The 142,099-nt window shown below is 50.3% G+C and overlaps 8 protein-coding genes across 9 annotated transcripts; 7 read left to right on the top strand and 1 right to left on the bottom strand.

Annotated features, from left to right (window-relative positions):
• The first annotated feature begins 31,010 nt into the window (after window positions 1-31,010).
• Window positions 31,011-32,437, top strand: LOC100284978 (nicotianamine synthase 3). Its single transcript, NM_001157873.2, has one exon. It carries the CDS (start codon window positions 31,092-31,094, stop codon window positions 32,181-32,183), a length of 1,092 nt encoding a protein of 363 aa, NP_001151345.2. The 5' UTR covers window positions 31,011-31,091; the 3' UTR covers window positions 32,184-32,437.
• Window positions 32,438-37,011: 4,574 nt separating this feature from the next.
• On the top strand, window positions 37,012-54,568 carry LOC103634443 (SH3 domain-containing protein 3). The gene is made up of 8 exons (XM_020541768.2): window positions 37,012-37,122; window positions 37,611-37,759; window positions 38,541-38,642; window positions 38,736-38,933; window positions 53,054-53,116; window positions 53,200-53,289; window positions 53,379-53,549; window positions 54,485-54,568. The coding sequence occupies exons 3-8, from the start codon at window positions 38,562-38,564 to the stop codon at window positions 54,566-54,568; spliced, it is 687 nt and encodes a 228-aa protein (XP_020397357.2). The 5' UTR covers window positions 37,012-37,122; window positions 37,611-37,759; window positions 38,541-38,561.
• A 133-nt stretch (window positions 54,569-54,701) lies between these two features.
• Window positions 54,702-66,062, top strand: LOC103634442 (pinoresinol reductase 2-like). The gene is made up of 4 exons (XM_035961255.1): window positions 54,702-55,001; window positions 65,158-65,191; window positions 65,716-65,864; window positions 65,985-66,062. Exons 1-4 carry the CDS (start codon window positions 54,702-54,704, stop codon window positions 66,060-66,062), a joined length of 561 nt encoding a protein of 186 aa, XP_035817148.1.
• LOC103634441 (SH3 domain-containing protein 3) lies at window positions 65,136-67,580 on the top strand (the record flags this gene model as incomplete). The annotated part of the gene is made up of 7 exons (XM_008655963.3): window positions 65,136-65,227; window positions 65,716-65,864; window positions 66,646-66,747; window positions 66,841-67,038; window positions 67,134-67,196; window positions 67,279-67,368; window positions 67,458-67,580. Coding segments are annotated over exons 3-7 (555 nt in total), but the record flags the coding sequence as incomplete, so codon positions are not given.
• A 933-nt stretch (window positions 67,581-68,513) lies between these two features.
• Window positions 68,514-74,769, top strand: LOC100125658 (uncharacterized). Of its 2 annotated transcripts, XM_023300449.2 has the most exons (15): window positions 68,514-68,628; window positions 68,716-68,907; window positions 69,046-69,074; window positions 69,525-69,626; window positions 69,843-69,970; window positions 70,052-70,174; window positions 70,499-70,652; window positions 71,814-71,917; window positions 72,004-72,082; window positions 72,499-72,594; window positions 72,688-72,825; window positions 73,226-73,441; window positions 73,524-73,715; window positions 73,942-74,085; window positions 74,204-74,741. In XM_023300449.2, the coding sequence occupies exons 2-15, from the start codon at window positions 68,796-68,798 to the stop codon at window positions 74,366-74,368; spliced, it is 1,782 nt and encodes a 593-aa protein (XP_023156217.1). In that variant the 5' UTR covers window positions 68,514-68,628; window positions 68,716-68,795; the 3' UTR covers window positions 74,369-74,741. The 2 variants fall into 2 exon arrangements, with proteins under 2 accessions (XP_023156217.1, NP_001106059.2); NM_001112589.2 differs by lacking the exon at window positions 68,514-68,628 and having other exon boundaries at window positions 68,696-68,907; window positions 74,204-74,769.
• A 17,470-nt stretch (window positions 74,770-92,239) lies between these two features.
• On the top strand, window positions 92,240-94,093 carry LOC103633591 (glycine-rich cell wall structural protein). The gene has a single exon (XM_008655286.4). It carries the CDS (start codon window positions 92,383-92,385, stop codon window positions 93,769-93,771), a length of 1,389 nt encoding a protein of 462 aa, XP_008653508.1. The 5' UTR covers window positions 92,240-92,382; the 3' UTR covers window positions 93,772-94,093.
• An 11,021-nt stretch (window positions 94,094-105,114) lies between these two features.
• LOC100277082 (uncharacterized) lies at window positions 105,115-106,092 on the top strand. Its single transcript, NM_001150748.2, has one exon. It carries the CDS (start codon window positions 105,160-105,162, stop codon window positions 105,760-105,762), a length of 603 nt encoding a protein of 200 aa, NP_001144220.2. The 5' UTR covers window positions 105,115-105,159; the 3' UTR covers window positions 105,763-106,092.
• Window positions 106,093-106,529: 437 nt separating this feature from the next.
• Window positions 106,530-112,072, bottom strand: LOC103633590 (ribonucleases P/MRP protein subunit POP1). The gene is made up of 10 exons (XM_008655285.3): window positions 111,554-112,072; window positions 110,891-110,987; window positions 110,645-110,761; window positions 110,339-110,566; window positions 109,483-109,598; window positions 108,844-109,386; window positions 108,303-108,411; window positions 107,395-107,963; window positions 106,988-107,173; window positions 106,530-106,911 (listed from the first exon to the last, which is right to left on the bottom strand). The coding sequence occupies exons 1-10, from the start codon at window positions 111,955-111,957 to the stop codon at window positions 106,713-106,715; spliced, it is 2,568 nt and encodes an 855-aa protein (XP_008653507.2). The 5' UTR covers window positions 111,958-112,072; the 3' UTR covers window positions 106,530-106,712.
• Window positions 112,073-142,099: the final 30,027 nt, after the last annotated feature.

The following is a 142,099-nucleotide window of genomic DNA, read 5'->3' as shown; positions in this document are numbered from 1 at the left end:
AAGGTAAGTGTTCGAGATTCCCCTAAGTACTCTACTTCTAGTGATGAGGATTCATCCGATGATGAAGTAGATTACTCTAGTCTATTTAAAGGATTAGATAGAGCTAAAGTAGAAAAAATTAATGAATTAATTGATGCTCTAAATGAAAAGGATAGACTTTTTAGAAAAGCAAGAGGATATTTTGTATGAAGAACATGATAAATTTGTTAGTGTTCAAAAATCTCTTGCTCTAGAAATTAAGAGAAATGAAATGTTATCCTCTAAATTATCTGTTTGCCATGAATCCATCTCTAGTTTAAAGAATTTAAATGATGAATTAAATGCTAAGCTAGAGGAAGCTAATAAATCTAGTTCATGTGTAGAGCATGTTGTTATTTGCAATAGATGCAAGGACTTTGATGTTAACTCTTGTGATGAACACCTTATTTCTATTGCTAAACTAAATAATGAGGTGGCAAGTCTTAATGCTCAACTTAAGACTTGCAAAATTGATTTTGATAAGTTAAAGTTTGCTAGGGATGCCTACACCGTTGGTAGACATCCCTCAATTAAGAATGGGCTTGGTTTTCGAAAGGAAGCCAAGAACTTAACAAGCCAAAGGGCTCCCATTCCCAACAAGGAGAAAGGGAACGCCCCTATGGTTAGTAGTACTCAAAAGAATCATGCTTTCATTTATAATAGGAAAGTTGCTAGTCATTCCAATTATAATAGGAGTTATGATCATGATGCTTTTGATTCACATGCTATGTTTGCCTTTAGTTCTACTTTTGTGCATGGTAGAAGTAGGCCTAGGAGAAGTAATGTTGTACCTCATGTGCCTAGGAGAATGTGCAATGAACCTTCTACTATTTACCATGCTTGCAATACTTCATTTGCACTTTTATGTAAGAATGAAAAAGTAGTTGCTAGAAAGTTGGGATCCAAATGCAAGGGAGACAAGACTTGTATTTGGGTTCCAAAGACTATTGTGACTAACCTTGTAGGACCCAACAAGAGTTGGGTACCTAAAACCCAAGCTTAAATTCCTTGCAGGTTTATGCATCTGGGGGCTCAAGCTGGATAATCGACAGCGAATGCACAAACCACATGACGGGGGAGAAGAAGATGTTCACCTCCTACGTCAAGAACAAGGATTCCCAGGATACGATTATTTTTGGAGATGGGAACCAAGGCAAGGTCAAAGGTTTGGGAAAGATAGCCATCATAAGCGAGCACTCTATTTCAAATGTATTTTTAGTGGAGTCATTAGGGTACAACCTCCTGTCGTAAGTCAATTGTGCCACATGGGCTACAATTGTTTGTTTACAAATGTTGATGTATCTGTCTTTAGAAGGAGTGATGGTTCATTAGCGTTTAAGGGTGTATTAGACGACAAACTCTACTTAGTTGATTTTTCGAAAGAGGAGGCCGATCTAGATGCATGCTTAATAGCTAAGACTAGTATGGGCTGGCTGTGGCATCGCCGTCTAGCACATGTTGGGATGAAGAACCTTCATAAACTTCTAAAGGAAGAACATGTGTTAGGACTAACCAATGTTTGCTTCGAGAAAGATAGGCCTTGTGTAGGATGTCAGGTAGGGAAATAGGTGGGAAGCACTCATCACAACAAGAATATGATGACAACGTCAAGACCACTGGAGCTTCTTCACATGGACCTCTTCGGACCCGTTGCCTACCTTAGCATCGGGGGAAGTAAGTATGGTCTTGTAATTGTTGATGATTTTTCCCGCTTCACTTGGGTGTTCTTTTTGCAGGATAAATCAGAAACCCAAGGGACCCTAAAGCGCTTTCTAAAGAGGGCTCAAAACGAATTTGAGCTCAAGGTGAAAAAGATAAGAAGCGACAACGGGTTCAAGTTCAAGAATATGCAAGTGGAGGAGTATCTTGAGGAAGAAGGCGTCAAGCACGAGTTCTCCGCTCCCTACACACCACAGCAAAACGGTGTGGTAGAGAGGAAGAACAGGACACTTATCGACATGGCGAGAACGATGCTTGGAGAATTCAAGACGCCCGAGCGGTTTTGGTCGGAAGCTGTGAACACAGCTTGCCACGCCATAAACCGGCTCTACCTACATCGCCTTCTCAAGAAGACTTCGTATGAACTTCTTACCGGTAACAGACCCAACGTCTCTTACTTTCGTGTATTTGGGAGCAAATGTTACATTCTAGTGAAGAAAGGTAGACATTCTAAATTTGCTCCCAAAGTTGTAGAAGGGTTTTTACTAGGGTATGACTCAAATACAAAGGCGTATAGGGTCTTCAACAAATCATCGGGTTTGGTTGAAGTCTCTAGCGACGTTGTATTTGATGAGAGTAATGGCTCTCCAAGAGAGCAAGTTGATCTTGATGACATAGATGAAGATGATGTTCCAACACCCGCAATGCGCACGATGGCGATAGGAGAGGTGCGACCACAGGAACAACAGGAGCAAGATCAACCATCTTCCTCTACAATGGTGCATCCCCCAACTCAAGATGATGGACAGGTTCCTCAAGAAGAGGCGCGTGATCAAGGGGGAGCACAAGAAGAACAAGTTATGGAGGAAGAAGCACCACTGGCCCCTCCAACTCAAGTCCGAGCGACGATTCAAAGAAATCACCCCGTCAATCAGATTCTGGGTGACATAAGCAAGGGAGTAACAACTCGCTCACGTTTAGCTATTTTTTGTGAGCATTACTCGTTTGTCTCTTCTATTGAGCCTTTCAGGGTAGAAGAGACTTTGCAGGATCCGGACTGGGTGTTGGCCATGCAGGAAGAGCTCAACAACTTCAAGAAGAATGAAGTTTGGAGCCTGGTGCCACGTCCAAAGCAAAATGTTCTGGGCACCAAGTGGGTGTTTCGCAACAAGCAAGACGAGCACGGGGTGGTGACAAGAAACAAGGCTCGACTTGTGGCAAAAGGTTATGCCCAAGTCGCAGGTTTGGATTTCGAGGAGACTTTTGCTCCTGTGGCTAGGCTAGAGTCTATTCGAATATTATTAGCCTATGCCGCTCACCACTCTTTCAGGTTGTTTCAAATGGATGTGAAGAGCGCTTTCCTCAACGGGCCAATCAAGGAGGAGGTATACGTGGAACAACCCCCTGGCTTTGAGGATGACAGGTACCCCGACCATGTGTTTAAGCTCTCTAAGGCGCTCTATGGACTTAAGCAAGCCCCAAGAGCATGGTACGAATGCCTTAGAGATTTCTTAATTGCTAATGCTTTCAAAGTTGGGAAAGCCGATCCCACTCTTTTCACTAAGACTTGTGATTGTGATCTTTTTGTGTGCCAAATTTATGTCGATGACATAATATTTGGTTCTACTAATCAAAAGTCTTGTGAGGAGTTTAGCAGGGTGATGACACAAAAGTTCGAGATGTCGATGATGGGCGAGTTGACATACTTCCTTGGGTTCCAAGTGAAGCAACTCAAGGACGACACCTTCCTCTCTCAAACGAAGTACACTCAAGATCTTCTCAAGAGGTTTGGGATGAAGGACGCCAAGCCCGCGAAGACACCGATGGGAACCGATGGGCATGTCGACCTCAATAAAGGAGGTAAGTCCGTTGATCAAAAGGCATACCGGTCTATGATAGGTTCCTTGCTTTATTTATGTGCTAGTAGACCGGACATTATGCTTAGTGTATGCATGTGTGCTAGATATCAATCCGACCCCAACGAATGTCACATTGTGGCTGTTAAGCGAATTCTTAGGTATTTAGTTGCTACGCCTTGCTTCGGGATCTGGTATCCAAAGGGGTCTACCTTTGACTTAATTGGATACTCAGACTCCGATTATGCTGGATGCAAGGTTGATAGGAAGAGCATATCGAGGACGTGCCAATTTCTAGGAAGGTCCCTGGTGTCCTGGAGTTCCAAGAAACAAACATCCATTGCCTTATCCATCGCTGAGGCCGAGTATGTTGCCACAGGACAGTGTTGCGCGCAACTACTTTGGATGAGGCAAACCCTCTGGGACTTTGGCTACAATCTGAGCAAAGTCCCACTCCTATGTGACAATGAGAGTGCAATCCGCATGGCGGATAATCCTGTTGAACACAGCCGCACTAAGCACATAGACATCCGACATCACTTTCTGAGGGACCACCAGCAAAAGGGAGATATCGAAGTGTACCATGTTAGCACCGAGAACTAGCTAGCCGATATCTTCATCAAGACGTTAGATGAGAAAACCTTTTGCAGGCTGTGTAGTGAGCTAAATGTCTTAGATTCGCGTAACTTAGATTGATCTATAGCATACATGTGTTCTATGCCTTTGATCATGTTACTTCATGCATTTACTACATGTGTTATCTATTTATGGTGCTCAAGTTGTGCAAGGGATCCCCGGACCTCACAAGTCCATGTGTGAATGATGCACATATCTAGGGGGAGATGTGCTACAACTTGACCCTTTGAGACTAATCTGTTTGTTTGAGTATACTTGATGTAATCTCAAAGATGCATTGAAAGGGAAAGGTGAACTTGGACAATGAAAAGACTTCCACTGCACTCCGGTATTAGTGTACTTAATTCCAAGTTCATTCTTATGCTCTATTTGCCTTTTTGCTCTTAATTGACATTTTTGGTGAGGCAATAGGGTTAAAGGGCCAATAATGATCCCGTTTTGGTGCTTAATGCCAAAGGGGGAGAAATTAAGGCCAAAGCAAATGGATCAGCTACCACTTGTGAATTTTAAAAACAATAGAGTTAGAACTTTTGGTTTGTCCAAAATACTCTTATTGCAAAATTTGGTCTCTTGTGGGGGAGAATTTTTTATTATGGGAAAAAGGGGAGTTTTTGGCACTTGATCAATTTCACTCTTGGATTATCCCTCTTTATGCCCAAACAAGTGAGTTTGACTAAGAGATAGGAAAATGAATTTGATTTGCAAAAACAAACCAAGTGGTGGCAAAGAATGATCCAAATATGCCAAATTATAGTAAAAAACAATTTGGTCCTCATTTGCATTTATGTTGCACTTATTTTGGTTGCTTTTTGATGTGTTGGCATAAATCACCAAAAAGGGGGAGATTGAAAGGGAAATGTGCCCCTGGGCCATTTCTATAATGTTTTGGTGATTAAGTGTCCAACACATATTCTTTAAGTCCTAATGTACCAAAGATTGAAAAAGTGCAAATCAAGGAAAAAGGTATGTTTCCAGACTTGGTGAATTATTTTATGTACTAACATGGTTATCCAAGTGATAGAAACAATGACTAAAATAAGAAGAGAGGAAAAGGGAAGACTTGGCTCTATACAACCAAACTTCAGCTCGGTCTGGCACACCGGACTGTCCGGTGGTGCTCGGACAGTGTCCGGTGCGCTAGGCTGGGCTCCGATGAAAGTGCTGCTCTCGGGACTCGACGGCGGCGTACGGCTAAAATTCACCGGACCGTCCGGTGGTGCACCGGACTATCCGGTGAGTCGTCCGCGGCGAACTCGGCGCCCTCGGGAAAAGCAAAGGGGCAACGTGGCTATAATTCACCGGACTATCCGGTGGTGCACCGGACTGTCCGGTGAGCCAACGGTCGCCAGCGCCAACGGTCGGCCACACAATCTTCGCGCGACACGTGGTCGCGCCAATGGTCGGTAGGGGCACTGGACTGTCCGGTGTGCACCGGACAGTGTTCGGTGCGCCAATAGGCCCGAAGCTACAACGATCGACTGTGCCCGATTTGGAAGGGAATTGCGCACCGGACAAGCTACAGTAGCTGTTCGGTGGCGCACCGGACTGTCCGGTGCGCCACTCGACAGAAGGCAAGGATGGCCTTCTAAGTTTGTCTCCAACGGCTCCTAGCTGCCTTGGTGCTATAAAAGGGTCCCCTAGGCACATGGAGGAGAAACCCCAAGCATTCACTAAGCATCCTAAGACTCCAACTTTTCACATTCGATTCTTTGTGATAGTGATTTGAGCTCCATTTGAGTTATGAACTCCGTGCGTTGTGTTTCGAGCTCAAGTCGTGACTTGTATGCGTGGTTGTGCTGCTTATTTGAGTCTTGTGTGTGTTGCTCTTCCCAAGCTTACTCTTGTGCGTTCTTTGTGATCAATATTGTAAGGGCGAGAGGCTCCAACTTGTGGAGATTCCTCGCAAACGGGAAAAAAGACTATAAGGAAGAAAGTTGTGGTATTCAAGTTGATCATTGGATCACTTGAAAGGGGTTGAGTGCAACCCTTGTCCATTAGGACGCCACAACGTGGAAGTAGGAAAGTGTTACTTGGCCGAACCACGGGATAAAATTGCGTGTCTCTTGTGATTGCTTTCTCTGTGATTGTTTTGTGCACAAGAACTCGCTTCTCAACTACTTAGTCGCACTAACACTTCTATAACTAAATTTTGTGGCTATTTAGTGTTGAATTTTACAGGGTCACCTATTCACCCCCCCTCTAGGTGCTCTCACTCGTCCCACTCATTAGAGCACCACCTTTGCACTATCTGCTGTCAGCACTCAGGATGCGTGGTGCACCAATAAGGAATCATCTACATGAAATCAAGTACACGACATATCAGAACGACATATCAGAAGATAAAATCAAGCCTATTTAAGATCAATATTAATGCAGGTGGGCGGTCTACCGGTCTATCACTATGACACCATTCGTAAAGTTCTTGGTGTCTAGTCTGAATGCATGGACATGAGGGAGAAATTGTCGATGTTTGTCAAACGATGAATATTTGCCACCCTTCTTCAACCAAATGAACCTAAGAGCTTCCTTGCAAACTAGGCATGGGAACTTACCATGAACACATCAGGCGAAGAATAGCCCGTACACCGGTAAGTCATGCATGGAGTATTGGTACCAAACATGCATTTTGAAGTTCTTCTTTGTAGCTCGATCGTATGTCCATAGCCCTTCCTCCCAAGCACGAACCAATTCATCAATCACATGCTCCATGTACACACCATTTTATTCCCCGAGTGTTTAGGAATTATCAACGATAAAAACATGTTTTGTCGTTGAAAGCATACATCGACGAGAGATTGAGGGGGATAACGAACACAAGCCAACATGTGTATGGGGCAACCATCAGTCCATAAGAATTGAACCCATCTATGTGAAAGGGAAATGTGCCCTTGGGCCATTTCTAAGTATTTTGGTGATTGAGTGTCAACACAAGTGCTTAAATGTGAATCAATGCCCATGGACGAACAAAGTGCAAATCTAGAGCAAAGGTATGTTTCTAAGTCTTAGTACATTGGTTTTGTGTACTAATATACTTGTCTAAGTATTAGAAACAGGAAGAAGAAGAAGAGAAGAAAGTTGGTTGTGTACAGCCAACAGGCTGTTTCGGTCTGGGGCACCGGACTGTCCGGTGGTGCACCGGACAGTGTCCGGTGGTGCACCGGACAGTGTCCGGTGCGCCAGGCTGCCTCGGCCGAAGAGGCCGCTCTCGGGAATTTGCTGACGGCGTACGGCTAAAATTCACCGGACTGTCCGGTGTGCACCGGACTGTCCGGTGAGCCAACGGTCGGCCGGGCCAACGGTCGGCCGCGCGATCTGCGCGGGACACGTGGCCAAGCCAACGGTCGGAAGGGGGCACCGGACTGTCCGGTGTGCACCGGACATGTCCGGTGCACCAACGGCTCCCGCATCTGCAACGGTCGGCTTCGCCAATTAAGGAAAGGAATCGGGCACCGGACACTGTCCGGTGTGCACCGGACTGTCCGGTGCGCCCGACGACAGAAGGCAAAGATGGCCTTCCAGATTTGTTCTCAACGGCTCCTAGCTGCCTTGGGGCTATAAAAGGGACCCCTAGGCGCATGGAGGAACACACCAAGCATTCCTTGAGCACTCTTGATCACTCACACATCAATCTTGCGCACTTGTTCGACATTCTAGTGACTTGAGCTCTGTTCTAGTGTGCTAGTCTCTTGAGCTCAAGTCTGGGTCTTGTGTGTGCGTATTTGCTGTGATCTTTTGTCGTGTGTGTGTTGCTAATCCCTCCCTTGCTCCGTGATTCTCTGTGAACATCTTTTTGTAAGGGCGAGAGGCTCCAAGTTGTGGAGATTCCTCACAAACGGGATTGAGAAAAGAAAAGCAAGAACATCGTGGTATTCAAGTTGATCATTGGATCACTTGAGAGGAGTTGAGTGCAACTCTCGTCCGTTGGGACGCCACAACGTGGAGTAGGCAAGTTTTGTACTTGGCCGAACCACGGGATAACCACCGTGTCATCTCTGTGATTGATTTCTTGTGGTTATTGTGTTTTGACTCCTCTCTAGCCACTTGGCCATAATTGTGCTAACACTTAATAAGTTTTTGTGGCTTAAGTTTTGAAGTTTTACAGGATCACCTATTCACCCCCCCTCTAGGTGCTCTCAATTGGTATCAGAGCCGTTCTCTTCAAGAAAGGGACTAGCCGCCCGAAGAGATGGATCCTAAGGGGAAGGGAATCGTGATCAACGATAAGGAGAAGGAGTCCTTCGTCAATGAGCTCAAAGATGACAAGCCTACCGACTCCGGCTCGGGTCATAGACGAAAGGAAGGGAAGAAGAAGAAGACGAGGCGCATCAAGGAGATCGTCTACTACGACGACAGTGATGAGTCTACTTCTTCCCAAAAGGACGACGACCACAACGAGTACGAGCAAAGGAAACCGGTTAATTCTAACTTTTCCTTTGACTACTCTCGTATTCCGCAAAGCTCAAATTCACATTTGCTTTCCATTCCACTCGGCAAGCCCCCACACTTTGATGGGGAGGACTACGGATTTTGGAGCCACAAAATGCGTAGTCACCTATTTTATCTCCATCCTAGTATATGGGAGATTGTAGATAGTGGAATGCACTTTAATAGTTCGGATAGTCCTATATTCATTAATGAGCAAATCCATAAGAATGCACAAGCTACTACTGTTCTTCTAGCTTCATTGTGCAGGGATGAATATAACAAAGTGAGTGGCTTGGATAACGCCAAGCAAATCTGGGATACCCTCAAGATCTCTCATGAGGGAAATGACGCTACCTTGCTCACCAAAATGGAGTTGGTGGAGGGCGAGCTTGGACGGTTCGCGATGATAAGGGGCGAGGAGCCAACTCAAACATACAACCGGCTCAAGACCCTCATCAACAAAATAAGGAGCTACGGAAGCACGCGATGGACGGACCACGACGTCGTCCGACTAATGCTAAGGTCCTTTACCGTTCTTGATCCTCATTTGGTGAATAATATTCGTGAGAATCCCAGGTACACCAAAATGTCGCCCGAAGAAGTCTTAGGAAAATTCGTCAGCGGGCGAATGATGATCAAGGAGGCAAGATATGTGGACGACGCCTTGAATGGACCGATCAACGAACCACAACCTTTTGCTCTCAAAGCATCAAGAAGTAAGGAGACGCTACCTAGCAAGGTGGCACAAATTGAGGCGGTCGGACTTAATGATGAAGAGATGGCTCTCATCATCAAACGCTTCAAGACGGTGCTAAAGGGTCACAAGGGGCAGCCAAGCAAGACCAAGACGAAGGGGAAGCGCTCATGCTTCAAGTGCGGTAAGATTGGTCATTTTATCGCTAACTGCCCCGATAATGATAGTGACCAGGAAAAGGGAAACAAGAGGGAAAAGAAGAAGCATTACAAGAAGGCAAAGGGCGAGGCGCATCTAGGCAAGGAGTGGGACTCGGATTGCTCCTCTTCCGACTCCGACAATGAAGGACTCGCCGCCACCGCCTTCAACAAATCAACCCTCTTCCCAAACGAGCGTCACACATGCCTTATGGCAAGGGAGAAGAAGGTATGTACTCGCAACTCTACCTATGCTTCTTCAAGTGAGGACGAATCTAGTGATGAGGATGAAGTAGATTATTCATGTTTGTTCAAGGGCTTAGATAGATCTAAGATAGACAAAATTAATGAATTAATTGATGCCTTGAATGAAAAGAATATACTTTTAGAAAAGCAAGAGGATTTGTTGTATGAAGAACATGATAAGTTTGTAGAGGCTCAAAAATCTCTTGCATTAGAAATTAAGAGGAATGAAATGCTTGCTTGTGAAGTGTCAACATGCCATGATTCTATTTCTAACTTAAAGAGCATAAACGATGATTTAAATGCTAAACTAGTAGAAGCCAATAAATCCAACTCTTGTGTTGAATATGTTGAAATTTGCACTAGGTGTAAGGATATTGATATTAATGCTTGTAGCGAACACTTAGTTTCTATTTCAAAATTGAATAATGAATTAGCTAGTCTTAATGCTCAACTTAAGACTAGCAAGAGTAATTTTGATAAACTAAAATTTGCTAGGGATGCCTACACGGTTGGTAGACACCCCTCAATTAAGGATGGGCTTGGCTTCAAGAGGGAAGCCAAGAACTTAACAAGCCATAAGGCTCCCATTCCCACTAAGGAGAAAGGGAAGGCCCCTATGGCTACTAGTGCTAAAAAGAACCATGCCTTTTTGTATCATGATAGGAGACAAACTAGAAATGCTTATAGGAGTTATAATGAGTACGATGATTTTTCTCATGCTATGGTTGCTTCTAGTTCTTCCTATAAGCATGATAGAGATATGTGTAGGAGAAATGTTGTGCATATGCCCAGGAGAAATTTTGCTCATGTTTCTAGAAAAGTTGTGAACAAACCTTCTACCATTTATTATGCTTGCAATGCTCCCTTTGCTATTTGTAGAAAGGGTAAGAAGGTAATTGCTAGGAAGTTAGGGGCAAAATGCAAGGGAGACAAAACTTGCATTTGGGTCCCTAAGGAAATTTGCACTAACCTTGTAGGACCCAACAAGAGTTGGGTACCTAAGTCCCAAGCCTAAATTTGCCTTGCAGGTTTATGCATCCGGGGGATCAAGCTGGATTATCGACAGCGGATGCACAAACCATATGACGGGGGAGAAGAAGATGTTCACTTCCTACGTCAAGAATAAGGATTCCCAGGATTCAATTATATTCGGTGATGGGAATCAAGGCAAGGTAAAAGGGTTAGGTAAAATTGCAATTTCTAATGAGCATTCTATCTCTAATGTATTTTTAGTAGAGAGTCTTGGATATAATTTGCTATCTGTCAGTCAATTATGTCATATGGGATATAACTGTCTATTTACAAATGTAGATGTGTCTGTCTTTAGAAGAAGCGATGGTTCATTAGCTTTTAAGGGTGTATTAGACGGCAAACTTTATTTAGTTGATTTTGCAAAAGAAGAGGCCGGTCTAGATGCATGCCTAATAGCTAAGACTAGCATGGGCTGGCTGTGGCATCGCCGCTTAGCACATGTGGGGATGAAGAACCTTCACAAGCTTCTAAAGGGAGAACACGTGATAGGTTTGACTAACGTGCATTTCGAAAAAGATAGACCTTGTGCAGCTTGTCAAGCAGGTAAACAAGTGGGAGGAGCACATCACAGCAAGAATGTGATGACCACTTCAAGACCCCTGGAGCTGCTGCATATGGACCTCTTCGGACCCGTCGCCTATCTGAGCATAGGAGGGAGTAAGTATGGTTTAGTTATTGTTGATGACTTTTCCCGCTTCACTTGGGTGTTCTTTTTGCAGGATAAGTCTGAAACCCAAGGGACCCTCAAGCGTTTCCTCAGGAGAGCTCAAAATGAGTTTGAGCTCAAGGTGAAGAAGATAAGGAGCGACAATGGGTCCGAGTTCAAGAACCTTCAAGTGGAGGAGTTCCTTGAGGAGGAAGGAATCAAGCACGAGTTCTCCGCTCCCTACACACCACAGCAAAATGGTGTGGTAGAAAGGAAGAACAGGACGCTAATCGATATGGCGAGGACAATGCTTGGAGAATTCAAGACCCCCGAGTGTTTTTGGTCGGAAGCCGTGAACACGGCTTGCCACGCCATCAACAGGGTCTACCTTCATCGCCTCCTCAAGAAGACTTCGTATGAGCTACTAACCGGTAACAAACCCAATGTATCTTACTTTCGTGTATTTGCGAGCAAGTGCTACATTCTAGTCAAGAAGGGTAGAAATTCTAAGTTTGCTCCCAAAGCTGTAGAAGGGTTTTTGTTAGGTTATGACTCAAATACAAAGGCGTATAGAGTCTTCAACAAATCATCGGGTTTGGTTGAAGTCTCTAGCGACGTTGTATTTGATGAGACTAATGGCTCTCCAAGAGAGCAAGTTGTTGATTGTGATGATGTAGATGAAGAAGATGTTCCGACGGCCGCTATACGAACCATGGCGATTGGAGAAGTGCGGCCACAGGAACAAGATGTACGAGATCAACCTTCTTCCTCAACTATGGTGCATCCCCCAACCGAAGATGACGAACAGGTACCTCAAGTGGAGGCGCTTGATCAAGGGGGAGCACAAGATGATCAAGGAATGGAGGAAGAAGCGCAACCGGCACCTCCAACCCAAGTTCGAGCGATGATTCAAAGGGATCATCCCGTTGATCAAATTCTGGGTGACATTAGCAAGGGAGTAACAACTCGATCTCGATTAGCTAATTTTTGTGAGCATTACTCCTTTGTCTCTTCTATTGAGCCTTTCAGGGTAGAGGAGGCCTTGCTAGATCCGGATTGGGTATTGGCCATGCAGGAGGAGCTCAACAACTTCAAGCGCAATGAAGTTTGGACACTGGTGCCTCGTCCGAAGCAAAATGTTGTGGGAACCAAGTGGGTGTTCCGCAACAAACAGGACGAGCACGGGGTGGTGACGAGGAACAAGGCTCGACTTGTGGCAAAAGGTTATGCCCAAGTCGCAGGTTTGGACTTTGAGGATACTTTCGCTCCTGTGGCTAGGCTAGAGTCCATTCGTATCTTGCTAGCATATGCCGCTCACCATTCTTTCAGGTTGTACCAAATGGATGTGAAGAGTGCTTTCCTCAACGGGCCAATCAAGGAGGAGGTGTACGTGGAGCAACCCTCTGGCTTCGAGGATGAACGGTACCCCGACCACGTGTGTAAGCTCTCTAAGGCGCTCTATGGACTTAAGCAAGCCCCAAGAGCATGGTATGAATGCCTTAGAGACTTTTTAATTGCTAATGCTTTCAAGGTTGGGAAAGCCGATCCAACTCTTTTTACTAAGACATGTGATGGTGATTTGTTTGTGTGCCAAATTTACGTCGATGACATAATATTTGGTTCTACTAACCAACAGTCTTGTGAAGAGTTTAGCAGGGTAATGACGCAGAAATTCGAGATGTCGATGATGGGCGAGTTGAACTACTTCCTTGGGTTCCAAGTGAAGCAACTCAAGGACGGCACCTTCATCTCCCAAACGAAGTACACGCAAGATCTGCTAAAGCGGTTTGGGATGAAGGACGCCAAGCCCGCAAAGACTCCGATGGGGACCGACGGACACACCGACCTCAACAAAGGAGGTAAGTCCGTTGATCAAAAAGCATACCGGTCAATGATAGGTTCTTTGCTTTACTTATGTGCTAGTAGACCGGATATTATGCTTAGCGTATGCATGTGTGCTAGATTTCAATCCGATCCTAAGGAGTGTCACTTAGTGGCGGTGAAGCGAATTCTTAGATATTTGGTTGCTACGCCTTGCTTCGGACTCTGGTATCCAAAGGGGTCTACCTTTGACTTAGTTGGATACTCAGACTCCGACTATGCTGGATGTAAGGTCGATAGGAAGAGTACATCGGGGACGTGCCAATTCTTAGGAAGGTCTCTGGTGTCATGGAACTCTAAGAAACAAACCTCCGTTGCCCTATCCACCGCTGAGGCCGAGTACGTTGCCGCAGGTCAGTGTTGCGCGCAACTACTTTGGATGAGGCAAACCCTCCGGGACTTTGGCTACAATCTGAGCAAAGTCCCACTCCTATGTGACAATGAGAGTGCTATCCGCATGGCGGAGAATCCTGTTGAGCACAGCCGCACAAAGCACATCGACATCCGGCATCACTTTTTGAGAGACCACCAGCAAAAGGGAGATATCGAAGTGTTTCATGTAAGCACCGAGAACCAGCTAGCCGATATCTTTACCAAGCCTCTAGATGAGAAGACCTTTTGCAGGCTGCGTAGTGAGCTAAATGTCTTAGATTCGCGGAATTTGGATTGACTTACAGCATACATGTGTTTATGCCATTGATCATGTTCCTTATGCATTTTGTTGTTTATTGTGGTGCTCAAGTTGTACAAACACTCCCTGGACCTCACAAGTCCGTTGCAAAGTGATGCACATGTTTAGGGGGAGATGTGTTACAACTTGACCCTTTGAGACTAACCATATGCTTGAGTTTGATGATTTAGTCTCGAAGATGGATTGAAAGGGAAAAAGGTGGACTTGGACCATGAAAGACTTCCACTGCACTCCGATGAGAGGGTAACTTATTCCAAGTTCATCTTTAGACTCTTATTGCCTTTGTATTCTTATTGAAGATTTTGGTGAGGCAATGGGGTTAAAAGGGCCAAGATTGCTCCCGTTTTGGTGCTTGATGCCAAAGGGGGAGAAAATAAAGGCCAAAGTGATAAATGGATCAACTACCACTTGAGAGATTTTGAAAATAGTAGAATAGAGTTTTTGTTTTGTCAAAAGCTTTTATTGTCTCTTATTGTCTCTATTGTCAAAAGTTGGCTTCTTGTGGGGAGAAGTGTTGATTATGGGAAATAGGGGGAGTTTTTGAAATCTTTGATCAATCTCTTTTGGAATGACTCTCTTTATGCCTCAACATGTGTGTTTGACATAGAAATAGAGATTTGAGTTTGATTTGCAAAAACAAACCAAGTGGTGGCAAAGGATGATCCATATATGCCAAAATTGAATCAAAACCAATTTGAGTTTTTATTTTGAAGTGATTTTGCACTTGTTCTAGCTACTTTATGTTGTGTTGGCATAAATCACCAAAAAGGGGGAGATTGAAAGGGAAATGTGCCCTTGGGCCATTTCTAAGTATTTTGGTGATTGAGTGTCAACACAAGTGCTTAAATGTGAATCAATGCCCATGGACGAACAAAGTGCAAATCTAGAGCAAAGGTATGTTTCTAAGTCTTAGTACATTGGTTTTGTGTACTAATATACTTGTCTAAGTATTAGAAACAGGAAGAAGAAGAAGAGAAGAAAGTTGGTTGTGTACAGCCAACAGGCTGTTTCGGTCTGGGGCACCGGACTGTCCGGTGGTGCACCGGACAGTGTCCGGTGGTGCACCGGACAGTGTCCGGTGCGCCAGGCTGCCTCGGCCGAAGAGGCCGCTCTCGGGAATTTGCTGACGGCGTACGGCTAAAATTCACCGGACTGTCCGGTGTGCACCGGACTGTCCGGTGAGCCAACGGTCGGCCGGGCCAACGGTCGGCCGCGCGATCTGCGCGGGACACGTGGCCAAGCCAACGGTCGGAAGGGGGCACCGGACTGTCCGGTGTGCACCGGACATGTCCGGTGCACCAACGGCTCCCGCATCTACAACGGTCGGCTTCGCCAATTAAGGAAAGGAATCGGGCACCGGACACTGTCCGGTGTGCACCGGACTGTCCGGTGCGCCCGACGACAGAAGGCAAAGATGGCCTTCCAGATTTGTTCTCAACGGCTCCTAGCTGCCTTGGGGCTATAAAAGGGACCCCTAGGCGCATGGAGGAACACACCAAGCATTCCTTGAGCACTCTTGATCACTCACACATCAATCTTGCGCACTTGTTCGACATTCTAGTGACTTGAGCTCTGTTCTAGTGTGCTAGTCTCTTGAGCTCAAGTCTGGGTCTTGTGTGTGCGTATTTGCTGTGATCTTTTGTCGTGTGTGTGTTGCTAATCCCTCCCTTGCTCCGTGATTCTCTGTGAACATCTTTTTGTAAGGGCGAGAGGCTCCAAGTTGTGGAGATTCCTCGCAAACGGGATTGAGAAAAGAAAAGCAAGAACATCGTGGTATTCAAGTTGATCATTGGATCACTTGAGAGGAGTTGAGTGCAACTCTCGTCCGTTGGGACGCCACAACGTGGAGTAGGCAAGTTTTGTACTTGGCCGAACCACGGGATAACCACCGTGTCATCTCTGTGATTGATTTCTTGTGGTTATTGTGTTTTGACTCCTCTCTAGCCACTTGGCCATAATTGTGCTAACACTTAATAAGTTTTTGTGGCTTAAGTTTTGAAGTTTTACAGGATCACCTATTCACCCCCCCCCTCTAGGTGCTCTCACTATGGCTAGCGCAACACGTACATTATGAGCCTCTTCAGCTTTCACATGGTGAATGGCATCAAAGTGGGTCCATGCTTCACTATTTCACCATCGAATGTATGTACCATCTTGTCAGGATTATATCGTTTGCCATTTTTGTGCCATGTCATATGTTTCGTGAATTCCTCGGTCATGTATAGCCGCTGGATCCTCGGTTTGAATGGAAGGTGGAGATGTGGAGTATGATTGTTTTTCCTTTTGTGAGTGACTTGCAGTTCAAATTTGAATTCTGCGAAGAAAATCAATTAAATGAACTAAATGCAATAGGTATAGCAAATATTTTGATAGTTGTGCCAAAATTGAACATGTAGGTCCAGAGACTGTAGAAAACACCACAAAAAGTTGGGGAAAAAAGAGAAAAAAACAAATAAACTTTGTCGAGTGTCCAAGAAAAACACTAGGCAAAAGGATATTTTGCCGAGTGTCTGATGACATCACTCGGCAAAGACATGACTTTGCCGAGTGTTCTCCGTGGACACTCGACATAGTTAATGGTCGTCAGCTGCAGACGACTGCTAACGACGCTTTGTCGAGTGCCAATGTTTGCCGAGGGTTGGACACTCGGGAAACAAGCCTTTGTAGTGCGTCGTTGTATGCCGAGAGTTTGGCGCTCGATAAAGAAGGATGTTGTCGAGGGTTTTTCTTCGCCGAGAGTAACACTCGGCAGACCTCTGAACACTAGTCAAAGAACGTGTTTCCGGTAGTGAGTATTACACTATTATAGTAGCACCATACCCATCCATCTTATTAGTTAGCTACACCTAAAAGTGAGTTTGATTTTAAAAGGTATTCTCAAAAAACAAACAAACTTGTTTGCCTTCTTGACAAAGAAAAGAAATCCTAACTGATTGAAATATGTTGTTTTTTTATCATAAAACAAGTACACCAAGTGGTTCTTCATTAATTGCCTCGAAATATTCCAACATGGGCAACCAGCTATGTTAGGCGTGTGTGTGATTAACGAAAAGTCGCATGAGATCAGATCTTATGAAATGTTTATCTTCGAGAATGCCTATTGGTAATATATATAGTGTAAAAATGGTTAAGATACTAATGTGCTTTATATATATTCGTCACTATAGTTATTGCTTTACCCAACCGGTAATAACTAAAGGATCTTAGTTATTCGTGATTTTTATTAAGTCATTCCTAAGAGTGGCAAATAACACACACATACATATATATGCATAGCTGGTAGCGTAGAATACATATAAAAAATATTTGAAATGAAAAATAACAAGCCATCAAATAAAAGGATATCACATAAAGGGGAAAAAAGAAAAATAACTTTTAGTCTTGATTGGAGATACTAATCGAGACTAAAGTTGTTTACTCTTGATATAGTCTAAAGATCTCTTTAATCTCAGTTAGTGTTACTAACCACAACTAAAGATGTTTGTTAGAGCATCTCCAAGAGACTAGCTAAATGACTCGCCAAGCTAAATTTTGGTTATTTAACAACAAAATAACTTTCCAACAGATTAGCTATTTGACTCGCCAAGCTATCTGACTCTCTAAATTAGCTCTCTCACTAGCTAAATTTGGCTAGTCAACTAGCAAAACTAAATAGATAGTCTGTTGGAGTGAAATGCTACCTATAGAGTGTAACCATTATGAAAAATTAAATAGAGAGATAAAAATAAAGTGTCTCTTGGAGATGCTCTTAGTCATGTTTCTCGGAGCTAGAGCTAAAACCTATGGCCCCTTCTGCACCTGCACTAGTAGCTGCTGGTACGGCTAAACGCACTAGTGGCTGCTGGTACGGCTAAACGAGTCGAGCCGACCTCGGCTCGGTTAGGGCCAGAAAGAAGCTCGAGTCTCGTGGGCTGGCTCATTCGGGCTTGACTCGGCTTGGAGAGGCTCGCGAGTCTGAACGAGCTTACCTTTATGGCTTGCTCAAACAACGAGTCGAGCTGAGCCCGAGCCTGCCATATCATGTAATGGTATGTGTGACACTATTATATTATTATGTTATTGATTTATTTTCTTAATTCTTTATAGATCTAATGGTAGATATAGTTTAAAATATATTCCTTAATTTTTGGTACATATTTTTTATTTTATATATAATGAAAATATGCAATTTATGCTCTAAATTGAATTTAGTGTGCCGGCTCGCAAGCCTGAACGAGCCCGAGCCTGATCTCTGAGCTTGCTAGGTGACGAGCCGGCTCGGCTCGTTTCCAGCCCTAGGCTCAGTGATCAGCGAGCCAGGCTCAGCTCGACTCGGACTTGTTCAGGTTCACGTGCCACCACATTAAATCTTATTTAGAATTTAAATTGTACATTTTTATTATATATGAATATAAAATAAAAATTTGTACCAAAAATCTAACAACATATTTTAAACTTTATCTAGCATTGAGTCTGTAACAAAACAAGAAAATAAACCGATAATATAAGAACGTTATAGTGTAACAATATAACATCAAATCATTTGGCTGGCTCGCGAGCCGGTTCGAGCTCGTTCAGGCTCAACTCGACTTGCACGCTGTTTGAATGAGCCATAAAAGTAGAATCGGCTCGAGCTCATTTAGGATCACGAGCCGAGTCGAGAATGAGCGAGTCCGAGCCGGCTCGTGAGTCTCGACCTTTTTTTCTCCAGATTTAGGTGCTGGCGGGTTAGGGTAGCAAGCTACATATACACTGTAGAGCGCTAGCAACTATACAGGTGCGGTGTGGCGTGGATGAGCACGCACAAACCTAGCTAGCTTAGCTAGTCAGCGCTCGGAATCGTATCATAAATATATATCGAACAAACCAAAGCAAGATCGATCTCGCTGTCGTCACTAGCATAAACGATGCAGCTGCATGCGTACGTACTAAGCTACTAGCTGTTAGCATCTAGGTACCTATAGATCACATGAATGCAACAATCACAATTTGCTGGCCGGATGACACACCGACATCAAGAGATGCTAATTAACCTTCTTGTCGACAGCCGCGCCTTTGAGAGCTCCCTCGCTTCCTCAGGAATATGTCCATGGTGACTTTAACAAAGACCTCCATCACTTTACTTCCATTTATTCATAAACAAAATGGCAGAAGCTTTGTAGCAGAATAGAGAGGTTATGTACAAGGCTACAACTTAACCGCCGACCACAGAGATTCCCCTCCCCCCCCCCCCCTCAAATCCCAGAGAACACCCCTAAAAATAAAGCTCAACAGTGTATGTCTTTTTTTCATTTCGATGAGATGGCCAGTTGCAGTATGAAACAAAACCAAACAGCTAAGGCCATATGTTTTAAACCTCTAAAACTAATAGGAAGCCGTTAAAACTAATTGAAAGGTTTAGAACGGATTGATTAATGAACCAGCTAATTGGTAGCTATACCTCTCAAACAACTATTAATTGGTTAGCTGCCTCAACCTAGCTAAAACCAGTTGACAACTTATTAGCTGGCTAACAATTAGCTCTAAGGCCTTATTTGAGAGCAAAGATAATGAAGGGGATTGAGGGGGTTAGAATCCATTGTTATTCAATTTTGAATAGTAAGATAATGTAGCCACTTCAATCTGTTGTATTACTTTTGCTTTCAAACAAGGCCTTAAGGTTTGCAACATGACCTAAAGATGAGAGGGGAGGGAAAAAATAAGAAGAAGCAATATAATGAACTCCCTAATAATGGAATTAATGAACTGAATAGTAAAACAAGGAACCAAAGAAGGCATCTGGCACTCGCAATAGCTAGCGTCGAAGCAGGGAACCTTGAGAGCACCTAGAGGGGGGGGTGAATAGGTGATCCTGTAAAAACTTAACTTATAGCCACAAAAACTTGTTAAGAGTTAGCACAATAATTGCCAAGTGGCTAAGGAGGAGATCTTGCACAATATGACAATCACAGAGAAGACACAGAGATTTATCCCGTGGTTCGGCCAAGTACAAAACTTGCCTACTTCCACGTTGTGGCGTCCCAACGGACGAGAGTTGCACTCAACTCCTCTCAAGTGATCCAATGATCAACTTGAATACCACGGTGTTCTTCTTTTCTTTGCTCTTTTCCCGTTTGCGAGGAATCTCCACAACTTGGAGTCTCTCGCCCTTACAATAGAGTTTCACAAAGAAGTACGGAGTAAGGGAGGGAAGCAACACACACAAATCCACAGCGAAACGCGCACACACAAGGCCAAGATTCGAGCTCAAAGACTATCTCACAGTTTCTCACAAGAACGGAGCTCGAATCACTTAGAATCACAAACGAATGCGCAAGAACTTAGTGTGGATGATCAACAATGCTCAAGAGTTGCTTGGTGTACTCCTCCATGCGCCTAGGGGTCCCTTTTATAGCCCCAAGGCAGCTAGGAGCCATTGAAAACAAATCAGGAAGGCCATCTCTGCCTTCTGTCGTCGGGCGCACCGGACAGTCCGGTGCACACCGGACAGTGTCCGGTGCCCGATTTCTTTCCTTAACAGGCGCAGCCGACCGTTGCCGACCGTTGCAGATCTGGCGCACCGGACAGTCCGGTGCACACCGGACAGTCCGGTGCCTCCTTCCGACCGTTGGCCAGACCACGTGTCACGCGCTGATCGCGCGGCCGACCGTTGGTCCTGGCCGACCGTTGGCTCACCGGACAGTCCGGTGCACACCGGACAGTCCGGTGAATTTTAGCCGTACGCCGTCAGCCAATTCCCGAGAGCGGCCTCTTCGGCCGAGAGAGCCTGGCGCACCGGACACTGTCCGGTGCACCACCGGACAGTCCGGTGCCCCAGACCGAAACAGCCCCTTGGCTGTACACAGCCAAGTCTTCTCTTCTCTTCTTCTATCTGTTTCTAACACTTAGACAAATATATTAGTACACAAAACCAATGTACTAAGACTTAGAAACATACCTTTGTTGTAGATTTGCACTTTGTTCAACCATAGGAACTGATTCTCATATAAGCACTTGTGTTGACACTCAATCACCAAAATATTTAGAAATGGCCCAAGGGCACATTTCCCTTTCAATCTCCCCCTTTTTGGTGATTTATGCCAACACAACATAAAGCAGATAGGACAAGTGCAAAATTACTTCAAATAAAAACTCAAATTGGTTTTGATTCAATTTTGGCATATATGGATCATCCTTTGCCACCACTTGGTTTGTTTTTGCAAATCAAACTCAAATCTCTATTTCTATGTCAAACACACATGTTGAAGCATAAAGAGAGTCATTTCAAAAGAGATTGTCAAAGATTTCAAAAACTCCCCCTATTTCACACTTCTCCCCACAAGAAGCCAATTTTTGACAATAAAAGCTTTTGACAAAACAAAAACTCTATTCTACTATTTTCAAAATCTCTCAAGTGGTAGCTGATCCATTTATCACTTTGACCTTTATTTTCTCCCCCTTTGGCATCAAGCACCAAAACGGGATCAATCTTGGCCTTTTAACCCCATTGCCTCACCAAAGTCTTCAATTAAGAGCAAATGGCAATAAGATTTCATGAGATGAACTTGGAATTAGTTACCCTCTCATCGGAGTGCAGTGGAAGTCTTGCATGGTCCAAGTTCACCTTTTCCCTTTCAATCCTCCTTCGAGACTAAATCATCAAACTCAAGCACATGGTTAGTCTCAAAGGGTCAAGTTGTAACACATCTCCCCCTAAACATGTGCATCACTTTGCAACGGACTTGTGAGATCCAGGGAGTGTTTGTACAACTTGAGCACCATAATAAGCAACAAAATGCACAAAGGAACATGATCAAAAGCATAAGCACATGTATGCTATAAGTCAATCCAAGTTCCGCGAATCTAAGACATTTAGCTCACTACGCAGCCTGCAAAAGGTCTTCTCATCTAGAGGCTTGGTAAAGATATCGGCTAGCTGGTTCTCGGTGCTAACATGAAACACTTCGATATCTCCCTTTTGCTGGTGGTCTCTCAAAAAGTGATGCCGGATGTCTATGTGCTTTGTGCGGCTGTGTTCAACAGGATTCTCCGCCATGCGGATCGCACTCTCATTATCACATAGGAGTGGGACTTTGCTCAGATTGTAGCCAAAGTCCCGGAGGGTTTGCCTCATCCAAAGTAGTTGCGCGCAACACTGTCCTGCGGCAACATACTCGGCCTCAGCGGTGGATAGGGCAACGGAAGTTTGTTTCTTAGAATTCCATGACACCAGGGACCTTCCTAAGAATTGGCACGTCCCCGATGTACTCTTCCTATCGACCTTACATCCAGCATAGTCGGAATCTGAGTATCCAACCAAGTCAAAGGTAGACCCCTTTGGATACCAGAGCCCGAAGCAAGGCGTAGCAACCAAATATCTAAGAATCCGCTTCACCGCCACTAAGTGACACTCCTTAGGATCGGATTGAAATCTAGCACACATGCATACGCTAAGCATAATATCCGGTCTACTAGCACATAAGTAAAGTAATGACCCTATCATTGACCGGTATGCTTTTTGATCAACGGACTTACCTCCTTTGTTGAGGTCGGTGTGTCCGTCGGTTCCCATCGGAGTCTTTGCGGGCTTGGCATCCTTCATCCCAAACCGCTTTAGCAGATCTTGCGTGTACTTCGTTTGGGAGATGAAGGTGCCGTCTTTGAGTTGCTTCACTTGGAACCCAAGGAAGTAGTTCAACTCCCCCATCATCGACATCTCGAATTTCTGCGTCATCACCCTGCTAAACTCTTCACAAGACTTTTGGTTAGTAGAACCAAATATTATGTCATCGACATAAATTTGGCACACAAACAAATCACCATCACATGTCTTTGTAAAAAGAGTTGGATCGGCTTTCCCAACCTTGAAAGCATTAGCTATTAAAAAGTCTCTAAGGCATTCATACCATGCTCTTGGGGCTTGCTTAAGTCCATAGAGCGCCTTAGAGAGCTTACACACATGGTCGGGGTACCGTTCATCCTCGAAGCCAGGGGGTTGCTCCACGTACACCTCCTCCTTGATTGGCCCGTTGAGGAAAGCGCTCTTCACATCCATTTGGAACAACCTGAAAGAATGGTGAGCGGCATATGCTAGCAAGATACGAATTGATTCTAGCCTAGCCACAGGAGCAAAAGTCTCCTCGAAATCCAAACCTGCGACTTGGGCATAACCTTTTGCCACAAGTCGAGCCTTGTTTCTCGTTACCACCCCGTGCTCGTCCTGTTTGTTGCGGAACACCCACTTGGTTCCCACAACATTTTGCTTGGGACGAGGCACCAGTGTCCAAACTTCATTGCGCTTGAAGTTGTTGAGTTCCTCCTGCATGGCCAACACCCAGTCCGGATCTAGCAAGGCCTCCTCTACCCTGAAAGGCTCAATAGAAGAGACAAAGGAGTAATGCTCACAAAAATTAACTAATCTAGATCGAGTAGTTACTCCCTTGCTAATGTCACCCAGAATTTGGTCGACGGGATGATCCCTTTGGATCGTCGCTCGAACTTGGGTTGGAGGTGCCGGTTGCGCTTCTTCCTCTATCACGTGATCATCTTGTGCTCCCCCTTGATCACATGCCTCCTGTTGATGAACCTGTTCATCATCTTGAGTTGGGGGTAGCACCATAGTTGAGGAAGAGGGTTGATCTTGCTCATCTTGTTCCTGTGGCCGCACTTCTCCAATCGCCATGGTGCGTATGGCGGCCGTTGGAATGTCTTCTTCATCTACATCATCACAATCAACAACTTGCTCTCTTGGAGAGCCATTAGTCTCATCAAATACAACGTCGCTAGAGACTTCAACCAAACCTGATGATTTGTTGAAGACTCTATACGCCTTTGTATTTGAGTCATAACCTAACAAAAACCCTTCTACAGCTTTGGGAGCAAACTTAGAATTTCTACCTTTCTTCACTAGAATGTAGCACTTGCTCCCAAATACACGAAAGTACGATACATTGGGTTTGTTACCGGTTAGTAGCTCATAAGACGTCTTCTTGAGGAGGCGATGAAGGTAGACCCTGTTGATGGCGTGGCAAGCAGTGTTAACGGCTTCCGTCCAAAAGCACTCGGGGGTCTTGAACTCTCCTAGCATCGTCCTCGCCATATCGATGAGCGTCCTGTTCTTCCTCTCTACCACACCATTTTGCTGTGGTGTGTAGGGAGCGGAGAACTCATGCTTGATCCCTTCTTCTTCAAGGAACTCCTCCACTTGAAGGTTCTTGAACTCGGACCCGTTGTCGCTTCTTATCTTCTTCACCTTGAGCTCAAACTCATTTTGAGCTCTCCTGAGGAAGCGCTTGAGGGTCCCTTAGGTTTCAGACTTATCCTGCAAAAAGAACACCCAAGTGAAGCGGGAAAAATCATCTACAATAACTAGACCATACTTACTCCCTCCTATGCTCACATAGGCGACGGGTCCGAAGAGGTCCATATGCAGCATCTCCAAGGGTCTTGATGTCGTCATCACATTTTTGGTGTGATGAGAGCCTCCTACTTGTTTCCCTGCTTGACAAGCTGCACAAGGTCTATCTTTTTCGAATTGAACATTAGTTAGACCTATTACATGTTCTCCCTTTAGAAGCTTGTGAAGGTTCTTCATCCCCATATGTGCTAAGCGGCGATGCCACAGCCAGCCCATGCTAGTCTTAGCAATTAAGCATGCATCTAGACCGGCCTCCTCTTTTGCAAAATCAACTAAGTAAAGTTTGCCGTCTAATACACCCTTAAAAGCTAGTGAACCATCACTTCTTCTAAAGACAGACACATCTACATTTGTAAATAGACAGTTATATCCCATATTGCATAATTGACTCACAGATAGCAAATTATATCCAAGAGACTCAACTAAAAACACATTAGATATGGAGTGCTCATTAGAAATTGCAATTTTACCTAACCCTTTTACCTTGCCTTGATTCCCATCACCGAGTATAATTGAATCTTGGGAATCCTTATTCTTGACGTAGGAGGTGAACATCTTCTTCTCCCCCGTCATATGGTTTGTGCATCCGCTGTCTATAATCCAGCTTGAACCCCCGGATGCATAAACCTGCAAGGCAAATTTAGGCTTGGGTTTTAGGTACCCAACTCATGTTGGGTCCTGCAAGGTTAGCACAAATATTCTTAGGGACCCAAATGCAAGTTTTATCTCCCTTGCATCTTGCCCCTAACTTCCTAGCAATTACCTTTTTACCCTTTCTACAAATAGCAAAGGGAGCATTGCAAGCATAATAAATGGTAGAAGGTTCATTTGCTACTTTCCTAGGAGCATGAATAACATTCTTTTTAGGAACAACATTTTTCCTAGTAACATTTCTATCATACACATATGAAGAACTAGGAGCAAACATGGTATGAGAATCATAAACATATGAATCATTACAAGCATTTCTAGCATGTCTCCTATCATGGTACATAAAGGCATGGTTCCTTTTTGCACTACTAGCCATAGGGGCCTTCCCTTTCTCCTTGGCGGGAATGGGAGCCTTATGGCTTGTTAAGTTCTTGGCTTCCCTTTTGAAGCCAAGCCCATCCTTAATTGAGGGGTGTCTACCAATTGTGTAGGCATCCCTTGCAAATTTTAGCTTATCGAAATCATTCTTGCTAGTCTTAAGTTGAGCATTAAGACTAGCCAGTTCATCATTAAGCTTGGAAATTGAAACTAGGTGTTCACTACAAGCATCAATGTCAAAATCTTTACACCTAGTACAAATTTCAACATGTTCTACACAAGAATTGGATTTATTTGCTACTTCTAATTTAGCATTTAAATCATTGTTGACACCTTTCAAAGTAGAAATGGTTTTATGACAAGTAGATAGTTCAAAAGAAAGCATTTCATTTCTTTTAACTTCTAAAGCATAGGATTTTTGTGCCTCAACAAATTTATCATGCTCTTCATACAACAAATCCTCTTGCTTTTCTAAAAGTATATTCTTTTCATTCAAGGCATCAATTAATTCATTAATTTTGTCTATCTTAGATCTATCTAAGCCCTTGAACAAACATGAATAATCTACTTCATCCTCATCACTAGATTCGTCCTCACTTGAAGAAGCATAGGTAGAGTTGCGAGTACATACCTTCTTCTCCCTTGCCATAAGGCATGTGTGACGCTCGTTGGGGAAGAGGGTTGATTTGTTGAAGGCGATGGCGGCGAGTCCTTCATTATCGGAGTCGGACGAGGAGCAATCCGAGTCCCACTCCTTGCCTAGATGCGCCTCGCCCTTTGCCTTCTTGTAATGCTTCTTCTTTTCCCTCTTGTTTCCCTTTTCCTGGTCACTATCATTATCGGGACAGTTAGCAATAAAATGACCAAGCTTACCGCATTTGAAGCATGATCGCTTCCCCTTGGTCTTAGTCTTGCTTGGCTGTCCATTGCGACCCTTTAGCACCGTCTTGAATCTCTTGATAATGAGGGCCATTTCTTCTTCATTAAGACCGGCCGCCTCAATTTGCGCCACCTTGCTGGGTAGCGCCTCCTTGTTCCTTGTGGCTTTGAGAGCAAAAGGTTGCGGCTCGTTGGTCGGTCCATTCAAGGCGTCGTCCACATACCTTGCCTCCTTGATCATCATTCGCCCGCTGACGAATTTTCCTAGGACTTCTTCGGACGACATTTTGGTGTACCCGGGATTCTCACGAATATTATTCACCAAATGAGGATCAAGAACGGTAAAGGACCTGAGCATTAGTCGGACGACGTCGTGGTCCGTCCATCGCGTGCTTCCGTAGCTCCTTATTTTGTTGATAAGGGTCTTGAGCCGGTTGTATGTCTGAGTTGGCTCCTCGCCCCTTATCATCGCGAATCGTCCAAGCTCGCCTTCCACCAACTCCATTTTGGTGAGCAAGGTAACGTCATTCCCCTCATGAGAAATCTTGAGGGTGTCCCAGATCTGCTTGGCGTTATCCAAGCCGCTCACTTTGTTATATTCATCCCTGCACAATGAAGCTAGAAGAACAGTGGTAGCTTGTGCATTCTTATGGATTTGCTCATTAATGAATGAAGGGCTATCCGAGCTATCAAATTTCATTCCACTTTCCACAATCTCCCAAATGCTTGGATGGAGAGAAAATAGGTGAGTACGCATTTTGTGACTCCAAAATCCGTAGTCCTCTCCATCAAAGTGAGGAGGCTTGCCAAGTGGAATGGGGAGCAAATGAGCATTTGAGCTATATGGAATGCGAGAATAATCAAAAGAAAAGTTTGAGTTAACCGTCTTTTGTTTGTCGTGGTCGTCGTCCTTTTGGGAAGAAGAGGACTCATCGCTGTCGTAGTAGACGATCTCCTTGATGCGTCTTATCTTCTTCTTCTTCCCATCTTTTCGCTTGTGGCCCGAGCCCGAGTCATTGGACTTGTCATCCCTTGGCTCGTTGACGAAGGACTCCTTCTCCTTGTCGTTGATCACAATTCCCTTCCCTTTAGGATCCATCTCTTCGGGCGGTTAGTCCCTTTCTTGAAGAGAACGGCTCTGATACCAATTGAGAGCACCTAGAGGGGGGGGTGAATAGGTGATCCTGTAAAAACTTAACTTATAGCCACAAAAACTTGTTAAGAGTTAGCACAATAATTGCCAAGTGGCTAAGGAGGAGATCTTGCACAATATGACAATCACAGAGAAGACACAGAGATTTATCCCGTGGTTCGGCCAAGTACAAAACTTGCCTACTTCCACGTTGTGGCGTCCCAACGGACGAGAGTTGCACTCAACTCCTCTCAAGTGATCCAATGATCAACTAGAATACCACGGTGTTCTTCTTTTCTTTGCTCTTTTCCCGTTTGCGAGGAATCTCCACAACTTGGAGTCTCTCGCCCTTACAATAGAGTTTCACAAAGATGTACGGAGTAAGGGAGGGAAGCAACACACACAAATCCACAGCGAAACGCGCACACACAAGGCCAAGATTCGAGCTCAAAGACTATCTCACAGTTTCTCACAAGAACGGAGCTCGAATCACTTAGAATCACAAACGAATGCGCAAGAACTTAGTGTGGATGATCAACAATGCTCAAGAGTTGCTTGGTGTACTCCTCCATGCGCCTAGGGGTCCCTTTTATAGCCCCAAGGCAGCTAGGAGCCGTTGAAAACAAATCAGGAAGGCCATCTCTGCCTTCTGTCGTCGGGCGCACCGGACAGTCCGGTGCACACCGGACAGTGTCCGGTGCCCGATTTCTTTCCTTAACAGGCGCAGCCGACCGTTGCCGACCGTTGCAGATCTGGCGCACCGGACAGTCCGGTGCACACCGGACAGTCCGGTGCCTCCTTCCGACCGTTGGCCAGACCACGTGTCACGCGCTGATCGCGCGGCCGACCGTTGGTCCTGGCCGACCGTTGGCTCACCGGACAGTCCGGTGCACACCGGACAGTCCGGTGAATTTTAGCCGTACGCCGTCAGCCAATTCCCGAGAGCGGCCTCTTCGGCCGAGAGAGCCTGGCGCACCGGACACTGTCCGGTGCACCACCGGACAGTCCGGTGCCCCAGACCGAAACAGCCCCTTGGCTGTACACAGCCAAGTCTTCTCTTCTCTTCTTCTATCTGTTTCTAACACTTAGACAAATATATTAGTACACAAAACCAATGTACTAAGACTTAGAAACATACCTTTGTTGTAGATTTGCACTTTGTTCAACCATAGGCACTGATTCTCATATAAGCACTTGTGTTGACACTCAATCACCAAAATATTTAGAAATGGCCCAAGGGCACATTTCCCTTTCAAACCTGCAGGCCACCCCTCCATCTTGGCACCTCCTCCATGATGAGGAAGTCATCCTGCTCCAGTCGCTAGGGGCGGACCTAACTCAAAATCCGAGTGGGGTCTAAATAGAAACCTACTAACTAAATATCTTTTATAGCTACAGTAAATAAGATAGCAAGTTCACTAAAACCAGAAATTTGAGTGGGGCATGTGATCCCACTGGCCATAATGTCGGTCCGCCTCTGCCAGTCGCCGCTACAGCCCTATAGACCGGAGGGGTTTCTCACTCGAGGAGATCTAAGGGTCAGGTTTAGACCATCTCCAGCAGGCCATGTAAACAACCGTGCAAAGTACTGTCTTGTACTATAGATTGTACTTTTTACAGAGTGGGTTTAAAATAGAAAGTGAGATAGAGAGTCTGCTGAAGATAGTGTAATATCGAGCAGAGATTGGGTATGTTTTCTTTTTTTTACACCGGACAGACGCGAGGAATGCATGTTTTTCCCCTAGGCATGTTTTAACTATAGAGAATTTTATTTTGTTTCTTCATGTGCATATGTGATGATTAATTGATTATTACTGATGAATGAACATCAACATTCCTTTCAAAGAATATCATCAACTATATGCAACTTAAATTTCATATTGAGTGACGCTACAAGCAGTGGTGGAACATGATTCGTCACGCTCCGGGACGGTCTATTAGGTATAACATTCTTTCAATATATTTTGGTCTAAAAATAATAAATGTAACTAGAGATATATATAGATCATGCCTTGGACCACGATGGTAGCCTAAGGCTTGTATTTGCCCCTAGGTACAAGTAATAGTTAGCCAGAACATACATACCATTACACCAAAACAACATGCACCCAATCAATTCAGTGACAAACATTGCTTTGATTAACATGTAATCTCACTTATAATTGATTCATTTGCTTCTTTCTATTTTTATATTCCGTTAGAGCAACTAAGATTTTCTTACATATATCACTCCTATATTTGTTTTGTTGGTGATAGGTGGAGGCTCACACCTTTCACTTATTTTGCACAAAAAAATGACAATTACACTTGAGGATACACAGAAAATGCTTGGCCTTCATGTTAGTGGCCATCCAACCATTGGCCAGTGTGTCCCTAGAGGTTGGAGAGCAAGAGTGGAAGCCTTCCATGGGATAGAGTTTCCTTCATAAGTGCATGGAAGCCACACCTCTAGGATTCCACTCACTTGGCTAAGACATACTTTGCTGATTGTCTAGACGACCGACATATAGTTGTATTCTACTATAGGGCTTGGATCCTTGACTTATTGGGTTTGTACTCTTTCATGATGCCAAGGGAGACATCACGTCATGGATGTATCTCTTATGCCTTGATGACTGGGAAACAGTCAATACAACCAAGCTTCTAGAATATTGGCGTTCCTGTGATGGCAACTTTGTGAGGCTTGTCATCGGTTAGCTTCAACCTCATCCTTAGGGGGTTCTATCTATCTTTTGCAGCTATGGATGTGGTTACTTCTACTAGTTGACCACCCAACATTTCTTCCTCCTCATTCATGGTTCACAACCAATGGCATTTGACTTCTATCGTTGCCTACCTTTGGGACTAGGCCATGGCACCCTTCACAAGGATTCAACGAGCCTACATCGAGTACGTCAACTATGTAAACACACTTACACCCTCTACATGAGTTAATGACATTTCATTATTGTTGATTGTCTTACAAATTAGTGTAAGGAATACAAGGAGAGAGATGAGAAATAAATAGAGTCTGAACAAGTGAGAGATGCTAGGTGGGGAAAAGGAGAAAGCGTGTCTAGGGTGTCGAAGGGACACCAAGATATGTGGTGTTGATCTCAACGCTATGTCACTTCCATAGTGACATCGATGCGAGTACCTTGGCGCTATGACCCATGGCGTTGAAACGTATAACATGGATGTTATAGGTCATGGTGTTGATGTCTAGAATAAAAAATGTACTCTATTCTACTATAGAGAGCGTTGAAAGGACTCGAAAGAGTAATAAGAAAAAAAGAGTTCAAACAAGTGAGAGATACCAGGCGAAGAAAAAAGAAACCGCGGTCGGGATGCCAGAGCAGCGCTAAGATCCGTGACGTCGAGCGCGGGACCAAAATCTATAGTGGTCTCAATATGATTTTTTAAAAGAGACTAAAATGGGGAAAAAACTGGCTAGCACCTAGCACGTATGACATTGCTCGCTGCCACTTGGGTCCCATGCGCCATAGCTGGGTCCCCTCTCGCGGCCACTTGGGCCCATCATGCACGCTAACCCCACACGCAGAGGACGGCCCATGGCGTCTGTTGGTCTGCCCTGCCCTGCCAGCTGCCATCTCATCTATATATATGCGGCATCAGGTCGGCCACTCCAGTCTTCCAAAACGAAGCAAAAGCAACCGTCGAGCTTGCAACGCCTTACGCCTCCACACTCAACAGTCATGGTCGTCATGGGCAAGGAGCAGCAACACGAGGAGGAGGAGGTGCAAGGGAAGGTCGTCCAAGAAGAAGTGCAAGTCGTCCAAGAGACGGTGGTGCCGGTGCCGTCGGAGGAGGACAAGGAGGCCGAGGCGGCGCTGGTGCACAAGATCTCCAGCCTGGCCGCCGCCATCGCGAAGCTGCCATCCCTGAGCCCGTCGCCGGAGGTGAACGCGCTCTTCACCGAGCTCGTGACGGCGTGCATCCCGCGCAGCAGCGTGGACGTGGAGCGGCTGGGCCCGGAGCTGCAGGAGATGCGCGGCGGGCTGATCCGCCTCTGCGCCGACGCGGAGGCGCTGCTGGAGGCGCACTACTCCGACCTGCTGGCCTCCTTCGACAACCCGCTGGAGCACCTGTCGCTCTTCCCCTACATCAACAACTACATCCTGCTGAGCCAGCTGGAGCACGGGCTGCTGGCGCGGCACGTGCCGGGCCCAGCGCCGGCGCGCGTGGCCTTCGTCGGGTCCGGCCCGCTCCCGCTGAGCTCCCTGGTGCTCGCGGCGCGCCACCTTCCGGGCGCCTCCTTCGACAACTACGACATCTGCGGGGAGGCCAACGACCGGGCGCGGCGCCTGGTGCGCGGCGACGGCGCGCTCCAGGCGCGCATGGCGTTCCGCACCTCGGACGTGGCGGACGTGACCCGGGAGCTGGCGTCGTACGACGCCGTGTTCCTGGCGGCGCTGGTGGGCATGGCGGCCGAGGAGAAGGCCCGCGTGGTGGCGCACCTCGGGAGGCACATGGCCCCCGGCGCCGCGCTGGTGGTGCGGAGCGCGCACGGCGCGCGCGGGTTCCTGTACCCCGTGGTGGACCCCGAGGAGATCCGGCGCGGCGGATTCGACGTGCTCGCCGTGCACCACCCGGAGGGGGAGGTGATCAACTCCGTGATCATCGCGCGCAAGCCCGTTGCCGTCGACGCGCACGCCACCGGCGGGGTGGGGCACGCGCACGCGCACGCGCACGGCGCCGTGCTCAACCGGCCCTGCCTCTGCTGCGAGATGGAGGCCCGGGCGCACCAGAAGATGGAGGAGGTGGCCGTCGAGCAGCTGCCGTCCTAGGCAGGCGCACACCGGCGTCCTCGCTTTCTTGTCCGTCCGGCCGCCCATTTGATTTTCGGAGTTGCATCTATCTCATCTAATATGGATCCATCCATCCATCCATCTATAGCAGTATTATGTATGCATCCACATGGTAATAATCTGGCTGACCGCATCCGCATATCGTCGTCTCATCGTCCATCTATACCTTGAAAGCTACTAATTAATTACTGAGTTATTATTACTACTGTTTTTACTACTACTACGTACAACTACCTCATCTAGCTGGTGTATTAATTGATTTTGTTTGTTACTGCTGTACTACTGTTGTTGTGGAGATGAACCATGCATGGAGTGGTTAGTCACTCTTTAGTACTTTCATGACGTTGTTTTCAACGGTCATATCATCATCATTGTTGTTACTGCTGCTGCTAGCTCATCTAGCTGCTGTATTGTCTATATACTGATGCATGTGTGGAAACGAATCATGGAGCGGTTATTGTTCGATCAGTCTTTACTAACTAGAGTTTCGCGGCCATGTTTTCAAATCGTCATGTCGTATATAGATACATATATGTATAAGAAAAAACATGAAACGACATATAAAGTTAGCTGTCAGCTAATGATTATCACTGTGCTCCTGCCTTGCAATCTCAATGAACGCGGTGATAGTTAAGTCTAAGAATGGATCAGGATACATATTCGAAATGTTAAACAAATTTCGCCTTCTTTCTTGAATCGTGAATAAAGACAACGACATTGAATCCGCTATGCAAATCTGTATTTGTTTTTAGCATCGAACTTGTTAAGATTTATAAATAATCTTCAAATTTGTCATATATTTTCTCAAATGATAGATAAAAATTTCGAATACGGATTCGAAATCGGGTAATTTTTCACCTTTTTCGTTCTAGTGAGTAAACGGTACACTGAAAATTATACAAAAAATTATTCTTGTTCCTCGCGATGTGCTTAAGCTTAACTAAATTTTAGTATCAAATTACATGTATATCTATTTTTAAGTATGGAATTTATTCTACAATTCGGGTGTCTAGCTAGGATCTATCATTAGTTTAGGCCCTCTTTGGAACCTAAACGCTAATAATTAGCTGCTAAAATTAATCATAAAGATTTCAATCGTCTCCAATTAATATTCTAACTAATTGTTGGTCAATCTATAGTTAACAAGTAATTCATGAGTGGGTTCAACGGGGCTAAGGCTATCTGCACTCACGAACTGGAAGCGCGGATGCAGTCGCCGTTTGCAGTAAAATGCCCTGCAGCGAGAGACTGCATCCCTCTCCCTGCGATAGGGGAGGCTCTCTCTCACCTCAAGCATGCAGTCGCCGTTTGCCCGTTTGCAGTAAAACGTCTCTCCCTATTGCTTCTCTCTCCTCCACATGCACAACGGTCTGCGCGCCACGGAGCCACATGCATGTGGGTGGGAATAAAAAAGTGTGGAAAAAAAATGATAGAATATGTGGTAGTCGGTATAGGGTAGATATTTAGAGTTAAATATGAACGCGGAGTATTATAGGATAGAGTAGAGAATCTCGCTGACCAGAATGAAATATTCTTTTTAGAGTAGAAATTTAGTGTTCCATGAGTGCGGATAGCCTAACAATTTGTTAGCTACCTAGTAGTAGCCTAGTACTCCGCCAAGCATTTAATTCCCAAGTGATTGGTCAAATGATTGGATGAAGAATACTGGAAATGTGTGCCGGCCATTTTGTGCAGCACGGATGAGCTACTGCCATATTTGGTTCTGGAGAAGACGCACACGGGGCAATATTCTGTGAGGCATCCTACAATTAATAAATGTGGGTTATTACGTTTTCTTGAGCTCAAAACTGCTATGATCATACAATGATGGGCATGTTTGTTTGGTGAGCCTAAGACCCTGTTTGACACAGCTTATTTTTAACTTATTCACAGAATTATGTAGAAGTTGTGCTAAACTGGCACCTTCTCCAGCAGCTTATCAGTTCACATCAACAAGCAGTAGCTGTGCCAAAACAAGGCCTAAGACAGACTCTATCACATCCAGTTTCAGAAGACAAATCGAATACGAACCATGCATGTGTCATGATTAGAACTCACATACACAACGATTATATAAATAACTCATCATAGCACAATGCTTTGAATAATGATAAAGAGTAAGTAATAATATTGCAGAATAGAGTCATTAACAACATTTATATAAAGTGCACATAATAGAAACGTAGCCAAGGTAAATAAAACCCACAACAGACAGCTGACTAGGAGAGATCGTTAGCCTAATCCTTGAACTCGTCAAAACTCTAGAGCTACTTCAGATATTCTTCTTCTTATTTACCTGAGCATAGGTTGCACAAAAGACAAACTTTTGTTTTATGAAAGTAAGGGTGAGTACACGTCAACGTACTTATCAAATGTCCTGTTTGGTTGAGGTGGACTAGTTTGATGTGGAGTTAGGCTAAAAGCATGTTACTTTTTTTTTACTTTATCAAGTTTTATTCATTAATGAGACAAGTTTTATCAATAAACTCAAGTTATTATCTAAAGAGTACCTCCTCATAGAGGAAATACCAGAATCCACACTCAAAATCATCATTAATAGAATCATCACTATCATCTGTAACTATTGTATCTCAGATCATCTATAACTAACCCTACAACATATTTTAGAAGAAACTAGAAAAATTAACTTCCAACGATTCTCTATAAGTCCTCCCTATCCTTTTGCACGTGAAAAAGTTGGCTATTCCTGCGGAAATATGCGCTGGCTCATCTTCTTCCAATCCTCCTCCTTTCCACCCTTTCGTGTGGCAAAATCCATCTTTCATGCGCCAATATATCGAATTCATGTCGTCGTGTCCTTCACCTGACCTTGGCGGCAACACACAGCGTATGTGTAGCATACTGCATGCTTGCCGCTACACGAGGTGCCCGCCACTCACATGATTTTGTTAGCTGCCCCACGGCTTCAATGTCCGTGCATATACTCTGCAAATTGAGCCTGCAACAAGAATCAATATGATAATGTCATTACAACAGTAATCTAGACGCACGCCACTAATGTCGTCGCTCCAGTCGCGCAGCAGAAAAAAGAGCTACATTACCCTGGTCGGCACACAACTCTTAAAGAAAAAGTCAATCGAGCTAGATCTGTTGTATTAGGGTATTTTTAAGGAGCTATTTAAGTTGAGTTTTTTTTTATGCTTTTAGACTTTTGGAAGAAGCTCAATATAAAAGTATTGAGAATATAAATATTAGGAGCCGTTGAAGATACTCTAAAAAGACCATGTCAGGTGACACACTCCTATCGTGTGAATAAATATAAATAAATAGTATCATTTCTATTGTGCAATATTTATCGTCTTACATCGAATCCAAAAATATCCCTAGAAAAAAATATGCTTCGATTAACCTATTTGGTATAACACACGTGAATGGAAAGCTATAACTATGATGATAATATATTTTCGTGGCAATAGAAGGGGTATAATCGTGTAACTAAATAAAAAATTGTACAGACTAGTCTCTACAACTATTAAGAGCAAAGTGTAGACTGCCCCCGCCTCCCTACGCCCGCCCGCCGCGATCCCCGCCGTGATCCTCGCCCACCCTCCGCAATCCACCCGCCCGCCACGATCCCCACCATGAACGCCGTAATCCCCGCCCGCCCTCCGCAATCCGCCTCGGGCTGCCCTGATGATGCGCTCTTATTTGCTGCCGCCCCCTCAATCGTCCCAATCCATCAGTCGTCCTCTCGCGAGCCAGAGCCATGGAGAAGAGCCGGGTGCTGGTGGTGGGCGGCACTGGGTACATCGGGCGGTGGCTCGTGCGGGCGAGCCTGGCGCAAGGGCACCCGACGCTGGTCCTGCTGCGGGCGGAGATCGGCCTAGACATCGACAAGCTCCAGATGTTGCTCTCCTTCAAGGCCCAGGGCGCGCGGCTGGTGGAGGCGTCACTGGAGGACCACGCGGGCCTCCTCGCCGCCGTGGCGCATGCCAACGTGGTGGTCTCGGCCATGTCCGGGGCGCACATCCGCAGCCACAACTCACCAAAAGGCGACACGGGCAGGGTCAGAACTTTGGGTGGCGCGTGGGGTTCGACGCAATTAAGAGGGCAGCAAGGCGGATGGGGCAGATCAACGACGCCGAGGTATAGCCGTGTCCCCCCTGATCTGCCACCGATTCGATCCAAGGAAGCGATTCATTGTAGATAGCCGGTTCGATAGATCCCCGCTCGAACTTCCCGTTGGTGTTGACTTCCATTTTTCGTGTTGATTTTGCTGTTTTTTGTCATGCTCGCCTCGGCTCTGGGATTCGGATAGGTGGTCTGGTATGTTGTAAATTTATCCAGCATAACGAGCAAATGCTACCGGCGTACATGTAGTCCTGTACTCCTACTGCGTGTCCTATGATTTCTACAGTACCTCCGTTGTGTTTTGTTTGATTGGATTCTCTGGTTTATGTGATGGAAGTTAACCATGTCCAGTCCAGTTACTCAGTCAGTTCATGGGAGTATATATGATCTCTTGAGGACCCTCGCGTTCATCACCAGGAACTTGCAGATGCCCTCGCAAGGGTGGCCTTCCAGGAGCGAGTCGGTGTAAAAGGTGACGTTCGCCAGGTGGTACAGAAACCCGTCCGTGGTTATCTTCTTCTCCCAGAACTCCTGGGAATTATAGATGCCCTTTTGACCAATCTATTGATGTGAACACCTGGCCAAAAACTGATGTTGCATTTGCATTGTTCAATATACATCAAACATAGTCTTTGTATATTCAGTGCATTTCTAAGTGTTTTTTCCAAGGAAGTGAATATTTTATGATTGCGGTATACCCTTTACTGAGTTCATGATGGCAGTTGTTACATTTATGTGATGTATCCACTCTAACAGGATTTCCAGAAGGACATAGTTAGAGCAGCTGAAGGTTTGGTGTCTATTGGAAACAAACATATTGAAGTGGGTATGTGCTTATGTGGCTCTTGTCAGTTATCCTTGGTTAATTTTGTCAGGTTGAGATTTCCTCGGAGCAAAAGAAAGTTACATTGTTAGTTTTTTATGTTTGTTTTACATTTTCTCACATAGTAGAGCCATTAGTTAGGGTTAGAAATAGGATATCTACCCTCCAAAACTTAGTGTACTATGATACTTTGAGCTAGAATAGTCATTTGTGACTGCAGGGTCTGCAGCTATCTAGGATGGTAAATTCATATCATACACCCTCCATCTTGAGAAGGAACCACTACTACTTTCAATAGTTATCACCACTATATTTTGTAGAGGCTATTTTAGCTTAGTTAAAAACTCATGAATTTCAAATAGGATGTAATCAGTTTATTTGTCTTTTCTTTTTGCAGTGTGTGCTGCTACACCTGTATGCAAGTCTCCAAATTCAATATCTATGAAATAGTTTGTTAAACAACTACATCTATTTTTTTCTTTTGGCCATAGGAACAAAATTTTCTGAGGACTGCTATAGATATGGAAGCGAAAATAATGCAAGCGACGAAGCCCTTAGAAAAGCAGCATCACTATACGGAGGTGCTTTGATAAATATTGAGAAAGAGTATGAAGATTTCAACAGAATTTTATCTTCTCAGGTAAGTGCTGACTGATCTATGAGTTACTTTCCCACATAAGGCATGTTTAGTTGGAGATTACTTGTGCAATTCTTGTGTAAGGGTTTTTTGAAAGCTCTTGATTGGTTGTCTGGTTCGCAGGCAGGAAATATAGGTGTTATGGGGATTGGGGAATGCATATTTAAGGGTACAGTTACCACTCATGGAGCGAGTTGCTGATTGGGATGGATTTGAATAACTTTTTGAGGCAGATTAATATTATCTCGGGCATTTAAAGCGAATTATTTTTTTGCATAGCTTTACTACTTGAAATTTCTAGATCTGAATTTGTATTGAAAGTTCCCATTGACAACTGAGGCGTGGTGACACTCTAAAATATCCAAGGTGTTGGGAGCCTTTTTGTTTGAGTAAAATTTTCACAAGTCTGTCTTAGTCTCATGAAAACCAAAATGTTGATACTCTCTTTAGCGGTAACTTTCTGATACTAATAATCCAAGTTACCAAGCATATCATTCTGTTTCTGCTTTACCTTTTGCTTCGCGGTTCATATAATACCAGTAGCTTGTGTATGGAATATTGGAACTGATCACCATATGCATAATTTTCTGTTTGTGTGTTTAGAATAGCTTTTTTTAGAGCAAGTTTGAGTCCGGGCTTTCTGAAATAAGTGCAAGTTTAAGTCCAAGCCTTCTGAAATATATTATATATGCTGTTCTGATAGAAATAAGAACACACTTATGTGTGAGGTATTTGGATCCCATTTAGATACGTTTTGAGTTTCTTTCATTTGTTGAGATTTCAGACTATAGACCCATTGAGAGCAATGGCTATAGGTGGTCCCCTGGAAGATGCTCGTGGTCTTGCACAGCGCTATAGCAGGATGAGACATGAAGCTGAGATCCTCGTATGTACTAGCGGCTTAATCCTTTGCTGCAAGTGAGCAAATTCCAATTACTGCTACTTCCATTTGCCCTGACCCTTCTTGTTTGTTCAATAGTCTACTGAAATTGCTAGAAGAAAGGCACGGGTAAGAGAAGCTCCAATTGCTGAGCACACTACAAAGCTTCAGCAATCAGAAGCTAGAATGATAGAGCACAAAGCAAGCATGGCCGTGTTAGGAAAGGAAGCAGCAGCTGCGCTTGCAGCTGTCGAGTCTCAACAACAACGGGTGACCCTTCAGCGGCTGGTTGGCGCGGTGAGATTGCCTACTTATAATATATTGCTATTTGTCGGCGTTTCGAGACAGGGGGGTCCCTAAGCCGACGAGTGAGTGTGCTGCGTGCCCCAGCCCAGATGGGTCGAGCGCGTGGGCGAGCGCGAAGGGGGGAGAGGCGAGGTGGCCGGAGTCGAGCGTGAGAGAGGTGGAAGTCCCGCGGCCTTCGTGTTCGTCCCGCGCCCAGGTCAGGTGCGCTTGCAGTAGGGGGGTTACAAGCGTCCACGCGGGTGAGGGAAGCGAGCGGCCCCAAGAGAGCGCCTGTCTCGTCCTCGGTCCCGCGCGGCCAACCTTCTCTAAGAAGGCCCTGGTCCTCCCTTTTATAGTCGCAAGGAGAGGATCCAGGTGTATAATGGGGGGTGTAGCAGAGTGCTACGTGTCTAGCGGAGAGAGAGCTAGTGCCCTAGGTACATGCCAATGTGGCAGCCGGAGAGATCTTGGCACCTTGCTGGCGTGATGTCGTGGCTGTCGGAGGTGCGACGGAGCCTGGCGGAGGGACAGCTGTTGGAGCGGTCAAGTCCCTGCTGACGTCGTCCTGCTTTCGTAAGAGAGCTGGGGGCCGCCGTCGTCACAGAGTTGGTGGAGCGCCATCATTGCCCATCCGGCGGAGCTGGCCGGATGGGATGCCGGTCTTGTTCTCCGTGACCCGAGTCGATTCGGGGTAGGATGATGATGGCGCCCCCTGTTGACGTGGCGGATCTGTGCCCTAGGCAGGGTGACGTGGGGGCTCCTCCGAAGCCGAGGTTGAGTCTGTCTTCTGTTGCCGAGGCCGAGCCCGAGCCATGGGGTCGGGCGAGGCGGAAGTCGTTCGGCCGAGGCCAGGGCGGAGTCCGAGCCCTGGGGTCGGGCGAGGCGGAAGTCGTTCGGCCGAGGCCAGGGCGGAGTCCGAGCCCTGGGGTCGGGCGAGGCGGAGTTCGTTCGGCCGAGGCCAGGGCGGAGTGGAGTTCGCCGTCTTCCGGGTCTTAGCTCGAGTCCGAGCCCTGGGGTCGGGCGGAGCGGAGTTCGCCGTCTTCCGGGTCTTAGCCCGAGTCCGAGCCCTAGGGTCGGGCGGAGCGGAGTTCGCCGTCTTCCGGGTCTTAGCCCGAGTCCGAGCCCTGGGGTCGGGCGGAGCGGAGTTCGCCGTCTTCCGGGTCTTAGCCCGAGTCCGAGCCCTGGGGTCGGGCGGAGCGGAGTTCGCCGTCTTCCGGGTCTTAGCCCGAGTCCGAGCCCTGGGGTCGGGCGGAGCGGAGTTCGCCGTCTTCCGGGTCTTAGCCCGAGTCCGAGCCCTGGGGTCGGGTGGAGCGGAGTTCGCCGTGGCGCCTTTGGCAAGGCCTGACTGCCTGTCAGACTCACTCTGTCGAGTGGCACCGCAGTCGGAGTGGCGCAGGCGGCGCTGTCCTTCTGTCAGACTGGTCAGAGGAGCGGTGGAGTGACGGTGGTCACTTCGGCTCTGCCGGGGGGGCGCGTGTCAGGATAAAGGTGTCAGGCCACCTTTGCGTTAAATGCCCCTGCAATTTGGTCAGTCGGTGTGGCGATTTAGTCAAGGTTGCTTCTGAGCGAAGCCAAGGCCTTGGGCGAGCCGGTGATGTATCCGCCGTAAAAAGGGGGGCCTCGGGCGAGACGGAAGTCTCTCGAGGTCGGCTGCCCTCGGCCGAGGCTAGGCTCGGGTGAAGCGTGATCAAGTCACTCGTGTGGACTGATCCCTGACTTAATCGTACCCATCAGGCCTTTGCAGCTTTATGCTGATAGGGGTTACCAGCTGAGAATTAGGCGTCTTGAGGGTACCCCTAATTATGGTCCCCGACAGTAGCCCCCGAGCCTCGAAGGGAGTGTTAGCACTCGCTTGGAGGCTTCCGTCGCACTTTTTTGCAAGGGGACCAGCCTTTCTCGGTTGCATTTTGTTCCGGTGGGTGCGCGCGAGCGCACCCGCCGGGTGTAGCCCCCGAGGCCTCGGAGGAGTGGTTACACTCCTTCGAGGTCTTAATACCTTGCGTAATGCTTCGGCTGGTCTGGTCGTTCCCTCATGCGAACTGGCCGTAGCCCGGGTGCACGGTCGGGGCCCAAGCTCTCGGGCTGGTATGTTGACGCTGTCAACGGGTTGGCCGGAGCCGGTTTTTGCGAGAGCAGCCCCCGAGCCTCTGCACAGGACGAGAGGACGATCAGGGACAGACTCGACTTTTTACATACGCCCCTACGTCGCCTTTCCGCAAGGAGGAGGGGGGAGTGCGCCATGTTACCCTCGATGGCCACCGAACATGGTGTCTCCGGTGAGCTGCAAGCGGGTAGTCTCCGGTGAGCTGCAAGCGGGTAATCCGAGTGGACGTCCGTGCCCCGTTCGTTGGGGGTCGGCTAGGGGCCCAGAGGCACGCCCAAAAGTACCTGCGGGTGATTTGCCGGACCCGGTCCCCTGGCGACGGGGTCCGAGGGCTCGATGCCTCCCTCCGATGGGATTCCGTTACAAGATCGTTCCCGCTGGTCTCGGAAATGTCCTAGGGTACCTCGGGAGCGCAGCCCGAGCCTCGGTTATGTATCGAACGTACCCCTGGTCATCCCTCGCTCGGTGTCTGAGGCGACTGTGAACCCTTCGGGGGCCAGCCTTCGAACCCCTGATCAGTAATGGGCGCGGAGCCCGAGTAGCCTGAGGCGGCCATGGAACCCTTCGGGGGGCTGGCCTTCGAACCCCTGACCAGTAGTGGGTGTCGGGCCCACGCGATCTGAGGCGACTGTTGAACCCTTCGGAGGGCCAGCCTTCGAACCCCTGATCAGTAGGGGGGCTCGGAGCCCGGTTCCTTCGCGGAGAAGGATCCTTTTCGGGGTATCCCCCTTTCCCGGTCCCTGTTGCAAGAGATAGAGAAAGAGGAAAAAGGAAAAGGATACGAAATCGAACGACGTGGCGTACCTTTTCTGACGCGGTTATTACGGCGAAGGCGAAGCGTCGCGCGCTCCTCCCGTCAGAGGCGCCGCCTGTCCCGCCGCGGAGTTAATGCGATGGGGCGAGTGGTTGGTGGGGCGGCCGTTGCGCGTGCGCGATCCGTTCGAGGAACGGGTCACGGGTGCACCGTCTTCACGCCGTGAGAGGAGGCTCTCTTGCTGTCCCAGGATGGGACGTGAGCCTGACCGACGACGTGACTGCTGCGCCCGCCCGCCTGCCACCGCCATTACTGCCGGCCCACTTTCGGTCGCTTTGACCGACGCGCCAGGCTGGCGCTGTTGGGTCGTGCGCTGGGTCGTCTCAAGTCGCGGCATAGGCTCCACAACCGAAGAGGCGCGACGGTGGCACAAGTGGCGGTGCGGTTGCTTGCATGCAGCAACTGGCGCGCCGGTTGCTTGACGCGTGGGCCTGGGCTTCCAAGCTGGCGTGTCAGAAGTCGGAGAAGCGCGTCCACCTAGCGTGGTTGCATGCCGCCTGCATGGCTGCCTGCCCCTTCCGCCCGTTGGTCTGGGCAAAAGTGGGGGGTCGCTTGTAACCGCTGGACGGTCGTGCGCACCACGCGCGGCGGTTTGGCTTCTTCTGCCCTGAGCCGGTTTGCATGACATGCGGGACCCAGCCCCCGAGTCGTAGGGGAGGGCCTTGGAGCGTGTTGGAGAAGACTCAGCCCGCGGCGTCTAGGGGGCGCACGTAGGGAGAGTTGCCTTTAAAAGGAGGGAGACTCCTTTCGGAAGGCAACCATGCCTTCTTCCTCCCTTATGTGTCGTGTCTTTCCATCTTCCAAGCCCCCGGATGGGGGGTATCCGCCGCCTTTCCACCTCCTCGTTGGAGGGTCGCAACTCCATGGGAGTTGGCACCTCTCAGCCATCGTTCGGCTTCAAGGATTTTCATCATGCAGCCCGGCTGCTCCCCTCCACCGGCGGTCACCTGAGATGGCGACCTCCGGCTTGATGGTGGGGGAAAGCGAGCTGGGCTGCGGCCTCTGCCCCTCCCTCAGCCTCAAGGATTTTCATCACCAGGGCTGGGGAGGGGAGTGCGCCGAGTTGAGGTCGGCCCCCGCGTGGGCGGCGGCCCGCTCCTTCACTCAGTGATCGGAGGGAAAGGCGGCTGTCGTCCGTGGCGTTGGCAGCTGCAGCGTGCCTGGCTTTCAGGCGCGAGTGGCTTCGGAGCCGCTCGCGGTGCCGGCATCCGCCACGGCAGCTTGAAGAGGTTCTGCTGCCGGCGAGATAGCCGGGGCCGGCCACGGACTGACCTCCAACTCTACGGCCTTCTGCCCGTCCTTGCCTTACGAGTTTTGGCATGGGCGGGGGCCTCCTGGCAGCGGCATCTAGCCTGAGGTCAGCGTTGCCGCTGCTTGGCCCCTCGGAGCAGAAGTCGTCGTCGTCGCCGCTGCTGGAGCAGGTGACGGCGCACCATTCGTCGGCCTCCCGTTGCTCCGCAGGCCTTCCCCCTCGGAGGGAGGTTGTTCGTACCTGCGGAGGTGGAACCGGAGTTCCGTTTGTAACGACACTTCGAATGCCAGTGTTTTTTTGTTCATTGCAGCTGTCGGGGCCTGAACATGTACGTAATTTTGGCACGGAGCCGTTTTTTCCTCATTTTCGAGCACTAAGTCTCGCCTGTTGATTATCTGAACCGCTTTACCAAGCATGAGTCGCCCCGTGTCAAGGTGACGAGTGAGGTATCCGTATCCCGGAGGCGTAGGAATCCCTCAGCCCGATCGGCCTTGTTGTCTGGGGCTCCTCTAGCTTAGTTAAGGAGACCCCTCGGCCGCCCTTCGATGGGTCGAGGCCAGGGGTAGCGATATCAGTATGAACAGAGGCGGAGTCGGCTCGAGAATGGGAACCTGGTTGGCCGGAGCCCAGTCGTGTTGTCCGTCGTGGAGCCGACGCCAAGGTCGATCAGCCGAGGCCTCGGGTCGGGCCGGCGCCCTTGGAAGCCGGTTGGCCGAGGCCCCAGGGGTAACCGGCCGAGCCGCCTGCTCGGGCCGGATTCCCGGAGGAGTCCTTGGACCGCGTCGCCGTCCGAGGCTGGGTCGGACTTTGCTGAAGACGTCGTCGATGCCGAGGGTGCTATGGCTCCCTTCGGCGTGAAGACCCGAGCCTGCAGGATCAGATCGTCTTGTAGCGTGTGCCTTCTGCGGCCGCCGAGGCCGGAAAAAACACACCCTCGCCGCGCTTGCGAAGCTGCGCCTTTTTTCCTCTTGTTTCGAGCATCTGGACTCTGTCGGTAACAGGGATGTTTGTGTGAGCGAGAGTTGCTTCTCGCGGAAGGGACGAGTGAGGTATCCGTATCCCAGAGGCGTGGGAATCCCTCGGCTCGGTCGGCCTTGCCGTTTACGCGTACTTTCACCCGTTCATGAGGCCCTGTTCCCGACTTAGTCGAGAAAGCTTGAAGGACTGCTTCGGCAGGAGAGCTTCCGAACGTGAAGACTTATTCAGTCCATGGAGTCGCTTTATCCGAGCGCGAGTTACTTATCGCAGAAGGTGATGAGTGAGGTATCCGTATCCCGGAGGCGTAGGAGTCCCTCGGCTCGGTCAGCCTTGGCTGCTTACGTGTACTCCGTCGTTTCCAGGATCCGCTTTCCGAAGTAGTCAAGAAGCACGAAAGAAATCCTGCTAAAAAGAGATCCTTGTTCGAGGAAAAAATTCGACGCAGAGGGGGTCTCCCCCCTTTTAGCCCCCGAGGGAGGGTCGGGCTTTGCCGAGGCTAGGCCGACCCTTCCTTGACGACTAAACTTGCGTAAGTGCGAGGTATACGAACAACTTGAAAACATCTTAAGGGTAGAAGCGACGTAGCTGTTTGATGTTCCAAGCGTTGCCGTAGATCTCGCCTTGATTGTTGGCCAGCTTGTATGTTCCGGGCTTCAGAACTTTGGCGATGACGAATGGCCCTTCCCAGGGGGGCGTGAGCTTGTGCCTCCCTCGGGCGTCTTGCCGCAGTCGAAGCACCAGATCGCCCACCTGGAGGTCTCGGGACCGGACCCCTCGGGCGTGGTAGCGTCGCAGGGACTGCTGGTACCGCGTCGAGTGCAGTAAGGCCCTGTCCCGAGCCTCCTCCAGCTGGTCCAGCGATTCCTCTCGGCTAGCTTGGTTGCTTTGATCGGTGTAGGCTCTCGTCCTCGGGGAGCCATATTCCAGGTCAGTGGGCAAGATGGCTTCAGCCCCGTAGACCAGGAAAAACGGCGTGAAACCTGTGGCGCGACTCGGCGTCGTCCTTAGGCTCCAGACCACCGAGGGGAGTTCCTTCATCCATCGCTTGCCGAACTTGTTGAGGTCGTTGTAGATCCGAGGCTTGAGCCCTTGTAGAATCATGCCGTTGGCACGCTCTACTTGCCCATTCGACATGGGATGAGCCACGGCGGCCCAGTCCACCCGGATATGGTGATCCTCGCAAAAATCCAAGAATTTTTTGCCGGTGAACTGGGTGCCGTTGTCGGTGATGATGGAGTTCGGGACCCCGAAGCGATGGATGATGTTGGTGAAGAACGCCACCGCCTGCTCGGACCTGATGCTGTTCAGAGGTCGGACCTCGATCCACTTGGAGAATTTGTCGATGGCGACCAGCAGGTGCGTGTAGCCCCCGGGCGCCTTCTGCAAGGGACCGACGAGGTCCAGACCCCATACAGCGAAGGGCCAGGTGATGGGTATCGTCTGCAGAGCCTGAGCGGGCAGGTGGGTTCGCTTCGCATAGAATTGGCACCCTTCGCAGGTGCGGACAATTCTAGTGGCGTCAGCCACCGCCGTTGGCCAGTAGAAGCCTTGTCGGAAAGCATTCCCGACAAGGGCTCGGGGCGCTGCGTGGTGGCCGCAAGCCCCCGAGTGTATTTCTTGCAGCAATTCCCGACCTTCGGCGATGGAGATGCATCGCTGAAGGATGCCCGAGGGGCTGCGATGGTAGAGCTCCTCTTCATCGCCCAGCAAGACGAATGACTTGGCGTGTCGCGCTACCCGCCGAGCCTCGACTTGGCCGAGGGGTAGCTCTCCTCGACGGAGATATTACAGGTACGGGGCCTGCCAATCCCGATCTGGCGTGGCCCCGCTCCGCTCTTCCTCAACGTCAAGTGTCTCGCCCTCGGGGGCCGAGGGTACCTCGGGCTGTGCCGAGGGTGCCTCGGGCAGAGCCGAGGGTGCCTCGGGCTGAGCCGAGGGTACCTCGGGCTCGGGCGCGTCGTCGATCTTGACGGAGGGTTGATGCAGATCCCGGGAGAAGACGTCCGGGGGGACCGTAGTTCGCCCCGAGGCTATTTTAGCCAGCTCGTCTGCAGTTTCGTTGTAGCGCCGAGCGATGTGGTTGAGCTCGAGCCCGAAGAACTTGTCTTCCAGGCGCCGAACCTCGTCGCAGTAGGCCTCCATCTTCGGGTCGCGGCAGTGGGAGTTCTTCATGACTTGGTCGATGACGAGCTGCAAATCACCGCGGGCGTCGAGGCGTCTGACCCCTAGCTCGATGGCGATCCGCAACCCGTTGACCAGAGCTTCGTACTCGGCCACATTGTTGGACGCCGGGAAATGGAGGCGCAGCACGTAGCGCAAGTGCCTTCCGAGGGGCGAGATGAAGAGCAGGCCCGCGCCGGCTCCTGTCTTCATCAGTGACCCGTCGAAAAACATGGTCCAGAGCTCCGGTTGGATCGGAGCCGTCGGCAACTGGGTGTCGACCCATTCGGCCACGAAGTCCGCCAACACCTGGGACTTGATGGCCTTCCGAGGGGCGAACGAGATCGTTTCGCCCATGATTTCCACCGCCCACTTTGCGATCCTTCCCGAGGCCTCTCGGCACTGGATGATCTCCCCCAGGGGGAAGGAGGACACCACAGTTACCGGATGAGACTCGAAGTAGTGTCGCAGCTTCCGCCTTGTCAGGATCACAGCATACAGCAGCTTTTGAACTTGTGGGTAGCGGATCTTGGTCTCGGTCAGCACTTCGCTGACGAAGTAGACCGGCCTCTGAACGGGCAATGCATGCCCTTCCTCTTGCCTCTCGACTACAATCGCGGCGCTAACCACCTGAGCGGTCGCGGCGACGTAGACCAAGAGGGCTTCTCCATCCGCCGGGGGCACCAAGACAGGCGCCTTTGTAAGGAGCGCCTTCAGGTTGCCGAGGGCTTCCTCGGCCTCAGGGGTCCAAGCGAAACACTCGGCCTTCCTTAAGAGGCGGTACAGGGGCAGACCTCTTTCGCCGAGGCGTGAGATGAAGCGGCTTAGGGCCGCGAGGCATCCCATGACCCTCTGTACACCTTTTAAGTCCTTGATGGGTCCCATGCTGGTGATGGCCGCGATCTTCTCCGGGTTGGCTTCAATGCCTCGCTCGGAGACGATGAACCCTAGGAGCATGCCTCGGGGCACCCCGAAGACACACTTCTCAGGATTGAGCTTGACTCCTTTCGCCTTGAGACATCGGAATGTCACTTCAAGGTCGGAGAGGAGGTCGGAAGCCTTCCTTGTCTTGACTACGATGTCATCGACGTAGGCCTCGACTGTGCGACCGATGTGTTCGCCGAACACATGGTTCATGCACCGCTGGTACGTCGCGCCCGCATTCCTCAAACCGAACGGCATGGTGACATAGCAGTACATGTCGAACGGCGTGATGAAAGAAGTCGCGAGCTGGTCGGACTCTTTCATCCGGATCTGGTGATACCCTGAGTAGGCATCGAGGAAGGACAGGGTTTCGCACCCAGCGGTGGAATCCACGATTTGGTCGATGCGAGGCAGAGGGTAGGGAACCTTCGGACATGCTTCGTTGAGACCAGTGTAGTCTACACACATCCGCCATTTCCCCCCTTTCTTCCTCACAAGCACAGGGTTGGCAAGCCATTCGGGATGGAATACCTCTTTGATGAACCCTGCTGCCATTAGCTTGTGGATCTCTTCGCCAATCACTCTGCGCTTTTCCTCGTTGAATCGGCGCAGAGGCTGCCTGACGGGTCGGGCTCCGGCCCGAATATCCAGCGAGTGCTCGGCGACATCCCTCGGTATGCCGGGCATGTCCGAGGGACTCCACGCAAAGACGTCGGCGTTTGCGCGGAGAAAGTCGACGAGCACTGCTTCCTATTTGGGGTCGAGCCCGGAACCGATCCGGACCTGCTTGGAGGTGTCGCCGCTGGGGTCGAGAGGGACGGCCTTAACCGTCTCCGCTGGCTCGAAGTTCCCGGCATGGCGCTTCACGTCTGGCACCTCCTTGGAGAGGTTCTCCAAGTCGGCGATGAGGGCCTCGGACTCGGCGAGGGCCTCGGCGTACTCCACGCACTCCACGTCGCATTCGAACGCGTGTTTGTACGTGGGGCCGACGGTGATGACCCCGTTGGGGCCCGGCATCTTGAGCTTCAGGTAGGTGTAGTTGGGGACGACCATGAACTTTGCGTAGCATGGCCTCCCTAGTACGGCGTGGTAGGTTCCTCGGAACCCGACCACCTCGAACGTCAGGGTCTCCCTTCGGAAGTTGGAGGGCGTCCCGAAGCAGACGGGGAGGTCGAGTCGCCCGAGGGGCTGGACGCGCTTCCCAGGGATGATCCCGTGGAAGGGCGCAGCGCCTGCTCGGACGGAGGACAGATCGACGCGCAGGAGCTTGAGGGTCTCGGCGTAGATGATGTTGAGGCAGCTGCCCCCATCCATCAGGACCTTGGTGAGCCTGACATTGCCGACAACGGGGTCGACGACGAGCGGGTATTTCCCCGGGCTCGGCACATGGTCGGGGTGGTCGGCCTGGTCGAAGGTGATGGGCTTGTCGGACCAGTCTAGATAGACTGGCGCCGCCACCTTCACCGAGCAGACCTCCCGGCGCTCTTGCTTGCGGTGCCGAGCCGAGGCATTCGCCGCATGCCCTCCATAGATCATTAAGCAGTCACGGACCTCGGGGAACTCTCCTGCTGGGTGATCTTCGTTCTTGTCGTCGTCGCGGGCCCTGCCACCCTCGGCGGGTGGCCCGGCCCTGTGGAAGTGACGCCGAAGCATAACGCACTCCTCGAGGGTGTGCTTGACGGGCCCCTGATGGTAGGGGCACGGCTCCTTGAGCATCTTGTCGAAGAGGTTCGCACCTCCGGGGGGCTTCCGAGGGTTCTTGTACTCGACGGCGGCGACAAGGTCCGCGTCAGCGGCGTCGCGTTTCGATTGCGACTTCTTCTTGCCTTTCTTCTTGGCGCCGCGCGGAGCAGACGCCTCGGGAGCCTCTTCCGATGGGCGGCCCTAGGGCTGCTTGTCCTTTCGGAAGATAGCCTCAACCGCCTCCTGGCCAGAGGCGAACTTGGTGGCGATGTCCATCAGCTCGCTCGCCCTGGTGGGGGTCTTGCGACCCAGCTTGCTCACCAGGTCGCGGCATGTGGTGCCGGCGAGGAACGCGCCGATGACATCCGAGTCGGTGATGTTGGGCAGCTCGGTGCGCTGCTTCGAGAATCGCCGGATGTAGTCCCGGAGCGACTCCCCCGGCAGTTGCCGGCAGCTTCGAAGGTCCCAGGAATTCCCGGGGCGCACGTATGTGCCCTGGAAATTGCCAGCGAAGGCTTGGACCAAGTCGTCCCAGTTGGAGATCTGCCCCGGAGGCAGGTGCTCCAACCAGGCGCGAGCAGTGTCGGAGAGGAACAGGGGGAGGTTACGGATGATGAGGTTGTCGTCGTCCGTGCCACCCAGTTGGCAGGCAAGGCGGTAGTCCGTGAGCCACAGTTCCGGTCTCGTTTCCCCCGAGTACTTTGTGATAGTAGTCGGGGGTCGGAACCGGGTCGGGAATGGCGCCCGTCGGATGGCCCGACTGAAGGCCTGCGGACCGGGTGGTTCGGGCGAGGGACTCCGATCCTCCCCGCTGTCGTAGCGCCCCCCATGCCTGGGGTGGTAGCCTCGGCGCACCCTTTCGTCGAGGTGGGCCCGACGGTCGCGCCGATGGTGCTCGTTGCCGAGGTGGCCCGGGGCCGCAGGCGCGGTGTTGCGCGTGCGCCCGGTGTAGACCGAGGCTTCCCGCATGAATCGGGAAGTCGCGGCATGAGGTTCTGAGGGATATCCTTGCCTTCGGGAGGCAGTGCTCTCGGCCCGTCGGGCCGCAGCGCCTTCCAGGAGATTCTTGAGCTCTCCCTGGATTCGCCGACCCTCGGTGGTTGATGGCTCCGGCATCGCGCGGAGGAGCATCGCTGCGGCTGCCAGGTTCTGACCAACCCCGCTGGATGCGGGCGGCGGCCTGACCCTGGCATCGTTGGCGACGCGGTGCTGGAGACCTTGGGGCAGGTGACGTATTTCTCCGGCCAGGGGTTGGCCCGCCCATACCTGCCCGACGTCCCGACGGACCGGCTCAAGCGCTCCTGTTCCCTCGTTGAGCCTGGCCTGCGCCTCGCGGACTTGCTCGAGTTGTGGGTCGTAACCCCCCGCCGGAGCGGGGACCACAGCTAGCTCCCGTGGGATGTCGGCGCGAGGCACCGGCCTAGGAAGATCACCGTCCTCCGGCATGCCGAGATGGTTGCCTTCGGAGGGATCCCCTAGCTCGATGTGGAAACATTCGCGGCTTGGGCCGCAGCTCCCGTTGCCAAGGCTGCGGCTTCCGTCGGAACAGTCGGATAGGCAGTAGTCACATGCGGTCATGAAGTCCCGCATGGCACTGGGGTTGCCAAGTCCGGAGAAATCCCAACAGATGCTGGGATCGTCATCTTCCTCGGACCCAGAGGGCCCGTAGGTTGAGACGTCCGTCAGCCGGTCCCAAGGCGACCGCATACGAAACCCCAGTGGGGTTGCACTCGCCTCAATGAGAGCGCCCGCCAAAACGAGATCGTTTGGCGGGTTGAGGCCGAGTCGAAATGACGCAAGATGGGAGTTAGTCGGTACCTTTTGGTCGACGAGGAGCGACGTAGTCACATCGGGGACTGGTTGCACCGTCGTCTCAGGTACAAGGGCGACGTCCTGCAGGCTTTCCGCGAGCGCGCCGGCGTCGTCTTCTTGTTCGGGGTCAGCGTGTCGCGGGGGGACGACGCTTGCCTCCGTCTTGAACGCGAGGTCGACGTCCGGCGTGCCTTCCGTCGGGGCGTCGGGGGCGTCGATTCGCTCGACGGCCAACGAAGCGCGGCCTCCCGCCTGGCCTTGATGGCCCCGCCTCCTCCTCCGTTGGCGGGGGAGAGGACGGTGCGAGCCCGAATGTTGCTCTTCCACCACGCGGGGAAGATGTCGTCGATTCCGCCGCCGGCGGGCGGGTTGTCGGCCGCCATTGTCGTCGTCGCGCGGCGGTGGAAGAAGTATCATGTCGTAGCTGCCGTCGAAGGACACGAACTCAAGAGTCCCGAAACGAAGCACCGTCCCGGGCCGGAGATGTTGCTGGAGACTGCCCATCTGGAGCTTGACGGGGAGCTGTTCGTCAGCACGCAGCAGGCCCCTACCTGGCGCGCCAACTGTCGGCGTTTCGAGACAGGGGGGTCCCTAAGCCGACGAGTGAGTGTGCTGCGTGCCCCAGCCCAGATGGGTCGAGCGCGTGGGCGAGCGCGAAGGGGGGAGAGGCGAGGTGGCCGGAGTCGAGCATGAGAGAGGTGGAAGTCCCGCGGCCTTCGTGTTCGTCCCGCGCCCAGGTCAGGTGCGCTTGCAGTAGGGGGGTTACAAGCGTCCACGCGGGTGAGGGAAGCGAGCGGCCCCAAGAGAGCGCCTGTCTCGTCCTCGGTCCCGCGCGGCCAACCTTCTCTAAGAAGGCCCTGGTCCTCCCTTTTATAGTCGTAAGGAGAGGATCCAGGTGTACAATGGGGGGTGTAGCAGAGTGCTACGTGTCTAGCGGAGAGAGAGCTAGTGCCCTAGGTACATGCCAATGTGGCAGCCGGAGAGATCTTGGCACCTTGCTGGCGTGATGTCGTGGCTGTCGGAGGTGCGACGGAGCCTGGCGGAGGGACAGCTGTTGGAGCGATCAAGTCCCTGCTGACGTCGTCCTGCTTCCGTAAGAGAGCTGGGGGCCGCCGTCGTCACAGAGTTGGTGGAGCGCCATCATTGCCCATCCGGCGGAGCTGGCCGGATGGGATGCCGGTCTTGTTCTCCGTGACCCGAGTTGATTCGGGGTAGGATGATGATGGCACCCCCTGTTGACGTGGCGGATCTGTGCCCTAGGCAGGGTGACGTGGGGGCTCCTCCGAAGCCGAGGTTGAGTCTGTCTTCTGTTGCCGAGGCCGAGACCGAGCCATGGGGTCGGGCGAGGCGGAAGTCGTTCGGCTGAGGCCAGGGCGGAGTCCGAGCCCTGGGGTCGGGCGAGGCGGAAGTCGTTCGGCCGAGGCCAGGGCGGAGTCCGAGCCCTGGGGGGTCGGGCGAGGCGGAGTTCGTTCGGCCGAGGCCAGGGCGGAGTGGAGTTCGCCGTCTTCCGGGTCTTAGCCCGAGTCCGAGCCCTGGGGTCGGGCGGAGCGGAGTTCGCCGTCTTCCGGGTCTTAGCCCGAGTCCGAGCCCTGGGGTCGGGCGGAGCGGAGTTCGCCGTCTTCCGGGTCTTAGCCCGAGTCCGAGCCCTGGGGTCGGGCGGAGCGGAGTTCGCCGTCTTCCGGGTCTTAGCCCGAGTCCGAGCCCTGGGGTCGGGCGGAGCGGAGTTCGCCGTCTTCCGGGTCTTAGCCCGAGTCCGAGCCCTGGGGTCGGGCGGAGCGGAGTTCGCCGTCTTCCGGGTCTTAGCCCGAGTCCGAGCCCTGGGGTCGGGTGGAGCGGAGTTCGCCGTGGCGCCTTTGGCAAGGCCTGACTGCCTGTCAGACTCACTCTGTCGAGTGGCACCGCAGTCGGAGTGGCGCAGGCGGCGCTGTCCTTCTGTCAGACTGGTCAGAGGAGCGGTGGAGTGACGGTGGTCACTTCGGCTCTGCCGGGGGGGCGCGTGTCAGGATAAAGGTGTCAGGCCACCTTTGCGTTAAATGCCCCTGCAATTTGGTCAGTCGGTGTGGCGATTTAGTCAAGGTTGCTTCTGAGCGAAGCCAAGGCCTTGGGCGAGCCGGTGATGTATCCGCCGTAAAAAGGGGGGCCTCGGGCGAGACGGAAGTCTCTCGAGGTCGACTGCCCTCGGCCGAGGCTAGGCTCGGGTGAAGCGTGATCAAGTCACTCATGTGGACTGATCCCTGACTTAATCGTACCCATCAGGCCTTTGCAGCTTTATGCTGATGGGGGTTACCAGCTGAGAATTAGGCGTCTTGAGGGTACCCCTAATTATGGTCCCCGACACTATTCTTTTTGCATCGTTTGTTACGTTCGTTTATTTCTTATCCTTGGCAATTTTCATCTCGTTGAAGGCGGAAGCAGAAAAGTTATTCCATCTGAGATTAGCTGCTATACTTGATGACGTTGAGGCAGAGGTAGAGCTTTCACTTTTCACTTTGTTATGATAACTCGTGAAAATTCTTTTGCGTTCATTTTTTTTACGATTTCTTCTCTGTAGATGTCCTCTGAAAAGCAAAGGAGAGAATCTGCACCACCTATCATATCTTCACATAAGCGTGCTGAGAAAGCCCAGTACTTCCTTGCTGAGGTGAAGCTGAGTAACTGGCAGTAAAACGAAACAAGTATATGGCATGTTTCTATTTATATGTACAGTACTAATGTTTTTTTGTGCTGCAGGTAATGCATAATTTCAATGGAACCACGGAGAAGGAACTGAGCTTAATTGTTGGCGATTATGTTGTTGTTCGTCAGGTCAGTGTGCTCTTAACACTATCAGCTGTGGAAGTAATGCAGCCAAGTGCACGGGGCTCCCCGGGTGCCGGAGCTCCTGATAACACAACACCAATGGTGAGCTGTTTTACGAGCGGTTAACAGGAAACAGGACAGAATGGAAGGCATCAGCTGTATAGGAAGACCCACAATGATTCTGAGATCCTTGAGGTTGGGAGAGCTGTTCAGCAAGCATGAGACTAGAGTAGCAAGAACTGCATGGTTGTGGTCCAGAGTAAGGCTGAGTGATTTCAAGCCATGCAGGTACTTTGCGTTGAGCTGCATGCTATGTTGATCCGTAGCAGAGTAGCGGAACCGGGAAATTGCTCTCAGATCACTCGGTGAAGATCTGGAGATGACTTCAAGCAGTGAAATCACGTTGTTTCTGTTGATAATTCAGACGAAATGTGGCTCAAACATCTAATTAACCATTTTCCTCAATGAAACTGCCCCTAATCCTCCTACCCAAATAGGAGTATGGTTTCAGACGATTCATGTAATGGGTTTATATACGTGATATGTTTGTTGGCCATAAAAAATGAAACGTGCATATATATAAAAGTATTGGGAATATAAATACCCTGGTCGGCACACAACTCTTAAAGGAAAAGTCAATCGAGCTAGATCTGTTGTATTGGGGTATTTTTAAGGAGCTATTTAAGTTGAGTTTTTTTTATGCTTTTAGACTGACTTTTGGAAGAAGCTCAATATAAAAGTATTGAGAATATAAATATTAGGAGCCGTTGAAGATACTCTAAAAAGACCATGTCAGGTGACACAGTCCTATGGTGTGAATAAATATAAATAGTATCGTTTCTATTGTGCAATATTTATCGTCTTTCATCGAATCCAAAAATATGCTTCGATTAACCTATTTTGGTATAACACACATGAATGGAAAGCTATAACTATGATGATAATATATTTTCGTGGCAATAGAAGGGTATATAATCGTTTAACTAAATAAAAAATTGTACAGACTAGTCTCTACAACTATTAAGAGCAAAGTGTAGACTGCCCCCGCCTCCCTACGCCCGCCCGCCGCGATCCCCGCCGTGATCCTCGCCCACCCTCCGCAATCCGCCCGCCCGCCATGATCCCCACCATGAACGCCGTAATCCCCGCCCGCCCTCCGCAATCCGCCTCGGGCTGCCCTGATGATGCGCTCTTATTTGCTGCCGCCCCCTCAATCGTCCCAATCCATCAGTCGTCCTCTCGCGAGCCAGAGCCATGGAGAAGAGCCGGGTGCTGGTGGTGGGCGGCACTGGGTACATCGGGCGGCGGCTCGTGCGGGCGAGCCTGGCGCAAGGGCACCCGACGCTGGTCCTGCTGCGGGCGGAGATCGGCCTAGACATCGACAAGCTCCAGATGTTGCTCTCCTTCAAGGCCCAGGGCGCGCGGCTGGTGGAGGCGTCACTGGAGGACCACGCGGGCCTCCTCGCCGCCGTGGCGCATGCCAACGTGGTGGTCTCGGCCATGTCCGGGGCGCACATCCGCAACCACAACTCACCAAAAGGCGACACGGGCAGGGTCAGAACTTTGGGTGGCGCGTGGGGTTCGACGCAATTAAGAGGGCAGCAAGGCGGATGGGGCAGATCAACGACGCCGAGGTATAGCCGTGTCCCCCCTGATCTGCCACCGATTCGATCCGAGGAAGCGATTCATTGTAGATAGCCGGTTCGATAGATCCCCGCTCGAACTTCCCGTTGGTGTTGACTTCCATTTTTCGTGTTGATTTTGCTGTTTTTTGTCATGCTCGCCTCGGCTCTGGGATTCGGATAGGTGGTCTGGTATGTTGTAAATTTATCCAGCATAACGAGCAAATGCTACCGGCGTACATGTAGTCCTGTACTCCTACTGCGTGTCCTATGATTTCTACAGTACCTCCGTTGTGTTTTGTTTGATTGGATTCTCTGGTTTATGTGATGGAAGTTAACCATGTCCAGTCCAGTTACTCAGTCAGTTCATGGGAGTATATATGATCTCTTGAGGACCCTCGCGTTCATCACCAGGAACTTGCAGATGCCCTCGCAAGGGTGGCCTTCCAGGAGCGAGTCGGTGTAAAAGGTGACGTTCGCCAGGTGGTACAGAAACCCGTCCGTGGTTATCTTCTTCTCCCAGAACTCCTGGGAATTATAGATGCCCTTTTGACCAATCTATTGATGTGAACACCTGGCCAAAAACTGATGTTGCATTTGCATTGTGTTGAACGCCGTATTGAGCGGCCGGACGGTCCGGCCCTGAGGCCGGACGGTCCGCGGTCCGGACAGTCCGCGCCTGTGGGCCGGACGGTCCGCGCATGCGCAGAGCAGTTTAGGGTTCCGAGTTTTGTGCTATGTTTGTTGGCTAGATTTGCGGAATTAACACGGAATCCAGTCGTGTAAAGGGTCCAGCCCCCCTCCTCTATATAAAGAGAGGTCTACGGCCGATTTGTAATCATCAACAATCGAATCAATACAACTTTTATTCGCATTTTATCCTAGGAGTAGTTCTAGTCTAGTTTAGGTTTAGCTTCCCAATCCCCAAATTCTTCGTCTCTTTTCGGCTCTACGTCGATTAGAGGAGTCTAGGTCGGCCGGCCCGAGCCTAGACACCACCTAGGATCTCTCCTCCCCGACGGGGTCCCTCCCGGGAGCGAGATCCAGGCGCTGTCGGCGACTTCCGCCGCCTCTGCGTACGCGCGGACCGTCCGGCCCCAGGGTGCGGACCGTCCGGCCGTCAGGCAGAGAAGCCTCAGCTGCGCACCAGGCCGCGGACCATCCGGCCCCTGGCCGCGGACAGTCTGCCCCTGCGCAGAGAATACTACTGCGCCTCGCACCAGGCCGCGGACCGTCCGGCCCCTGCGCGCGGACCGTTCGTCCCTGTGCAGAGGGCACCGCCACGGTTCTTGTTGAGTGTTTGGCGCTCCAAAAAGCGTCAACATACTTTTGGCGACTCCGCTGGGGACGACATATCTAAGCTTATCAAATCGGCCCTCAATGGCCGGTTCAAGGGATAGCTCTGATATTTCTCCAAGCAACATCATAGAGCCGACTTGGGAAACCTTGCCGGCTGACGAGCAGCTCCAGTTTGAGGAGCACAAGGAGCGGATGATCCAGGAGGCGAAAGCAAAGTTCTTGGCCAACTTCAAAGTGGACAGGAACAATAAGGTCATCCGACATCGGGCGACGGATCCGGCTTCGCTCCAACCCACGCCAGATATCCCCGATGTAAGTAATACCAACGATCTGCAGTCTCTTAGAAATTATGTAGAAGATCAGCGTGAACAAATGCAGAACATCATAGGGGGTATGCAAAGCGATCTTAAGAGACTAGTACGTGCATTTGATAAATCTAGTACCGCAAATTTTCCTTCGCACGAGGTTGAGTTAGGAGATAACGCGTGTAACACATCGGCTACAGGTTGTCACGACCAGTCACAACCCCTTTATGGGATGCCGATGGACACATACCCTAAGCAACCGCAAATCGGCAGCAAACTAGCCGATCTGCACATGCCCGGACCGTCCGCACGTGATCGCGGACCGTCCGGGCCAACAACAGTCGGGCCTATTTTCAATGAGTTACCTAGATATGCGCCCGGGCCACCACACACGGCACAGAACCCAAACTACCCAGTCGGACGGTCCGCATACAACGACGGACGGTCCGCATATAACCACGGACGGTCCGGGTACGTATCCGGACAGTCCGCGCATGAGTCTTTTGAGGAGGATTATTACATGAATCCTCGCCCGTCCCAGCAACACTTCCCATCACACTATGCGATGCACCAGCCCATTAATTCAGGATCCAAAGCCCAGGAAAGCTTTCCGGCCCCACCTAGAAGGCCGGAAAGAAACGATCAAACCTATGACCCATATAGGGCAAATGAAAATGCACCACGTAACTCAAACCAATGGGGGGAAAGACAACACGCTAATGACCAGCCAACCCCACCTATGTTTGACCAGAGAGCCGGTGGTCTCGCACCGGCTGCCATTGATATAGTAAGGGAAGAAATAGCCGGGGCGTTCCGAGATAAGCTCGGAGTAAGCATGGTCCCTGGGGGGCAATCATATCGGAAACCTTATGACAGCCGATTTGATCACCACCCATACCCACAGGGAACCAGGATACCCGAATTCGCAAAATTTTCGGGTGATCAAGGGAAAAACACACGTGAACATATAGGCCAGTTCTTAGCACAATTGGGAGAATTGGCCGACACAGAGGCATTTCGCGTACGTTTATTTTCATTATCGCTAACAGGAACCGCGTTTGCATGGTATGCCACTTTACCTCCTAATTCCATTTCATCATGGGGGGATCTAGAACAAAAATTTCATGATCATTTTTTCTCCGGTGATTATGAATTGGATTTGGTAGATTTAGTGTCATCGCGACAGACAAAAGACGAATCGGTTAATGATTACATCCGGAGGTTCCGCGATACAAGAAACCGATGCTTTCAAATTCATTTAGCAGAAAAACAGCTAGTAGGATTAGCCTTTAATGGTCTACGATATTATTTGAAAGAGAGATTAGAAGGCATCCAATTTTTTACACTAGCACAGTTACACCAAAGGGCTTTGGCTTGCGAAAGCCGGAGCAAAGAAACTGCTAAAACAATTCGTCACAACGTACATGTAGTAGAATGCGATCAAAGTAGCTCAGAAGACGAATCAGCAGAGGTGTATGCTGCTGAAATGGTTTGGCCAAAGCAGGCCAAATCTTCGGCTTGTGCCTCCTTACAGCCGGTTCAAAAGAAACGGCAAGAGGAGGTTAAGTTTACATTTAATGTTGGTAAGTGTGATAGAATATTTGATGAATTACTTAAAAATGGCAACATTAAAATAAATCATACTGTTTCATCCGCCGACGAGCTAAAACGTCGTGCATATTGCAAGTGGCATAACTCATTTTCTCATGCCACTAATGATTGTAATGTATTCCGTCGACAGATTCAATCGGCCATTAACGAAGGACGATTGAAATTTCAGGAAATGCAGGTGGATACAGAGCCCTTTCCGATGAACATGATTGACTTCGAGGGCAAGAAAGTCCTAGTTCGGCCAAACACAGCCGATAAAGGCAAAGAGACAATCATCGGCAATGCTAAAGAGGCCGATGAGGATCGTAAAGTTTCTTGCAGGAAAGTGGTGGCTGAGAAGACTCTCGATGGAGGGGAGACCCTAAAGGTGACCATCACAGCCTCCAGTACCGGGGGGCAAGCGCAGACAGGGAGACAGATGCAGGAGCCCGTGCTGCGTATCCCGGACGGTCCGGCACGTAGGCGCAGACGGTCCGGGACCCCACCGGACGGTCCGGAGAGCTCTGGCGGACGGTCCGGCCGTACTCAGGACTCACAACGTCCACGTACTTTCAAACCACGACGACCAGAGATAGGTACGTGGAAAACAAATACATTTAAAGCAGCTGGTCGGTTGGTTAAAGCCGGCCCAACTTTTGATCAATTATTGTCTAAATACGTAAAAAAGAAGGCCGGCCCCAGTGACCGGCCAACAAAGCGACCCCGCTCGCCCATTCATGAGCAGCGCCAGGTTAGGCCGATTGGACCACCCCACCAATCGGAAGAAATGAAAGGTCATACTATACAAGTGAGACCTAACATACCTGCATGGACACCTCCACCTCCATATCCACCTATGCCATATCCGTACACATATTTACCTCCGCCATATGTCCCAAATCAAATGTGGGGCATGCCACCATATCCATTTGGGATGCCACAGTATCCCGCCTGGGGGGCACCCCAGACATCTGTTTTCAACAGGTTGACGCCACCAGCACAAGACCGATTGAGCACTGCTCAATCCGGTCACCAGGCACAAACCCAACAGGATTGCCGGACTACTCGGCCTTCAAGGCCGACCAATCCGGCAGGGGGGCATATGCCTGCAGCAACTCAAAAAACAACAAAAGGGGACATCATCAAAATAGGCACCGCAGATGTTGTCATACAGGGAGACAATAAAGGGCCGATGATTTTCGGCGAATCGGCCAACGCAACCGAAAAGGATACGGCTACCATCAAAACAGCCGATCCAAAATACTCCATGCCGCGATGGTGCCCAGCGGGATTGACACGATCCCAAAAGAGAAAATTGCAGCGCCTAAGAGCAAAGGAGAGCCAGGAGAAAGAGGCGGAAAAGACATTTAATGACACACATCCATTATACCCGCCACCGCAAAAGAAATGGAGACCGAAGGCTGTTGAGAAAAAATAAACGACCACAGAAATAGAAAGTCAATCTGCACCAAGCGCAGACCGTCCGGCCCCTACGCGCGGACCGTCCGCCGTTCACCAGGAAGTCTCTGGACAACCTGCACCAGGCGCGGACCGTCCGGCCACCCCACGCGGACCGTCCGCCGTTCACCAGGAAGCCTCCAACGACACGACAACATCAATGGAGGAGAACGACCTGCTGGGAGAAGACCTGGTCGACTACGAGGCTTCTCCAGAACGCCCAGGTATGGATGTAAATATTATTACATTTTCTGCCGATTGTACTATTATCGGCGACGATGAACCTGTTGTTGCCCAGTTTGATTTTGGTCCTAAAGAGGCTGCCTTTACTAAACCAAAAGAATCGGTAAACCATTTAAAGCCGCTCTTCGTGCGCGGCCACATTGATGGGATACCGATTGCTAGGATGTTGGTAGATGGAGGGGCGGCTGTAAATCTAATGCCTTATTCATTGTACAGAAAGTTAGGTAAACAAGATGACGAACTTGTCAAGACCAACATGACCCTTAGCGGTGTTGGAACTGATAGTTCGATCAAAGCCAGGGGAGTCACGTCCGTTGAATTGACCATCGGAACTAAGACCCTTGCTGCTGCATTCTTCGTCGCTGATGTAGAAGGAAATTACAGTTTAATCCTAGGCAGAGATTGGATTCACGCCAATCAATGTATACCTTCTACATTACATCAAATGCTGATACAATGGGTAGGCGATGACATAGAACAAGTACGTGCTGATGTATCGGCCTGCATCGCTGTGGCCGATGCCCCTGTACTCTGGACTTATGAGACTGCTACATGTCTCACAGGAGTAGACTTTTCTGATTATCAGTTCATAAGTATAGATAAGAAAGGTTTCATTCCTGTAATGCTAGAGCCGATGGAGAATCGGCTAAATCCTAAATAAAGTTAAATGATGAATACACACAAAGTTCATGAGTCTTTGGTCACGGACAGTTCGGCCGCTAAGGCCGGATGGTCTGGTCTTTCACAAAAGAGTTCGGACCTTAAGACCGAACATCTACCACAGCGGAAAGACAATATTACGGATGATCCGGTCCCTGAGACCGGAAAGTCCGCCATCGCACAAAGATCATCTGATTCCTCTGTGGGGGACATGATAGAGGAATTCAGAGATCTTGATAAACTAGGATAGGGGTTTACATCGGCCGATCCTTTGGAGGAGATTGACATAGGAGATGGTAAAACTCCAAGGCCGACTTTTGTAAACAAGACCCTGGAGACCGATTCTAGAAATGAGATAATCGGTCTATTGAAGGAATATTCAGATTGCTTTGCTTGGAATTATACTGAGATGCCTGGATTAAGCCGAGAGATCGTAGAGCATCGGCTGCCTATTAAATCTGGTTTCAGACCTTTCAAGCAAAGAGCCAGAACATTTCGTCCGGATCTTCTCCCACGCATCAAGGACGAAATCCACCGGCTGCTAGAAGCTGATTTTATCAGACCTTGCAGATACGCAGAGTGGGTCTCCAATATTGTGCCGGTGGAGAAGAAGGAGACAGGTAAACTTAGAGTATGCATTGATTTTCGCAATTTAAATAGAGCAACTCCTAAAGACGAATATCCCATGCCCATAGCCGACACATTAATCAATAATGCATCAGGAAATAGAATTATTAGCTTCCTTGATGGTAATGCCGAATATAATCAGATTTTCATGGCCGAAGAAGATGCGTCTAAAACGGCCTTTATATGTCCAGGCTTCATTGGTTTATTTGAGTGGGTTGTCATGACATTTGGTCTTAAAAATGCTGGTGCTACTTATCAGAGAGCTATGAATTTGATCTTCCATGAATTGTTAGGAAACACTGTGGAAGTTTACATTGATGATATTGTAGTCAAATCGGCTGAGTTTAGTTCTCATATAGCTGGTTTGCGCAAAGCCTTTGATAAAATGCGTCAGTATGGTTTGAAAATGAACCCACGTAAATGTGCTTTTGGAGTGTCGGCTGGTAAGTTTTTAGGATTTGTCATACATGAACATGGTATAGAGATAGACCCTGACCGAATCAAGTCTATTCGGAATGTAGGACCTCCGACCTGTAAGGTCGAGGTACAGAGGTTTCTCGGCAAGGTGAATTATTTGCGAAGGTTTATTTCTAACCTAGCCGGGAAGATTGACGCGTTCACCCCTATTCTTCGGCTTAAGAATGATGCCGAATTCGCTTGGGGGGCAGAGCAGCAGGAAGCATTTGATCTCATCAAAAAATACTTATCTTCGGCTCCCGTATTAAAAGCACCACAAGCAGGAGTACCATTCCGATTATACATTGCAGCTGAGGATAAGGTCATTGGGGCTGTTCTGACACAAGAAACTAAGGGAAAGGAGCATGTGGTGACATATCTAAGCCGAAGGTTGATGGATGCTGAAACAAGGTACACTTTTATTGAAAAGTTATGCTTATGCTTGTTTTTTGCATGCACCAAATGTAGATGTTATTTACTGTCTAGTCATTGTACTGTTTCCGGTCAAGCCGATGTGATCAAATACATGTTGCATAACCCAATTATGAGTGGTAGAATTGGTAAATGGGCTTATGCACTCGTAGAATATGACTTGGCCTATGAACCATTGAAATCTATGAAAGGCCAAGTCATAGCGGATTTCATTGTAGAACATCGGGTTAATGATATTCATGAACTAGACATGTCATACCTCACTATTACTCCTTGGACTTTATATTTTGATGGATCGGTTTGCAATGAAGGGCAAGGAATTGGCATTGTGCTTGTTTCACCAAGTAATGTCTCCTTTGACTTCTCTAGCCGATTGAAAACTTATTGCACTAATAATCAAGCTGAATATGAGGCCCTCCTATTCGGCTTAGAACTTTTAAATGGTATGGGAGTAAAACATGTGAAGGTATTTGGTGATTCTCAGCTGATTGTCCAACAAGTGTTAGAAGAATATCAATGTTTTGATGGTACTCTAAATAGTTACCTTGAGAAATGTTGGAGCATAATTCATTCTTTTGACGAATTCAGTATTCGGCATATCTCTAGAGTTGAGAATCATAGAGCTAACGATTTGGCACAAGATGCGTCAGGTTATCGGATAAAGAGAGGAAAGTTTCACAAAACTGAAAATCTGATAACCGGTGCAAAGCCAAATTCCCAGGTCGCGGACCGTCCGCGTGATGACGCCAGACCGTCCGGGGTTACCAGAAATGTTCTTTTGATCAATTCGGCCGACAATGAGGCCGATGCAAGTGATTGGAGGACACCTATAATTAATTATCTACGAAATCCCAATATAAGGACAGATAAGAACATTCGGCGAACAGCTTTCAAGTATGTTTTGATGAGTGATGAACTTTACCGCCGAACAGTCAATGATATCCTGCTTAAGTGCTTGGGCCCAGATGATGCTATATTAGCCATGGCCGAAGTACATGAAGGAATTTGTGGTACTCATCAATCAGCTCCAAAGATGAAGTGGTTGTTGCGAAGGTCTGGTTTTTATTGGCCTAGTATGATAGCTGATTGTTTCAAGTACTACAAGGGTTGCCAAGTGTGTCAAAAATTCGGCGACCTACAATTAGTCCCTGCAGCCGAATTACATCCTATCATCAAACCTTGGCCGTTCAGAGTATGGGGATTAGACTTTATTGGAGAAATTCATCCTTCATCATCAAAGGGGCATCGGTTTGTGTTAGTTGCCACTGACTACTTCACCAAATGGACTGAAGCCGTTGCTCTAAAGAACATGACACACAAGGAGGTAATTGAGTTTATAACTGAGCATATTATTCATAGATTCGGCATTCCCCAAACCTTAACTACAGATCAAGGTACTTCTTTTATGTCAAAGGAGGTACGTGAATTTGCTGAATTATACAGAATTAAGCTGCTTAATTCATCTCCATATTATGCTCAGGCCAATGGACAGGCCGAGTCTAGTAATAGGACATTGATTAATTTGATAAAAAAGAAGATATCTGATAATCCTAAACATTGACATAAGATTTTATCTGAAGCTTTATGGGCTCATAGGATATCTAAACATAGGGCTACTCAAGTGTCTCCTTTTGAGCTTGTCTATGGGCAGGAAGCAATGTTACCTGTGGAGATAAGTTTGAATGCTGTCAGGTTCGCCAGACAAAATGATTTAAATGCTACTGATTATTATAATTCAATGATGGATAATATTGATGAGGTGACCGACAAGAGGATGATAGCTTTGGGAGCAATAGAGAAAGACAAGATCATGGTAGCCAGGGCCTACAACAAGAAGGTCAAAGCAAAATCATTTCAAGTAGGGGACCTGGTGTGGAAGACCATTCTGCCTCTAAGGAGTAAAGACAGGAAGTTCGGGAAATGGTCACCAAGCTGGGAAGGCCCTTATAAAGTAAAACAGGTGATGTCTGGCAACGCCTATTTGCTGCAAACATTACAAGGCAAGGACTTGCCTAAGGCTTTGAATGGGCGTTTCCTCAAACAGTATCATCCTAGTATGTGGCAGGATGCCTAAGAAAACCGATGTAATCACATCGAGTTAGTTGCTTTTGGTTTGCTTAGCTCCACCAAAAGGCAGGGGGGCATATGTTGAACGCCGTATTGAGCGGCCGGACGGTCCGGCCCTGAGGCCGGTTGGTCCGCGGTCCGGACAGTCCGCGCCTGTGGGCCGGACGGTCCGCGCATGCGCAGAGCAGTTTAGGGTTCCGAGTTTTGTGCTATGTTTGTTGGCTAGATTTGCGGAATTAACACGGAATCCAGTCGTGTAAAGGGTCCAGCCCCCCTCCTCTATATGAAGAGAGGTCTACGGCCGATTTGTAATCATCAACAATCGAATCAATACAACTTTTATTCGCATTTTATCCTAGGAGTAGTTCTAGTCTAGTTTAGGTTTAGCTTCCCAATCCCCAAATTCTTCGTCTCTTTTCGGCTCTACGTCGATTAGAGGAGTCTAGGTCGGCCGGCCCGAGCCTAGACACCACCTAGGATCTCTCCTCCCCGACGGGGTCCCTCCCGGGAGCGAGATCCAGGCGCTGTCGGCGACTTCCGCCGCCTCTGCGTACGCGCGGACCGTCCGGCCCCAGGGTGCGGACCGTCCGGCCGTCAGGCAGAGAAGCCTCAGCTGCGCACCAGGCCGCGGACCGTCCGGCCCCTGGCCGCGGACAGTCCGCCCCTGCGCAGAGAATACTACCGCGCCTCGCACCAGGCCGCGGACCGTCCGGCCCCTGCGCGCGGACCGTCCGCCCCTGTGCAGAGGGCACCGCCACGGTTCTTGTTGAGTGTTTGGCGCTCCAAAAAGCGTCAACACATTGTTCAATATACATCAAACATAGTCTTTGTATATTAAGTGCATTTCTAAGTGTTTTTTCCAAGGAAGTGAATATTTTATGATTGCGGTATACCCTTTACTGAGTTCATGATGGCAGTTGTTACATTTATGTGATGTATCCACTCTAACAGGATTTCCAGAAGGACATAGTTAGAGCAGCTGAAGGTTTGGTGTCTATTGGAAACAAACATATTGAAGTGGGTATATGCTTATGTGGCTCTTGTCAGTTATCCTTGGTTAATTTTGTCAGGTTGAGATTTCCTCAGAGCAAAAGAAAGTTACATTGTTAGTTTTTTATGTTTTTTTTACATTTTCTCACATAGTAGAGCCATTAGTTAGGGTTAGAAATAGGATATCTACCCTCCAAAACTTAGTGTACTATGATACTTTGAGCTAGAATAGTCATTTGTGACTGCAGGGTCTGCAGCTATCTAGGATGGTAAATTCATATCATACACCCTCCATCTTGAGAAGGAACCACTACTACTTTCAATAGTTATCACCACTATATTTTGTAGAGGCTATTTTAGCTTAGTTAAAAACTCATGAATTTCAAATAGGATGTAATCATTTTATTTGTCTTTTCTTTTTGCAGTGTGTGCTGCTACACCTGTATGCAAGTCTCCAAATTTAATATCTATGAAATAGTTTGTTAAACAACTGCATCTATTTTTTTCTTTTGGCCATAGGAACAAAATTTTCTGAGGACTGCTATAGATATGGAAGCGAAAATAATGCAAGCGACGAAGCCCTTAGAAAAGCAGCATCACTATACGGAGGTGCTTTGATAAATATTGAGAAAGAGTATGAAGATTTCAACAGAATTTTATCTTCTCAGGTAAGTGCTGACTGATCTATGAGTTACTTTCCCACATAAGGCATGTTTAGTTGGAGATTACTTGTGCAATTCTTGTGTAAGGGTTTTTTGAAAGCTCTTGATTGGTTGTCTGGTTCGCAGGCAGGAAATATAGGTGTTATGGGGATTGGGGAATGCATATTTAAGGGTACAGTTACCACTCATGGAGCGAGTTGCTGATTGGGATGGATTTGAATAACTTTTTGAGGCAGATTAATATTATCTCGGGCATTTAAAGCGAATTATTTTTTTGCATAGCTTTACTACTTGAAATTTCTAGATCTGAATTTGTATTGAAAGTTCCCATTGACAACTGAGGCGTGGTGACACTCTAAAATATCCAAGGTGTTGGGAGCCTTTTTGTTTGAGTAAAATTTTCACAAGTCTGTCTTAGTCTCATGAAAACCAAAATGTTGATACTCTCTTTAGCGGTAACTTTCTGATACTAATAATCCAAGTTACCAAGCATATCATTCTGTTTCTGCTTTACCTTTTGCTTCGCGGTTCATATAATACCAGTAGCTTGTGTATGGAATATTGGAACTGATCACCATATGCATAATTTTCTGTTTGTGTGTTTAGAATAGCTTTTTTTAGAGCAAGTTTGAGTCCGGGCTTTCTGAAATAAGTGCAAGTTTAAGTCCAAGCCTTCTGAAATATATTATATATGCTGTTCTGATAGAAATAAGAACACACTTATGTGTGAGGTATTTGGATCCCATTTAGATACGTTTTGAGTTTCTTTCATTTGTTGAGATTTCAGACTATAGACCCATTGAGAGCAATGGCTATAGGTGGTCCCCTGGAAGATGCTCGTGGTCTTGCACAACGCTATAGCAGGATGAGACATGAAGCTGAGATCCTCGTATGTACTAGCGGCTTAATCCTTTGCTGCAAGTGAGCAAATTCCAATTACTGCTACTTCCATTTGCCCTGACCCTTCTTGTTTGTTCAATAGTCTACTGAAATTGCTAGAAGAAAGGCACGGGTAAGAGAAGCTCCAATTGCTGAGCACACTACAAAGCTTCAGCAATCAGAAGCTAGAATGATAGAGCACAAAGCAAGCATGGCCGTGTTAGGAAAGGAAGCAGCAGCTGCGCTTGCAGCTGTCGAGTCTCAACAACAACGGGTGACCCTTCAGCGGCTGGTTGGCGCGGTGAGATTGCCTACTTATAATATATTGCTATTCTTTTTGCATCGTTTGTTACGTTCGTTTATTTCTTATCCTTGGCAATTTTCATCTCGTTGAAGGCGGAAGCAGAAAAGTTATTCCATCTGAGATTAGCTGCTATACTTGATGACGTTGAGGCAGAGGTAGAGCTTTCACTTTTCACTTTGTTATGATAACTCGTGAAAATTCTTTTGCGTTCATTTTTTTACGATTTCTTCTCTGTAGATGTCCTCTGAAAAGCAAAGGAGAGAATCTGCACCACCTATCATATCTTCACATAAGCGTGCTGAGAAAGCCCAGTACTTCCTTGCTGAGGTGAAGCTGAGTAACTGGCAGTAAAACGAAACAAGTATATGGCATGTTTCTATTTATATGTACAGTACTAATGTTTTTTTGTGCTGCAGGTAATGCATAATTTCAATGGAACCACGGAGAAGGAACTGAGCTTAATTGTTGGCGATTATGTTGTTGTTCGTCAGGTCAGTGTGCTCTTAACACTATCAGCTGTGGAAGTAATGCAGCCAAGTGCACGGGGCTCCCTGGGTGCCGGAGCTCCTAATAACACAACACCAATGGTGAGCTGTTTTACGAGCGGTTAACAGGAAACAGGACAGAATGGAAGGCATCAGCTGTATAGGAAGACCCACAATGATTCTGAGATCCTTGAGGTTGGGAGAGCTGTTCAGCAAGCATGAGACTAGAGTAGCAAGAACTGCATGGTTGTGGTCCAGAGTAAGGCTGAGTGATTTCAAGCCATGCAGGTACTTTGCGTTGAGCTGCATGCTATGTTGATCCGTAGCAGAGTAGCGGAACCGAGAAATTGCTCTCAGATCACTCGGTGAAGATCTGGAGATGACTTCAAGCAGTGAAATCACGTTGTTTCTGTTGATAATTCAGACGAAATGTGGCTCAAACATCTAATTAACCATTTTCCTCAATGAAACTGCCCCCTAATCCTCCTACCCAAATAGGAGTATGGTTTCAGACGATTCATGTAATGGGTTTATATACGTGATATGTTTGTTGGCCATAAAAAATGAAACGTGCATATATATAAAAGTATTGGGAATATAAATACCCTGGTCGGCACACAACTCTTAAAGGAAAAGTCAATCGAGCTAGATCTGTTGTATTGGGGTATTTTTAAGGAGCTATTTAAGTTGAGTTTTTTTTTATGCTTTTAGACTGACTTTTGGAAGAAGCTCAATATAAAAGTATTGAGAATATAAATATTAGGAGCTGTTGAAGATACTCTAAAAAGACCATGTCAGGTGACACAGTCCTATGGTGTGAATAAATATAAATAGTATCGTTTCTATTGTGCAATATTTATCGTCTTTCATCGAATCCAAAAATATGCTTCGATTAACCTATTTTGGTATAACACACATGAATGGAAAGCTATAACTATGATGATAATATATTTTCGTGGCAATAGAAGGGTATATAATCGTTTAACTAAATAAAAAACAGTAAAGACTAGTTTTTAATTATGACTCGTCGCTCCTCCCCGCCCCGCTCCACACTCCCGGCCGGAATCTGAACCGAATGAAGTCTAGTGCAGTGGTGGTGGTGGTAGTGTAGAGAGCCCTGCCCTTCCGATCCGGTCCGGTCCGGCTGGATTCCTCACTTTAGTTTTTTTTTCGCTTCTTCTCTGATCAGATGCAATCTCGCCGTTGCCGTCCGTAGCAACCGCACGCTTCCTCGCTCGCCGCGAACCCTAGAGAGCAGGTGTCGGTGTCATGGCCTTCTGGTGGCCGCTGCTGGTGCTCGCCGCCGCATACGCGCTCTGTCGCCTGCTCCTCTTCCTCATCCCGCCCACCGTCCCATCCATCGACGTCGACGCCTCCGACGGTACTGCCCCCCTTTCCCGTTTCCGTCTCATTACTACTGCTGCTGCTGCTGTTGTTATTCTTTCGGATTCTATAAGGTTGGCCAGGGGCCAGGGCTTTGTGAGGGTTTATTGATTCAGTGTGTTCCGATTTGGCGCAGTGTTGGCCAAGGAGGACAGCTTCATCTACGTAAGTCCCCTCCCCCCTCCCCTCTCTGCGCCTGCCCACTTGTTGCGCAAAGCAATGTTCCTTTCCATTGTGATTCTGTTTGTGCTAGTACCGCTGCATCCGGTTACTCTGCTTCGAACAAAAAGTAACCCATATACATTGGTGTAGTTTAATAAACTTCCATGATGATATAATGCCGTTTAGACTCTAGCCTCAAAAGTGGTTCAGCAATCAGCACTATGAGAGGATGGTACCCGCCCGCGGTAACTGTTAAGTCTTATCTGCGCTCATATCTCATATAGGTTTCAGAAAGGGCTAGGCATGGCTTTCTCTGCAAGTGTAGCGGTGATTTGCTTCCAGCTGATGCCGAATCACTGACATTTGCTCGAAATGTCCTTTTCTGTCCATGTTTGTAGCTGCCCTCGGAACTGCAATTTGTTTTCAGCTCATTGCGCTTCTCAATTGCTGCAGATACCGAGAAGGGGTAAATCAACTCAGACTGACAAGGTCCAATGCTATGAACCAGCGACCATGAAATACTTGGGGTACTTCCCAGTGGTGACTCCTGATGAGGTATGCTGCTGCCTTGTTTTTTTTTCTTTTAATTTAAGGTCTCTCTCGTCATGCATCGTCATTTCTGCCATTATCTAGAGGTTTAGTGCACCCCTTGTTGATTTAACCAGTGAATAGTTGAGGAACCGATGTAGTGTTCTCGCAACATGTTGAACTTCATTAATGTGTTCTTCATGTGGGTTTCATCATGGTCAATTCAATTCTCTGGGTAATCAGGTCAAGGAACATGTTGCACAATCCAGGAAAGCTCAAAGGATATGGGCAAAAAGCAGCTTCAAGCAAAGGCGCCAGTTTCTTCGAATCCTTCTCAAGTATATACTTGAACATCAGGATCTCATATGCGAGTAAGGTCCCAACTTTTATAAAACTTCTTCACACGTCCTGACATCTGGAAGGGTGAGCTCAATTCTGTTTATGCTGTGCAGGGTATCATCTCGGGACACTGGAAAGACTATGGTTGATGCTTCATTAGGAGAGATAATGACCACCTGTGAGAAGATTACCTGGCTTTTGGATGAGGGCGAGAAGTGGCTGAAACCTGAATACAGGTTAGAATCCTAAAAGTTATCCCTATATGATGGAAAAGTAACTTAGGACGTTGTATCCTTGCTGGTAGAGGTGCTGTTATGGGTTTCACCAGAAGTTAAACACCTTAAGGCAAAATGAAGTCTGGTACTTAATGTAATGGCCTACATAATAAAATTTTAGAATAGTTAGTACTCTGCAACTTCTGCTCACTCTTGCTTGGGATAATCTCTGCGTTTATTTCTTGATGATGCCTGCAGTATTGTTGTCACAGGATGTTTTTACTAAAGTTAACTAGTGGTTCCTTTTCTTATTATGACGCTTGATTTCTTTTTTGTGTTGCTCAGATCTACTGGGAGATCAATGCTGCATAAGAGAGCAAAAGTTGAGTTTTACCCTCTTGGAGTGATTGGTGCGATTGTATCTTGGAATTATCCCTTCCATAATGTTTTTAATCCAGTGCTAGCAGCAGTATTCTCCGGTAATGCAGCAGTTATAAAGGTAACATAACATCATTATCTAGCACCAAAACGAGCCTTTTTATTCTTTTGCACATTGTTTATTTGCTAATAAATCTATTACCTTGCCTTGTTGACTGGTGGTTGGCCCTAGCTCTGGAGCATATTGCCCTTTTGTGAAAGGGCCCTAGCAGCCTAGCTGAGGTAGTTAGGTGGTCTGAATAGTTAGTAGCACTTGTTAGGTCCTGCGTTCGACTTCTCGTGGGAGTGAATTTCAGGTTGGGGTTAAAAAAACTCTCACAACAAAGTACAACAGTAATTAGGTGCTCGGATCGATGGGCTCGAGGAACGGGAACGAGGAACGGGAACGTAATACGTGGTATGACTTAAAAACGATTTTAACAGTACGATACGAGATGGTTCCCGCGTTCCCGAAACGGAACGAACGTTCTCGGAACGAGGAATGTAGGTAAGTTCCACGTTCCTGGTTTCTAAGAGCATAGGCCTAAGGCCCAGTCCCGGTCGTTCTCACATGGGCTACATGCTGTTGTATATGGATGGGCCAGGGGTTTGAGGATTTTCTCGACCTACGTGCGAATGTCTTCTTAATGTAATGTCCCAGGGCTGTCTTGCTCCTGCAGGTCATTTTTTTTTAAATTTGTTCTTTAACCAACCATTTTCATGTACATATCGTGGAGACGTGGACCCATAGATCAATTTTTTTGTTATTCAGCAATCTTTATATCTCATGTATTATGTGCCACCATTGAAGCTGAGAGCTATAATTTATGTTCTGTATCCTATCTTCAATTATACTTTTGTTGGGTTAACCTAGTATGATCTTCAAGAGACTAGTAAATTTCATATTGAGCATATGTTGGCTCATAGAAAACACCCTTGTCAAATAAATGCAGAACAATTTTCTACTGAGATTTTATTGGATTGATTTTTTATTTATACCGAATGCTAGTAGAATTCTCTCCCTTCCTCCTGCATTGTCCGAGAAAGAATGTAGCATGGCAATACTGCATACAATTGTGTCATTAACTTATTTTCTTGTTTTTCTAAGTTAAATGTATTTATATGTTATATATGCCTTTGTGCTGCTCATAGACATTTTTGTGGCCTCTAAAATATCTAATTTTTCTGATGTGCATTATACATCATTCATGATTATTCTGAATGGTAAAATTACCTTTTATAGGTCTCAGAACATGCGACTTGGTCGGGCTGCTTTTATTTTCGTATTATACAAGCAGCTCTTTCAGCTGTTGGTGCACCTGAGAATCTGGTGCACATAATAACTGGGTATGAGTGCAGCTTTCTAAATTCTTATTAGTTTACAGGCTAGCTGCACATTTCTTACCCGGACTCTGTTTTTTGTTGGTTTTTAGTTTTGCGGAAACAGGCCAAGCTCTTGTATCATCAGTAGACAAAATAATATTTGTGGGATCACCAGGTGTTGGAAAAATGGTATACTTCTCATCTGAAGTAGTGTTTTCTTAAGCTCATGCAATTAATATTCTTCACTTTTTAGTATATGCTTTGGTGGATTCTCTCTAACCTGTGAACATGTTTTTTTTTTGACTGTTCATAGTTATTCTCCTTGATTCAGTACTTCAATGCCCAGATAGACCATGACCAATTGCCAGAAAGTGGCAGGCCTAAGGACTAAACATGTATATATGTATTAGATAATATATCTGCAGCACAACATGCATCTATTTTCTAAAGGAATTATGTTGCCCGAACCTGTCTTCTAGCATATACTTGTCTGCCATTATAGGTACAAGTATTAAAATGGAACCAGATATGTCTGTTAACTTCTTACTGTCCTCTATGGCTCATTTCCTCTGTTCTAAACTCTTCAGTTTTATATGTTATTACAGATCATGAAAAGGGCGTCGGAGACTCTAATACCTGTAACTCTGGAGCTTGGTGGCAAAGATTCATTTATTGTGTGTGAAGATGTAGATTTACCCAGTGTAAGGGAGTCTATGTTGCCTATGCATGAACATTATATTTTCTTAATCCTAACAGTGTACTGAACCTAATTTGTCGTCTTTTCCTGTTTGAAGGTTGTTCAAGTTGCTACTAGAGCTGCTCTGCAATCTAGTGGGCAGAATTGCGCTGGTGCTGAAAGATTTTATGTTCACGATGACATCTATTCTGCCTTTGTTTCACAGATAGTGAAGACAGTCAAATCTATAAGTGTTGTAAGTACACAGCCATATTTTGCAGCCAACTACCTTGCCCCAATTTATCACCTTACTACTGGTTTACAGGACCACAACCTTGTGTTGTCATTTCTGTATTATTATCTGTTATTGCTATGTCTTATAAACAAGTGTAAATCTGTGAATTAACTAATGAGACTGGGTGCATTTTCACATTTCTAACCTCTTTATTATTTCATATTGTGTTGTTTTTCAAGTTTTACATGAAATTTGTTAGTTAATGTTTATCTAAATTTAATAAGCGGCCCTAAACAGTTTCAGTAGATAACCCATGTGTGTATCAGCAACATCTTTAGATGATGATGAAATTATTTTTTAATTGTTTTGTTAACGATTGTACTTTTGCACTAGTATTGATGGTTTGCCTGGTTATTTTTAGGGCCCCCCATTATCAGGCAGATATGACATGGGTGCAATCTGTATGATTGAGCACTCTGAGAAACTTCAGAATCTTGTTAATGATGCTCTAGACAAAGGTGCCGAAATTGCCGTCAGGGGGAGTTTTGGCAATCTTGGTGAAGATGCAGTTGATCAATTTTTCCCACCAACTGTCCTGGTGAATGTTGATCACACAATGAAAATTATGCAAGAAGAGGTAAGCTGGAGCCAATCTTTGATTCCCTTTAGTGCAAGTGATACTAGTGTTAATCTTAGCATTATCGGTTGCTGATCAACAGACATTTGGACCTATTATACCAATCATGAAATTCAGTTCTGATGAAGAGGCTATCAAACTTGCAAACGACTCAAAATATGGTCTTGGCTGTGCTGTTTTTTCTGGCAACCAGAAGCGTGCCATCAGAATAGCGTCCCAGTTACACTGTGGGGTAGCAGCAATCAATGATTTTGCTTCAAGTTACATGTGCCAGGTAAGTTTGTAATTCATGCTCTGCCTGCCCTATGTAACAGTGAAACACAGGATCGAAGCATGGCGATGATGATAGCAGCTATAATCTTTTTGCAATTTTCCTCCAGTAGGCCCACTTATCCTGTAGCGTCTAGTGTTCTGTGTTACAACATCACATCATGCTTAAATTTTATTTTTACATGTTGTGGCAATGCAAGTATGCTTACTTGTGCTTTTTCTGGCTGAAGTCTTTGCCATTCGGTGGTGTTAAAGACAGCGGATTCGGGAGATTTGCTGGCGTAGAAGGCTTGCGAGCTTGCTGCCTTGTGAAGTCTGTTGTAGAAGATAGATTGTGGCCATATATTAGAACAGTGATCCCGAAGCCTATCCAGGTCTACTTCTTCCCCAGCCCCCATGATACAAGTACTCTTGATTTGCATGGTTTACTTGGTTCTTGTGGCTCTGCTATGGTATTCGACTGCTTATCAAATTTTCCTATTGTTTTTGCAGTATCCCGTCTCAGAGCATGGATTTGAGTTCCAGCAGTTGCTTGTGGAGACTCTGTATGGCTATAGCGTGTGGGACAGGTTGCGGTCCCTTGTGAATCTTATAAAGATGGTTACCGAGCAGAATTTTGCCCCGACTTCAAATGCGACCACGAAGAAAAGGCGATGAGACGAATGCCCGGGGGGTTCATTGAATCTGTTTATGGTAAGTCTGATCTCTGGACGCTGTAAACCTCCCCAAGCTGCTGTGATCGGCCTTGTTTGCTCTCTGAAACAATCTCGAGCCTGGGAGCTTGTGTATTCAAGCGCTTTAGCTTTCATTTCAGAACCTTCTTTTCTCTCTCTCTCCCTTGCTTATTAACACCCAAATGCGTGGGCAATGGAAATGAAATTCCACTGTGGATGTGCTAGGAACTGTCAATGTGCTGCCGCTGCTGTGATTTGTGAACATCATCGGTATTGAGGGTGAAGGTGTGGTGTACCATGCATGTGCTGGGATTAAATGCCCTCGCGCATGTAGCAAACAGTACGCTTTCGCGCAATTAATTGGCCTGCAGCCTCCTCTTTCGCGCATCCCTTGCTTGAGACAAGACCGCCAGTTTCTTTCGTTGTCCCACTGGTAGTAGTCTAGTCTCCTTCCGTTGGATCTGAAAGGATAGCTAGCTGTATCCATCTCCTGGTTGGAACTTGCAAGTGATGCATGATCGTTTGTTTGTTCCATAGTAACCCGGGACAGTCGGTACGCGTAGAAAAGTTGGATCTGCCTGCTGCCTTCCCAACAAAAAGATGTGTGCTTGTGCACACATCTCACTTCGGCGCTACGTTACTGAAAGCAACGGCGTAGAATTCGTCTCGGGGCCAGGCTGCCACTATAAAAAAAAACCTGGTACGCTGCCTGATTCATTGCCCAAGCAGGCTACTCCAATAAATGCGACCGAGTACTGTTTCATGTTCCACCGTGCACCTCCATACCTGCACACGTACAGTGTGACGGTGCCGATCGACCATGTTTACACCCTCCCCACCGACGCACCCACCGGAAAATATCCTATGCAATCACTTATCCTGGTGCAAGCATGCAATCAAGCGATCTGGTGCATCCGATCTAAATATAATGGTAACTGTTATTTTACATTTAACCCCTTCCACCTGAAACCTAGTGTCTATTTTATATTTAACCACTTCCATATGAAACCGTTGGATCTAGACTGGATGCTCTGGATAGTTTGATTGCACGCTTGCACCAAAATAAGTGATTGCACAGGATATGTCCTCCGCACCCACCCAGGTAAATCAACCGCGTGAGTCAAACTATAGATAAATCAACCAATTTCTAGTAACCGCGCAATAAGTCAAACTATGTTAAAATTTATATAACCCGTGTAAATCAAACTATAGATAAACCAATCAATTTCCAGAACCTGAGTAAGTCAAATTTGACTAACTTTATAGTAAAAGATAACATCTGTCGGTGTCGGTACCTCAAGATTGTGGTACTCACTACTACTGGGTCAAGGCGGACCCCCCGGTACTACCCTTAGCCACCATGCTAATGGTGGTCTGTCCTAGCCCAGTGGTTGGGTCTGTATAGTAAGTCCACTAGGCTCGGGAGAAGGCCAACACCTGTAAACAACGCTCTAGAACCCTAGCTGAGGGGGTCCGGGTTCGCCACCTGCCTTGAAGATGAGGGTTCTCGGAACCTGCGCTCAGGGGCCGGACCCCCGGGAATGGCCCCGACCCTCATGGTGGGCCACCCGGACCTCCGGCCTAAGGGGGTCCGGTGCTGCCACGTGCTGACCAACTCCGAAGGAGACGTGACCTCCCCCGAGCACCATCCGGACCCCCAACCAAGGGCGGTCCGGATCTGTCGCGAGGAAGGGCGATCCCAGTCACTACTTCCCTCACAAGGCAAGGCCCGATGCTGCCACGTGTTCTACAACGCGTGACATAAGCCATTGGGGAAAGCCCGACGCCAGCCTCTGAGTATAACATGCCTCTGCATTAAATGCGGACAAGACGCTGCCCTAGTGCCAGGCGGTGCGTCCACAGTTGTAGGATCTAGGACACCGGCTAGAGGGGGGGTGAATAGACGGTTTTGACTAAAAACAACAATACTAAGTAAATTTAATCAATATAACAAGGGGAATAAATTTACTAGTGTCAATAAGTAAACAATGTATGAAAGACAACTACGGAGATTGAATACTTGAAGAACTATAAGCAAAACACTAATCAATTGCAAGGCAATAAGTAATGCTAGAAGAAATGGACACCGAAATTTATCCCGTGGTATCGGTGATTTGCCGATCACCCCTAATCCACGTTGAGGTGGACTTCAAGCTCTCACTTGCTCCTCTATCAAGACACGACTTGATCTTTGAGCCAAGTGGACAAGAAATCACTCAATACCTCGATTCCACTAATGTCACCTTTGCCGCTCCGGCGAGGTAGGCGCGAACCCCTCACAATCAACACCGCGGCTTCTCCACAATCTTCTTGGAGAGCTCGACGGAGACAATCACCCGAGCCGTCTAGGAGGCGGCAACCTCCAAGAGTAACAAGCCAACGACGCTTGCTCGGTGTACCACCTAGTGCCTCAAGAATCACCAAATGATGCAAATGCACTAGGAACCCTCAATCTCTCACTAGAATGCAACCTCAAGCAAAGAGTGTGAGAGAGTGAGTTGGAGGATCACAAATGAGCTCAATGTGTGCAAGGAATGGCCAAGAGAAGACTCACACACGAGCTACCCTTCTATTTATAGGCCCCCATCTAAAACCAACCGTTATGCACAAAAGAGGGCAGTTCTGCGCACGCGCGGACCGTCCGCGCCCTAGGGCCGGACGGTCCGCCGTACACCATAACGGCTATAATGACCGTTGGAACATGTCAGAGACGACTCAAAAGGTGGGTCCGGACAGTCCGCCCTTCAAGGTCGGACCGTCCGCGACCAGGCAATTTCAAACACCTGAGCCTCGGATCAAACGGAGTTAACACACGCGGACCGTCCGGCTATAAATCCCGGACCGTCCGCGACCTGAGACAGTACTGTCCGGACTGGTCTCCCGGACCGTCCGTAGTACAACTCAATAAAAACACACAGTCCCTGTCCAAAAACGAGATAGACACATGCGGACCGTCCGCCCCTCACAGGCGGACCGTCCGCCTATAATTCAGGGACTGACCCGAAGCCACCTTCCTCTGGTCAGGACTGCGGACGGTCCGGCCCTAAGGCCCGGACGGTCCGCAGTGCAATAGAACACAGTGCCAACACAAATGGTCAGACTTCGGACCCTCTGGAGGATCGCGGACGGTCCGCCCCCAAGGGTCGGACAGTCCGCGCGACCAAGACTTCTCAAATTTCAAACATGCTTTTGAATGAACTTTTAACTCACGAAATGAGAAGCGCTGTTAGTCCTCATGCAAATGCAACTACTTGATGCTCTATGAGGCACTAAGTTTTACACAGATCTAAGTCATTGACCCCTCTTAATAGTACGGCTATCTAGCCTACTAATCCGGTCAGGTATCTTCTCTAAACTCCTCAAGACCGGCAAAAGTAAAACCTATATTATACCTTTGCCTTCATCTGATCCACAACCAATGCGTATGACTTTTCAACATTTCCTGTTCTATGTGGTCCAACCCTGCATTCTTATTTCTCCAAGAATCGTTAGTCCACAAGTAGTTGTCATTAATTACCAAAACATTACTAAAGGGGCCTAGATGATTCACAATCTCCCCCTTTTTGGTAATTGATGACAACACCACATAGTATATTAAAGAGAAGTTTAGTTTCTCCAAATCTCTCTCATACCTAAGGTATAAAATAGATTTTGGAGATGAGTTTCATAGGACTTATCTTGAATTGAAGTTCTGTCCAAAAGATAGATAAATCCCAATAGAAACTCAGTATGCAAGAAAGGCTCCCCCTAAGTGTGTGCAGGATTATTTGAAGTTGAAGATATAACACACATAATATATTGGAGCTTGATGGAGACTTTCCTACAAACATGGTTATCGAGACATACAAGCGATGATTCGTAGAGTGAGCGCAGCAATTATAATCACATCTCGATTAACCACACACAGAGTAATTTGAACTAAAACATAGTTCATCCCACAGAATATTACAGATAATAATCCACAGACATACGACATAGAGTTAATAGATCGAACCAAGTTCCAAATGCATAAGACATAAACTAAAACGGCACAAAAAAGATAAAATGCATATGCATGGTCTTAGTGTCCACATAGAACCACCAACTCCCCCTGAAGGAGACGCCTGACAACTTCTCATCACTTCTCTCCCCCTTTGGCATCAATTGCCACAAAGGAGAGGCCTTACTGATCACTCGGCGGAGGATGCATGTTGTAATAATGAGTGCTGAAGGTGTCAAACAGGGAGGAGAACTGGTCAAAGTCCTGCTGGAGCTGCTGCTGCCTCTGACTGATATCATGCATGTTGTCAGTTGTAGAAAGATTATCAAACTGACTGGAGAGAGCACCCATGTTATCTTGAAAGCTTTGTTGCATATTATTCAGCCTTGACATGATGGGATCAGTGACATTAGTGTGAATGTGATCACGAAGGTCAGAAAATTCAGAGTTGAGCGCATCCCAGTTGCTGTCAAAGCGAGACTGCATGTCATCGAGGCGGTGATCCACATGTGACATCAACCCCTCAAACCGAGTATCAATATGAGCCTCCAGCCCTTGCTGCATGTTGTGAAAATAAGGATCAAAATATCCTGGAGCAGGCTCCCAATAGTGCTGAGGCTGAGGAGGAGGTGGAGGAGGAGGCATCTGCTGTTCCTCAACATTAGGCGCTGCTCCACCCTCATAGCCAGGGTCTTCCTCATCATCTGGGAATGGAGTGAGTGGCCTGGTGAGAAACCCTATCTCATTCTTAAAAGGCCTGAATGGAGTGTGGACAATCTCACATGGGCCCTCAAATCTTGTCTTGGATTTGATAAGAGCCATAATGTATGGAGCATATGCCAAGTTTTGATTCTTGTCCATCTTTAAATCATTAAGCTGCCTCATCATGAAAAGAACAATGTTCATGACTTCTCCATTCATAATGTGATGAATTATGTTCCAGAACTTATCTCGAATTTTACTCTTATCACCACTCTTGGGAAGAATGGTGACTCTGGCAATCTTGTTGATGACAGCAGGATGATGTCTGAGTCCTGCTGTTTCTCCAAATCTCCTGGGTATACCGAGCCTGGCTGGCTCATAAAACTGCACAAAATCCTCAAAGTTATCTTCAGTATATAGATCCACCCCAGCAGAAATAGTGCCATAGTTCAGACTGTTGGCAGCGGCAAAGTCAGCAAAAGAAGCAGAATACCGCTTGAAGCCAGTCATCCAGGTGATAGATTCTTCTGCAATATCAATCTCTGAGGTAGCCAAGAATTGCTTAACTGCCATTTCATTGAAATCGGTGCGCTGCCCCATAAACTGGTATAACCCACATGTTTCAAATTTGGGGATAAGACCCTCCATGACTGATTGACTGAGCAAGAAGGACCAATCAATCACCTGATGCTTATGAAAGTTGGTATCCACCAGGGTGCCCCAAAAGACGTCAAACTGCAGCTGAGTGTGGAAAAACTGAATATTTGTATCTGATGGCAGAGCATATTGGTTCATAGTCCGTCTAGAGCAGTACTCAGCCATAGAAAATCGCCGCTTGGGATAAGTCCATCCTTGGATATCAATGGGATAATCTGGATGAACATTAAGAAAATCTTCAGCATCCATGGATTCAGTGCCCCCAGCTGAGGATTGGGCCTCTGAATCAGTGGTCGGTGTATAATCATCATCATTGCCACGAGGGCGCTTTGATTTAAAGCGACCTGCAAGTTTCTTGCGGAGACCACCAAAACCACTGCAACAAGGTGACAGACAGCTAGAGATAAATAATCGATACCAATCGCCACTTATAAGAAGGAATGGAATGGTAACACTCTGCCAGGGTCCGGACGGTCCGCGCTAGGGGGCCGGACGGTCCGCGCCAGAGGCCCGGACGGTCCGCGGCCACCAGGCGGACGGTCCGCGACCGACCAGGGGCGACTCCAAGAACCCTAGCCGCCACAAGTGTTCAATTTGATGGTTTTGCAGATAATACCCAGCCAAATAAGTTGAAAATTTTGCGTAGCATTGATATTGAGAAGAACTAACAATCCCACCAATCAGATTTTGAAACCCACTGCTCAATTTCAGATCAGAGAAGAAACCCAAATAATCTCAAAGTTGATGAAATTTGACTAAATCCACAAGATTCGAAGATACCGTGATGAAGACATGTTGAGGGAATGGTGCAGCAAGCTGTCGGACTGTCCGCACGCAACTTCACTTCACGGTCCGCGCACACTCGACACAAGAGAGTATATGCGAGAGGAGAGCAAAAGAGAACAACCGAATGGGCACAACTGGCAAGACTGCGGGCTCTGTCCCTTTTTCTGCCCTGTCGCGGACGGTCCGCGCGGGGACGGCGGACGGTCCGCGCCCTGATGATCTCAGACGTTCTGCGAGGCTGCTCGGACTGTCCATTTCCTGATGCTGCGGACGGTCCGCAGTCCATGGGCGGACGGTCCGCGGCCTGATACTCTTTTTTCCAATTTCTGTCCACTTTCTGATTTTGAATTCCGAATCCGAATTGGTGCTCATATATGGACATTTTGACCAATCCAAAAGTTGGTATGCATGCATATACTTATGATGTATTTGAGAAATGCAAGATTTTTGAATTAAACTATCTAGAGCAATTAGAAATGAAAAATGCACAAATAATACCAAATAAATAGCACAAAAAACATACTTAGACCCAAGATGCAAGGCGACACATGTGTGATCAACTTCAAGTCACATTAGAGATATCGATCACATTCATTTCACTTCTTAGAGAACAAAATCTTGTTTCATCCAAAGGTTTTGTAAAAATGTCTGCTAATTGATCATCGGTGCCAATGGAATAAATAGAGATATCTCCCTTGCCAACATGATCTCTTAAGAAGTGATGCCGTATATCAATATGCTTGGTTCTTGAGTGTTGGACCGGATTGGTAGCCAATTTCACCGCACTCTCATTATCACACATGAGGGGCACATTCTTGAAAATAATTCCATAGTCCAATAAGGTTTGTTTCATCCATAATAGTTGAGCACAACAATTTCCGGCCGATATATATTCCGCCTCGGCGGTAGATAGAGCAACCGAATTTTGTTTCTTAGAAGACCATGAAACAAGAGATCTACCAAGAAATTGACAACAACCGGAGGTGCTTTTTCTATCAACTTTGCACCCCGCATAGTCCGAATCCGAATATCCAATTAATTCAAATTGAGCACCTTTGGGATACCATAGACCAATATTGGGAGTATACTTCAAATATCTTAGAATTCTTTTAGCGGCCTTCAAGTGAATCTCTCTAGGAGAAGCTTGAAATCGAGCACACATGCATACACTAAACATAACATCGGGCCTAGATGCGGTAATATAAAGCAAACTACCAATTATTGAACGATAAAGTTTTTGATCAACTATTGTACCTCCTTCATCTAAGTCTAGATGACCATTTGTTGCCATTGGAGTCTTGATAGGCTTAGCATTTTCTAAACCAAACTTCTTGAGCATGTCCCTCAAATATTTTGATTGACTTATAAAAATTCCATCTTTCAATTGTTTGATTTGAAGGCCAAGAAAGAAGCTCAATTCTCCTATCATAGACATTTCAAATTCCTTTGACATCATTTTTCCGAACTCCTCACAAAATAATTCATTAGTAGATCCAAAAATAATATCATCAACGTAGATTTGACAAACAAATAAATCTTTACCAATTCTTTTAGTGAATAGAGTAGTGTCAACCTTCCCAATTTTGAAGTCTTTGGAAAGCAAGAAATCCCTAAGCCTTTCATACCAAGCGCGTGGAGCTTGCTTAAGCCCATAGAGAGCTTTAGAAAGCTTGAACACATGGTTAGGTCTTTTGGGGTCCTCAAAACCGGGAGGTTGTTCAACATACACTAGTTCACTAATCTTACCATTTAGAAAGGCACTCTTTACATCCATTTGGTAGAGCTTGATATTGTGTGCACAAGCATAAGCAAGTAGAATCCGGATTGCTTCTAATCTTGCTACGGGAGCAAATGTCTCCCCAAAATCCAATCCTTCAATTTGAGTATATCCTTGTGCAACTAATCTTGCCTTGTTTCTTACTACCACACCATCTTCATTGTGCTTGTTGCGAAACACCCATTTTGTACCAATAACATTGTGGTTCTTTGGTCTCTCAACAAGCTCCCAAACTTCATTTCGAGCGAAGTTATTTAATTCTTCATGCATTGCATTCACCCAATCAACATCAAGTAGAGCTTCATCTACACGGTTAGGTTCCATACAAGATACAAAAGAGAAATGTTCACAAAATGAAGCTATGCGAGAGCGAGTTTGAACACCCTTACTAATATCACCCACAATTTGATCAACCGGGTGATCCTTCACAATGGAATGATGAATTCTTGATACGGTTTGATAGTTGCTTGTTGAAGCATTGGGAGGAACCGTAGGTCTTGAAGTACCTTGATCATGAGTATCCAAGGTTTCATCGAGTTGTTGGCTTTGGTGATCTTCCTCATTTATAGTTGAGGATGAAGGAATAACAACTACACTATCTTCATCATCATCTTCCTTAGGTTTTATTTCACCAATGGCCATTGTTTTCATTGCATTTATCAATTGAGTTCCCCCAACATCATCGAGATTATCACTCTCATCTTGAGACCCATTTGTTTCATCAAATTCAACATCATATGCTTCCTCAATAATACCATGAGATTTGTTGAAGACTCTATAAGCCTTACTATTTGATGAATATCCAAGAAGAAAACCCTCATCACATTTCTTCTCAAATTTAGAAAGCCGGCTTCCCTTTCTCAAAATATAACATTTGCAACCAAATACCCTAAAATATGAGATATTTGGCTTTCTACCAATGAGCAATTCATATGGAGTTTTCTTCAAGAGTTTGTGACAATATAGTCTATTTGATGAATGACAAGCGGTATTTATTGCCTCGGCCCAATAAGAATCCGATATATTATATTCCGCTAACATAGACCTTGCCATATCAATAAGAGTTCTATTCTTTCTTTCAACAATACCGTTTTGTTCTGGGGTATATTTAGAAGAGAATTCATGTTTGATACCCTTGTCATCACAATATTGATCAATCCTTGCATTTTTGAATTCCGACCCATTATCACTTCTAACCTTTTTGATGTCGAAATCAAATTGATTTTGAGCCAATATAGCAAATGACTTGAATGTTTCAAACACATTGGATTTGTCTCGTAGAAAATAAACCCAAGTAAATCTTGAATAGTCATCCACAATCACAAGACAATAAGAATTACCACCAATACTTACAAAAGATGTGGGCCCAAATAAATCCATGTGAAGTAATTCCAAAGGTCGATGAGTGGACATTTGACTTTTATTTGGATGAGTATTTGCCACTTGCTTACCGGCTTGACAAGAGCTACACAATTTGTTCTTTTCAAACTTCACATCTTTCAAGCCTCGAACTAAGTCATGCTTGGTTAACCGATTGAGTTGCTTCATCCCAACATGACCAAGTCTTCTATGCCATAACCAACCTAGTGAAGCTTTTGAAAATAAGCAAGTTGTGAGCTTTGCCTCATTAGATGAGAAATCAACAAGATAAAGATTTTCATGTCTAAAACCTTTAAATTTAAGATTGCTACCGTCAACACTAGAGATAATAACATCTTCAACTGTGAAATTGCAACAAAATCCTAAATCACATAATTGAGCTACGGAAAGTAAATTAAAATTCAAAGACTCAACCAATAGCACATTTGATATAGAATGATCATTTGAAATAGCAATTTTACCCAAACCTTTAACCTTTCCTTTACGATTATCTCCAAATGTGATACTATCATAATTTGAGCAATCTTCCTCACTCATTTGGGTAAACATCTTCATATCCCCGGTCATGTGTTGAGTACATCCACTATCCAACACCCAATGATTCCCTCCCGCCTTGTAGTTTACCTACAAAAGGAAATCAATCTCTTTTAGGTACCCAAACTTGCTTGGGTCCTTGGATGTTAGTGACCAAGGTCTTTGGCACCCAAATAGCTTTCTTTTTGTTTCCAACAATTGAAGTACCAAAAAATTTAGCATGAACACCTTTTGCATTATGAGAAAGAACATAACAATGCTCAAAACAAGTGGAGGATACATGTTTGAACTTGGGACAATTTTTCTTAACATGTCCCTTTTTGTGACACTTGTGACACACTTTGTCACATTCTTTCACAAACAATGTCTTTTGCTTTACAAAAGCATTCTTTCCTTTCTTGGGAACATATCCAAGACCTTCACGGTTAAGAGAACATCGTTGACTTCCCAATATGAAATCCAACTTCTTCTTACCACCATATGCCTTTTCTAGGTCATGAGTTAGAGTATTTATTCTATCCACTAACACTTCATTCTCAACAATAATTTTTGATTCATCAAGAGCAATATTATCATTGAGAGAAATTTTGCATTTATCACAAATAGAGTTAGTGGGTAGTGGTTCACTTGTAAGACTATCAAGTAAGTCACAAGTGACTCCAACATCCTTAGTGACCACCTCAACTTCATGCACAATAGAGGATTTTTGAGCATCCGCAAGCTTCTCACAATTTTCTTTGAGATCATTGTGAGAGATCTTGAGCTCCTCAAAAGACACTTGGAGGTTTTTATACAATTCCCTCAAGGCCTTAAATTTTTCTTTTTCTTTGTGCATGTAGTCATCGGCCTCACCTAACATTCTAACAAGATCATCATATGAATAGCCATCATCATCAACATCATCGATATCATCATCATCATTTATATCATTTAAATCGGTGATGATTTTTACCTTAGCATCTCCCTTTGCCATGAGGCAATGGGGGGATGAGAAGAGTGAGGGAGCTTCCTTGATGGCAATTCCGGCATTAAGCTTGGATGAGGTGTCATCATCATCGTCATCCGAGCTATCATCCGAGTCCCATTCAACTAAGTAGGCTTTGCCATCTTTCTTCTTGTTATAGTATTTCTTTTTCTTCTTGTCACTTTCATCTTTGCCCTTCTTCTTCTTGCTTGGACAATTCATGGCAATGTGACCGGGTTCCCCACACTCAAAACATTTTCTATCATTGAAAGCATTTCTTCTAGATGTTTGACCTCTTCTAGGTTGACCTCTTTTCATCTTCATGAATTTATTGAATTTCCTTACAAATAAAGCCATGTCACCATCACTCTCACTTTCATTTTCTTCATCATTGCTATCTTCCTTTTCAATTGCCTTTGAGGCCTTGGCTTTGAGAGCAATAGATTCATTTTTCACCTTCTTTGCCAAACTTAAAGCATCGGCTTGTGACTTCTTAAATATATCTTGAGTGAGAATTTCTCCCAATACTTCGGTTGGAGAGGTTGTAGATAGATCACTCCTTACTAGCATTGTCACAATAGTCTCATATTTCTCCGGAAGTGATCTAAGGAACTTGTGTGTGAAATCCACATCCGGAACATTAAAACCAAGTCCTTTGAGTTCATTTACAATCTCATTCAATCGATTGAACATATCGGATACACTCTCATCTTCTTTCATAATAAATTGCTCAAACTTCCCTTTGCACACATATAGTTTGGCACTCTTCACAATTGTAGTTCCTTCATGAATTTCCATTAGTTTTACCCAAATCTCATGAGCGGTTGTGAGATTCTTGATACGATTGAACTCATTTATATCAAGAGCATCATAAAAGACATTCATGGCTTGATCATTTGTGAGGATATTCTCATTATCACTAACGGATGGTTCATCTTCCTTCAATACAACAAATCCATCTCTGACAATTGGCCAAATTTTTCCACCCATTGCTCTAAGATGCATTGACATTCTTATTTTCCAATAATCATAATTGTTTCCATCAAAGTGCGGTGGCTTCCCTATGTGCACATTGTTGTTACTAGCCATTTTGTCCCACTCCGGGATGATTAGATCCACAAACAATGGAGTCCTCGGCTTTGATACCACTTGTAGGATCTAGGACACCGGCTAGAGGGGGGGTGAATAGACGGTTTTGACTAAAAACAACAATACTAAGTAAATTTAATCAATATAACAAGGGGAATAAATTTACTAGTGTCAATAAGTAAACAATGTATGAAAGACAACTACGGAGATTGAATACTTGAAGAACTATAAGCAAAACACTAATCAATTGCAAGGCAATAAGTAATGCTAGAAGAAATGGACACCGAAATTTATCCCGTGGTATCGGTGATTTGCCGATCACCCCTAATCCACGTTGAGGTGGACTTCAAGCTCTCACTTGCTCCTCTATCAAGACACGACTTGATCTTTGAGCCAAGTGGACAAGAAATCACTCAATACCTCGATTCCACTAATGTCACCTTTGCCGCTCCGGCGAGGTAGGCGCGAACCCCTCACAATCAACACCGCGGCTTCTCCACAATCTTCTTGGAGAGCTCGACGGAGACAATCACCCGAGCCGTCTAGGAGGCGGCAACCTCCAAGAGTAACAAGCCAACGACGCTTGCTCGGTGTACCACCTAGTGCCTCAAGAATCACCAAATGATGCAAATGCACTAGGAACCCTCAATCTCTCACTAGAATGCAACCTCAAGCAAAGAGTGTGAGAGAGTGAGTTGGAGGATCACAAATGAGCTCAATGTGTGCAAGGAATGGCCAAGAGAAGACTCACACACGAGCTACCCTTCTATTTATAGGCCCCCATCTAAAACCAACCGTTATGCACAAAAGAGGGCAGTTCTGCGCACGCGCGGACCGTCCGCGCCCTAGGGCCGGACGGTCCGCCGTACACCATAACGGCTATAATGACCGTTGGAACATGTCAGAGACGACTCAAAAGGTGGGTCCGGACAGTCCGCCCTTCAAGGTCGGACCGTCCGCGACCAGGCAATTTCAAACACCTGAGCCTCGGATCAAACGGAGTTAACACACGCGGACCGTCCGGCTATAAATCCCGGACCGTCCGCGACCTGAGACAGTACTGTCCGGACTGGTCTCCCGGACCGTCCGTAGTACAACTCAATAAAAACACACAGTCCCTGTCCAAAAACGAGATAGACACATGCGGACCGTCCGCCCCTCACAGGCGGACCGTCCGCCTATAATTCAGGGACTGACCCGAAGCCACCTTCCTCTGGTCAGGACTGCGGACGGTCCGGCCCTAAGGCCCGGACGGTCCGCAGTGCAATAGAACACAGTGCCAACACAAATGGTCAGACTTCGGACCCTCTGGAGGATCGCGGACGGTCCGCCCCCAAGGGCCGGACAGTCCGCGCGACCAAGACTTCTCAAATTTCAAACATGCTTTTGAATGAACTTTTAACTCACGAAATGAGAAGCGATGTTAGTCCTCATGCAAATGCAACTACTTGATGCTCTATGAGGCACTAAGTTTTACACAGATCTAAGTCATTGACCCCTCTTAATAGTACGGCTATCTAGCCTACTAATCCGGTCAGGTATCTTCTCTAAACTCCTCAAGACCGGCAAAAGTAAAACCTATATTATACCTTTGCCTTCATCTGATCCACAACCAATGCGTATGACTTTTCAACATTTCCTGTTCTATGTGGTCCAACCCTGCATTCTTATTTCTCCAAGAATCGTTAGTCCACAAGTAGTTGTCATTAATTACCAAAACATTACTAAAGGGGCCTAGATGATTCACAACAGTACGCGGGACATACAATAACTCATGCATTATCGAGGCAAGACCATTGACTCTCTACGCCGTGTGGGCTGCTATCATCATGACTCCCAAGCCCGCGTGACACCTAAGCAAAGGGTGATAGGCGGAGAAGACAGGACGCTGCCGTCTGAGCACCCCTACACGCATAGCGTATCAGCCTACGCCGCAGCCTATTCCTGCGCTCTGCTCCTACTAGATGAGGCAAGGGCATGGCAAGCTAGGAGGTCTACACAACGACCAAGTGAAGATATTCATTATCCACGGACCGACGCTTCACTTACTCCATGTCTAGCGTTAGATTTATCGGGCCCACTTGTCGGGGCTTGTCCACCATGTACGTGCTTCCCTTGGGGTATAAAAGGGAAGGCACACACACGGTAGCGAACAACCTGACCAGGTCTCAGCGAGTCTGGAATGGGACAACACACAGAGACTCCTAAGCAATACAACTCACAATGGATGTAGGGTATTACGCTCCGGTGACCCGAACCACTCTAAACCTTGTGTTCTTGTGTTCTTCCAGCTAATCAGGCAATCCCTAGGTCCCCTGACCATCTTAGGATCAGGGTCGGTGCACTACACCACCCGATCGGAGGATTTTCCCTCCGACAACATCTATCATCAACGTTTGAGTAAGATTATACCTCCGACTCTTGTCAAGATGCACTCAAAGGTCATGGTGCAGGAGGCTACTGCGGGGCCCACCATGATAGGACCATCATCTTGGAGCATATGTCTTGGGGATCTCCTTTGGCCCTGGCTCAAGGAGGGGATCGATATAGGGTACCTTAACATTAAGGCACTCTGAAGGGATTGCTATATCAATAAGTCTTGTAAAAGAACCACTATTAGACTCGGGGGGCCATCGGAGCCCAAGACGCTCTAAAGACCGATGCCCTTATAGCCATGGGATATCATAGGAGGGAATAATCTAAGTCTCTGAGGTCCCTTCTGCCCTCAGAGCTTTGATGAGCAATCAAAGCTCCTAGGACCCCTTGTGCCTTCATCCACTCAAAAGTCTAAGTCCATGTGGCCCCTTGGGCCTCGAGGCACTACAAAGAGCACATGTGCTCGATGCAGTTTGCTCCCATGGAGCACTCAATAACATATAGAAGCTAGGCCCCTTCTAACCTTGAGGTCCTTAAGGTCCCGAGCCTCACATCACAAGTACCATCGGGCTTCAAACCCTTTGGGGGCCTGAAGCCTCTGTGGGAAAAAGATACTTAAGAAGCGCGATTAAGTATAATCCTATCTCAAGACAGAGGGATGAACTTGAGCCCACTTAGGATGGTGTAGGACCTAGGTATCCCCCATATTAAAGTCCTAATGATGAATCCATAACACTAGCTTATCAATTAAGTCTTAAACACGACATATTAAATGTGTGATATGAGATATTACATGTATGACAGGCATACTGTTGCCACGCCGTAGGCTGCAAGGTACTCGAGATAACAAGAAGATAAGTGCATCAATCCTATAGCCACAAGTGGGACATTAAGTTTGCCATGTAGTATTATTAAGTACAAAATGCTATATTGACCAAACAACACAAGTCCTGACGCTCGTGGACGTGATATATCATATATGCCTCTGTGGTAGGTATGGCAAACGCCTAGGAAAGGACATCTCTAACATTATGTCATGACTAGGGGCAAGGGCCTTGGTATGGCCCTAAGAACAAGATAAGAACATGATAGTTGGTCTTAGCCAATGAAATCTAAGTTTGATGTGACCTCTCTCTCCTCCTTGCATTATAAAAGAGAGGCATTGAGTAACATTTTAGAGGGACCACACATAACTAAGAACTTCATACTTTATTCTTAGGACTCTAGACTCAGCTTCGGGGGTTGATCCCAAGCTAGGCTCACCCAAGATAACCACAACATACTCTTACATAAGAGTTCTATTGGTAGGTAGCTATTGTAGCAAAAAGACACTAGGGTACCGAGAATAACAAAGAAATAACAGATAGAGGAGCAATGATCGACTGATCACTAAGTGGGTAATACCATATGCCCTCTTGTTGGTCATGGATTATGGTATGCAATAGATATATAAGGTTACAAATTCATCACTATCAACTCCTAATCCTTCTATAGGACACGAGTGTGGTGGAGAGCTAGCCTCACTAACTCTAGCTATCATGATGGGATTGAATTGGACTCTCTTATCTTGAGTTTGGTGGAGCTTGGTATGGTTCCATGTTATGAGTAAACATGAATTGAATATTGCTCTACCAAACTTTTTATAGTCTAAAGGAGTGGCAATCTTACATGTATATGCTTCCTGTAGGTCCTACTTGTCATGGGGCCAACTGTCTCCAACCCATCTTAGCCTCATAGTCATGAAGCATGTGCCAGTGTAATCATAACCCTTGAGATGACCAACCGAGGGCTAACCCAGAGTGTGGAAATGTATTGATGGCGCTCAATACAGTTTCTCATGCCCTTTATTACAAGACAATACACCCATAATGTGTAGTCATGGCTATATGGGGTTTTCAACCCCTAAAGAAGGCAAGATCATCTGACTACATACGGTCATAAATGTATGGGTATGCTTTCACAGATATGTTAGTTACTCCTACTCCATGAGCATGTTGTTAGGGCGGAGACATGCCCTTAATGTCATGTATCACATTTAATGTGATACAACACTTATCCCTTCCTAAGATGACTACCAATGCTGATAGAAGTGATTACTCATGCCTATAGACATAAGGGCCTGAGCAAGTTGGCTTACGGTGATTGGCAGCCAATATAGCCCCTTGTAATTTATTACATTTCATGATATACCATGCATGCACACACGTGACTACATGACTGATACTCGCACTGCGTTGTGGTCTGTCTATGGTGGTCTGTCTATGGTGAGCCCTGAAGCTAGACCCTTGAGTCGATATATCCTCTTTAACCATCCACATGTTAGTTCTCACTTGTGTTTAGGTTTAGCACGACCATCGATCGACGTCACACTCTCTCTTAACTCTCTCTTTTTGTACAGTATAATATTAAATATGTATATTATAAAAAATATATTCTATAACATATCCACTGATACTTATTTGATACCATAAAAATTGATGATTTTTTTTCAAAAAAAATTGATCAGAGTCTAAAAAAGTAACTTAGAAATTTTTTAGAAGTATATTTATTTATGGACAGAGTGAGGATGGTGCACGGAGGGCAATACATGAATAATGCATATACGTACGTGCCAAGCTGCCAATTGAAACTTTTGCTTGAGCATCTCTGAGACATAACAAGTGAAAAACGATTGGAGGGCCAAAAAACAGGACTCAGCGCAGCCTTTCCAATATACTCCGTATATAATTTTTCGTCAATCGAGATATCACTCTAGCTTGAACCCCCTTGCAATTAAAAACTAGAAAGAAAAAGTAATACTCCCTCTGTTTCTTTTTAGTTGTCGCTGGATAGTTCAATTTTGCATTATCCAGCAACAAATAAAACGAAACGGAGGGAGTATTTTTTCTTCTCTCACCGACATCTCAGGCCCCACATCACATGTTGGCTCCTCTCTTTGCCGAAGATGTTGCTGAAGGTAAATTTGGTGTGGTAAATTTGGTGTGCTACGATCCATAGTCACAAGAAACGGGTAGTGACTCTTGATCCGGAAACGTCATCCCTGACTCTGACTCAGATACACGAGCTTATTTTCGTTATCACCATATAAAAACTCCAACATGTAAAAAAACTCTAACGGATAGCGTACCATGTTTCTCGATCCGGTTCCTCAACCCTCTATCGATTAACTTTACGACAATGCTACGGTCGAGGGCAAAGACGATCGACTAGTACGTAGTTCACTACTGTACTACACCCAATACAGGCAGATCGATCAAGTAGCTAGGCACCTGACCTACGTACCGCGGCGGGAGGCGGTTGAGCAAGCTTGAGCAGACGAGCAGCGAGAGCGCGTGCTCATAAATGCCATGCTTACTGGTGGCCGCCATCGTCGACCAGCGAGCACCGTCGTCGTCCAAGGTGATCCCAATGGCCCATGTGCGGCTGCTTCTCCCCTCCACTAGCTCCGATCACCTAGCTAGCCTCTCGCTGTACTACAGATCGGACAGGGGCCGCGCAGGCACAGGCGCAGCGTCCCAACCAATCGTATTTACTCCGATCCGCCCCGCCACTGCACAGCCGCCTTCTGCCCTCCTTCCATCGCGCTCGCTCGCTCGCTCTCCTATATAAACGCCCTGCAGTCCTGCAGCACCTACCAGTCCAGTCTCGCAGAGCAGATAGCATCAGTGCCTACTGCGGTACTGCATAGCTAGCTTAGCTTGGTCTTCGATCTCGACCAGAGCCAGAGAGTGTGGTGTGACCGTGTGAGCGACGATGGGGAAGCACGTCTGGGCGGCAGCGCTCATGGCGCTGGCCGTGATTGTCGGGCTCGGTGTGCCCCCCGGCCGCATCGCCGAGGCGCGCACCTTAGAGAAGGACGACCTGCTGGGCGGCGGCGGTGACTTTGGTGCTGGAGAGGGAGGAGGCTTCGGTGCGGGTCTTGGCCATGGCGGTGGCCTCGGGGCTGGATTCGGGGGAGGTAAAGGCGGCGGCCTTGGAGGAGGAGGCGGTTTTGGTGGAGGTGGTGGTGCTGGTGGAGGTCTTGGAGGTGGGTTTGGTGGAGGAGGAGGCCTTGGGGGAGGCGGCGGTGCTGGTGGTGGTTTTGGTGGCGGGGCTGGTCATGGTGGTGGCCTTGGAGGTGGCTTCGGAGGTGGAAAAGGTGGTGGTGCAGGTGGAGGTGGTGGTCTTGGAGGGGGTGTAGGCGGGGGCGGCGGCCTTGGTACAGGTGGAGGAGGTGGCTTTGGAGGTGGGAAAGGTGGTGGACTTGGCGGAGGTGGTGGCCTTGGCAGTGGAGGTGGTGCAGGCGTAGGCGGTGGTCTTGGAGGGGGTGCCGGTGGAGGCGGCGACCTTGGAGGTGGGAAAGGTGGTGGCCTTGGTGGAGGGGGTGGCCTCGGCGGTGGAGGTGGACTTGGCGGTGGTGCAGGTGGGGGCGGCGGCCTTGGTGCCGGTGGAGGAGGTGGCTTTGGAGGTGGGAAAGGTGGTGGTCTTGGTGGAGGTGGTGGCCTCGGTGGTGGAGGTGGTGCAGGCGAAGGCGGTGGTCTTGGAGTAGGTGCCGGTGGAGGAGGTGGACTAGGCGGTGGTGCCGGTGGCGGGTTTGGTGGTGGCGCAGGAGGAGGTGTTGGTGGAGGTGGTGGCCTTGGTGACGGTGCTGGCGGTGGTGCTGGAGCTGGCAGTGGTCTTGGAGGAGGTGCTGGTGGAGGAGGTGGACTAGGCGGTGGTGCCGGTGGCGGGTTTGGTGGTGGCGCAGGAGGAGGTGTTGGTGGAGGTGCGGGAGGCGGTGCTGGCGGTGGTGCTGGAGCTGGCGGTGGTCTCGGTGGTGGTGCAGGCAGTGGTGTCGGTGGTGGGTTTGGAGGAGGCAAAGGCGGAGGCTTTGGTGGTGGGATTGGCGGGGGCGGGGGCGCAGGTGGTGGTGCCGGTGGTGGGTTCGGAGGAGGCAAAGGTGGCGGTTTTGGTGGTGGCAAGGGAGGTGGTTTTGGCGGAGGCGCCGGTGGTGGGTTCGGAGGAGGCAAAGGTGGTGGTTTTGGCGGTGGCAAGGGAGGTGGTTTCGGCGGAGGTGCGGGTGGTGGCTTTGGAGGAGGCAAGGGTGGTGGTTTTGGCGGAGGTGCAGGTGGTGGCTTCGGAGGTGGCGGAGGTTCGGGTGGTGGCATCGGTGGTGGACTCTAGAGGTGGCGGGAGCTCGGCGCGCGCACGTTGAGTGCGTGCATGCCATGAAATTAAAAAGCGATACATGGAGTGTGTGGTACGGTATGGACATTGCTAGAGTTACATTACATCATCACTAGTATATATAAGGTTGACTCTTATTTGTAAGCCTAATGAAAGTGAATAATTGGATGCGTTATGTAAGCCTACTCTACTATATATATGTTTGTTTTGGAAAATCGAGGGAGTGTGTTACTTGACTATCCCCAATCACACTCATAAAAACTTGACTTGTGTGTTGTTTGTACTCGACCAATTATATACTACAATACATATTTGGTCATGCCTGTGTGATCGCTGTGCTTTGTGCTTTTAGGAAGGAATGCACGTGCGCGCAATGGGTGTTAATGAGAAAATAGAACACAAGAGAGAGTGCAGCTTCAAAATTGATAAGTTATCCTGATATCGTCTTGGTATTGTATTGAATGGTACACATTAGCAGAGAGTGAAATATGTGATAATTCACAAAACTGGCGTACTTGTTAGTTCCACGAGTCTTGTTTTTTTTTTTGAAAGGGTAAATGATTTAGTTAAAACACCTCTATTTTTTTTTAAAAAAAAAAGATCAATTAAAGCACAACATTTTGTGTCATTAAAAAAATGATTATCCATTTAAGCTGGGCCGTTGTCGGGTTGGAAATGGGCCGATTCAGTCTCTATTGTAGGCTGTGGCAATCCATTTAAGCTGGGCCTGTTCGCGAGGCAGACTTTCTTGTTGGGCTTGCGTCGTTACGTGAATAATGCAGGCCTAATATCGTAGGGAGGCCCAGATTTTATAGGTATGCGGCGTAAACATAAAGCTTGATCATTTGTTAACTGTCGGCAGGAAATGACGGATGGTGGGGTCCCACGAGATCTCAGCGAGAAAATTCCATGCACGCACACGGACGCACGCATATATACGTCCTCTTCTTCTTCTTTTCTTTTTTTTTTAAATTCAAAGTGATGATGAGCTTTCGTTCTCAGGTGAAACTTCAGCTTCATACATGACTGCAGGTGGCTGTCGGCGTTCTTTCCTATGCACCTCAGCACAGCACCTGGATTTTGACATGCATGGCTTGGCTATGTCTCCTCACTCTCTCTCTCTCTCTCTCTCTTGTATTTGTTCTCGACGTGTTTGTCTCTGCGTCTTAGAGCTTGTTCGGCTGCGATGAATGGAGCACTGTTGCAGCTGCAAAATACTGTTGCAGCTGCAATCCCTAGAGATAAAATACTGTAGAAGCCGCAGCCGCAGTCGGATTAAAGCCGCAGCGAACATAGGAAAGAACGGAGCTGGGCGGCAGCAGCTGGGGCACGGGATGGATGATGGGCCATGGATGGATCTGATTTCGGATCTCACATCTCATCTCATCTCAGTCGCATCCAAACTGTAATTAACCAGCTGACTGAGAAACTACGCATGCATCGTGCTCTAGTCTTCAGTTGTTTTTATTTTACAGCAGGAGCCACTACTACAGGTATTCTCTATACAGGCGGTCCGGTTAGCCTCTACACAGGCGGTTCCAGGAACCGCTTGTGGTGCACCGCCTGTGATGTAAAACAACATCACAGGCGGTCAATCAAAAACCGCCTGTGATAGTCACACATCACAGGCGGTCCGGTTTAAAAGAACCGCCTGTGATAGTCACACATCACAGGCGGTCCGGTTTAAAAGAACCGCCTGTGATAGACACACATCACAGGCGGTTTTAATTATAAGCCGCCTGTATTTCCCAGATTCATATAGAAGCAGATTCATATATATTTTCCAGATTCATATACAGAAACAGAATTAATAACAGCCTGTGATTCAAACACAGATTCAAACACAGATTCAGCAGGTTCCATAAACAGATTCATCATACAAAAATTCAAACATCCCCATATACATACACAGATTCATCCACATATATATCAAGTTCCATCATACACAGATTTATACACATCAAGTTGCATAACAACTCAACATCTCAAAGTTCCATAGACAACTAAACATCTAAAGTTCCTAACTAAAGACCTAAACACTGTGTGATATTGTGTACAAACTTAGTTCTGGGAATTTTTGCAAATTTCCATTTACATTGTAGAATAGCCCTTGTTGATGAAGAACTTCACGGCGCATAAAGTAAAGCAAGTCTCTTACAACCTTAGCCACGCCGGTGGAAACCATATCTCTTTCAGATGTTGCCATGGCTATGTACTTCCATGATGTATGCCATAAACACTAAAAATAGACTTGTTTCCCCAATCACTATGGAGATTTTCTACCAAGAAGGGGTCCTAGTAGTTGCATCAACTATCCATGACAAAATTCTTCATAAGCATAATTACCAACATTTAATCACAAGGGATACAAGCTACTAAAGCAAAAATGGTGACCTTAACAAAATATGTAAGTGAAAACACCAACAATATAAGCATAATGACCAACATTAACAATATAAGATTAACAATAATTAAGGCAGGGGTCCTAGTAGTTGCATCAACTATCCATGACAAAATTCTTCATAAGCATAATTACCAACATTTAATCACAAGGGATACAAGCTACTAAAGCAAAAATGATGACCTTAACAAAATATGTAAGTGAAAACACCAACAATATAATTATAATGACCAACATTAACAATATAAGATTAACAATAATTAAGGCAGGACTAGCAAAAACAAGTAATGAAGGCATGAATTTTTAACAAGTAATTAAGGCATGATCAAGGAGTGCACCGAGGGCTCGGAGATGGGCACGGCGGCGCACTCGGCGCTCGGGCTCGGCGGCGCTCGGGCTCGAGGATGGGGACGGCGGCGCTTGGCCTCGGAGACGGTGGCGCTTGGGCTCGGGGACGGGGAAGGGGACGGTGGCGCACTCGGAGATGGGCACGGTGGCGCGCTCGGGCTCGGGTACGGGGAAGGGGACGGTGGCGCACTCGGAGATGGGCTCGGCGGCGCTCGGGCTCGGGGACGGGGAAGGGGACGGTGGCGCACTCGGAGATGGGCTCGGCGGCGCTCGGGCTCGGGGACGGGGTGGAGGGCGCCTCGGATGACGGTGGCGCTCGGGGACGGGGACGGGCGCCCAGCTCGGAGACGGTAGTGGTTGGGCTCGGGCTCGGCGACGGCGTGGAGGGCGCTCACGGCTCGGAGACGGGGACGGGAACGGCGACGCAGCAGCCTGGCGGCGAAGTATCAGCTCCTGGCGAAAACACTAAACCCTAAGCCACCGTACCGACGCTTTTATATAGTAAACACATCACATGCGGATTTTAAGAAAAACCGCTTGTGATGTATAACATCACAAGCGGTTTTTCTTAAAATCCGCCTGTGATGTGTATGTAGTATAAAAGGCTCGGTTCCAGCGCAGGAACCCTAACTTCCGGAGCCCGACGCCGCTAGGCTGCACAGTACTGTAGCGGCGGCGGATTTTTTTGATCTACGGGGAAAAGGTTTTGTTTTTGATTTTCGGGCTTGATTTCAAGAGTTTATGCATATATATGATCTCCGTTTGTTTTATTTCTCATTTTGATACGATTTTTTGCCTCAATTTTGTAATATAGACCGGAATTGAAGAAAAACTCAGGAATTCCAAGATTTAGACTTGTAGTTGATCTGATTTAAAGATTTTTTTTGAAGAGTTGTCTCACCTCAAGGTACCTATATTGCTGCAATCTTGTTTCATTTTCATGCACATTAATTCGTTCATGATTTAGGGATTAAATTCAATTAATTAGGGATATTTTAAAAAATTTTGTCTCATATACTAGGTACATCTCGATATGATCTTGTTTCACTTTCATGAACATTTATTTTTTCATGTTACATCTCGATATTGACGTTAATCAATATAGGGATAGGTAATGGCGGACCGAGGTTGGATGTACAATGTGCCAAGACCACATCCGTCGTACATTCGAAATTTGAGAAGCTTTATTGAAGCGGCCAACAAGCACGCGAATTTGCGAAAGAGCAAGGAGATATTATGTTCGTGCATCGATTGTGATAATAAGATAGCTTGGAGAGATATAGGAGTAATCCAATCACATCTGCTAAAAAGAGGGTTTAAAAACAATTACACGATATGGTCAGAACATGGTGAGTTGGATCCGTGTGAAGTGCCTGGTAATGACGAGAGAGTTGTCGGAATTTTAGATCTTAAAGTTGATGGTGAAGTGGATAATGTGGATGCTAATCAAGAATTTGAAGAATTTGATTGTGAAGAGATGTTGCGCCATATGGAACCAGAAATGTTAAGTTCTGTGGGATCGCAGAAAGGGCTATCTAAAATGGAGGGACTGGAAAGTGCCTAAAAAGAACCTTTATATGATGAATCAAAGGGTTGTGACAAAGAGTTTACTACACTGCGTACAGTTCTAGAACTTCTGAAGTTGAAGGCTAGCGCCGGATGGTCTGATACTAGCTTCACAGATCTTTTGAATTTTCTGTCTCAATTACTACCAAAACCCAACAAACTACCAACAAGCACTTATAAAGCGAAGAAGCTTATATCTCCCATAGCTCTGGGTGTGCAAAAAATTCATGCATGTCCGAACCATTGTATTCTGTATCGTGGCGATTTTGAGAACGCATCAAGATGCCCAGTTTGCAATGTCAGTCGATACAAGAAGAGCTACAATCAAGACTGTGTAAAAAAAATCCCGAAGAAAAATAAAAACAAGAAATCCACTATTGGACCTGAAAGTGACGATGACACTTTTGATGACATGGATGGGAAAAAGAAGTCAAAGAACCCAGCTTTGGTGATGTGGTATCTTCCAGTAATTGATCGCTTAAAACGTTTGTTCTCAAACCCTAGGGAGGCTGAGCTTATGCGTTGGCATGCTGAAAATCGCAAGCAGAATAACAAACAGATTCGACACCCTGCTGATGCATCACAATGGAAAAATTTCGATCTTATGTATCCTGAGTTTGCCAAAGAAACCAGAAATGTAAGATTTGCTTTGGGTACAGACGGAATGAATCCATTTGGTGAAAAAAGAAGTGTACATAGCACCTGGCCCGTGACTTTAACGATGTACAACCTTCCATCATGGCTGTGTCACAAAAGAAAGTATATTATGTTGACTATTCTTATTCAAGGTCCGAAATCAGCTGGTGTTGATATTGATGTGTTCCTAGAACCTCTTATGGAAGATATGACAAAGCTCTGGAATGAAGGAGTTAGAATATGGGATGAGTATTGCCGTGAGTATTTCAACTTAAGAGCAATTATATTTGTTACCATCCATGATTCTCCCGGTGGCGCCACACTATCAGGGCAAAAGACTAAAGGAAAGAATGGTTGTGTAGTGTGCGTCGATGGAACTGCTTCCATGTACCTTAAATCATCCAAGAAGTTGGTGTTCATGGGACACAGACGGTTCTTGATGAAGCAGCATAAGTACCGAAAGATGAAAGAGGAATTTAACAATCAACTGGAAAGTGAAGGTGCACCAAAGCCTTATAGTGGGAAACTTGTTTTTGAAATTGTAAAGAACATTCATGTTGTATTCGGAAAGGGAAAAAACAAAGGAGAAAAGAGAAAGAGAACTGACCCTTCAACTTACACAACTTTCAAGAAGCAATCAATATTTTTCAAGTACCTCCCATACTGGAAGGATATGGAAATTTGCCACAGCATTGATTTGATGCATGTAACAAAAAATGTTTTTGACAGCATCATTGGAACCTTGTTGGGCATGCCGAGTAAGACAAAAGACGGACTTAAATCACGCAATGATCTAGTAGATCTTCAAATCAGACCGGAACTTCATCCAGTGGATAGTGGCAAAGGGAAGCCTTACCTCCCCCCAGCTAGCTACAACTTGTCAGTTGAGGAGAGAACAAAGATTTGCAAATGTTTGCGTGGGGTCAAAGTGCCCACAGGTTTCTCATCCAATATCAGCAGACTAGTCAGGATGAAGGACTTGTCTCTATTTGGCTACAACTCTCATGACTGTCATGTGATGATGACGGTGTTCCTCCCAATTGCGGTAAGAGCCCTCAAAACAGAGCATGTCAAAGTTGTCATCACATGCTTGTGTTACTTTTTCAATGCGGTTTCACAAAAAGTAATAGCTTTAGAAGACTTGGACTATCTAAAGGCATACATCATCGAGACTATGTGCAAGCTTGAAATGTGTTTTCCTCCATCATTTTTTGATATGCAAGTACACCTAATCATACATCTCGTGGATCAGATAAAAATATTAGGGCCACTATATTTACATCATATGTTTCAGTTGGAGCGATACCTGGGAGTATTAAAAGGTTATGTGCGAAATCGCGCTCACCCAGAGGGTTCAATCATGGAGGGATACACTACAGAAGAAGTGATTGAGAGCTGTATAGATTACATCAGTGACAGAACAATGATAGGTGTGCCTGTACCTAAACATGAGGGTAAACTATGTGGGAGAGGGAGAATGGGCAAGAAAACTTTTCGCGTTGAGGATTACAAGCTAGTACATTGTGCTCATGGTAGTGTACTACAACATCTCACGATAGCCGAGCCTTACATAGAGGAACACCTGAATGAGCTTCGTAAAGAAAATCAGAACCGCACAGAGGACTGGATCATGAGGTAGCACAAACATCGTTTCAGCGAATGGTTAATGGACAAAAACATCCCATTCGGAGACTCTTCGGATGAGAAAACAATGAAGAATTTGGCTTCTGGGCCATCGTGTTTTGTGACATCATGGCAAGCATATGACATCAATGGGTACACATTCTACACTAAATCAAAAGACATGAAAAGTGTTGCACAAAATAGCGGTGTTCGTATCGATGCTTTTGACCTACATGGACAGAAGACCACATATTTTGGATTCATAGAGGAAATATGGGAACTTGATTATGGCCCAAGCATGAAAATACCCTTGTTTAAGTGCCAATGGGTACAACATCCCGTGGGGGTGATAGTGGATAACTACGGACTCACACTGGTAGACTTAAAGAAAGTAGGATATAAAGATGACCCGTGGGTTCTCGCCGAATGTGTTGCACAAGTGTTCTATGTACTCGATCCAGCAGATGAGAAGATGCATGTAGTTATTTCTGGAAAGCAAAAAATTGTTGGAGTTGAGAATGTGGGAGACCAAGATGAGGAATACAATAAGTATGAAGAGATGTTCGTCTTTAACGGTCCAGAGAGAATCAAGCGTGTGGAAAAGAAAATTGATAAGAACTTAAAGCCATACATGCGGAAAAATGGTAGTTCATGAAAAATTGTATGAATCAAATTGTATTTGTTATCATGTATGATCGACTATGAATTGTGGTTGCCAATTAATTTAAAATCTCTCTAGTTATCTATGTGTGCTATTATAATTCATTTAAATTGTATTTGCATATTATTGTTAAAAATTAAATATTAATTCATTTAAATTGTATTTGCATATTTCTGTTAAAAATTAAAATTATTTTCATATTTAAATTGTATTTTCATAATTTTACAATAACAGGCGGTTTTGTCTTAGGGTCCGCTTGTGAAAATGATAGAGCATCACAGGCGGTCCTAAACAAAAACCGCTTGTGATACTATTACATCACAGGCGTACTAAACCGCCTGAGACATCACATGCGGTTTTCTAACCGAACCGCCTGTGATGTAAAAATCATACCGCTTGTATAGAGCCAAATTGTACTAGTGAGCAGGAGCAGGAGCAGGTGCTGGTGCAGTTTATAGCTAGCATGCATGTGACAACGTGGCCACAATAAATTCTTGGGAGGCCGGGTGCAGTGTGTGGCATGGCATCGGCATGCATGGCAAATGGCAGGAGGCAGGTTAGATTCTCTCCGATTAATAAGCAGCTAGCAGATGCTGAAACCTGAACACTGAGTCGTCTGTTAATGGCTGCACAGGGTTCACCTGGCGTGGCACCGCTGGCATCCACCATGGGCCGGGTCGTCACAGCTCAACGGCTGCCGTACGTACGTGGCCTGCTACTGCCTGCTGGCGCAACTGAACGACGAAGACGACGACGACGACGACCTGAAGCTGCAGCTGCACAGTTCACAGTGCACACCACACACCAGGGACAGCAGGGAGCAGGGGGTGGAGCCAGCTAGCTAGCTGCCATCGTCAGCATCTGCATGGAATGGGTTCGTGCTGCCTGCAAACAAACATCGCCAGCCACCATTGTTTGCCTCCTCTCCTCCTGTGGAGGCTCAGGCTCTGTAGCTTTCTTGCTTGTACTAGCTACGTACCACACAGGCACTACTGCTGCTTCTCTCGTCCTATACATCCTATCCTATATTATTATTGTATTAATTGTGGTTCTATATGCATGGATATATTTGGTGGCGTGCTCCAACTCCAAGCACAAGCATCCAGCATCTATGCTTAAAATACCATATTTGCTCCGGCTGCGACTTCTATAGTAGTTTGTCTTTATGGATTGCAGCTGTAGCTACATAACAGCCGAAACATGCTACTAATTAAGTTATTTCCGTTAGCAGTTCAAACTTCAAAAATAGACAGGTATCATAACAATGCATCAGCATGCATGGTCATGGATGGACCGGCAAGCCACATTGTCGTCATGTCACACACTCACACTGTACTCTTCCTGTTCATCCAACAGCTTCCCTTCTCATCAGTCAAAGGAGGCGACAGCATGATATATATGAGCAAGCTAGCATGGCGTGCTGCCATCGCGCTCACTTGGATCTCCATTCCATCGATCCTAATAGCACCTGAATGTTGCGTCGGCGCTGCCTATCTCTTTATCCAGTCTGCTACATATGCTTCCCTGGTCCGAGCAAATCTATTTTGGTGTATGCTGGTAGTGTAGTGCTCGCAGTCGTAGTAGTATGCATGGATGAGCAAGCAGCGAGTAGGCTGCTTTCAGTTTCAGATACATTGACATACATATGTTTGGATGGAGCGGCGAATCTAGTCAAAAATATTATTGAGGTCATTAAGGTCAACTTCGTTACATGATATAATTCTTTCTAAACTTTAATAGTGTTTTGCTAAAGGACCTACATCCGCCCATGTTTGGATGATGATGATGAGCTAGAACTAGAGATGATAATGGATCACAATCCAAATGTTTCTTCCCAATAAATTAAGACATTTAATTAATTTTAGTACAAAAATTAATATAAAAAAGTCTGACCCTAATTCGATTCGATCCTTAAATAATTTTATAGTGTGAAATCTAGAGCACAGTTACTACTGCTTTGCTCACTAGCGCCTGGTTGGATCCGGCTGGCCCTACCTCTCCCCTCTGCCCTCGATCTAACTGCATGTTACTGAAAGTCGCCTAGAGGAGGGTGAATAGGGCGAAACTGAAATTTACAAAGTTAATCACAACTACAAGTCGGGTTAGCGTTAGAAATATAATGCGAGTCCGAGAGAGGGCGTAAAAACAAATCGCAAGCGAATAAAGAAGTGAGACACAAGGATTTGTTTTACCGAGGTTCGGTTCTCTCAAACCTACTCCCCGTTGAGGTGGTCACAATGACCGGATCTTTTTCAACCCTTTCCCTCTCTCAAACGGTCCCTCGGACCGAGTGAGCTTCTCTTCTCAAATAAATAGGAACCAAACTTCCCCCCAAGGACCACCACACAATTGGTGTCTCTTGCCTTGATTACAATTGAGATGATCAAAAGAAAGAATGAGAAAAAGAAGCAATCCAAGCGCAAGAGCTCAAATGAACACAACCATCACTCTCTCTAATCACTAAAGCCTTGAGTGGAATTTGGAGAGGATTTTGATCTCTTGGTGTGTCTAGAATTGAATGCTAGAGCTCTTGTAAGTAGTTGGAAGGTGGAAAACTTGGATGACTTGAATGTGGGGTGGTTGGGGTATTTATAACCCCAACCACCAAACTAGCTGTTTGGTGAAGGCTGCAGTCGACGGGCGCACCGGACAGTCCGGTGCGCCACCGAACACTGTCCGGTGCGCCAGCCACGTCACCCGGCCGTTGGGTTCCGACCGTTGGAGTTCTGACTTGTGGGCCCGCCTGGCTGTTCGGTGGTGCACCGGACAAGTCCTGTAGACTGTCCGGTGTGCCACCCGCGCGTGCTCTGCTCCTCTGCGCGCGCAGGCGCGCATTTAATGCGTTGCAGTCGACTGTTGCGCGCGAAGTAGCCGTTGCTCCGCCGTCACACCGGACAGTCCGGTGAATTTTAGCGGAGCGGATTCCCGAAGCTGGCGAGTTCAGAGTCGCTCTTCCTTGGAGCACCGGACAGTCCGGTGAATTATAGCGAAGCGCCTCTGAGAATTCCCGAAGGTGTTGAGTTCAGCTTGAAGTCCCCTGGTGCATCGGACAGTCCGGTGCGCCAGACCAGGGCACACTTCGGTTATCCCTTGCTCTTTTTGTTGAACCCTTTTCTTGGTCTTTTTATTGGTTTTTTGTGAACCTTTGGCACCTGTATAACTTATAGACTAGAGCAACCTAGTTAGTCCAATTATTTGTGTTGGGCAATTCAACCACCAAAATTAATTAGGAAATAGGTGTAAGCCTAATTCCCTTTCAGTTACACGCATCACTATCAGAAACGGCTGCTTTGACGAGTGTGACACCCGGTTAAGAAAGCTCGACGAACTGTACATCGGCAACGACTTCTTTGTTGAGTACCTTTTATGATCACTCAGTAAAAAAGTCGTCGTCACGGGCCCAATTAATGGCGACGGAGCCTTTGCCGAGTGTATATTGTACTGACACTTGGCAAAGAGTATCCCTTTTGCCGAGCGTATTAGGGGGCACTCGGCAAAGAGATCGCCAGCGGGCCCCTTTGTCAGTTCCTTTGCCGAGTGTTGTGGTCTTGGCACTCGACAAAGAGGCTTTACCGGTGCACAGGTGTGCCTTCTTTGCCGAGTGCTATGACCTAGACATTCGGTAAAGAAACTCTTTGTCGAGCGACCAGTATGACCTAGATACTTAGCGAAGAAGTTTTTGCCGAGTGCCCGAAATAAAGCATTCGACAAAGCATCGAGCACTCGGTAAAGAGCCGGATTCCGGTAGTGTATCATCCAGAGGCCATGCCATGCATAGCAGTAGTCAACAGCTCTTCTAGGTTATAACAACTTCAACCTGCTTGCACGAGTTATCAAGGTATTTGGATCTAGGTAACTAAAAATTTTATTCCTAGTATATCAGATGTTTGTACGGGGTTTAGGGTAGTTAAAAGTATTAAATATAATCTAATTACTATAAAATTATTTCCCCGTATAAGGACTAAATAGCAAGACGAATATATTAAATCTGATTAGCTCATGGTTCGTTCTTATGATTTTTAATGCAAGCATATAAGTACTGTTATTATGAGGTCTTGAGTCCGTCTCCTTTATAAATTTGTCTCCGCGGCGTGGCTTTTCTTCCACGTCCAAAAACCAACCAAAGCACACACACACTCTGCCGGCCACCATGCCCTCCTCTGCCTCCGCTGACGCCGAGGGCGCCCGCAGCAAACGCAAAAGAGGCTCGTCGGCCGCATGCGCATCCGACGGCAGCGACCAGCAGGGCCCGTCGTCCCACTGGCTGACGCCGCGCGCGCAGCAGGCATACTCCTCCAAGCTCCTCCAGGCGCTGCGCCTCGTGCGCGGCGGCACTGGCACACCCACCTGCTCCGCCTCCGCCCCGGCGGTGCGCGACGCGGCCTACCGCGCGCTGGCCGTGGCGGCGCGGGGTCGGTCGCGCTGGAGCCGCGCCATCCTGGCACGCAGCCGCCGGCGCCGGGCGCTCCTCCGCGCGCGCCGACCGCCGCCCCCGACGCCAAGGCACCGTCAGCGGCGGCATCAGCAGCAGCAGGACGAGCGGCCGGCGGGAGGGCTGGCTGGCAGGGCCAAGGTGCTGGCGCGGTTGGTGCCAGGGTGCCGGAGCCTGTCGCTGCCCGCGCTCCTGGCCGAGGTGTCCGACTACGTCGCCGCACTGGAGATGCAGGTGCGCGCCATGGGCCAGCTCACGCACGACCTCGCGTCCTCGTCTTCCGCGCCGACGACGGCGTCAACGATGATTGCTCCGCCCTAGCTCGGCTCAGGCGCTCAGCTCCTTCTCTTGGAATGGATTTGGGTGGCAATGGAAATGGGAGATGCCTGTACATTTCAACTAGCTGTTAGAGTTGATCGATCGATTTTGCTTGGCTTTTTTTGGATTGGTTTTGGACAATATTTGATTTGATCTGTCTCTTGCTTTGCTTAAACTGTAAGGTCTCCTTTGGTCTTGTTATCATTTGCTAAGACTGGCGCTAAAGAAGTCGTGTAAGCTGAATGTGAAGTCGTGTAAGCTGAATGTGAAATGATGCTTCACAAGTGTAAACGTGTGCGATGTTTGAATGCAAAAGCAAGCAAGTAACCAAAATGGCTGCATTAAGATATACTCTATCCCGTTTTAAAATAGTATCCGTTTTAAAAAGCATGCAAAACGGAATCTTTCTTTTCTTTCGTCCCTGTTTGCGACCAGCAACAAAGACCAAACAAAATATATATAACTTTTTTTTGAAAAACAAAACGAAAAGCAAGGGAAGAAAGGCACCATGTGCGGAGGATCGGATAGCACGTGTCCTATCTGATGGCCGCGTAAGAGTGAGTAGTGACCAGACCTGACCTGGCACGTGGGGGGTGGGGCCCGCCAACAGCCTCACGCTCCCCACACTGACCTCGCCGGTCGGTGGTCAGCCAGGTGCCCATTGTCATTGTGTGTCAGCAGTAACAGTCAGGCGGGCCTTCAAACAACAGCTACTCATTCATTTTTCCGGACGAGCTGCTTTATTATTATTCATACTATGTAACAGTAAATCATTGAAATCCGTCAAATGAGATAGATGCATTTACTTCTTCTGTTTAATGATTTTGCATCGCACAAATAAACTGTAATCACCAGTAAATTACTTAGGTTCATCAACGGATGAGTGGAGGATGGATGGAACTCCAAAAGGGAGAGAGAGAGAAAAAATCAACGTCAACAGGTTCCCGACTAGACTACAGAAACGCTAGGTCTGATTCCTGATGCTCCAGGACGGTGGTGGCCAGCGCTCGTCGGTAGGCAGCCGATCTCGCGTTCCTGACAAGGACGCACACCTCCCGGCTCTGCAAGTTTCCATGCGTCCATTGCTGTCGCCTCAACGCTGCCAGAAGCTTTGCCTCGCAGAATGCGACCGCCACTGCGTCTTGCCCGTTACTGGAACAAATCCAAAGTTACTACCAGACGAGACGATAGTTTGGATGGGAAGGGGGGACGAGAGATGGAATAGTACCTTCCATGGATGAAACCACTGGTGACAAAGCCTATCGGCCACCTGAACGCCTCCCGTGCGACGCCATCCGTAGGCAACTGGAGGCTGCTCGTGCTGGGATCAAACCACGAGAAATAGGAACTAACATGGGACTGAGGAAGCTGGAGCTCCCATTTTTCTACGCATTCTTCCTCTTCTTCCTTTGATCTGTTCCATGCATCAAATGAGCCCATTAGTATCTTTAAACACATGTATGTATTTTGTTTCCTGCTACCACCATGGAAAGGATACTACAGGAAACAGATTACATGACGAGATGTTTAACAAATGCTCAAAGCAAGATTACATTCAATTCAAGAACAAGGACTTGTATTGTATGCTCTTTTGACATCAACCAATAAAAGAAAACGGACGCACAGGATATTGACCTGATTTTCCAAGCTGAAAGTTCTGCAGGTAATGGGGCACAAACAACTGCACCCTCTTCAAAAGAACCTTCCTTGAAAGCTCGGATCAGAACCCTTGTAAGGCATAATTCACTCGCGAACCGTGTCATGCCGACAGTGTTATCAGAAGCTAGGTTGGGTTCATCAGAATCCACTTTCATGTCAGATGATGAGCTCAGATACTTCCTATCAAATTCTTCCACATACTGTCTCAACATTTGGGTGGTTCTTGGCACATGAAGTTGCAAGGATGCAACATTTGCTTGCGATGGTTCTGCGTCTCCAGATTCGCAATGTGCAGAAGAGTTTTTAGGTAATACCATGTTAGCCCGCACCAAGTCGTCTACTTCAAGAACACCCAATATGCCATCATAATCTTTACGAAAACAAGTCATGATACAGTGCCATAAAGGAGGCACAGGAACTCTTGGTGGTCTCTTGGCAACAGGGCGGCGCTCAACTACTTTATCAAAACCAGCAGCTTCTTTGGACATGTATGATGCATACGCTTTGCTATCTGGATAATCATAAGGAAAGCATGGCATTCTCAACTGCATAATAGATATATCAGTGCATCAGCAGTGTTGAAGATAAAATAAAAACGGTGCTACTAATTTACTAAACCTACTGTGCAGTGTTCATTCCTTGATGGGCAAACTTGACATTTACTACCTCTGTCAACAAAAGGTACCGAGATTTCACCACTAGTTCATTCTCATTGTATTTCACATATCATGGATAGCTTTGTCGCTAAGTTAAACAATTGCAATAACAGTTTGATAAAGTTAAGCCTTCATCAATAATTGTCCATTCAAGAAAAAAAACAGTGATAATTGCAAGGAAGCTAGTGTCTGATAACTAGATTCTCGTAGTACTACACATGCAAATACCTTTGCTGCAATCCACCGTCTCTCTCTTAAGCCAATTGCATGGGCACCATGAGATACTAGAAAGAGCCAGAAAGGTTTCACCCAACTCAAAGGTAGAATGATGGACCACCTGTAAATTCATTCAATGTGGACAATAAGCCAGTCTCATTAGCAGGATTACGTGATGTGGCAATATATAGTATATAAATCACAACCTCATGCACCAACTTACTAGACAAACCATAATAGCATATTATATAGGACTCCAAAACATAAAATAGAGTTCAAAAATCAAAACTCCTGATAACTGATCTAAATTATATTTCTTCTAAGAAGCAAAAAAAAAACATAAATCTGAAACGAACGTGAGATACATAGACTGTGTCATGATAGGAGGGACAAGCTCATAATTAGGAAGCAACATGGGACAACCATGTAAATGCCCCTTTCTTTATCTAACTGGGGAAATATAAACCTAGCATAGAAGTAAACAATTTCTTTGTATGCTCTTGCAAGCAGTAGTAGTAATGTGACATTTTCATGGACAAAAGATAGGCCTTACCCTAGAGAAGGTATTCCTTCTCTGGCATGTTTCAAAAGAATAACCGGGCAGGATCGAATGAAGTTGTCCTTCTCTTGTGTTGTTTGCTCTTGATCATTTCCTGAATCCAAGCAGAAAAACTTTATACGTTCAGAGTGCTTCTCCTTACAGAGAACCTCATCTGACACAGGAGGATTTATGGTTTGCCTGGAGTCCCACAGTTCCCTACAGTCAGAAAGGAGTATATCATGTTTCCCAGGGTGCATCCACATCAATGGCAATATATTTGCAACTTCTGATGACGCCTCATTAGCATTTGGGGCTACATCTTCCTCCAAAACTTCGCTCTGTTTGTCATGGGAGACTATTTTAGAAGAATCTATTCCCTTGACTGAAACTTCCCTGGGGTCATGAACTACCATGGATAGTATAGCACCAGGTTGAAGAATCTCAGCATTACTAATGACAGAAGCTTTCAAAAGATGAGGGGCAATACAGGAATCCAGGAGAGTATCAGTTGATGCGGAGATATCACTTGTTGATATCGTGTTGATCTTACTTGAACTGCATTGTTAATTAAAAAACATAAATTAGCATGACATGGAACCTTTGTTTTCTCACTGGTAACATTAACTTAGTTCCCAAAAAGAAGAGCCTTACCTGGTTGGATGCAAAATCTTCTTAAGAGATTGCATAGCCTTGCATCCATTGACTTCCAATCTTCCAATTTTTCCCTCTAATGAACAACATTTGACCACACCACCAGAATCTTGAATCTGTAGTGAAGGGCAGGACTTTATAGGGTGAGATGAAAGCAGGAATAGTATTACAAGGAAACTTACTACTTGTAACTGTTACGCAGCAGTAAGGATTACATTGCACAAGATAAATTATACTCACCAAATAGCATCTTAATTCCTACATTCAGATCATGAAAACAGCAATTTCTAAAGTGCTTAGGTACTGAACAGGTGGATGTTTCTCATTAGGATATAAAAACTGGTAAATGATACCTTCAACCATGAAAAGAACAAAATGACTAGTATTTTTCTGGTCAACAGTTCAAAACATAGTACTTGAACTCATCTGTTTGTTTACAGAAGCTACCGACAAAAAAGGGGGCACGAGGTTTCCTTTCTTGTCGTTCTCTTCCTCCTATAAAACCCAGATCATGGTGCATCCTGTATTTTTTGTGAGCAGTTTGCATTTTAATCTGAATAGGAAATGCAAATAAAGTTTTACATGGAGTCATATATTTGTGGTGGTCAAAAATTAAAAAAAAAAGAGAGAGTGACAAAAGAAAGTATTCTACATAACTTACATCTCCCTTGAATATCCGCACACTCAAACTAGAAGTATAAGTTCTCTATAAATTAGTGAAACTACAAATTCAAGGAGCCAACTACTTAAAAACTACTTTTCAAATTTTAGCGTGCTGAAATAAGTTCCTCCTTTACCCTCCAAACAAACCTGAAAACAGCAAGTTAAAGCCTTACATAAGAAATTGAGGAAGCACCTGTCTCTCACATGCAAATTGTATTGCACTAATTCCATCATCAAGTGCAGCAGGATGAATCCATATCCACAACTGGCGTCGTGAGGAATTGCCGCTTTCATCGTGAATGCAGTGAGAAGTACACTGATCTCCTTCAATCCCAGATTTGTCATCTGCTCTTGAGAATGGACGCCACATATATGTTACTGGTCCAACAATTTGAGAATGCATACTCCTAACATCCCAAAGCTGGAAAGAACAATTAAGTCACAGTTGTCACTTCAAACATTTGTACCCCATACTGTCTTGTGGTGAACATGTAAATACCATAGCATTCTCATAGCAAACACCTCGCATAACTTGATCCTGTAGATGCTTCAAATCGGGTGTTTTTTCTGCAGGCGATGGGCGCAGAACCATTCTGAGAACGGATAACAGGGCGTCCTGGAGCGAGTGGCGCACTCAGTAAGATTGCTAAACCATCAGAAGATGAAAAGCCACTCATAACAGCTAGCAGAGAATGGGAAAAAATACAAGCAAAGCAAGCAAGGGAAAGAGAACAGGAGTGTGTACCTCTGGACCATCCAGCTCTATTGGAATGAAGTAGCCAGCATCATGGATAGTTGTCCCATTTTTCAGACGCTTGAGAACACTCCTTGAGCCCTTACCCCTGGAACGTAAAACCATGTTAGGGCGACAAAGTTTCAATTACATCACGATCATCTACATACCACAGTATACAAATAAAGGAAAATGGAGTTGATTACAAAGAATTTCCTCCTCTCCTATTAATAGATGCAGAAGACAGGAAAAGGTACCAGATTGGCCACCTCACAACAACTTGTGTTTCAGATTGGTCAAGCTTCCTCTACCAAGGACTGCCCATTCGTATACCAACAAAAGGTTGAAGCTAACATTACTACTCTGTTAAACAACGAAATGGACACAGCTTTGACAGGACTTTTCACAATTAGGCAACATAGTTTCAGAAAGGATTACCCTTTTGTGGTGCAGGACTCTTCACGATTAGACAAAACTATTTCAGAAAGGATTACTCTTCCGTGGTGCGGGAGGATAGCAAAAACATGTATACATGTTTTTTCCCCTGCACGGGCGGCACTACTGCCAATTTACTGAGGAGCAAACAACTTAAAAATACTGCTTTCTTTTACGATTGTAGTCTTGTAGGCTGTAGCCAACTGAAGCAGAAAAGACACACAGAGCGTCGTTGCTCACCTCCCCTGGGCGCCGACGGGCAAGATGAATGTCCACCGCCTCTCCATGGAGAACCTTTTCGCATACCACAGGTGCGTGCGCAGCCGCCGCGCACCGTCGCCGGCGACCGAGAACCCCTCCGCGGGGTTGGCAGCGAGCTCCCGCCGCCGCCTCACCCTCCTGGACTGTTTCCGCGCCGGGAGGCCATCGTCATCCCCGGGGCCCACCTCTCCGGCTCCCCGGCGGCGGCGCTTGCTGGGTAGGTGCCCTGTGGTGCGGCGGCGCGCCGAACGGGGCTGATGCCGGCCGCCGGCGTCGTCGAGTCGGGACGATACGGCTGCGTAGAGGGAGCGGAGTTCGCTGGCGCGGGCGGCCGCGAAGCGCCGCACATCGAGCTGCCGCGGCGGCGGTGGCACACCGGCCATCGAGGGGAGGGTTTTGCGAGGGCTGCTTCTCCGACTTGTTTGGTTGACGGCGGCAACTCGAGTTTTCTTCCTTTTATTTTCTTTTTCTTCTTTTTTGAACAGAGAAACTGATACTTCCCTTTTTTGTGTGTGTATTTGGAGCACAGACAAGCGCGCTTAGAGATGAGACGTTGTGATGGAGGCCCGGCCCAATGCATTCGGCTTCCTGCAATCCAGTGGGCTGCTGCTCTCCTCCGGCCCAGACCACTGCACTGGCACACCTGATGGCTGGGCTGATGCTGTCGCTCACAGTACTCGGTACAGGGAGTATGAATTAAGCCAGAGGTGACGCTACATAAAATAAAACAGTGTCTAGCATGTTTTGTGAGAACTCTAATAAAATCCACCATTTATCTATACTCTATACTATACTTAAAACACCAGTTTCAACGGTCGTCATGCGTCATTTTTTTACAAATAACCCCTCGCAGCTATTTTAAATTAATCCGCTACACGTCTATAGATGTCAAACGACGTCCGACACGGGCTAGATGCACGCGGGCCACAACTATGGCACAGGCACGTCATGCCGGCCTACTAACTGTGTCGGGCCAGCCCGTTAGCCTGTCGATCAATTTAATTAAATCAGCGTAACGACGCCCGACACGGGCTAGATGCACGCGGGCCACAACTATGGCGCATGCACGTCATGTCAGCCTGCTAACTGTGTCGGGCCAGCCCGTTAGCCCGTCGATCTATTTAATTAAATCAGCGTAAAATGTTAAAAAACGGTGCAGGAGGTGAGGTTCAAACTCATGCCCTGATGGAAGAAGGGCGGGAGACACTGGGTGTCGGCGTTTCGGACCCGGGGGGTCCGTAAGCCAACCAGTAAAATTGTCGCTGCGTGCCCCTGCCCAGATGGGTTGGCGCGAGATGGAACACAAGGGGAAACGCGGCTCGTATTATCTCGCACCAGAGGGATGTGCTCGTAGTAGGGGTTACAAGTGTTCGCGAGAGAGAGTGAGCTTGTTCGTTTGCTCGTCCCTCCGCGCGACCCCCTTGCAGGAAGGCCCTGGACCTCCCTTTTATAGATGCAAGGAGAGGGTCCAGGTGTACAATGGGGGTGTAGCTTATGCGCTAACGTGTCTGGCAGAGAGGTGCCTGAGCCCTGTGTACATGCCAACGTGGCTGTCGGATAGGTGCTGGAGCCCTGTGTACGCGATAACGTGGCCGTCGGAGAAGTGTCTGAGCCCTGTAGAAGCACAGCTGGCGTTGCTACTGGGATCTTGCTGACGTCTCCTTGCTTCCGTAGGGGGCTGAGAACCACCGTCGTCATGGACGCACGCGGGGAGCCATCATTACCTGTTACCGGGACGAGCCAGATGGGACGTCGGTCTTGTTCCCTCGTAGCCTGGGCTAGCTAGGGATAGGGTAATGGTGTATCCCCTGTGGCGCGTTCGGTCCGAGTCCAAGGTCGGGCGAGGCAGAGACTTCTCCTGAGGCCGAGGCCGGGGTCGGGCGAGGACGCGATTCCTCCCGAGGCCGAGGTTGAGACCTCCTCCCGAGGCCGAGGCCTAAGGTCGGGCGAGGCGGAGCTTCCGGTTGCGCCCGAGGCTGAACTTGCCGTCGTCGGCTTTGCCCGGGTGGCTGGCACAGCAGTCGGAGCGGGGGTGAGCGGCGTTGTTTTCCTGTCAGATCGGTCAATGAAAGGATGAAGTGACTGCGGTCACTTCGACCTTGCCGACTGAGGCACGCGTGTCGAGATAAGGTGTCAGGCGATCCTCGCATTGAATGCGTCTGCGATACGGTCGGTTGGTGAGGCGATTTGGCCAAGGTTGCTTTTCGACGAAGGCTGCCCGAGCTGGGTCTCGGGCGAGCCGAGGGTGCGCCCACCGGATGAGGAGGCCCTCAGGCGAGGCGTGAATTCGTCCGGGACTACTGTTCCCGCCTGAGGCCGGGGGCGGGCGAGGCGAGATCGCATCCCTTGGTAGACGAGGTCTTGACCTGAACCGTGCCCATCAGTCTCTGCAGTTTGTGCTGATAGTGCTTAACAGCCGTGTTTAGGAGTGTTGGGGGTACCCCTAATTACGGTACCCGACACTGGGTGAAACTGTCTAACCAGTAGAACATCATGCTAAGATGTTTTTAATATTGAATATAAATTCTATATAGGTATATACGTTTTTTGTAAAATAAAAAAATAATCATGTCGGGCCGGGACAGTACTACGGGCCGAGGCTACAGCTCAAGCACGGCACGACGTTCTTGGCTCTTGCAAGCATTAGGTCGTTTCTCAGACCACATTGGCGCAATGGACTATATGGTGTTTGAGGTTGCTGAATTGGATGGAACAACAATGATTTGTCACACTAACAGCAAAATGAAAGGTTATTTGTTGGTTTTAAACGTTAGTAATTGCTACGAAGTAACATAATTTATATGGAGCGCATGCAATTTTTATTGATGTCTGACTTTAGCAATCACTCCATATTTTAATATATCTTTTTTATAAGTTTGACATCATGGGACTTATTTTAGAAACTTGATCTCACAAACTCTCTTATTTGGTCTCTGTATGATGGAATTATGTCATTTTATAATCTCTGTTCATTCAGTCAATCATTGTGAACTCTCTTCTAATCGCTTACTTCATTGGTCGTGTTGTACCAAGACATATTTGCATGGAGTAAACAATAACATCAGTTAGCCAAATAAAAAAATATATTATACAGAGAGCGGAGACAATCAATAAAAAACCTTGAAATTTTTTTATGGATAATTTACGTGTGTATTGTTGTAAGCCGTCGCAACGCACGGGCAACCGACTAGTGTATATGTATATTGCACAAGTCTACACTCACAAGTCACATGGCATATGAAGTGCCTAGAATGTTTTGAGAGAACTCTAATTAGCAGCGTTAAGAATCTAACACACTATGTTACTTCAGTTACCAATTACCCCATATATATTTTCTGTCCATTCCTACTTTTCTATCTCCTTTGTATTGCACGCATGTGTGTTTGACAAATATTAATGCATTGCACTAGGTAAACATTGAGATTATATGTTGTTTTATTACAAAATATAAGCTGGAGCGGATAGTAAATAATTAAAAATGGTGTTGTTGAGTAACAGATTTGGCACCTGAACGTCCGGACGGTCCGCAAGACGGTCCACGATTAGATTTGTCGGGGACCATAATTAGGGGTACCCACAAGACGCCTAATTCTCAGCTGGTAACCCCCATCAGCATAAAGCTGCAAAGGCCTGATGGGTACGATTAAGTCAGGGATCAGTCCACACGAGTGACTCGATCACGCTTCACCCGAGCCTAGCCTCGGCCAAAGGCAGCCGACCTCGAGAGACTTCCGTCTCGCCCGAGGCCCCCCTTTTTACGGCGGACACATCACCGGCTCGCCCGAGGCCTAGGCTTCGCTCAGAAGCAACCCTGACTAAATCGCCACACCGACTGACCGAGTTGCAGGAGCATTTAACGCAAAGAGTGAGTCAGACAGACAGTCAGGCCTTGCCAAAGGCGCCACGGCGAACTCCGCTCCGCCCGACCCCAGGGCTCGGACTCGGGCTAAGACCCGGAAGACGGCGAACTCCGCTCCGCCCGACCCCAGGGCTCGGACTCGGGCTAAGACCCGGAAGACGGCGAACTCCGCTCCGCCCGACCCCAGGGCTCGGACTCGGGCTAAGACCCGGAAGACGGCGAACTCCGCTCCGCCCGACCCCAGGGCTCGGACTCGGGCTAAGACCCGGAAGACGGCGAACTCCGCTCCGCCCGACCCCAGGGCTCGGACTCGGGCTAAGACCCGGAAGACGGCGAACTCCGCTCCGCCCGACCCCAGGGCTCGGACTCGGGCTAAGACCCGGAAGACGACGAAACTCCGCCTCGCCCGACCCCAGGGCTCGGACTCCGCCCTGGCCTCGGCCAAACGACCTCCGCCTCGGCCAAACGACCTCCGCCTCGCCCGACCCCAGGGCTCGGACTCGGCCTCGGCAACAGAAGACAGACTCAACCCCGGCTTCGGAGGAGCCCCCACGTCACCCCGCCTAGGGCACAGACCGGTCACGTCAACAGGAAGCGTCATCGTCGTCCTACCCCGAATCGACTCGGGTCACTGAGAACAAGACCGGCGTCCCATCCGGCCAGCTCCGCAGGATGGGCAATGATGGCGCTCCACAAGCTCTGTGACGACGGCGGCCCCCAGCTCTCTTACGGAAGCAGGGCGACGTCAGCAAGGACTCGACCGCTCCAACAGCTGTCCCTCCGCCAGGCTCCGTCGCACCTCCGACAGCCACGACATCACGCCAGCAAGGTGCCAAGACCTCTCCGGCTGCCACATTGGCATGTACCTAGGGCGCTAGCTCTCTCTCCGCTAGACACGTAGCACTCTGCTACACCCCCCATTGTACACCTGGATCCTCTCCTTACGACTATAAAAGGGAGGACCAGGGCCTTCTTAGAGAAGGTTGGCCGCGCGGGACCGAGGACGGGACAGGCGCTCTCTTGGGGCCGCTCGCTTCCCTCACCCGCGTGGACGCTTGTAACCCCCCTACTGCAAGCGCACCCGACCTGGGCGCGGGACGAACACGAAGGCCGCGGGACTTCCACCTCTCTCACGCTCGACTCCGGCCACCTCGCCTCTCCCCCCTTCGCGCTCGCCCACGCGCTCGACCCATCTGGGCTGGGGCACGCAGCACACTCACTCGTCGGCTTTGGGACCCCCCTGTCTCGAAACGCCGACAGTTGGCGCGCCAGGTAGGGGCCTGCTGCGTGCTGACGAACAGCTCCCCGTCAAGCTCCAGATGGGCAATCTCCAGCAACCTCTCCGGCCCGAGGCGGTGCTTCGTTTCGGGACTCTTGAGTTCATGTCCTTCGACGGCAGCTACGACATGATACTTCTTCCACCGCCGCGCGACAACGACGATGGCGGCCGACAACCCGCTCGCCGGCGGCGGAATCGACGACACCTTCCCCGCGTGGTGGAAGAACAACATTCGAGCTCGCTCCGTTCTCTCCCCCGCCAGCGGAGGAGGAGGCGGGGCCATCAAAGCCAAGCGGGAGGCCGCGCTTCGTTGGCCGTCGAGCGAATCGACGCCCCCGACGCCCCGACGGAAGGCACGCCGGACGTCGACCTCGCGTTCAAGACGAAGGCAAGCGCCGTCCCCCCCGCGACACGCTGACCCCGAGCAAGAAGACGACGCCGGCGCGCTCGCGGAAAGCCTGCAGGACGTCGCCCTCGTACCTGAGATGACGGTGCAACCAGTCCCCGATGCGACTACGTCGCTCCTCGTCGACCAAAAGGTACCGACTAACTCCCATCTTACGTCATTTCGACTCGGCCTCGACCCGCCAAACGACCTCGCTTTGGCGGGCGCTCTCATTGAGGCGAGTGCAACCCCACTGGGGTTTCGTGTACGGTCACCTTGGGACCGGCTGACGGACGTCTCGACCTACGGGCCCTCTGGGTCCGAGGAAGATGACGACCCCAGCGTTTGTTGGGATTTCTCCGGACTTGGCAACCCCAGTGCCATGCGGGACTTCATGACCGCATGTGACTACTGCCTATCCGACGGTTCCGACGGAAGCCGCAGCCTTGGCGACGAGAGCTGCGGCCCAAGCCGCGAATGTTTCCACATCGAGCTAGGGGATCCCCTCGAAGGCAACCGTCTCGGCATGCCGGAGGACGGTGATCTTCCTAGGCCGGTGCCTCGCGCCGACATCCCACGGGAGCTAGCTGTGGTCCCCGCTCCGGCGGGGGGTTACGACCCACAACTCGAGCAAGTCCGCGAGTGTCGGGGACCATAATTAGGGGTACCCTCAAGACACCTAATTCTCAGCTGGTAACCCCCATCAGCATAAAGCTGCAAAGGCCTGATGGGTACGATTAAGTCAGGGATCAGTCCACACGAGTGACTTGATCACGCTTCACCCGAGCCTAGCCTCGGCCGAGGGCAGCCGACCTCGAGAGACTTCCGTCTCGCCCGAGGCCCCCCTTTTTACGGCGGACACGTCACCGGCTCGCCCGAGGCCTTGGCTTCGCTCAGAAGCAACCTTGACTAAATCGCCACACCGACTGACCAAATTGCAGGGGCATTTAACGCAAAGGTGGCCTGACACCTTTATCCTGACACGCGCCCCCCCCGGCAGAGCCGAAGTGACCGCCGTCACTCCACCGCTCCTCTGACCAGTCTGACAGAAGGACAGCGCCGCCTGCGCCACTCCGACTGCGGTGCCGCTCGACAGAGTGAGTCTGACAGGCAGTCAGGCCTTGCCAAAGGCGCCACGACGAACTCCGCTCCGCCCGATCCCAGGGCTCGGACTCGGGCTAAGACCCGGAAGACGGCGAACTCCACTCCGCCCGACCCCAGGGCTCGGACTCGGGCTAAGACCCGGAAGACGGCGAACTCCGCTCCGCCCGACCCCAGGGCTCGGACTCGGGCTGAGACCCGGAAGACGGCGAACTCTGCTCCGCCCGACCCCAGGGCTCGGACTCGGGCTAAGACCCGGAAGACGGCGAACTCCGCTCCGCCCGACCCCAGGGCTCGGACTCGGGCTAAGACCCGGAAGACGGCGAACTCCGCTCCGCCCGACTCCAGGGCTCGGACTCTGGCTAAGACCCGGAAGACGACGAAACTCCGCCTCGCCCGACCCCAGGGCTCGGACTCCGCCCTGGCCTCGGCCGAACGACTTCCGCCTCGCCCGACCCCATGGCTCGGGCTCGGCCTCGGCAACAGAAGACAGACTCAACCTCGGCTTCGGAGGAGCCCCCACGTCACCCTGCCTAGGGCACAGACCCGCCACGTCAACAGGGGGCGCCATCATCATCCTACCCCGAATCGACTCAGGTCACGGAGAACAAGACCGGCATCCCATCCGGCCAGCTCCGCCGGATGGGCAATGATGGCGCTCCACCAGCTCTGTGACGACGGCGGCCCCCAGCTTTCTTACGGAAGCAGGACGACGTCAGCAGGGACTTGACCGCTCCAACAGCTGTCCCTCCGCCAGGCTCCGTCGCACCTCCGACAGCCACGACATCACGCCAGCAAGGTGCCAAGATCTCTCCGGCTGCCACATTGGCATGTACCTAGGGCACTAGCTCTCTCTCCGCTAGACACGTAGCACTCTGCTACACCCCCCATTGTACACCTGGATCCTCTCCTTACGACTATAAAAGGGAGGACCAGGGCCTTCTTAGGAAAGGTTGGCCGCGCGGGACCGAGGACGGGACAGGCGCTCTCTTGGGGCCGCTCGCTTCCCTCACCCGCGTGGACGCTTGTAACCCCCCTACTGCAAGCGCACCTGACCTGGGCGCGGGACGAACACGAAGGTCGCGGGACTTCCACCTCTCTCACGCTCGACTCCGGCCACCTCGCCTCTCCCCCCTTCGCGCTCGCCCACGCGCTCGACCCATCTGGGCTGGGGCACGCAGCACACTCACTCGTCGGCTTAGGGACCCCCCTGTCTCGAAACGCCGACAGTTGGCGCGCCAGGTAGGGGCACGCTGCGTGCTGACGAACAGCTCCCCGTCAAGCTCCAGATGGGCAGTCTCCAGCAACATCTCCGGCCCGGAACGGTGCTTCGTTTCGGGACTCTTGAGTTCATGTCCTTCGACGGCAGCTACGACATGATACTTCTTCCACCGCCGCGCGACGACGACAATGGCGGCCGACAACCCGCCCGCCGTCGGCGGAATCGACGACATCTTCCCCGCGTGGTGGAAGAGCAACATTCGGGCTCGCACCGTCCTCTCCCCGCCAACGGAGGAGGAGGCGGGGCCATCAAGGCCAGGCGGGAGGCCGCACTTCGTTGGCCGTCGAGCGAATCGACGCCCCCGACGCCCCGACGGAAGGCACGCCGGACGTCGACCTCGCATTCAAGACGGAGGCAAGCGCCGTCCCCCCGCGACACGCTGACCCCGAACAAGAAGACGACGCCGGCGCGCTCGCGGAAAGCCTGCAGGACGTCGCCCTTGTACCTGAGACGATGGTGCAACCAGTCCCCGATGTGACTACGTCGCTCCTCGTCGACCAAAAGGTACCGACTAACTCCCATCTTGCGTCATTTCGACTCGGCCTCAACCCGCCAAACGACCTCGTTTTGGCGGGCGCTCTCATTGAGGCGAGTGCAACCCCACTGGGGTTTCGTATGCGGTCACCTTGGGACCGGCTGACGGACGTCTCGACTTACGGGCCCTCTGGGTCCGAGGAAGATGACGATCCCAGCATCTGTTGGGATTTCTCCGGACTTGGCAACCCCAGTGCCATGCGGGACTTCATGACCGCATGTGACTACTGCCTATCCGACTGTTCCGACGGAAGCCGCAGCCTTGGCAACGAGAGCTGCGGCCCAAGCCGCGAATGTTTCCACATCGAGCTAGGGGATCCCTCCGAAGGCAACCATCTCGGCATGCCGGAGGACGGTGATCTTCCTAGGCCGGTGCCTCGCGCCGACATCCCACAGGAGCTAGCTGTGGTCCCCGCTCCAGCGGGGGGTTACGACTCACAACTCGAGCAAGTCCGCGAGGCGCAGGCCAGGCTCAACGAGGGAACAGGAGCGCTTGAGCCGGTCCGTCGGGACGTCGTGCAGGTATGGGCGGGCCAACCCCTGGCCGGAGAAATACGTCACCTGCCCCAAGGTCTCCAGCACCGCGTCGCCAACGATGCCAGGGTCAGGCCGCCGCCCGCATCCAGTGGGGTTGGTCAGAACCTGGCAGCCGCAGCGATGCTCCTCCGCGCGATGCCGGAGCCATCAACCACCGAGGGCGGCGAATCCAGGGAGAGCTCAAGAATCTCCTGGAAGGCGCTGCGGCCCGACGAGCCGAGAGCACTGCCTCCCGAAGGCAAGGATATCCCTCGGAACCTCATGCCGCGACTTCCCGATTCATGCGGGAAGCCTCGGTCTACACTGGGCGCACGCGCAACACCGCGCCTGCGGCCCCGGGCCACCTCGGCAACGAGCACCATCGGCGCGGCCCCGGGCCCACCTCGACGAAAGGGTGCGCCGAGGCTACCACCCTAGGCGTGGGGGGCGCTACGACAGTGGGGAGGATCGGAGTCCCTCGCCCGAACCACCCGGTCCGCAGGCCTTCAGTCGGGCCATCCGACGGGCGCCATTCCCGACCCGGTTCCGACCCCCGACTACTATCACGAAGTACTCGGGGGAAACGAGACCGGAACTGTGGCTCGCGGACTACCGCCTTGCCTGCCAACTGGGTGGCACGGACGACGACAACCTCATCATCCGTAACCTCCCCCTGTTCCTCTCCGACACTGCTCGCGCCTGGTTGGAGCACCTGCCTCCGGGGCAGATCTCCAACTGGGACGACTTGGTCCAAGCCTTCGCTGGCAATTTCCAGGGCACATACGTGCGCCCCGGGAATTCCTGGGACCTTCGAAGCTGCCGGCAACTGCTGGGGGAGTCGCTCCGGGACTACATCCGGCGATTCTCGAAGCAGCGCACCGAGCTGCCCAACATCACCGACTCGGATGTCATCGGCGCGTTCCTCGCCGGCACCACATGCCGCGACCTGGTGAGCAAGCTGGGTCGCAAGACCCCCACCAGGGCGAGCGAGCTGATGGACATCGCCACCAAGTTCGCCTCTGGCCAGGAGGCAGTTGAGGCTATCTTCCGAAAGGACAAACAGCCCCAGGGCCGCCCATCGGAAGAGGCTCCCGAGGCGTCTGCTCCGCGCGGCACCAAGAAGAAAGGCAAGAAGAAGTCGCAATCGAAACGCGACGCCGCTGACGCGGACCTTGTCGCCGCCGCCGAGTACAAGAACCCTCGGAAGCCCCCCGGAGGTGCGAACCTCTTCGACAAGATGCTCAAGGAGCCGTGCCCCTACCGTCAGGGGCCCATCAAGCACACCCTCGAGGAGTGCGTTATGCTTCGGCGTCACTTCCACAGGGCCGGGCCACCCGCTGAGGGTGGCAGGGCCCGCGACGACGACAAGAATGAAGATCACCCAGCAGGAGAGTTCCCCGAGGTCCGCGACTGCTTCATGATCTATGGAGGGCATGCGGCGAATGCCTCGGCTCGGCACCGCAAGCAAGAGCACCGGGAGGTCTGCTCGGTGAAGGTGGCGGCGCCAGTCTATCTAGACTGGTCCGACAAGCCCATCACCTTCGACCAGGCCGACCACCCCGACCATGTGCCGAGCCCGGGGAAATACCCGCTCGTCGTCGACCCCGTTGTCGGCAATGTCAGGCTCACCAAGGTCCTGATGGATGGGGGCAGCTGCCTCAACATCATCTACGCCGAGACCCTTAAGCTCCTGCGCGTCGATCTATCCTCCGTCCGAGCAGGCGCTGCGCCCTTCCACGGGATCATCCCTGGGAAGCGCGTCCAGCCCCTCGGGCGACTCGACCTCCCCGTCTGCTTCGGGACGCCCTCCAACTTCCGAAGGAAGACCCTGACGTTCGAGGTGGTCGGGTTCCGAGGGACCTACCACGCCGTCCTAGGGAGGCCATGCTACGCGAAGTTCATGGTCGTCCCCAACTACACCTACCTGAAGCTCAAAATGTCGGGCCCCAACGGGGTCATCACCGTCGGCCCCACGTACAAACACGCGTTCGAATGCGACGTGGAGTGCGTGGAGTACGCCGAGGCCCTCGCCGAGTCCGAGGCCCTCATCGCCGACTTGGAGAACCTCTCCAAGGAGGTGCCAGACGTGAAGCGCCATGCCGGCAACTTCGAGCCAGCGGAGACGGTTAAGGCCGTCCCTCTCGACCCCAGCGGCGACACCTCCAAGCAGGTCCGGATCGGTTCCGGGCTCGACCCCAAATAGGAAGCAGTGCTCGTCGACTTTCTCCGCGCAAACACCGACGTCTTTGCGTGGAGTCCCTCGGACATGCCCGGCATACCGAGGGATGTCGCCGAGCACTCGCTGGATATTCGGACCGGAGCCCGACCCGTCAGGCAGCCTCTGCGCCGATTCGACGAGGAAAAGCGCAGAGTGATTGGCGAAGAGGTCCACAAGCTAATGGCAGCAGGGTTCATCAAAGAGGTATTCCATCCCGAATGGCTTGCCAACCCTGTGCTTGTGAGGAAGAAAGGGGGGAAATGGCGGATGTGTGTAGACTACACTGGTCTCAACAAAGCATGTCCGAAGGTTCCCTACCCTCTGCCTCGCATCGACCAAATCGTGGATTCCACCGCTGGGTGCGAAACCCTGTCCTTCCTCGATGCCTACTCAGGGTATCACCAGATCCGGATGAAAGAGTCCGACCAGCTCGCGACTTCTTTCATCACGCCGTTCGGCATGTACTGCTATGTCACCATGCCGTTCGGTTTGAGGAATGCGGGCGCGACGTACCAGCGGTGCATGAACCATGTGTTCGGCGAACACATCGGTCGCACAGTCGAGGCCTACGTCGATGACATCGTAGTCAAGACAAGGAAGGCTTCCGACCTCCTCTCCGACCTTGAAGTGACATTCCGATGTCTCAAGGCGAAAGGAGTCAAGCTCAATCCTGAGAAGTGTGTCTTCGGGGTGCCCCGAGGCATGCTCCTAGGGTTCATCGTCTCCGAGCGAGGCATTGAAGCCAACCCGGAGAAGATCGCGGCCATCACCGGCATGGGGCCCATCAAGGACTTAAAAGGTGTACAGAGGGTCATGGGATGCCTCGCGGCCCTGAGCCGCTTCATCTCACGCCTCGGCGAAAGAGGTCTGCCTCTGTACCGCCTCTTAAGGAAGGCCGAGTGTTTCGCTTGGACCCCTGAGGCCGAGGAAGCCCTCGGCAACCTGAAGGCGCTCCTTACAAAGGCGCCTGTCTTGGTGCCCCGGCGGATGGAGAAGCCCTCTTGGTCTACGTCGCCGCGACCACTCAGGTGGTTAGCGCCGTGATTGTAGTCGAGAGGCAAGAGGAAGGGCATGCATTGCCCGTTCAGAGGCCGGTCTACTTTGTCAGCGAAGTGCTGTCCGAGACCAAGATCCGCTACCCACAAGTTCAAAAGCTGCTGTATGCTGTGATCCTGACAAGGCGGAAGCTACGACACTACTTCGAGTCTCATCCGGTAACTGTGGTGTCATCCTTCCCCCTGGGGGAGATCATCCAGTGCCGAGAGGCCTCGGGCAGGATCGCAAAGTGGGCGGTGGAAATCATGGGCGAAACAATCTCGTTCGCCCCTCGGAAGGCCATCAAGTCCCAGGTGTTGGCGGACTTCGTGGCCGAATGGGTCGACACCCAGTTGCCGACGGCTCCGATCCAACCGGAGCTCTGGACCATGTTTTTCGACGGGTCACTGATGAAGACAGGAGCCGGCGCGGGCCTGCTCTTCATCTCGCCCCTCGGAAAGCACTTGCGCTACGTGCTGCGCCTCCATTTCCCGGCGTCCAACAATGTGGCCGAGTACGAAGCTCTGGTCAACGGGTTGCGGATCGCCATCGAGCTAGGCGTCAGACGCCTCGACGCCCGTGGTGATTCGCAGCTCGTCATCGACCAAGCCATGAAGAACTCCCACTGCCGCGACCCGAAGATGGAGGCCTACTGCGACGAGGTTCGGCGCCTGGAAGACAAGTTCTTCGGGCTCGAGCTCAACCAAATCGCTCGGCGCTACAACGAAACTGCAGACGAGCTGGCTAAAATAGCCTCGGGGCGAACTACGGTCCCCCCGGACGTCTTCTCCCGGGATCTGCATCAACCCTCCGTCAAGATCGACGACGCGCCCGAGCCCGAGGCACCCTCGGCACAGCCCGAGGTACCCTCGGCCCCCGAGGGCGAGGCACTGGACGTCGAGGAAGAGCAGAGCGGGGCCACGCCAGATCGGGATTGGCAGGCCCCGTACCTGCAATATCTCCGTCGAGGAGAGCTACCCCTCGGCCAAGTCGAGGCTCGGCGGGTAGCGCGACGCGCCAAGTCATTCGTCTTGCTGGGCGATGAAGAGGAGCTCTACCATCGCAGCCCCTCGGGCATCCTCCAGCGATGCATCTCCATCACCGAAGGTCGGGAATTGCTGCAAGAAATACACTCGGGGGCTTGCGGCCACCACGCAGCGCCCCGAGCCCTTGTCGGGAATGCTTTCCGACAAGGCTTCTACTGGCCAATGGCGGTGGCTGACGCCACTAGAATTGTCCGCACCTGCGAAGGGTGCCAATTCTATGCGAAGCGGACCCACCTGCCCGCTCAGGCTCTGCAGACAATACCCATCACCTGGCCCTTCGCTGTATGGGGTCTGGACCTCGTCGGTCCCTTGCAGAAGGCGCCCGGGGGCTACACGCACCTGCTGGTCGCCATCGACAAATTCTCCAAGTGGATCGAGGTCCGACCTCTGAATAGCATCAGGTCCGAGCAGGCGGTGGCGTTCTTCACCAACATCATCCATCGCTTCGGGGTCCCGAACTCCATCATCACCGACAACGGCACCCAGTTCACCGGCAAAAAATTCTTGGATTTTTGCGAGGATCACCATATACGGGTGGACTGGGCCGCCGTGGCTCATCCCATGTCGAATGGGCAAGTAGAGCGTGCCAACGGCATGATTCTACAAGGGCTCAAGCCTCGGATCTACAACGACCTCAACAAGTTCGGCAAGCGATGGATGAAGGAACTCCCCTCGGTGGTCTGGAGCCTAAGGACGACGCCGAGTCGCGCCACAGGCTTCACGCCGTTTTTCCTGGTCTACGGGGCTGAAGCCATCTTGCCCACTGACCTGGAATACGGCTCCCCGAGGACGAGGGCCTACACCGATCAAAGCAACCAAGCTAGCCGAGAGGAATCGCTGGACCAGCTGGAGGAGGCTCGGGACAGGGCCTTACTGCACTCGGCGCGGTACCAGCAGTCCCTGCGACGCTACCACGCCCGAGGGGTCCGGTCCCGAGACCTCCAGGTGGGCGATCTGGTGCTTTGGCTGCGGCAAGACGCCCGAGGGAGGCACAAGCTCACGCCCCCCTGGGAAGGGCCATTCGTCATCGCCAAAGTTCTCAAGCCCGGAACATACAAGCTGGCCAACAATCAAGGCGAGATCTACGGCAACGCTTGGAACATCAAACAGCTACGTCGCTTCTACCCTTAAGATGTTTTCAAGTTGTTCATATACCTCGCACCTACGCAAGTTTAGTCGTCAAGGAAGGGTCGGCCTAGCCTCGGCAAAGCCCGACCCTCCCTCGGGGGCTAAAAGGGGGGAGACCCCCTCTGCGTCGAATTTTTTCCTCGAAAAAGGATCTCTTTTTAGCAGGATTTCTTTCGTGCTTCTTGACTACTTCGGAAAGCGGATCCTGGAAACGACGGAGTACACGTAAGCAGCCAAGGCTGACCGAGCAGAGGGACTCCTACGCCTCTGGGATACGGATACCTCACTCATCACCTCCTGCGATAAGTAACTCGCGCTCGGATAAAGCGACTCTGTGGACTGAACAAGTCTTCACGTTCGGAAGCTCTCCTGTCGAAGCAGTCTTTCAAGCTTTCTCGACTAAGTCGGGAACAGGGCCTCATGAACGGGTGAAAGTACGCGTAAACGGCAAGGCCGACCGAGCCGAGGGATTCCCACGCCTCTGGTATACGGATACCTCACTCGTCCCTTCCGCGAGAAGCAACTCTCGCTCACACAAACATCCCTGTTACCAACAGAGTCCAGATGCTCGAAACAAGAGGAAAAAAGACGCAGCTTCGCAAGCGCGGCGAGGGTGTGTTTTTTTCCGGCCTCGGCGGCCGCAGAAGGCACACGCTACAAGACGATCTGATCCTGCAGGCTCGGGTCTTCGCGCCGAAGGGAGCCATAGCACCCTCGGCATCGACGACGTCTTCAGCAAAGTCCGACCCAGCCTCGGACGGCGACACGTTCCAAGGACTCCTCCGGGAATCCGGCCCGAGCAGGCGGCTCGGCCGGTTACCCCTGGGGCCTCGGCCAACCGGCTTCCAAGGGCGCCGGCCCGACCCGAGGCCTCGGCTGATCGACTTTGGCGTCGGCTCCACCGGCGGACAACACGACTGGGCTCCGGCCAACCAGGTTCCCATTCTCGAGCCGACTCCGCCTCTGTTCATACTGATATCGCTACCCCTGGCCTCGGCCCATCGAAGGGCGGCCGAGGGGTCTCTTTAACTAAGCTAGAGGAGCCCCAGACAACAAGGCCGATCGGGCCGAGGGATTCCTACGCCTCCGGGATACGGATACCTCACTCGTCACCTTGACACGGGGCGACTCATGCTTGGTAAAGCGGTTCAGATAATCAACAGGCGAGACTTAGTGCTCGAAAATGAGGAAAAAACATGGCTCCGTGCCGAAATTACGTACATGTTCAGGCCCCGACAGCCACAATGAACAAAAAACACTGGCATTCGAAGTGCCATTACAAACGGAACTCTGGTTCCCCCTCCGCAGGTACGAACAACCCCCCTCCGAGGGGGAAGGCCTGCGGAGCAACAGAAGACCGACGGGTGGCCCGCCGCCGCCCATCCTGACTACGGCGACAGTGGGCCGGCGCTGCTGCGATCTTGCCCTCACCCTCGCCGACGCTCGAGGGGCGAGGACAAGCACGCCGGCACGGTGGCCCGGGGCGCGGGTGGTGGCAGTGATCCCGTCGGCGACGGGGACTTCTCGAGCCGCTTCCGCCTCGGCGCCGATGGCAGGGGACACCAGCCCCCCGGCAGATCCCCACTCAAATCCTCCCAGACGAGTGGGGCGCCGGCCTCTGCGCGAGGGCGCCGTCCCAGTGCAAAAGCAGGACCACCCCAGAACACGAACGCCGCCCTAACAGCGCGCGGCATCGTGGGCGGTCCTCCCGTGCACACGGCGCGGCGGTCGCCCTCCGGCAGGAGGGGCCGCCGGAAGCCCGGCCGACGACTCCGACACGCCGGAGGTGACGACGCCCGCCGTCGATCAGCCCCACGCTGTCTAAGTCCGCGCCGTCCGCAGGGCCAGCGAGCGCCTCCACCCCCAAACGCCACGGAAAAGGGTGACCCGCGGACCCGCGCGGAAGGAAGAGCGCCGGCTCAGCGTGGCCCCCACCCCAGCGAGGATGATGAACATCCTTGAAGCTGAGGGTGGGACCAAGATCGCAGCCCGGCTTGCTCTTCCCCACCCAGAAACTGGTGGTCACCATCCTGGGTGATCGCCGGCGGAGGGGAGCAGCCGGGCTGCATGATGAAAATCCTTGAAGCCGAACAATGGCTGAGAGGTGCCAACTCCCATGGAGTTGCGTCCCTCCAACGAGGAGGCGGAAAGGCGGCGGATACCCCCCATCCGGGGGCTTGGAAGATGGAAAGACACGACGCATAAGGGAGGAAGAAGGCATGGTTGCCTTCCGAAAGGAGTCTCCCTCCTTTTAAAGGCAACTCTCCCTACGTGCGCCCCCAGACGCCGCGGGCTGAGTCTTCTCCAACACGCTCCAAGGCCCTCCCCTGCGACTCGGGGGCTGGGTCCCGCATGTCATGCAAACCGGCTCAGGGCAGAAGAAGTCAAACCGCCGCGCGTGGTGCGCACGACCGTCCGGCGGTTACAAGCGACCCCCCACTTTTGCCCAGACCAACGGGCGGAAGGGGCAGGCAGCCATGCAGGCGGCATGCAACCACGCCAGGTGGACGCGCTTCTCCGACTTCTAACACGCCAGCTTGGAAGCCTAGGCCCACGCGTCAAGCAACCGGCGTGCCAGTTGCTGCATGCAAGCAACCGCACCGCCACTTGTACCACCGTCGCACCTCTTCGGTTGTGGAGCCTATGCCGCGACTTGAGACGACCCAGCGCACGACCCAACAGCGCCAGCCTGGCGCGTCGGTCAAAGCGACCGAAAGTGGGCCGGCAGTAATGGCGGTGGCAGGCGGGCGGGCGCAGCAGTCACGTCGTCGGCCAGGCTCACGTCCCATCCTGGGACAGCAAGAGAGCCTCCTCTCACGACGTGAAGACGGTGCACCCGTGACCCGTTCCTCGAACGGATCGCGCACGCGCAACGGCCGCGCCGCCAACCACTCGCCCCATCGCATTAACTCCGCGGCGGGACAGGCGGCGCCTCTGACGGGAGGAGCGCGCGACGCTTCACCTTCGCCGTAATAACCGCGTCAGAAAAGGTACGCCACGTCGTTCGATTTCGTATCCTTTTCCTTTTTCCTCTTTCTCTATCTCTTGCAACAGGGACCGGGAAAGGGGGATACCCCGAAAAGGATCCTTCTCCGCGAAGGAACAGGGCTCCGAGCCCCCCTACTGATCAGGGGTTCGAAGGCTGGCCCTCCGAAGGGTTCAACAGTCGCCTCAGATCGCGTGGGCCCGACACCCACTACTGGTCAGGGGTTCGAAGGCCAGCCCCCCAAAGGGTTCCATGGCCGCCTCAGGCTACTCGGGCTCCGCGCCCATTACTGATCAGGGGTTCGAAGGCTGGCCCCCGAAGGGTTCACAGTCGCCTCAGACACCGAGCGAGGGATGACCAGGGGTACGTTCGATACATAACCGAGGCTCGGGCTGCGCTCCCGAGGTACCCTAGGACATTTCCGAGACCAGCGGGAACGATCTTGTAACGGAATCCCATCGGAGGGAGGCATCGAGCCCTCGGACCCCGTCGCCAGGGGACCGGGTCTGGCAAATCACCCGCAGGTACTTTTGGGCGTGCCTCTGGGCCCCTAGCCGACCCCCAACGAACGGGGCATGGACGTCCACTCGGATTACCCGCTTGCAACTCACCGGAGACACCATGTTCGGTGCCCATCGAGGGTAACATGGCGCACTCCCCCCCTCCTCCTTGCGGAAAGGCGACGTAGGGGCGTATGTAAAAAGTCGAGTCTGTCCCTGATCGTCCTCTCGCCCTGCGCAGAGGCTCGGGGGCTGCTCTCGCAAAAACCGGCTCCGGCCAACCCGTTGACAGCGTCAACATACCAGTCCGAGAGCTTGGGCCCCGACCGTGCACCCGGGCTACGACCAGTTCGCATGAGGGAACGACCAGACCAGCCGAAGCATTACGCAAGGTATTAAGACCTCGAAGGAGTGTAACCACTCCTCCGAGGCCTCGGGGGCTACACCCGGAGGGTGCGCTCGCGTGCACCCACCGGAACAAAATGCAACCGAGAAAGGCTGGTCCCCTTGCAAAAAAATGCGACGAAAGCCTCCAAGCGAGTGCTAACACTCCCTTCGAGGCTCGGGGGCTACTGTCGGGGACCATAATTAGGGGTACCCTCAAGACACCTAATTCTCAGCTGGTAACCCCCATCAGCATAAAGCTGCAAAGGCCTGATGGGTACGATTAAGTCAGGGATCAGTCCACACGAGTGACTTGATCACGCTTCACCCGAGCCTAGCCTCGGCCGAGGGCAGCCGACCTCGAGAGACTTCCGTCTCGCCCGAGGCCCCCCTTTTTACGGCGGACACGTCACCGGCTCGCCCGAGGCCTTGGCTTCGCTCAGAAGCAACCTTGACTAAATCGCCACACCGACTGACCAAATTGCAGGGGCATTTAACGCAAAGGTGGCCTGACACCTTTATCCTGACACGCGCCCCCCCGGCAGAGCCGAAGTGACCGCCGTCACTCCACCGCTCCTCTGACCAGTCTGACAGAAGGACAGCGCCGCCTGCGCCACTCCGACTGCGGTGCCGCTCGACAGAGTGAGTCTGACAGGCAGTCAGGCCTTGCCAAAGGCGCCACGGCGAACTCCGCTCCGCCCGACCCCAGGGCTCGGACTCGGGCTAAGACCCGGAAGACGGCGAACTCCGCTCCGCCCGACCCCAGGGCTCGGACTCGGGCTAAGACCCGGAAGACGGCGAACTCCGCTCCGCCCGACCCCAGGGCTCGGACTCGGGCTAAGACCCGGAAGACGGCGAACTCCGCTCCGCCCGACCCCAGGGCTCGGACTCGGGCTGAGACCCGGAAGACGGCGAACTCCGCTCCGCCCGACCCCAGGGCTCGGACTCGGGCTAAGACCCGGAAGACGGCGAACTCCACTCCGCCCGACCCCAGGGCTCGGACTCTGGCTAAGACCCGGAAGACGACGAAACTCCGCCTCGCCCGACCCCAGGGCTCGGACTCCGCCCTGGCCTCGGCCGAACGACTTCCGCCTCGCCCGACCCCATGGCTCGGGCTCGGCCTCGGCAACAGAAGACAGACTCAACCTCGGCTTCGGAGGAGCCCCCACGTCACCCTGCCTAGGGCACAGACCCGCCACGTCAACAGGGGGCGCCATCATCATCCTACCCCGAATCGACTCAGGTCACGGAGAACAAGACCGGCATCCCATCCGGCCAGCTCCGCCGGATGGGCAATGATGGCGCTCCACCAGCTCTGTGACGACGGCGGCCCCCAGCTCTCTTACGGAAGCAGGACGACGTCAGCAGGGACTTGACCGCTCCAACAGCTGTCCCTCCGCCAAGCTCCGTCGCACCTCCGACAGCCACGACATCACGCCAGCAAGGTGCCAAGATCTCTCCGGCTGCACATTGGCATGTACCTAGGGCACTAGCTCTCTCTCCGCTAGACACGTAGCACTCTGCTACACCCCCCATTGTACACCTGGATCCTCTCCTTACGACTATAAAAGGGAGGACCAAGGCCTTCTTAGGAAAGGTTGGCCGCGCGGGACCGAGGACGGGACAAGCGCTCTCTTGGGGCCGCTCGCTTCCCTCACCCGCGTGGACGCTTGTAACCCCCCTACTGCAAGCGCACCTGACCTGGGCGCGGGACGAACACGAAGGCCGCGGGACTTCCACCTCTCTCACGCTCGACTCCGGCCACCTCGCCTCTCCCCCCTTCGCGCTCGCCCACGCGCTCGACCCATCTGGGCTGGGGCACGCAGCACACTCACTCGTCGGCTTAGGGACCCCCCTGTCTCGAAACGCCGACAGCGAGGCGCAGGCCAGGCTCAACGAGGGAACAGGAGCGCTTGAGCCGATCCGTCGGGACGTCGGGCAGGTATGGGCGGACCAACCCCTGGCCGGAGAAATACGTCACCTGCCCCAAGGTCTCCAGCACCGCGTCGCCAACGATGTCAGGGTCAGGCCGCCGCCCGCATCCAGCGGGGTTGGTCAGAACCTGGCAGCCGCAGCGACGCTCCTCCGCGCGATGCCGGAGCCATCAACCACCGAGGGTCGGCGAATCCAGGGAGAGCTCAAGAATCTCCTGGAAGGCGCTGCGGCCCGACGGGCCGAGAGCACTGCCTCCCGAAGGCAAGGATATCCCTCGGAACCTCATGCCGTGACTTCCCGATTCATGCGGGAAGCCTCGGTCTACACCGGGCGCACGCGCAACACCGCGCCTGCGGCCCCGGGCCACCTCGGCAATGAGCACCATCGACGCGACCGTCGGGCCCACCTCGACGAAAGGATGCGCCGAGGCTACCACCCCAGGCGTGGGGGGCGCTACGACAGCGGGGAGGATCGGAGTCCCTCGCCCGAACCACCCGGTCCGCAGGCCTTCAGTCGGGCCATCCGACGGGCGCCATTCCCGACCCGGTTCCGACCCCCGACTACTATCACGAAGTACTCGGGGGAAACGAGACCGGAACTGTGGCTCGCGGACTACCGCCTTGCCTGCCAACTGGGTGGGACGGACGACGACAACCTCATCATCCGTAACCTCCCCCTGTTCCTCTCCGACACTGCTCGCGCCTGGTTGGAGCACCTGCCTCCGGGGCAGATCTCCAACTGGGACGACTTGATCCAAGCCTTCGCTAGGAATTTCTAGGGCACATACGTGCGCCCCGGGAATTCCTGGGACCTTCGAAGCTGCCGGCAACAGCCGGGGGAGTCGCTCTGGGACTACATCCGGCGATTCTCGAAGCAGCGCACCGAGCTGCCCAACATCACCGACTCGGATGTCATCGGCGCGTTCCTCGCCGGCACCACTTGCCGCGACCTGGTGAGCAAGCTGGGTCGCAAGACCCCCACCAGGGCGAGCGAGCTGATGGACATCGCCACCAAGTTCGCCTCTGGCCAGGAGGCGGTCGAGGCTATCTTCCGAAAGGACAAGCAGCCCTAGGGCCGCCCATCGGGAGAGGCTCCCGAGGCGTCTACTCCGCGCGGCGCCAAGAAGAAAGGCAAGAAGAAGTCGCAATCGAAACGCGACGCCGCTGACGCGGACCTTGTCGCCGCCGCCGAGTACAAGAACCCTCGGAAGCCCCCTGGAGGTGCGAGCCTCTTCGACAAGATGCTCAAGGAGCCGTGCCCCTACCATCAGGGGCCCGTCAAGCACACCCTCGAGGAGTGCATTATGCTTCGGCGTCACTTCCACAGGGCCGGGCCACCCGCCGAGGGCGGCAGGGCCCGCGACGACGACAAGAACGAAGATCACCAAGCAGGAGAGTTCCTCGAGGTCCGCGACTGCTTCATGATCTATGGAGGGCATGCGGCGAATGCCTTGGCTCGGCATCGCAAGCAAGAGCACCGGGAGGTCTGCTCGGTGAAGGTGGCGGCGCCAGTCTACCTAGACTGGTCCGACAAGCCCATCACCTTCGACCAGGCCGACCACCCCGACCATGTGCCGAGCCCGGGGAAATACCCGCTCGTCGTCGACCCCGTTGTCGGCAATGTCAGGCTCACCAAGGTCCTGATGGATGGGGGCAGCTGCCTCAACATCATCTACGCCGAGACCCTCAAGCTCCTGTGCATCGATCTGTCCTCCGTCCGAGCAGGCGCTGCGCCCTTCCACGGGATCATCCCTGGGAAGCGCGTCCAGCCCCTCGGGCGACTCGACCTCCCCGTCTGTTTCGGGACGCCCTCCAACTTCCGAAGGGAGGCCCTGACGTTCGAGGTGGTCGGGTTCCGAGGAACCTACCACGCCGTACTAGGGAGGCCATGTTACGCGAAGTTCATGGCCGTCCCCAACTACACCTACCTAAAGCTCAAGATGCCGGGCCCCAACGGGGTCATCACCGTCGGCCCCACGTACAAACACGCGTTCGAATGCGACGTGGAGTGCGTGGAGTACGCTGAGGCCCTCGCCGAGTCCGAGGCCCTCATCGCCGACCTGGAGAACCTCTCCAAGGAGGTGCCAGACGTGAAGCGCCATGCCGGCAACTTCGAGCCAGCAGAGACGGTTAAAGCTGTCCCTCTTGACCCTAGTGGCGACACCACCAAGCAGGTCCGGATCGGTTCCGGGCTCGACCCCAAATAGGAAGCAGTGCTCGTCGACTTTCTCCGCGCAAACGCCGACGTCTTTGCGTGGAGTCCCTCGGACATGCCTGGCATACCGAGGGATGTCGCCGAGCACTCGCTGGATATTCGAGCCGGAGCCCGACCCGTCAGGCAGTCTCTGCGCCGATTCGACGAGGAGAAGCGCAGAGTGATTGGCGAAGAGATCCACAAGCTAATGGCAGCAGGGTTCATCAAAGAGGTATTCCATCCCGAATGGCTCGCCAACCCTGTGCTTGTGAGGAAGAAAGGGGGGAAATGGCGGATGTGTGTAGACTACACTGGTCTCAACAAAGCATGTCCGAAGGTTCCCTACCCTCTGCCCCGCATCGATCAAATCGTGGATTCCACCGCTGGGTGCGAAACCCTGTCCTTCCTCGATGCCTACTCAGGGTATCACCAGATCCGGATGAAAGAGTCCGACCAGCTCGCGACTTCTTTCATCACGTCGTTCGTCATGTACTGCTATGTCACCATGCCGTTCGGTTTGAGGAATGCGGGCGCGACGTACCAGCGGTGCATGAACCATGTGTTCGGCGAACACATCGGTCGCACAGTCGAGGCCTACGTCGATGACATCGTAGTCAAGACAAGGAAGGCTTCCGACCTCCTCTCCGACCTTGAAGTGACATTCCGATGTCTCAAGGCGAAAGGAGTCAAGCTCAATCCTGAGAAGTGTGTCTTCGGGGTGCCCCGAGGCATGCTCCTAGGGTTCATCGTCTCCGAGCGAGGCATTGAAGCCAACCCGGAGAAGATCGCGGCCATCACCGGCATGGGGCCCATCAAGGACTTAAAAGGTGTACAGAGGGTCATGGGATGCCTCGCGGCCCTGAGCCGCTTCATCTCACGCCTCGGCGAAAGAGGTCTGCCTCTGTACCGCCTCTTAAGGAAGGCCGAGTGTTTCGCTTGGACCCCTGAGGCTGAGGAAGCCCTCGGCAACCTGAAGGCGCTCCTTACGAAGGCGCCTGTCTTGGTGCCCCCGGCGGATGGAGAAGCCCTCTTGGTCTACGTCGCCGCGACCACACAGGTGGTTAGCGCCGCGATTGTGATCGAGAGGCAAGAGGAAGGGCATGCATTGCCCGTTCAGAGGCCGGTCTACTTCGTCAGCGAAGTGCTGTCCGAGACCAAGATCCGCTACCCACAAGTTCAAAAGCTGCTATATGTTGTGATCCTGACAAGGCGGAAGCTGCGACACTACTTCGAGTCTCATCCGGTAACTGTGGTGTCATCCTTCCCCCTGGGGGAGATCATCCAGTGCCGAGAGGCCTCGGGCAGGATCGCAAAGTGGGTGGTGGAAATCATGGGCGAAACGATCTCGTTCGCCCCTCGGAAGGCCATCAAGTCCTAGGTGTTGGCGGACTTCGTGGCCGAATGGATTGACACCCAGTTGCCGACGGCTCCGATCCAACCGGAGCTCTGGACCATGTTTTTCGACGGATCGCTGATGAAGACAGGAGCCGGCGCGGGCTTGCTCTTCATCTTGCCCCTTGGAAAGCACCTGCGCTACGTGCTGCGCCTCCATTTCCCGGCGTCCAACAATGTGGCCGAGTACGAAGCTCTGGTCAACGGGTTGCGGATCGCCATCGAGCTAGGGGTCAGACGCCTCGACGCCCGTGGTGATTCGCAGCTCGTCATTGACCAAGTCATGAAGAACTCCCACTGCCGCGACCCGAAGATGGAGGCCTACTGCGACGAGGTTCGGCGCCTGGAAGACAAGTTCTTCGGGCTCGAGCTCAACCACATCGCTCGGCGCTACAACAAAACCGCAGACGAGCTGGCTAAAATAGCCTCGGGGCGAACGACGGTCCCCCCGGACGTCTTCTCCCGAGATCTGCATCGACCCTCTGTCAAGATCGACGACGTGCCCGAGCCCGAGGCACCCTCGGCTCAAGCCGAGGCGCCCTCAGCTCGGCCCGAGGCACCCTCGGCTCAGCCCGAGGTACCCTTGGCCCTCGAGGGCGAGGCACTGGACGTCGAGGAAGAGCAGAGCGGGGCCACGCCTGATCGAGATTGGCAGGCCCCGTACCTGCAATATCTCTGTCGAGGAGAGCTACCCCCCGACCAAGTCGAGGCTCGGCGGGTAGCGCGACGCGCCAAGTCGTTCGTCTTGCTGGGCGATGAAGAGGAGCTCTACCATCGCAGCCCCTCGGGCATCCTCCAGCGATGCATCTCCATCGCCGAAGGTCGGGAACTGCTGCAAGAAATACACTCGGGGGCTTGCGGCCACCACGCGGCGCCCCGAGTCCTTGTCGGGAATGCTTTCCGGCAAGGCTTCTACTGGCCAACGGCGGTAGCTGACGCCACTAGAATTGTCCGCACCTGCGAAGGGTGCCAATTCTATGCGAAGCAGACCCACCTGCCCGCTCAGGCTCTGCAGACGATACCCATCACCTGGCCCTTCGCCGTATGGGGTCTGGACCTCGTCGGTCCCTTGCAGAAGGCGCCCGGGGGCTACACGCACCTGCTGGTCGCCATCGACAAATTCTCCAAGTGGATCGAGGTCCGACCTCTGAACAGCATCATGTCCGAGCAGGCGGTGGCGTTCTTCACCAACATCATCCATCGCTTCGGGGTCCCGAACTCCATCATCACCGACAACGGCACCCAGTTCACCGGCAAAAAATTCTTGGATTTTTGCGAGGATCACCATATCCGGGTGGACTGGGCCGCCGTGGCTCATCCCATGTCGAATGGGCAAGTAGAGTGTGCCAACGGCATGATTCTACAAGGGCTCAAGCCTCGAATCTACAACGACCTCAACAAGTTCGGCAAGCGGTGGATGAAGGAACTCCCCTCGGTGGTCTGGAGCCTAAGGACGACGCCGAGTCGCGCCACGGGTTTCACGCCGTTTTTCCTGGTCTACGGGGCTGAAGCTATCTTGCCCACTGACCTGGAATACGGCTCCCCGAGGACGAGGGCCTACACCGATCAAAGCAACCAAACTAGCCGAGAAGAATCGCTGGACCAGCTGGAGGAGGCTCGGGACAGGGCCTTACTACACTCGGCGCGGTACCAGCAGTCCCTGCGACGCTACCACGCCCGAGGGGTCCGGTCCCGAGACCTCCAGGTGGGCGATCTAGTGCTTCGGCTGCGGCAAGACGCCCGAGGGAGGCACAAGCTCACGCCCCCCTGGGAAGGGCCATTCGTCATCGCCAAAGTTCTCAAGCCCGGAACATACAAGCTGGCCAACAATCAAGGCGAGATCTACGGCAACGCCTGGAACATCAAACAGCTACGTCGCTTCTACCCTTAAGATGTTTCCAAGTTGTTCATATACCTCGCACCTACGCAAAGTTTAGTCGTCAAGGAAGGGTCGGCCTAGCCCCGGCAAAGCCCGACCCTCCCTCGGGGGCTAAAAGGGGAGAGACCCCCTCTGCGTCGAATTTTTCCTCGAAAAAGGATCTCTTTCTAGCAGGATTACTTTCGTGCTTCTTGACTACTTCGGAAAGCGGATCCTAGAAACGACGGGGTACACGTAAGCAGCCAAGGCTGACCGAGCCGAGGAACTCCTACGCCTCCGGGATACGGATACCTCACTCATCACCTTCTGCGATAAGTAACCCGCGCTCGGATAAAGCGACTTCGTGGACCGAACAAGTCTTCACGTTCGAAAGCTCTCTTGCCGAAGCAGTCCTTCAAGCTTTCTCGACTAAGTCGGGGACAGGGCCTCATGAACGGGTGAAAGTACGCGTAAGCGGCAAGGCCGACCGAGCCGAGGGATTCCCACGCCTCTGGGATACGGATACCTCACTCGTCCCTTCCGCGAGAAGCAACTCTCGCTCACACAAACATCCCTGTTACCGACAGAGTCCAGATGCTCGAAACAAGAGGAAAAAAGACGCAGCTTCGCAAGCACGGCGAGGGTGTGTTTTCTGGCCTCGGCGGCCGCAGAAGGCACACGCTACAAGACGATCTGATCCTGCAGGCTCGGGTCTTCACGCTGAAGGGAGGCGACGGCACCCTCGGCATCGACGACGTCTTCAGCCACGTCCGACCCAGCCTCGGACGGCAAACGGTCCAGGGACCCCTCCGGGAATCCAGCCCGAGCAGGCGGCTCGGCCGGTTACCCCTGGGGACTCGGCCAACCGGCTTCCAAGGGCGCCAGCCCGACCCGAGGCCTCGGCGGATCGACTTTGGCGTCGGCTCCGCTGACGGACAACACGACTAGGCTTCGGCCAACCAGGTTCCCATTCTCGAGCCAACTCCGCCTCTGTTCATACTGATATCGCTACCCCTGGCCTCGGCTCATCGAAGGGCAGCCGAGGGGTCTCTTTGACTAAGCTAGAGGAGCCCCAGACAACAAGGCCGAACGGGCCGAGGGATTCCTACGCCTCCGGGATACGGATACCTCACTCGTCACCTTGACACGGGGCGACTCATGCTTGGTAAAGCGGTTCAGATAACCAACAGGCGAGACTTAGTGCTCGAGAATAAGGAAAAAACACGGCTCCGTGCCGAAATTACATATATGTTCAGGCCTCGACAGCCACAATGAACAAACACACTGGCATTCGAAGTGCCATTACGAACGGAACTCCGGTTCCCCCTCCGCAGGTACGAACGACCCCACTCCATGGGGAAGGCCTGCGGAGCAACAGAATACTGACGAGCGGCTCGCCGCCGCTCGTTCTAACCACGACGACAACCACCCCCGCCCTGGACAGCGAAGCGGCTTAGGCAGCAGCTTTGGGGCAGGTGTCACGACAGGAGGGCTCTCCCCCGCTGAGGACGAGAACCAGCCATTCAGGCAGGGAGACGGAGACCCAGGACCACTGGCGCCCTACCTATCCCGGCATGGCTGGAGGAAGTCCCCATGGGACTCGAGGACGCCATTCCCCCCAGGCGCGGGGGGAAGAAAAAGGCAACCGACCCACGCAGGGGCGGCCCCTCGATTCGCCTCATCTTCCATCTTGGCCTGGATGACGAAAATCCTTGAGGCCGAGGGAGGAGTAGAGGCCGCGGCCTGGCCCGCTTTCCCCACCGTCGAACTGGAGGTCACCATTTTGGGTGACCGCCGGTGGAGGGGAGCAGCCGGGCTGCATGATGAAAGTCCTTGAAGCCGAACGATGGCTGAGAGGTACCAACTCCCATGGGGTTGCGCTCCTCCAACGAGGAGGTGGAAAGGCGGCGGATATCCCCCATCCGGGGGCTTGGAAGATGGAAAGACACGACGCATAAGGGAGGAAGAAGACATGGTTGCCTTCCGAAAGGAGTCTCCCTCCTTTTAAAGGCAACTCTCCCTACGTGCGCCCCCAGACGCCGCGGGCTGAGTCTTCTCCAACACGCTCCAAGGCCCTCCCCTGCGACTCGGGGGCTGGGTCCCGCATGTCATGCAAACCAGCTTAGGGCAGAAGAAGCCAAACCGCCGCGCGTGGTGCGCACGACTGTCCAGCGGTTACAAGCGACCCCCCACTTTTGCCCAGACCAACGGGCGGAAGGGGCGGGCAGCCATGCAGACGGCATGCAACCGCGCCAGGTGGACGCGCTTCTCCGACTTCTGACACGCCAGCTTGGAAGCCCCGGCCCACGCGTCAAGCAACCGGCGCGCCAGTTGCTGCATGCAAGCAACCGCACCGCCACTTGTGCCACCGTCGCGCCTCTTCGGTTGCGGAGCCTATGCCGCGACTCGAGGCGACCCAGCAGCGCTAGCCTGGCGCGTTGGTCAAAGCGACCGAAAGTGGGCCAGCAGTGATGGCGGTGGCAGGCGGGCGGGCGCAGCAGTCACGTCGTCAGCCAGGCTCACGTCTCATCCTGGGGCAGCAAGAGAGCCTCCTCCCACGGCGTGAAGACGGTGCGCCCGTGACCCGTTCCTCGAACGAATCGCGCACGCGCAACGACCGCCTCGCCAACCACTCGCCCCGCCGCATTAACTCCGCGGCGGGACACGCGGCGCCTCTGGCGGGAGAAGCGCGCGACGCTTCACCTTCGCCGTAATAACCGCGTCAAAAAGAGGTACGCCACGTCGTTCGATTTCTTTTCCTTTTCCTTTTTCCTCTTTCTCTATCTCTTGCAACAGGGACCGGGAAAGGGGGATACCCCGAAAAGGATCCTTTTCCGCGAAGGAACCGGGCTCCGAGCCCCCTACTGATCAGGGGTTCGAAGACTGGCCCTCCGAAGGGTTCAACAGTCGCCTCAGATCGCGTGGGCCCGACACCCACTACTGGTCAGGGGTTCGAAGGCCAGCCCCCCGAAGGGCTCCATGGCCGCCTCAGGCTACTCGGGCTCCGCGCCCATTACTGATCAGGGGTTCGAAGGCTGGCCCCCGAAGGGTTCACAGTCGCCTCAGACACCGAGCGAGGGATGACCAGGGGTACGTTCGATACATAACCGAGGCTCGGGCTGCGCTCCCGAGGTACCCTAGGACATTTCCGAGACCAGCGGGAACGATCTTGTAACGGAATCCCATCGGAGGGAGGCATCGAGCCCTCGGACCCCGTCGCCAGGGGACCGGGTCCGGCAAATCACCCGCAGGTACTTTTGGGCGTGCCTCTGGGCCCCTAGCCGACCCCCAACGAACGGGGCACGGACGCCCACTCGGATTACCCGCTTCCAGCTCACCGGAGACACCATGTTCGGTACCCATCGAGGGTAACATGGCGCACTCCCCCCTCCTCCTTGCGGAAAGGCGACGTAGGGGCGTATGTAAAAAGTCGAGTCTGTCCCTGATCGTCCTCTCGCCCTGTGCAGAGGCTCGGGGGCTGCTCTCGCAAAAACCGGCTCCGGCCAAACCGTTGACAGCGTCAACATACCAGCCCGAGAGCTTGGGCCCCGACCGTGCACCCGGGCTACGGCCAGTTCGCATGAGGGAACGACCAGACCAGCCGAAGCATTACGCAAGGTATTAAGACCTCGAAGGAGTGTAACCACTCCTCCGAGGCCTCGGGGGCTACACCCGGCGGGTGCGCTCGCGCGCACCCACCGGAACGAAATGCAACCGAGAAAGGCTGGTCCCCTTGCAAAAAAGTGCGACGAAAGCCTCCAAGCGAGTGCTAACACTCCCTTCGAGGCTCGGGGGCTACTGTCGGGGACCATAATTAGGGGTACCCACAAGACGCCTAATTCTCAGCTGGTAACCCCCATCAGCATAAAGCTGCAAAGGCCTGATGGGTACGATTAAGTCAGGGATCAGTCCACACGAGTGACTCGATCACGCTTCACCCGAGCCTAGCCTCGGCCAAAGGCAGCCGACCTCGAGAGACTTCCGTCTCGCCCGAGGCCCCCCTTTTTACGGCGGACACATCACCGGCTCGCCCGAGGCCTAGGCTTCGCTCAGAAGCAACCCTGACTAAATCGCCACACCGACTGACCGAGTTGCAGGAGCATTTAACGCAAAGAGTGAGTCAGACAGACAGTTAGGCCTTGCCAAAGGCGCCACGGCGAACTCCGCTCCGCCCGACCCCAGGGCTCGGACTCGGGCTAAGACCCGGAAGACGGCGAACTCCGCTCCGCCCGACCCCAGGGCTCGGACTTGGGCTAAGACCCGGAAGACGGCGAACTCCGCTCCGCCCGACCCCAGGGCTCGGACTCGAGCTAAGACCCGGAAGACGGCGAACTCCGCTCCGCCCGACCCCAGGGCTCGGACTCGGGCTAAGACCCGGAAGACGGCGAACTCCGCTCCGCCCGACCCCAGGGCTCGGACTCGGGCTAAGACCCGGAAGACGGCGAACTCCGCTCCGCCCGACCCCAGGGCTCGGACTCGGGCTAAGACCCGAAAGACGGCGAACTCCGCTCCGCCCGACCCCAGGGCTCGGACTCGGGCTAAGACCCGGAAGACGACGAAACTCCGCCTCGCCCGACCCCAGGGCTCGGACTCCGCCCTGGCCTCGGCCAAACGACCTCCGCCTCGCCCAACCCCAGGGCTCGGACTCAGCCTCGGCAACAGAAGACAGACTCAACCCCGGCTTCGGAGGAGCCCCCACGTCACCCCGCCTAGGGCACAGACCGGTCACGTCAACAGGAAGCGTCATCGTCGTCCTACCCCGAATCGACTCGGGTCACGGAGAACAAGACCGGCGTCCCATCCGGCCAGCTCCGCCGGATGGGCAATGATGGCGCTCCACAAGCTCTGTGACGACGGCGGCCCCCAGCTCTCTTACGGAAGCAGGGCGACGTCA

Source organism: Zea mays, chromosome 7, assembly GCF_902167145.1.
Source record: "Zea mays cultivar B73 chromosome 7, Zm-B73-REFERENCE-NAM-5.0, whole genome shotgun sequence".
NCBI lineage: Eukaryota > Viridiplantae > Streptophyta > Magnoliopsida > Poales > Poaceae > Zea > Zea mays.
Note: the sequence above shows the minus strand (reverse complement) of the source record. Positions and strands in the feature narration are given on the sequence as shown.

Coding starts and splice junctions, on each gene's coding strand:
- LOC100284978 (NM_001157873.2), top strand. CDS start 31,092: ATGGTCGTCATGGGCAAGGAGCAGCAACACGAGGAGGAGGAGGTGCAA.
- LOC103634443 (XM_020541768.2), top strand. CDS start 38,562: ATGGCTATAGGTGGTCCCCTGGAAGATGCTCGTGGTCTTGCACAGCGC. Junction 53,117..53,199: donor TTGATGACGTTGAGGCAGAG/GTAGAGCTTTCA, acceptor TCTTCTCTGTAG/ATGTCCTCTGAAAAGCAAAG. Junction 53,290..53,378: donor CCCAGTACTTCCTTGCTGAG/GTGAAGCTGAGT, acceptor TTTGTGCTGCAG/GTAATGCATAATTTCAATGG.
- LOC103634442 (XM_035961255.1), top strand. CDS start 54,702: ATGGAGAAGAGCCGGGTGCTGGTGGTGGGCGGCACTGGGTACATCGGG. Junction 55,002..65,157: donor CAAAAGGCGACACGGGCAGG/GTCAGAACTTTG, acceptor CCACTCTAACAG/GATTTCCAGAAGGACATAGT. Junction 65,192..65,715: donor CATAGTTAGAGCAGCTGAAG/GTTTGGTGTCTA, acceptor TTTTGGCCATAG/GAACAAAATTTTCTGAGGAC.
- LOC100125658 (NM_001112589.2), top strand. CDS start 68,796: ATGGCCTTCTGGTGGCCGCTGCTGGTGCTCGCCGCCGCATACGCGCTC. Junction 69,075..69,524: donor AGGAGGACAGCTTCATCTAC/GTAAGTCCCCTC, acceptor CAATTGCTGCAG/ATACCGAGAAGGGGTAAATC. Junction 72,083..72,498: donor CACCAGGTGTTGGAAAAATG/GTATACTTCTCA, acceptor ATGTTATTACAG/ATCATGAAAAGGGCGTCGGA.
- LOC103633591 (XM_008655286.4), top strand. CDS start 92,383: ATGGGGAAGCACGTCTGGGCGGCAGCGCTCATGGCGCTGGCCGTGATT.
- LOC100277082 (NM_001150748.2), top strand. CDS start 105,160: ATGCCCTCCTCTGCCTCCGCTGACGCCGAGGGCGCCCGCAGCAAACGC.
- LOC103633590 (XM_008655285.3), bottom strand. CDS start 111,957: ATGGCCGGTGTGCCACCGCCGCCGCGGCAGCTCGATGTGCGGCGCTTC. Junction 110,762..110,890: donor TAGAGCTGGATGGTCCAGAG/GTACACACTCCT, acceptor CACTCGCTCCAG/GACGCCCTGTTATCCGTTCT. Junction 109,599..110,338: donor AATTTGCATGTGAGAGACAG/GTGCTTCCTCAA, acceptor CCTTCACTACAG/ATTCAAGATTCTGGTGGTGT.